This window comes from Natrix helvetica (assembly GCF_964273705.1).
Source record: "Natrix helvetica genome assembly, chromosome: 2".
NCBI lineage: Eukaryota > Metazoa > Chordata > Lepidosauria > Squamata > Natricidae > Natrix > Natrix helvetica.
Genome location: NC_138552.1, coordinates 10672961 through 10814957, shown reverse-complemented (window position 1 = coordinate 10814957; position 141997 = coordinate 10672961). Strand labels below are relative to the sequence as shown.

The following is a 141997-nucleotide window of genomic DNA, read 5'->3' as shown; positions in this document are numbered from 1 at the left end:
TCAGGGGGATGCCAAAGAGCGCAAAGTTGACTGCTATTTTTTGAACCTATTTAGCATAGTGATCTCTCAAAACTGAGCCTCTTTGTTTTAAAAAGAGTGCAGAGAAGAGCAACAAAGATGATTAGGGGACTGGAGGCTAAAATAAATGAAGAATGGTGGCAGGAACTGGGTATGTCTAGTTTTATGAAAAGAAGGACTATGGTAGAGATGATAGCAGTGTTCCAATATCTCAGGGGCTGCCACAAAGAAGAGGGAGTCAAGCTATTCTCCAAAGCACCTGAGGGTAGAACAAGAAGCAATGGGTGGAAACTGGGCCCCACACACGAGGAGGACACATGCTGGACCTTGTTTTTATCTCTGGTCGATGGAAGAGTGATCTGGGAATAGGGGATCAGGTGATCACTCCCCTGTCATGGTCAGATCACTTGCTTCTCCGGCTGGACTTCCCTGACGCCACCCCCCATCGCGGGGAGGCGGAACCGGAGGATCTTAGATGGTTCAGCCCCAGGCGACTGATGGAACCAGATAGGTTCCAGACGGAGCTTGGGCCACCTCCTGTTGCCCTGACCCGCTCCCGGACGGAGGACCTGGTGGCTGCATGGAACAGTGCGGCGGCCGGGGCCTTGGACCGGGTAGCACCCTTGCGGCCTCTCCGGTGGCAGCGAACCACCCTGGCCCCTTGGTTTTCCGAGGAGCTGAGGGTGATGAAGCGCCACAAGAGACGCCTAGAGAGCAGATGGAGATCCTCCCGAGCCGAATCTGACCGAACACAGGTAAGAGCCCATTTACGGACCTACCTTGTGGCACTAAGGGTGGCTAAACGTCGATATTATGCCACCCTTATTGCGTCTGCAGAAAACTGCCCTGCCGCCCTGTTTCGGGTGACCCGCTCCCTCCTATCACAGAGGTCGCGGGAAGCCCCTTTACAGGGGAGGGCAGAGGAATTTGGGGAATATCTGCAGGACAAAATCGCTCAGATCCGGAGCGAATGGGTCCCCTTCAGTGATCGTGAGGAGACACCGGAGGCGAGTCTTGAGGTACCTATCTGGGAGGAGTTTGACTCTGTTGCCGCCGAGGATATGGACAGGCTACGCGGGCGACTGCGGGCCACCACATGTTTATTGGACCCGTGCCCCTCCTGGCTTGTACTGGCAACCTGGGAGGTTACACGTGACTGGCTCCTGGGTCTGGTGAACGCCTCGCTGGAGGAGGGGTTCCTGCCAGCCGCCTTGAAAGAGGCAGTGGTGAGGCCCCTACTTAAGAGGCCTTCCCTAGACCCAGCTGAGTTAGCCAATTATCGTCCTGTCTCCAACCTTCCCTTCTTAGCGAAGGTTGTCGAGAGTGTGGTGGCGCAGCAGTTCCCTCGACACCTGGAGGAAATTACTTATCTAGACCCGCGCCAGTCCGGTTTCCGACCGGGTCACAGCACAGAGACGGCTTTGGTCGCGTTGGTGGATGATCTCTGGAGAGCGAAAGATGGGAGCTGTTCCTCCATCTTAGTCCTGTTAGACCTCTCAGCGGCTTTCGATACCATCGACCATGGTATCCTGTTGCGTCGTCTGGAGGGGATGGGGGTGAGTGGCACCGTTTTGCGGTGGTTCTCCTCCTTCCTCTCCGGTCGGACGCAATGTGTGTTGGCGGGAGAGCAGAGATCGACCCTGAGGCCGCTCACGTGCGGAGTGCCACAGGGGTCGGTCCTCTCCCCTCTCCTGTTCAACACATACATGAAACCGCTGGGCGAGATCATTCGAGGATTCGGGGTTGAGTGCCATCTGTATGCAGATGACATTCAGTTATACATTTCTACCCCGAACCACCCCAACGAAGCCGTCGAGGTGATGTCCCGGTGTCTGGAAGCCGTGCGGGTCTGGATGGGCGACAACAGACTCAAACTCAACCCTTCCAAGACGGAGTGGCTGTGGCTACCGGCGCCCCGTTTTAGCCAATATGTTCCATCTCTGGCCATTGGGGGGGAACAACTACCCCAGGTGGATAACGTACGCAATTTGGGCGTCCTCCTAGATTCCCGGCTGTCGCTAGATGATCATGTGACGGCCGTGGCTAGGGGGGCGTTCCATCAGGTTCGCCTGATGCGCCAATTGCGTCCCTTACTGGAGCGGGACGCCCTTTGCACAGTCACTCATGCCCTAGTGACTTCTCGCCTTGATTACTGTAACGCTCTCTACATGGGGCTCCCCTTGAGATGCACCCGAAGGCTCCAGCTGGTCCAGAATGCAGCCACGTGGGTTATTATGGGGAGTACTAAGTACTCCCATGTAACACCTTTCCTGCGCGAGCTGCACTGGCTACCTGTGGCCTTTCGGGTGCGTTTCAAGGTGTTGATCGTCATCTTCAAAGCGCTCCATGGCTCGGGACCTAGTTATTTGCGGGATCACATTCTACCCCATACATCCCTGCGACCAATCCGCTCTCACAGAGAGGGCCTCCTCCAGGTACCATCCGCTAAACAGTGCGGGCGGGCGGTGCCGAGGAGTAGGGCCTTCTCTGTGATGGGCCCAACCCTCTGGAACGACCTCCCCCCCCGATATTAGAACCACCTCTGATCTCCGCACCTTCCGCAAGAAACTCAAGACCCACCTGTTTCGAGTAGCTGGTCTGGCCTAATTACAATTATAATCGTAACTGTATTTAACATCTATTTAAACTTTCCTGGATGGCTTTTTAAATTTTATATTGGGGTTTTAACGGGTTTTAAATTGTTCTTAATATTTAAATTGGTTTTGGGATTTTACATACAGACAGTGTGTGTGAGTTGTTTTTGTTCTATGTCTTATGTTATTTTTTGTTGTTTTGATTATGAATGGTCTGTACACCGCCCCGAGTCCCTACGGGGAGAGGGGGCGGTCTATAAATTAAATAAACTAAAACTAAACTAAACTAAAAACTAATCAAGGAGAGAAGCAACTTAGAACTAAAGAGAAATTTCTTGACAGTTAGAGCAATTAATCAGTGGAACAACTTGCCTCCAGAAGTTGTGAATGCTCCAACACTGGAAGTTTTTAAGAAGATGTTAGATAACTATTTGTCTGAAGTGGTGTAGGGTTTCCTGCCTAAGCAGGGGGTTGGACTAGAAGACCTCCAGAGTCCCTTCCAACTCTGTTATTCTATATCCTATATTCTAAAGCAGCTTTTTGAAAGCTGGCAAGTTTAAGAGGTGTGGACATCAACTGCCACAATTCCCCAGTCAGAGCTGGCTGGGGAATTCTGGGAGTTGATGTCCACACCTTTTAAACTTGCTGGATTTGAAAAACGCTGCTTTAAAATAGCCATGAACATAATTCGAAATGCCACGGTTCATTTCCTGCCATTTGCAGTTAATTTGCCTTTTTCAATTGCAGAGACCACACAGGGAATCCTACACGGCATTGCCACCCCAGTTCATCAGCCCATGGTTTTAAAATTGAAAGATTGGCTTCATCACAGGGGAAATGCTATTGCAGATGTGCAATAGCCCACTCGTGCTACATGCCCCATTGGTAACAAGTCAATAAACAGTCTAAGTCAAGGTTCCTTGAATCCTTTAGCAACAGACAAAGATAAGAAATGTTAACTAGTTCTGAGAAAAAGCATCACACTGAAATATGAAACTCATCTACACTGTTGAACAAAGCTGTGTTTTTCAGTCTCTTAACTTCTGAGAAACGTTTCCATATGGATGTTTGGGAGATGATCTCCTGTCTGAGAGAATTTGAAATGCTATATTGTTGTGTGGTGTGCCATCACACTAGGATTTTAGGACAGATTTTGGGGTCCCACTCTTTGCAAAGCTGTAGGACAGTGATGGCGAATCTATGGCATGCATGCCACAGGTGGCACGCGGAGGCATTTGTCAGGGCACGCGAGGCGCTGCCCTGTCAGCTGGGGAGCGCGCATGCACGCGCTGGCCAGCTGAGTTCACCCTTTTTAAAAGTCATTTTTTGCTCTCCCCAGACTCCAGAGGCTTTATAGGAGCCTGGGGAGGGCGAAAAGAGCCTCCCCTGCCCACCCCCGGAGGCCCTCCGGAGGCTTCATGAGCTTCCCTGAAGCCTCCGGAGCGCAAAAAAACAGACCTACGGGCAAACCGGAAGTTCAGGAACAGACTTCCGATTTGCTCGGAGGTTCGTTTTGACTGCTCTGGAGGCTTCAGGGAAGCGTCCTGAAGGTCCCTGAAGCCTCCGGAGGGCCTCCGGGGGGGGCGGAGGAGGGTGTTTTCGCCCTCCCCATGTTCCTATAAAGCCTCTGGAGCCTGGGGAGGGTGAAAAAAGCATGCAAAAATGGGGGGGATTTCGTGCCTGTAGTGTGCGCATGCGCACTAGGGGGTTCGCACATTGCATTATGGGTGCAGCACGCCCACACACGCCCCTCTGCGCTCCCCCCACTTATGGCACATGAGCTAAAAAAGGTTCACCAGCGCTGCTGTAGGACCTACACACACACTGGCAGGTTCACATGTTCATCTGAGTTAGAGGAAGATCTGGCAGTTTTAGTCACATGATGTGCTAATCCTGATTAATCTTAATTTTGACTAGTGCAGGAGGAGAGCAAGTAAAGCTTGAGGGGGTAGAGTTTAAGGTGGTCATTAGTTAGAATATTTGTCAAGCACAAAGGATCATGACCAGGGTTAAGTTGCAGTTCAAAAGGATTCATTGCTCAAACCATGCACAACTAAAGTTCAAATATGAATTGGCACCACATAAAGATTAATGGAATTCAAGGAGGGCCAAACTTGGATCCTTTGTGGCTTCATAAGGATTCCAAACTTATGACATGTTTAACTCCGCCCTCCCCCAGCCCTGCCTGCTTGGCTCCTACAATTAGCCTTGATTTGGTTAATTGTAGAAATGCAGCCATTGTGTACTTTAGATCATCTTTATTTAATGATGATAATTGGGGTTGACAATTCTGTCACTAAGTGATGCGGTTGCAAAGTATGGTGTCATGTAACTGGACTGACTTACAGTGGCACACTCACAACCAGTGAACCAGTTGTTAAGGTAAGTGCAGCCCTCCTCTGCTTCCTTCTCTTGATGTCATCCAATGGCTATGATTGGAAGCCATGCTGTCTGAGACTGATGGAGCTATGCTTTCACAATAACTGGAGGCCCCCAGGTTCCCCTCCCTGGACAAGAGAACAACCAGGATAAGCCACTTTTGTTCCTGTCCCCCAGATGGTGTCCTGAAGAACATGAATGGTCCATCAAGCCCTACTACAGCCTCCTTGAGAAGAAACTTTGAAGCAGCCCAAGAAAACCAACGATAGATGGAGCTTCAGTAATTGTAAGAAAACTATGGTCATATTGTTTGGCCAACGATGCCGAAGTTCAGGGCTCTCAAATGTTTTGAAAAGAGTATTGCAGAAGAACAAGATCAGGCAGATTGGCAGGAGACAGTGTGGCAACTGGTTTAGTCTGGCATGATTTCCTAATCAGGAGGTAGACAAGCATGGAAGCCAGTGACCCAGTCAAGGGCTTATACATGAAACACAATCATGCCACCCCGTTATTTTGCCAAGATGTAGACATGATGCAATGAGCTCTTTGAGCTCATTTTCCCTTAGCAATTGTGTTGAAGGTAAGTATCTTTCTACCATTCGAACCCAGAGTGACATCTGTCATCTTGATTTTTCTGATCACCCACCTTCTGTAGTGCCCCAGATGAGAATTTTTCCACTTTGCTATGCTGTATTAACAACACAGATTAAAACCCATATCCTAGCTACCTCGTGTCCTGCAGTGGCTCTGAAGTTTTTTTTCTTTTAATTTTTTGACAAAGTGGTTTCATTCCCACAGCAGTTCAGCTTGATTACTGAATTTATCTTTTTTCTAGGTTTGCATCGTATAAGGATGACAAAAAGAACTAGCCAAGGCTAAAACTAACTTGCTTGAGCAATGACTGTTTCTCCCTTTATTATCAATTGTAATATGATTCCATAGAGTCATGGAATGAAAGGGCTAGAAGGGAGATTATGTGGTTCAAGGGCACTGCATTCGGGTTAATGTCAGGGTTCCAAATAGCATCCAGAAGTAAATCAGAGTCCAAGGCAAAGTATTGCTCAAAGTTCCAATTTATTAAGAGAGCCCTGTTGGCACATCTGGGAAAACCCGAATCTGAAAGCTTCCCAGTTTTCCCCACCCAGTTGAAAGTTCAAGATCTTGCCCCCCACACCCACAAGTCCATTCCATGGTCCAATCTTCCAATGCCATGCTGGCAGTTCCACCCATCCAGTTCCGATCAGGTGCGGAGGTGCAAAGACAAAAGATGACCTTGGCTTTCTAGAAAGAATGTTGTTATGACTACATAGCATCTAACTCCGTACAATCCCCCCTCCCATTTTCCCACAATAGAAAATGCATAGTAGAATTATAGAAAGTGTGGCAGGCCAAAGACCCAAAAGAAAAGATGGCTGCAGGCCTGACACTGCACCGCACTCCGTGCAGGGGTCCACCATTACAGCATCCCTGGAATATGTCTGTCTAGCCCAGGGGTGTCCAAACTTGGGAACTTTAAGACTTGTGGACTTCAACTCCCAGAATTCCCCAGCCAGCATCTAGCTGGGGAATTCTGGGAGTTGAAGTCCACAAGTCTTAAAGTTCCCAAGTTTGGACACCCCTGATCTAGCCTCTCTCAAGAGGACTCTATCATCTCCCAAGCCATCTAAACATTTTTCACAGTTACAAAATGTTTCCTGGTACCCAAATAAAATTTACTTGTTTGTAAGTTAAACCCACCATTTCTTGGACTTAAAGAAAAATATTGATGCCTAGCATACTGTATGAAACTATGCATTGTGATTTGCAAACCATAGTTTCAGGAGGAAGGAGATGTTCTGACCTAGGATTCCCAAGATCATGAAGCCGACTCCTCGTTCCAATAAAATCCCTTTTATTTAGTTTAAAGGGAATTCCTCTCCAGCAAAGTCCCAGCCAACAGTCTTTCATGAGATTTCACAACTACAGACCTTTATCAGGCTTGGGGAGCTGGCAGGCCAATATCTTCCAAACGCCACTCTGTAGCAGACAATCCTTGGCAAGGAATCAGGAACAGATCTTCACTCTAATGAATTGAACTAATTGCCTCCTGCAAACTCCCCTCCCCTTTATTCCCTATGGGAGGGGCCGTTCAACATCCACCTGTGGATTTACTCCCGAGTTGACTCTTGTTCCTTCGCTGTTCCCTTCTCCTGGCAGCTCTGAGCATGTGCACACTGGGAACAGGCCACAGGTGGGTTGCAAATCCCGGGGCTACCGGTTTGCTTGCGCTTGACACTGCTGCACATGTGTAGAAGTGCCTGTGTGGGTAGGCAGAGCCTCCTGCTGCCACTACTACCAGTTCACCCGAAGTGGCCTGAACTGGGAGCAACCCACCTCTGGAATAGGCTCCAGCTGTTCATCTGCCTCACTGATGTCTAACTCTGAAGGCAGGTGATAACTGGCATATGGCTCAGGCCAGTGGTGGGTTTCAAAAAATTTTGGAACCTACTCTGTGGGTGTGGCCTCCTTTGTGGGAGTGGCTTGCCAGCCGTGTGACTGGGTGGGAGTGGCTTGCTGGCCATGTGACCGGGTGGGAGTGGCTTGCCGGCCAAGTTCAGAGAACACCAAAGGACCCCACAGTCCTCTCCCTCCTTATCTTTTTCCTTTTTGTCCTTCGACTTCTCCTCCTCCTCCTTTCCCCACAATCCCACTCCCTTCTAGCAGTGATCATGTTACCTAGTTTGGTAATGAAATGTCTGTAAGAAAACCACCAAGCTCAGAAAGCAGCGAGGATCCCACTATCCCCCACCTCCTCTTTCTCCCTTTCATTCTCCTTTTTGTCTTTTCTGCTCCTTCCCCCCCCACCCCCTTCTAGCACTGATAATGTTACCTAGTTTGGTAATGAAATGTCTGTAAGAAAACCACCAAGCTCAGAAAGCAGCAAGGATCCCACTATCCCCCACCTCCTCTTTCTCCCTTTCATTCTCCTTTTTGTCTTTTCTGCTCCTTCCCCCCCACCCCCTTCTAGCACTGATAATGTTACCTAGTTTGGTAATGAAATATCTGTAAGAAAACCACCAAGCTCAGAAAGCAGCGAGGATCCCACTATCCCCCACCTCCTCTTTCTCCCTTTCATTCTCTTTTTTGTCTTTTCTGCTCCTTCCCACCCCCCACCCCCTTCTAGCACTTCACCAGCTCAGGCGCGACCAGAGAAGTTTCTCTTCTCAGAAATGTCTTCAGTGGAGCAGTAGCAGCCTAGCAGGCTGAGCCTGCGTCCCTTTCAGGAGCTTCACTGAGGAAATGTCTCTGGTCGCGCCTGAGCTGGTGAAGCGCAGGCAAGCGCCGTCCCATCGCCAGGGAAACAGTGAGTGAGGTGAATCGCGTGGTTGCTCAGATCACACGGGCGCAGCCCGACCGGAGAAGTTTCTCTTCTCAGAAATGTCTTCTCGGGCTGCGCCCGTGTGATCTGAGCAACCACGTGATTCACCTCACTCACTGTTTCCCTGGCGATAGGACGGCGCTTGCCTGCGCTCCACCAGCTCAGGCGCGACCGGAGAAGTTTCCTCAGTGAAGCTCCTGAAAGGGACGCAGGCTGCCACCGCTCCACTGAAGACATTTCTGAGAAGAGAAACTTCTCCGGTCGCCCCCGAGCTGGTGGAGCGCAGGCAAGCGCCGTCCGGTGAAAGGGGCGGGGCAGGAACTTACTTCCGGGTTCATTGACCAACGGGATCGCGCGATCCGGTGCGATCTGGCAGAAACTCACCACTGGCTCAGGCCCACTCTGCCTCCGACACAGAGCCCTCCTCAGAGCCTTCCCCAGACTCCAGGACTGGCCTATGTTCCTCCCCAACCTCCTCACTGTCTGAGTCTACCACCAGCTCTGCTGGCCACTGGCAGACCACAACAGAAGAGTGAATCCAGCCAGCAAATATTACTGTTCATCGTGAATGAACTGGGGCAAGTAGCCTCAGTTCTGTTGGGTTTATAGCAAAAGAGAACATTGCATTGCACCCTTTCCGCTGCAAAGTGATGTTTATTGAAACAGGTAGTCTTTACTAGTAGTCCTCAACTTATGACCAGAATTTGGGGCCAGCATTTCCATTGCTTAGCAAGTTGTTTGCACAGTGAGTCATGTTCAACTTTATGTCCTTTTTGCCACAGTCGTTAAGTGAATCATGCAGTCGTTAAGTGAATCCAGCTTCCCCCGTTGACTTTGTTTGTCAGAAGCGAATTGGGAAGGTCGCAAATGGGGATCACATGACCCCAGGATGCTGCAATTGTTATAAATCCATACCAATTGCCAAGCACCCCAATTGTGGTCACATGACCAGGAGGATACTGAGATGGTTGTAAGCTTGAGGACTGGTCATAAGTCACTTTTTTCAATTCTGTTGTAACATTGAAGGATCACTAAACAAATGGATATCAGTTGAGGACTCCCTGTATTAGCGGGGAGGTACCTTTGAATCAGGGGTGGGTTCTTGCCAGTCCTAACTTCTTCTATAGAAGAGGTTCCACAAATCTACAGTGCCGTTTAGAACCGGTTCCAGCTCCCTCCCCCCGCCCGTCCGCACATCATCAAGATGAAGAGCGAGAGGAGGAATTCTGGGAGTTGAAGTCCACAAGTCTTAAAGCTGTCAAGTTTGAACATCCCTGGGGTTTTTTTCTAAAGGGTTAGGGGTGCAAGGGTCTTGTAACTTGACAGCTTTAAGACTTGCGTGCTTCAATGCCAGAGCTCCTGAGCCAACATGACTGGAGGAGGAATTCTGGGAGTTGAAGTCCACAAGTCTTAAAGCTGTCAAGTTTGAACACCCCTGGGTTTTTTTCCTAAAGGGTTAGGGGTTCAAGGGTCTTGTAACTTGACAGCTTTAAGACTTGCACACTTCAAATGCTGGAGTTTCTGAGCCAACATTTTGGTTGCTAACCAAGAGCATTGTTAAGTGAGTTTCACCACATTTTACAAGTTGGCTACGCCCACCCGGTCACATGGCCGGCAAACCACTCCCACAAAGCAGGCCATACCTACAGAAGAGGTTCTAAAACAATTTGAAACCCACCACTGCTTTGAATCTGTCTTGAATTCTGGTGACTACACAGACGACAAACCCTTGCAGGTTTTTTTGGCAGCATGGTCCAAGTGGTTTGCCCTTTGCCTTCTTCTTCTTAGGGCTGAGAGAGAAGGACTGGCCCAAAGTCACCCAGTTGGCCTTTTACCCAGGCAGGACTAGAACTCCCAGTCTCCCAGTTTCTAACCTGGTGCGTTAAGAGTTCTCTTGGTGGAAGAATTAAATATTTTGCATTAAGAGTTTAATATAGACTTTTCTCCCAATATATTTAATAGTGCAGATACTCTAAATTCCATGGGGATTATTCCCTACTAAATGTGCTTCAAATTACAACTGCAGAGGGTAAACGTATATTTCTGCTCAAAAGTAGCCCACGTTTAATCGGAATAGCCTGCAAAATATGATTCCAGCCATCTTTTTTTGCTTAACTGTGACTGGGCTTACCTCTTTAAAGTTTTCTCACCATCTGTTAATTATTTCTCACAGTACAATTCCCCCGGAAGGAAATAATTATTTAAATAAGTTTATCATAACTTTGGCTACTGATATCGCTCTGTTTTATTTACTGCAACAACAATTACTTTTCCCGTTATGAATGAATCAATGAATGAATGAATGAGGGAATGAATCACCAGGTGCTCTCAGTAACAAAAGCCACATGAAAAATCCTCCATCCTTCCCTAAAACGGGGGTTACTTCAAGTCATTAAACTTCTCTTTTAATATCCGTTACACCTCAAATTTTCTCTTCCAATGGGAAACTGACAAAGTTGACTGAATGGCATCAGGAGAGAAGAACAGCCAATGAGAAGGCTGCTCTCTCGGACTCACGCGATGTCGTCTTAAGTATGTGGTTTGGCAAGAGAAACTGGGTTGTAAAGAATGTGTTATACTAAATGAAAGAGCAATATTAATACAATGTATGCCTTCTGACTCCCACTTCCATGTACAGGATATGTAAACTGAAAAATTCGCGGGAGGCGAGGTAGAGAGAAAGGGTGGGGGGTGGGGAGGTCGATGATATGACATTAGTTTACACTGCAAATTTGCAAATCCAGTATAAGCTGGAAGTGAGTAGGAAACATAAAAAAGAAAGAATTAAACCTGCCTTTCAAGCCCTGAAGTGCTACAAGATTTCTTTCTGGCTGCAACGAAAAAGAATTTTTTTTTTCTTCGAACATGACAAATGTGTACAGCTTGCTTTTTTCCATATTGAGGAGAAGAGCCAGCAGTGCCAAAAAAGCCAAACATAGTTATAGGCTGCATAAACAGAGGGATAGAATCAAGACCACATGAAGTGTTGATACCACTTTATAAGGCCTTGGTAAGGCCACACCTGGAATACTGCATTCAGTTTTGGTCACCATGATGTAGAAAAGATGTGGAGACTCTAGAAAGAGTGCAGAGAAGAGCAACAGGGAGCTTCTCCATTGACTTTGCTTGTCAGAAGGTTGCAAAAGGTGATCACCTGACTCCAGGACATTGCAACCGTCATAAATGTGAGTTGTCAAGCGTCTGAATGTAAATCACATAACCATGGGGATGCTACAATGGTCATAAGTGTGAAAAATAACCATAACTCATTAAGAGCAACAGAGATGATTAGGGGTCTGGAGGCTAAAACAAATGAAGAATGGTTGCAGGAACTGGGTATGTTTAGCTTAAGAGAAAGAAGGACTAGGGGAGACATGATAGCAGGGTTTCCAATATCTCAGGGGCTGCCACAAAGAAGAGGGAGTCAAACTATTTTCCAAGGCACCTGAGGGTAGGACAAAAAACAATGGGTGGAAACTAATCAAGGAGAGAAGCAACTTAGAACTAAGGAGAAATTTCCTGACAGATCAATTAATCAGTGGAACGACTTGCCTCCAGAAGTTGTGAATGCTCCAACTCTGGAAATTTTTAAGAAGATGTTGGATATCCATTTGTCTGAAGTGGTGTAGGGTTTCCTGCCTAAGCAGGGGGTTGGACTAGAAGACCTCCAAGGTCCCTTCCAACTCTGTTATTCTATTCTAAGAAGCTGTCCAGAAAAAGTCACCACAAGACCAGCTAAGACTGGAAGAGCTGCAGGAATTGGGTTTGTCTAATTTAGTGGAAAGAAGGACTAGGGAGCGACATGATAGCAGTGTTCCAATATTTGAGGGGCTCCTACAAAGACAAGGGGGGTCAAACTATTTTCCAAAGTACCATAAGGTAAGTCACGAAACAATGGGTGGACACTAACCAAGGAGAGAAGCAACCTAGAACTATCCTAACGGTGAGAGCAATCAGCCAATGGAACAGCTTGCCTTCAGAAGTTATGGGTACTCCATCACTGGAGGCCTTTAAGAAGAGACTGGACACCTGTTTATATGAAAGGGTATAGCGTTTCCTGCTTGAGCAGGGGATTGGACTAGTAGACTTCCAAGGTCCCTCCCATCTCTGCTTTCTATATCTATGTCTATGGACAACCGTTTGTCTGAAATGGTATGGGGCAAGGGTGTCAAATTCGATGCCATTGAGGGCCGCATCAGGGTTGTGCTTTAACTCAGGGGGCACGTGGCCGGGGTGGGTGTGGCCAGTTCGCCGTCACTTGTGTCCAGGGTGCCTGTGATGGTCCAAGCGCTCTGTTAGCAAAAACGGGCTCCCGAGCTCCTTTTTCAGCTGCTACAGCCTCCTGCAACCCTCTGCCAGAGAGAGTGCTAACGACCAGATGACTGCAAAGGAATATCAATGTTTCCATCCTGCACCATTCAGTCAGAACGGAAGAAGCTTCTTGGACGAGAAGCAAAACATTTTCAAGGAAAAACAAAATCCAGTTGCCTTTTCAAAAAGCACCTTTGGGAAACCATTAACCTACTGTATGTATGAAATCAGTGTGCAGTTTAAAGACATTAGGAAGTACTATAATCTGAAATATCCAGGGAAAGTGGAAATTTGATTTACCACTATTGTTTTAAGTAGCAGTTCTTTATTTTTAAAGCAATATATAGTGCTTGTCTAGACAAACAAGATTATTAGTGGCATAAATCTATATATATAAAAGGCAAATACCACTCACATCACAAAATATCCAGAACCGTAAAGTCTACAAACTTGACATTTGGCACATATGTTCCTCTTGGGTTCTAGGTGCTCACTAAGAAAGGATTTTTCGAAATGACCATCAGATCATTAGCATTTCTTATACAGTAATTAACATGCTCTGATGCTAAGGAGCTCTACTCCCCCTCCCCACCTGAAAAGAACTCTGCTCCAACTGCCAGTTGCCTTATATCAGTGGTTCTCAATTATTTTCTGTCATGCCCCCCCTAGGAAGAAGAAAACATTTCGCGCCCCCCGCACGACTGTAAATAGTATCATTTGTCTATAAAATTGTTATAAGTACACCTCTGCATAACACTGTATCCTTATTAACGTATAAGAGAATAAAAAAAGAAAGAAATGTGGATATTTTAAACTGCAGAGATAGGCCTGAGTAGTAAACCAGGCACTTGGTCAAAAGATCCATTGGAGGAGATTGCATCTTTCTGGACCCAAAGAGTCACATGGATATGAATGCAAATCCAGACATGCTGCTGTGTCTCCACACCTCCTTTTATGACACAGCACAGAAACATACAGATGTTTTTCAGTCTCTATAAGGTACACACCACTGTGGCCAAAGAATAAGGAACAAGAGTGACTGACTTACATTCATTCTGCCACACACTCCAAGAGTCAGGAGACAAATAATAGCAATAAAAAATATTGCACTTAAATTTGAAAGGAAACTCATCAGGGAGACATTCTCACAGACACGGTAACCCTACTAGAAGGCTTCAATTAATAAACTTAGCAAGGATAACACCCACCAGAGATTTTTCAAAAGACTTGCTAGCAAAAGCTTTTGCTCCCGCTTCCCCTCGCCCGCCGTGGCCAGTTGCAGGGCGCGGATCCCGCTCGGAGAAGGCGGAGCGGCAGCTCCTCCCTCAGCCAGGAGCCAGCGGGGGCTGGTCGGACAGGCAACCTTGGCAGGAAACTCCAGTCCGCCGCCTTCGCCGCCGCCGTTGCCGCCTTCGCCACCGCCGTTGCCGCCTTCGCTGCCAGTTAGCTCAGAGGAGACGCGAGCGAGGCCACAAAGACCTCTTTGTGCACCGGCGGCCGCGGCCCCCTCGTTTGCACCCAGATGGAAAGGGAGCCTTTGCGACCCCCTTTACGGAGCCTCGCGCCCCCCCTGGGGGGCGCGCCCCACTATTTGAGAACCGCTGCCTTATATTAACATGCTCTGATGCTAAGGAGTTCTACTCCCACTCCCCACCTGAAAAGAACTCTGTTCCAACTGCCAGTTGCCTCCCATTCCCTCAATTACCTCAGTTCAAACTGGCAGACATTCCACTCTTTCACTCAGGAGCGGTCTGGGGCTCCTTACAGTACTAACCATCGGAACCTCACCAAAATGTCTACGCCTTCCACCTATGGAACGGCTTCTGGACTCAAGGCAGCAGGAGCAAAATTCCCTTATACGTTTCAATCACCGACCACCACTGAGCCAACAGATTGAACCAGAGTGAACCTGATCACATAGTTTTGTCACGAAGCATGGGTATCCAGCTTCTCTCTGTGTGTGTGTGTGTGTGTGTGTGTGTTTGTGTGTGTGTAAGTTATCCATGAACCACAGGTAGAGCCACAATTCCTTGTGCATCATGTATTTTACCCTTATATACTGTATATACTTTCCCCAAATGATCTTGTGCCTGTAAGTCTGCACGGAGCAGTTTCACAATAGGAACCAGACTGTCTTTAAATTCCGGGACAAAAGATTGCTCGCAAAGAGGGAAGGAGGGTGGGTGGGTGGGAGGAAGCATTTCTGGAACTCTTAACAAAGTGATGTATTGCCCTTGATTAATTGCACTGAAATAGTAACCCAATTACTTTTTTTGTTTTGTTTTGGTGAAGCTCTGTGGGAAAAGCATGTTTTTCATTAAGCTGGATAAAAGAAAAACAAGTTGTCGGGGTCTTTTTTCCCCCAGCAGCTTTTTCTTTGGTGGGTGTTTCTGCTAAGCCTGAGAAATGCATCAAAATCACAGCTGCACTAGCCGAGTGTGTCCCAACATACAAGCTAAAAACCAAATGACGAAAGATGCTTTCCAACGAAATCTCAAGCTTGTTTTCCAGCTGCTTAAAGCTCCAGACTCCACCAGATATCATATTTATGCTGAATAAGGAAGTTATGCATATGCACTTTCCCTTTTTAGGCAGCGGCAATGGGAAATTGAGCAGATTTCTTAGCTGAAACTCATTGCTGGTAATCCTCAATTTATGACCACAATAGAAATAGCACTTAGACTTCCATACTGCATCACAGTGCTTTACAGCCCTCTCGAAGCAGTTTACAGAGTCAGCATATTGCCCGCAACAATCTGGGTCTTTACGACCTCAGAAGGATGGAGGCAGGGGTGGGTTCTTGCCAGTTCTAACCTCTTCTATAGAAGAGGTTCCACAATCTACAGTGCCGTTTAGAACCGGTTCCAGCTCCCTCCCCCCGCCGTCTGCACATCATCAGGATGAAGAACGAGAGGAGGAATTCTGGGAGTTGAAGTCCACAAGTCTTAAAGCTGTCAAGTTTCAACACCCCTGGGGTTTTTTTTCTACAGGGTTAGGGGTGCAAGGGTCTTGTAACTTGACAGCTTTAAGACTTGCACACTTCAAATACCAGAGTTCCTGAGCCAACATGACTGGAGGAGGAATTCTGGGAGTTGAAGTCCACAAGTCTTAAAGCTGTCAAGTTTGAACACCCCTGGGGGTTTTTTCCTAAGGGGTTAGGGGTTCAAGGGTCTTGTAACTTTACAGCTTTAAGACTTGCATGCTTCAAATGCCGGAGTTTCTGAGCCAACATTTTGGTTGCTAAGCAAGAGCGTTGTTAAGTGAGTTTCACCACATTTTACAAGTTGGCCACGCCCACCCAGTCACATGGCTGGCAAGCCACTCCCACAAAGCAGGCGACACCTACAGAAGAGGTTCTTAAAAAATTTGAAACCCATCACGGGATGGAGAGATGAATCAATCTTCAGGCAGTCAGGATCGAACTCCTGGAAGTGGGCAGAGTTGGCCTGCAATAGTGCACTTTAACCACATCATCATCAGGCCTCCTCAAGTGAGCCCAACACTTCTGTGGCTAAGCAAAACAATTGTTGAATGAGTTGTGCCCCGTTTTATGACTTTTATTTTTGCCACGCTTGTTAAATAACATGACTCCAGTTGTTAAGGGAATCGTGTGGTCATTAAGCAAATCTGGCTTCCACCATTACATTTGTTTGTTGGAAGCCTGCTGGGAAAGTTACAAATGGGACATTGCAACCGTCATAAATACATGCCAGTTACCAGCGCTTGGATTTTCATCATGTGACCACGGGTGTGTGTGATCGTTGTTGGTTTCTGGCTGTTCACCCTGGATTGGGTGAATCAGTAGCGGAGGCAGCGGGAGGCTCCACCCACTCACCCAGACGCTTCTGCACATGCATTTACGGTAGTAAAATAAATTGAAAGCCACCACCATAAGTCACAGTTTCCAGTTCTGTTGTGACTTTGAGTGGTCATTAAATGAATAGTTGTAAGTCGAGGAGTCCCTGTAGACCCAGTTCAAGGGCTGGGAGGTTGATGCTTCGAGAGACCCATCTCTAACTTTCATCCCTCCATCATGGAAGACAAAAGAGCACAGGAGAAACAGAAATGGTTATTTCTAACATATATTTAAGTGTATTATACTACCTGGCTGCAATAATGATCCAGAGGCTATAAAAATATTCCCTAGACCTGCATCTCATTCTTTAATGATGTCAGAATTAAATGGTCTCAAAAAATCAAATTGCAATAAGTATATGCATAATAAAGTATCAGTATCATCATAAATATATTTTATCTTCAGATATAAGAATGTGGATTGTACTGCTACCTTCAAACTTAATATTATCAATATGCAGATTAATTTTGATTTAAAATAATTTTGCAGGCAGCCAAAGTTTTGTAATCGCTAGCCTAATGCATTGTTTCACAACTTCAATAAGTAAGACTGTGGATTTCAAGTTCCAGGATTCCCCAAAGTTTACGCTGTGTGAGCTGTCTCAGGATAGATAGTATCTTGAATTGAAGGTGTTGCAATTAATTTGAATTAGGGAGGGCTATTGCTCTTAATTTGTAAGCAAGCAGTTGCATAATTCTCTCCCCCCACCACCACCAGTCTTATTTTATTATTTTCTATCCCATTGAAATTACATTAAAGACATTTAAGAAATTAAAAGACGCTTGCTCCTGGGGAGGAAAGCTATGGCAAATCTAGACAGCATACTAAAAAGCAGAAACGTCACCCTGCCAACAAAAGTGTTTATAGTCAAGGCTATGGTTTTCCCAGTTGCAATGGATGGCTGTGAAAATTGGACCATAAGAAATGTTGAGCACCAAAGAATGGAGGCCTTTGAATTATGGTGCTGGAGAAGACTCCTGCGAATCTCTTGGGCTGCAAGACAATCCAAACCGTCAGTCCTAGAGGAGATCAACCCTGACTGCTCTTTAGAAGGCCAGATCCTGAAGAGGAAACTCAAATACTTTGGCCACCTAATGAGAAGGAAGGACTCACTGGAGAAAAACCTAATGCTGGGAAAGATTAAGGGAAAAAGAAGAAGGGGACGACAGAGAAGGAGGTGGCTGGATGGAGTCTCCAAAGCAGTCGGCGGGAGCTTCAATGGACTCCAGAGGATGGCAGAGGACAGGATGGCCTGGAGGAACATTGTCCATGGGGTTGCGATGGGTTGGACATGACTTCACAACTAACAACAACAATCCCATTGTATTGTTCCTGGAATATCTTGATTTTCCAGAAACACTACATAACTGCACTTAATCTTTCATTTAAGCCTTAAATTTTATGACTTCTTCCAATTCAGCTTTCCTCAATATGCATAAACATATATGTTGAATAAATAAGGCAATACGTAAACAAGCGAGTGCCCACCCTGTTTGATCTGTAGCCATTGTCATGTTCCATCTTAGACTGTGACTTCCTGATTGGTATATATTTCTGCATGAAGACAATGAAAGATTATGAAATTCTAATTTTCCAAAAACTTTCCACAATGTGGTTGCCACAATTGAAGGTATTGATATACAGTATAGTTAAGGAAACATTATTGAGATATTTTTTAAAGATTCGTTGACTTTCTCAATTATCTAGCATGCAGTATTGAAGATGTCTTTGGTTTTTTGAAAACCAGCGTGAACATCTGGTATTTCCCTATCCATGTATAGCTCTTAATCAGCATTAGTGATCCTAGGCGTAACTTTGCAAGAATGTACAAATAAGGATATTTTGCAGTAGTTTGCATTCTGTCTATTTGAGTTTCCATGAATTTTCCTTTCCTTGGTATTGACTGTCTTCTGCAGTTATTTCAAACTGAATGACTTCTTTCAATCTTTTAGCCACTGAATCATTCTCCAGATTTGTCTAGAAACTGATTAAAATTTCTTTGTCTGTTGCTTGCCATAGTTCTGTAGATATTCCAGTAATTTATGCAGTTTTCTGATTTGATAATAACCAGAATGCTGATTTAACTTCATCTCCTACCACTATATGTCCTCATAAATAAGGAATGTCTTCTAAAACATATTGGATGTTAATATTCCTTCTGTATAGAATTTCAGTTGTCTCCTCCTCCTCCTCTTCCTTCTTTCTTTCTTTCTTTTCTTCTTTCTTTTCTTCTTTCTTTCTTCTTTTTTTCTTTTTTTCTTCTCTTCTTCTCTTCTTTCTTCTCTCTTCTTTTTCCTTTTCTTCTTCTCATCCTCTTAACATATCAGTTCAAGATTAGAAGATCCTTCTCAATTTGGAGATCTTTTAGAAGACTTTTCTTATTTGTGTCAGTTTCCAACTTCAGTACTTTTATAGATGTTTCTTCTCTTCTAACAATTCTCTGAAATTTTTTGCTAAGTTTCCTTCTGGAGATCTTTATCTAGCTTTGGCTTCTCTCCTCTTTCTTCTTATTTTCTATTGTCTGTTCTGACATTCGGTTTGGTTTCTTCTGTTTCTTAGTCTTTGGCAGTCCCTTTTCACATTTAATCTTAGTAACTTCTTTGAATTTATCCCACAGTTCCTCCAGATCTCTATCAGTGACGTTCAAGGATTCAAAGTGATTCCTGATGTTCTCTTTGAACATGGTGTTGACACTTTCAAGATCATATTATAGTGGAAAATAATTGGCTTTTTTCTTCCATTTTACACACATGAGCAATTTCTAATCTGCTTAATAGTCAGACCCAACATCTTTGTTGTTATAATATAAGAGCTGCGGTGGCCTAGTACTCCAGGCTACTTCTGCTGACTGCCGACTGACTGCAATTTGGCAATTCAAATCCCACCAGGCTCAAGGTTGACTCAGCCTTCCAGCCTTCCAGCCTTCCAAGTTGGATAAAATGAGGATCCAGATTGTTGGGGGCAATATGCTCACTCTGTAAACCACTTAGAGAGGGCTGTAAAGCACTGTAAAGCAGTATATAAGTCTAAGTGCTATTGCTATAGTGACTTCTTCTGCTTTCTTATGCTAACAATATTGTCAGATTTATTTATTTATGTATGCAGTGATTGGCAATGTCCACATGTATAGGAATCATTTTGATGATTTGAAGGATGTGTTAGCAATATATAACTCAATAGATTAACTACCACTAGGCCCATAATGGAGAACCTATGGCATGTGTGCCACAGGTGGCATGTGGAGCCATTTCTTTCGTCTCTCTCCCACTTTCTTTTTCTTTCTTTTTTCTTTCTTTCTTTCTTTCTTTCTTTCTTTTTTCTTCCTTTCTTTCTCATTCCTTCTTTTTCTTTCTTTTTTCCTCTCTCTTTCTCTTTCTAACTTTGTCTCTCTCTCTTTTTTCTCTCACTCTCCCTCCATTCCTTCCTTCCTTCCTTCTTGTGCGTAACTCTCCCCCTTCCTTCCTTCCTTCCTTCCTTCCTTCCTTCCTTCCTTCCTTCCTTCCTTCCTTCCTTCCTTCCTTTCTTGTGTGCATCTCACCCACTTTCTTTCTTTCTTTCTTTCTTTCTTTCTTTCTTTCTTTCTTCCTTTCTTTCTCTGTTACTTTTTCTCAGGCAAGATGCACATCTTGCTTCTCCCCCCCACCAACCCTGCCCCACCTGCCACCCCAAAGTTGCATCCATAAAGGGGGCGAAGGGCAGGAAGCCCTGCTGTGCACGGCAAGGGGGGGAGAAGAGACAGCAATAATCACAGCTGCTTTTGTAGCTGACTGAGGCTGCAAAAGCACTAGGAGGCCCCAAGCGCCTCGCGCCCCCTTCAAGAACAATCTTACCTCAATCGGTTGGGAGCCAAGAGCTTGGCCCCAATTGAGGCTCCTTGGGGTGGGGCCTGCAGTCCGGCACTTGAGAGGGTCTTGGGCGGGAAGCCCCTTTATGCAACCCAGCCTCTCTTTCAAGTGGACAGGAAGCTCCCTCCTACCATGCAGCTGGCTGGTTGAGAATCAGTCATAGGAATTGCCTGCAATTCTTGTTACTGTGAGAGGCTGCACGTTGCAAAGAACGGAGCAAGGAGGTGGGGGGTTGGAGCAGAGGACAAAGCAAGGCAGGGGCTGCGGAGCTGCCCCAAGGCCCCACACCGGCTTACCTGAAAGCCCTTCAGCCAGGCCACCCATGCCAAACCCTCCCCCTTCCCGAGGGGAGCCACATCCCTTCACTAACCTGCTTTCCAGCTTCGTTCTCCGCTGCGCGTTCAGGACAAGAAAATTAGTCTGTGTAACCATGGTAAAAAAAATACCAGAAATTCAGACCTTCCAACTTCTCGCAAAAAAATGAAAAGTCTCGCGAAGTTGGAAGTAATCCCACAGACTACTTTTCTTGCCCTGCACATGGAAGTTGAGAATGGAGCAGGTAGGCAGGTTAGTGAAGGGATGTGGCTGTTCTGGGAGGGGGGGTCAGGGACCTGTGTGTGTTTGTGTGTGTGTGAGAGAGGAGGAGAGATGGAGAGAACATCGCTGCCAGTCCTGGATAACTCTTCGAGGTTGGATCGGAACACTGCAGCTCTGTCAGAAGGGGGGGAGAGGCACAAACACACACACACACACACACACAGACATACCATTTCCCTCATATCTGCCACTGACAGCAGTCAAAGAGGAGGAAGGGGCAGAGGGAGGCTTTTTCAGGAGCCCAGAGCAACACTAAAACCCAATCCAGCATGGGCTTTCCCCCCCACTCCTTCCTTCTCTTTGTGAAGTGCCCCTTTTTGGAAGCTGGTTGTCAAAGAGGAGGTAGGGGCAGAGGGAGGCTTTTTCAGAAGCCCAGAGCAGCACTGAAACCAGGGGAGGGAGCGTTCCGGTATGGGCCTCTGGAAAGAACAGGTACAGGGAGGCACACTAAATTTCACCAACTGGTATGTCCGTACCGATGCGTACCGGATGAAACCCACCCCTGATACAAAAGTAAATATACAATACCAACAAGTGGTTCTTCAGTTTCAGATCAGAGCAGCAGACCAGTTTAGTTGTTAGCACATGCTAGTTTCAGTTTCAATTCTCAACACAGTACTCAGAGCTGCAGGGCTAAACCATGCCCAGGCTCCAATCGTTATATATATATAATAGATGAATAAATGTACAATACCAACACTTGGTTCTTCCAAGCAAACACAAGGCAGGAGAGTTACAGGCAAACACAAGCAGTTAGTTTCATTTCAGCAGAGAGGCTGCTAGTTTACTTCTCAGAGCAGCAGGCCATACAGCTAAGCCACGCCCAGACTTCTTACTTAAGTTTCTGTTTCAATTCTCTGCACAGACTCAGATCTGCCTAAGCTCCCATTGGCTGATCTGTTGCTATGCCAATTCATTGGCTGACCTTGTTACCATGTCTCTGCCAGACATGAATTCTCTGACACTCCAATCCCTAGGGTCATGGACCAGCTCCAGTCTGTGGCATGCCAGTAACTAAGCCACACAAACAAGTTAAACCCCATCTGTGGGATGCAGGCAGCACATGAAACCATGCCCCCTCCAGTCTGTGGAAAAACCTGTCTCCACAGAACCGGTCCCTGGTTCCCAAAAGGTTGGGGGGCCACTGGATTATAGGATGCTTGGAGGGTTTTTCAGTAATCTGCCAGGCAGCTCTCTTGGTAATATGGTTAGCCTCTCAAGCAGGAGTACAGTTCGCTATTCAGGCCCCCATGGTGGTAATAAGGGAAGAAAAGCAGCGTCCATGAACCGCCACGGTGCAGTGGTTAGAGTGCAGTACTACAGGCTACTTCTGCTACCTGCTGGCTGCCTGCAATTTGACAGATTGAATCTCACCAGGCTCAAGGTTGACTCAGCCTTCCATCCTCCCAAGGTGGGTAAAATGAGGAGCCAGATTGTTGGGGGCAATAGGCCAACTCTGTAAACCGCTTAGGGAGGGCTGTAAACAGAGGTGGGTTCCTACCTATTTGGACCAGTTCGGCCAAATAGGTAGTAAAAATCTGGGGTACCTTTCTGAACCGGTAGTAATGGCAGCCTGGCCATGCCCCTGAACCGGTTCCTTCAGTTGCCACTACTGTTGCTGGCATGTTTTTTGGCTGGAAAAGGAGGCAGAAAGAAACAGTCCTGTTGCCAAGGTACACAATAGAGGGGGGGGGGAGAAATTCCAATTTCAGCCTCCTGGTGAGGTGCGAGGCTTTGGGTGAAGGCAGGAGGGAGGTTGAGCAGCAGGTTGAGTGAGAGGTGGGCAGCAGTGTTTTTCCCTTCTCCCAGCCTCCAGAAGGACTGTTTTTTCACCTGTTTTTTGCCCGTTTTTCACAAAAACGGGAACGTTTTTCCCTTCTCCCTGCCCTGCTAGAGCCTGCAGGGTGTTCCTGGGGGCTGGGGAGTACAATTTTTTTTTCTTAGTTTGAAAGCGCTCCCTTAGCTCCAGTGAGTCTGGAGGCCCCCTCCCCTGTCAAAACCTTTCGCCACCATTTCGGTGGGCATGACTTGGTGAGGGGGCCAAGTGACTGAGTGTGTGTGTGAGTGATGTCAAGTTGCCCACGCCCACTCAGTCACATGCCCCCCTCTAGCCATGCCCATCAAACCAGTAGTAAAAAAATTTGAAACCCACCCCTGGCTGTAAAGCACTGTGAAGCGATATATAAGTCTACGTGCTATTCCTATCCAGTATCTTGTTCAGGATGACAAATTACTTCTTAGGAAGAATTGAACAAGTAGATCTCCTTCTGGCTTCTATGGTTATTTATCAGAGCATTTTGCTCCGATGCTCAATTTTATACAGCCCTTTCAAGGCCCAGCTGGTGATGCTATTAAGACTTATCTCAGTGCTTGCAGGCTGTTAAAGAAGTAGTCCTTGACTTACGACTTACAATTCAGCCCAAAATGTTTGTTGTTAAGTGAGACCTTTAAGGGAGTTTTGCCCCATTTTATGACCTTTCTTGCCGCAGTTGTTAAATGAATCACTGCAGTTCATAAGTTAGTAACCCCATTGTTAAGGGAATATGGCTTCCCCAATGACTTTGCTTGTCAGAAGGTCGCAAAAGGGGATCTCTTGATTTTGAGACACAGCAACAGTCATAACTATGAACCAGTTGCCAAACATCTGAATTTTGATCACATGATCATTGAAATTGTGCAAAGGTCGTAACTGTGAAAAACGGTCGTAGGTTTTTTTAGTGCCGTTGTCAATGTTCCCTCTATTTTTTTTTCATGTGCGTGGAAATGTATAGTGTTTGAGCGGCACATTTTCATGCCTGACCACCTGAATTTTTTTCACAGATGTGACCCAAGACAACAACGAAATCAGTGTTATTTAAAACTCAAAGTTATGTTTATTCAAAGTACCCACTTAATGAAAAGTGTTATATAATATAGATAGTAAGTTGAGGACTACTTGCATTCAAGTTCAATGGATGACTCTCTATGGGGAAAGGATCAAAACTTCCCTCTATCCACATTTTCCATACTATGAATTACTTTATATGCTTTATACTTCCCCCCTTATTATCCAATAGTCTGCAGTGACATTAGCAAGTTATGAATAAATTACCCATTGATGTAGATTAGCAATTGGGGTATATAAAGAAACAAACCTATTATTTATTGAGTTGCATGTATACAACATTTATATATTCGCTGGCTGTAAACTATATTTAACCATTTGTTTTTATATGACGATCCAACAACTGGAACCATTTGCTGTATCAATACTATGGATGGTAACAGCTAGCTGACCATGACTGAGCCCCCCAAAACTAGTAGACTCTGTACTGCTGCCAAAACAATCTACCTGGAGGTTAGGCCAATTTGAACTTGCTAAAGAAATCTGATCAGTCACCTTTGAGAGGATGAACCAACAGAAAATAAAGTTGGTTTTCAATATATTAAATGGCTCATTTAATATACAGCCCTTTCATACGCAAATAATATAATAATGCATGGAATGTGTGATGAAATGTTGATCTGTCACTAAATGAACTGTTGTAAGTCGAGGACTACCCGTAGAATAAAACAGGCTAGATCTGAGCCTAAGCAAGATGGAATTGCTTCTTTCTTTATTGCAATTCTCAGCCGGACAGGTGGATGAAGCAAAACCTAATTTGGGGGATCTACCATTGTTGTTCTACCGCTATCAGTTCTTGCTTTTATAACTGCATTTTTAATTATGGAGGCTGTCATGGGCCTAACCACACTGTTATAACCCAGGTACAGCATCTCAAATTATTTCCTGCTTTGTTAATGAGAACAAGGCACAGGTCACATATGTTCTGTTCTCTATTGACCGTGGGATCTGGGTGTTTTCAAAAGAATGGAAATGAATACTTTCCTAAATGAAGGATTAAAAAAAATCAGTTCTTTGAGTCTCTTCTGAGTGAGCTTTGAGAGGCTGCAGCTGCAAACAAGCAGATAAGTTAGTATCAAATCTAGTATTAAATAAGATCCAATGCTGTGGTTCCATATCTGGGATGAGAATGTCGATAGCCATGATGGCGAACCTATGGCCCACGTGCCAGAGGTGGCACACGGAGCCATATTTGACAGCACACGAGCCATCAGCTCCGGCGCGCATGTGTGTGCCTGCCAGCTGATTTTCAACCTTCCGGAGGGACGGGGGAGACCGTTTCCACTCCCCAGGCTTCAGGAAAACCTCCGGAGCGTGGGGAGGGCGAAAAATGGGCCAACCGGAAGTTCGGAAATGACCCATTTCTGGCTTCCAGAGAGCCTCCGGAGGAAGCTGTTTTCGCCCTCCCCAGGCTTCAGGAAAGCCTTTGGAGCTTGTGGAGGGTGAAAACCTCTCCAACATGCGTGGCGGTGGTCGTGCGCGCATGCACAAGTGGGTGAGGCACATTGTGTTACATACTGAAGGACAGTATGGTAGTTTCCATCAAGGTCCTCTGATCCAGCGGGAAATTACTCAAAGGTGATTGCTTAAGACGTCTGACAGCTCCCTATAAAAGGGCTGCTGCCAGACAGAGTCTTTGCTGGGTTGTTCATAGTTGTTGCTAAATAAAGAGCTGTTGTTACTGCAAGCCTGAGTCTGCCTCTTCCATTCACCCGATCCAACATATTGCATTGTGGATGTGGGCACACACGCATGCGCAATAGCGTGCACACACACAATTTTGCCACATCGTTACAAAAAGGTTCACCATCACTAGTCTATAGGGTCTCCTGCTTGAGCAGGGGATTGGACTAGAAGACCGCCAAGGTCCCTTCCAGATTCTATTCTATTCTATTCCACTCCATTCCTCTCCATTCCATTATTCTTCCCTTCCCTTCCCTTCCCTTCCCTTCCCTTCCATTCCATTATTCTTCTCTTCTCTTCTCTTCTCCTCTCCTCTCCTCTCCTCTTCTCTTCCACTCCACTCCATTCCATTCCATTCCATTCTATTCCATTCCATTATTCTTCTCTTCTCTTCTCTTCCCTTCCCTTCCCTTCCCTTCCATTCCATTATTCTTCTCTTCTCTTCTCTTCTCTTCTCTTCTCTTCTCCTCTTCCACTCCACTCCACTCCACTCCATTCCATTCTATTCCATTCCATTATTCTTCCCTTCCCTTCCCTTCCATTCCATTATTCTTCTCTTCTCTTCTCTTCTCTTCTCTTCTCTTCTCTTCCACTCCACTCCACTCCATTCCATTCTATTCCATTCCATTATTATTCTCTTTTCTTCCACTCCATTCCACTCCACTCCATTCCATTCGATTATTCTTCTCTTCTCTTCCATTCCATTCCATTCCATTCCATTATCCTTCTCTTCTCTTCCCTTCCATTCCATTCCACTCAAGAATTGGACTCAGATTTTGGGGGGCAACGTTTTGACTCTGTAAACTGCCCAGAGAGAGCTCAAGCACTATGAGTTGGTGTAGAAGCCTAAAGGCTATCACTATCCACACCTCCAGTTCTATCCATCTGTGCCTCCATCTCCATCATCATCATTATCTCTTCATTTCCATGCAAACAAAAAAATTGGCAACAGCGACACAGTTCTTAATTGAATACAGCAGGGAGTGCCTGGGAAGCCCTTGATTCCTGATGGGGTGAATTAGAGACCATGGGTGGCAGAAAAGCAATGCGTAACTCAGGAACTATGAGAGCAGCAAAAAAAAAGCATATGTGCAAACACAGTACAGATGCAACCAATGAAAATTCAAAAAACTTACTTTTTTCCCAGGGCAGCTTACAGCATCCAGGTAGGATTCATGTATAAACCAGCCAGCCATAATTTGTAGGTATGATGGTGATGTCACGAATAATTGCTGTATATCATCTCTTGTCTTAGTCATCTTTCTCCTAATATTTCCATTTGTGGGTAACGGTGCCTCTTTGCCAGAAGAACAATAGCCAAATAGGATCATCCTTGGTTATGACTATTCCTTCTCCGTAACAAAAATTATTTTACTCTTGAAATTTGTCATGATTTAGTCATATCCTTTTGTCTGATATCTTCAAAATGATGGTCCTAAAAAAATAATTCCAAAAGCAATTTAGAATTTAAGGAGAGGAACCGTTAAACTTTCCAAATCATTCTGGGAAAAGTTAATACAAGTTTACTCCTAGCCCATTGTTTTTACAACTCTTACTGTATACCATATTTTTCAGAGTATAAGACACACCGGAGTATAAGACGCACCAAGATTTTGAAGAGGCAAATTTTTTAAAAAAGGTTTTGCACTCCGCAGACCTCTCAAAAACGGCCCATTTTTTGCTAAAGCAGGCCCGTTTTTTGTCACAAAATAGGACATGCATAGCCTTTAGGAGGCTTATGGAGTGCTCCTGAGGACTGGGAGGCAAAAATGAGCAAAAAATTGACCATTGTTTTGGTAGGGCAAAAATGCTGTATTCAGTATATAAGACGCACCCAGATTTTCACCCTCTATTCACGGCCATGTTTGCAAAGGGGGCGGAGTTTTGGGAGGCCAAAAATGCTGTATGCAGTGTATAAGACACACCCAGATTTTCACTCCCTTTTTTTTTTGAGGGAAAAAGGTGTGTCTTATACTCCGAAAAATACGATAATCCCTTCTCAGCATATGGAATGCATCTGGTTGGCCATTTGTGATCTGGAAATTCTGAACTGCATAATCCATTGGTCTGATCTAAAAGGGGTCTTCTTTTGCTCATTTGCACACCACATTTCAACAGTGATCTGCCGAAGAAGGCAAACATGCTCAAACGTGCATTTTGACATCACAATATAAACAACATGACTGTTGTGTCTGCGATTGCGACAAACAAAAGTTTCAGAATTGCATCTTACAATACAATACAATACAATACAATACAATACAATACAATAGTAGAGTTGGAAGAGACCTTGGAGGTCTTCTAGTCCAACCCCCTGCCTAGGCAGGAAACCCTATACCGTTTCAGACAAATAGCTATCCAACATCTTCTTAAATACTTCCAGTGTTGGGGCATTCACAACTTCTGGAGGCAACTTCTGTTCCACTGATTAATTGTTTTAACTGTCAGGAAATTTCTCCTCAGTTCTAAGTTGCTTCTCTCCTTGATTAGTTTCCACCCATTGCTTCTTGTTCTACCCTCAGGTGCCTTGGAGAATAGTCTGACTCCCTCTTCTTTGTGGCAATCCCTGAGATATTGGAACAATGCTATCATGTCTCCCCTAGTCCTTCTTTCTCTTAAGCTAAACATACCCAGTTCCTGCAACCGTTCTTCATATGTTTTAGTCTCCAGTCCCCTAATCATCTTTGTTGCTCTTCTCTGCACTCTTTCTAGAGTCTCCACATCTTTTCTACATTGTGGCGACCAGAACTGAATACATCTTGATGCTACAATGCACATTTCATCATTTTTTTTCCATCATTGTGACTTGTACTCAGACATCGATGTCCACATCAAACACTTTCAGCAACTTTGTGAAGGTCAACAAGGTTGACACGAACCCTGGGTGAAGCTTTCAAGAAACCCGACTCAACATGGCTAGGACCAAATCCTTGTTTTAACTGTAGAATAGTAGGTGTTACTAAACAACGCCTAGTCAGATGACAACATCTGAGATATTGAAGCTCATTTTACTGACCTTAGGAGGATGGAAGGCTGAGTCAACCTTGAACCCACTGTCCTAAGAAAATTCCAATAGGAAACAAAGGCAACAACACAAGCAAGAATTCTTACTTTAAGATCAGAGGTTTATTGCTTCTAATAATTTGGAACATTAGAAATGATTAGATAGAAAAGATATAATAGCAGTAATACACTGCATTAACAAAGAGCTCTGAACTGATCTTGAACCCCATCCTTTATACTGTTCTTCTAACCACATACTTGCTTCACAACCTCACTAACTCTCACTTTCGGTGAACAGCTGTGTACATTACTATCAATTCGTCATTTCCAACAGTTTCATTCTTCCTGTTTTAAACAAATCCATACAAGAGCATATTGTGCAAAAACATATTTGACAGTTAGCAACGGTTCAGCAGGTTTACAAATATTTCTGGTAAATTTTGAAATCATCCTAGCTGAAAACTTTGGTTCATATCTCTTTCTTCTGGGGCCTTCTATTATCCATAGGAATTGTTGAATCTAATAGATCAATAGGCTATATTTCTTGATTCTCAACACCCCGAAAATAGACAAACTATTTTCCAGAACACCAAAAGGCAAGATGACAAACATTGGACGGTGACTAACCAAGGAGAGAAGCACATTAGAATTTAGGAGAAAATTCCTAACGGTGAGAGCAATCAACCAATGTCTTCAGAAATTGTGGGGCTCCATCACTGGAGACTTTCAAAAACAGATTGGGCAACCATTTGTCTGAAATGATGCAGCGCAGTGATGGTGAACTTTTTCGGCACCAAGTGTCGAAAACGAAGCGTGTAAGCTGGTTGGGGCCACAACCCGGAAGGGGAGCTGCCCAGGGGGCATGTGTGCACTTGAAAATGAACTTCCAGTTTCTGGCATGCACATGTCAGCCAGCAAGCTAGTCTTCCAGTTACTGGTGCGCATGTGCTCACAATGATCAGCTGGCCAGCGCATGCTTACGCCGGAAAATGGAAGACCAGCTCTTTCCGGAATTGCAGCATGCCCGAAGGCCAGCTGATTGTCGCACACACATGCGTGCCAGAAACCTGGAAGAGGAATGGGTGACACTGTGTGCTCCAGGTGAACATGGTTCCGTGTGTCACCAGCTACGCTTGCCATAGGTTCACCATCACAGATATAGGGCCTCCTGCCTGAGTAGTGGGTTGGACTAGAAAAACCTCCAAGATCCCTTCCAACTCTATTATTCTATGTTCTAGGACCGGGCAAACTATGTCCAGGCTGTGGGCAGAGTTTGCCTGCAATACTGCATTTTAACCACCGTGTCACTGCGCCAGGTTCCTATCTGCTTTGTGGACCTTCGCGAAGATGCTGTAATACAAGTGATTGGTGTGGACATAGGTGTCTGATGACTGAGGGGCTATTGCAATCAGATGTAAAGATGAGCTGACTGCCGAGTACTCAAAATGTGGGCAGGCGATCACAGAGGTGTGTGCAGTAGTTGGTACTCTGGAACTAGGTCATGAGTAGCGTTTGCGGTGGGGGTTTCTGTTGTAACTTCAAATGGCCACTAAGCAACCAGTCATTAAAGGCAGGCTACCTGTATGTGTCTAGAACACCATAGTAGTGGCATAGTGGCATAGTTCTCGCACTGTTCTAGCATTGGTTTCTCAACATTGGCAATAGCAAGAGCACTTAGACTTATATACCACTTCACAGTGCTTTTACAGCCCTCTCTAAGCAGTTTACAGAGTCAGCCTCTTGCCCCCAAACAAGGATGGTAGGCTGAGTCGACCTTGAGCCTGGTGAGATTTGAACTGCCGGACTGCAGCCAGCAGTAGTAGTTTGCAGTACTGTAGTCTAACCACTGTGCCACTACCACAGCTCAATGTTAAGTTGTGTGGACTTCAATTCCCAGAATTCCCATGCTGGCTGTATCCTTCATCTCTTTAGGATGAGCTGCGATGGTGCAGTGGTTGGGAATGCAATATTGCAGGCTACTTTTACCAACTGCCAGCTGCCTGAAATTGGACAGTTTGAATCTCACCAGGCTCAAGGTTGACTCAGCCTTCCGCCCTTCCATGGTGGGTAAAATGAGGACCCAGATTGTTGGGGGCAGGAGGCTGACTCTGTAAATCACTTAGTGAGGCCTGTAAAGCGGTATATAAGTCTAAATGCAATTGCTATCTGCCCTCTTTTTGCTCCCTTTGGTTGAGAATGCCCAGCAGATATACCACCTGGAGTGCAATGATGTTCGCCTTTGATCCTTCACCCACCTACCAGCAGGTCCTGCCCTCTGGAACAGTATCCATCACACACACACACACACACACACACACACACACACACACACACGGAGATCAAGAGGGCTCCCATCCTGCCATTGTTCTAGAACAGTGTTTCTCAAACTTGGCGACTTTAAGTCCTGTGGACTTCAACTCCCAGAATCCCCCAGCCAGGCTGGGGGATTCTGGGAGTTGAAGTCCACAGGACTTAAAGTCGCCAAGTTTGAGAAACACTGTTCTAGAAGACCTTGAAAAATTGGCTCTGCTCCCAAGGCTTGAGGCTGCTAAGCCTCATTGGTTTTCTTTTTCCGCTATGTTGAGTTTGCATTCTCAGGATATGTTTTTTCCTTCCTTTTCATTTTATTATTTCCTTCTTTTAAAATGCAAACTGCTGAAAGTCATCCAGGAGTTGGACAGCCTCCAAATCTAATGAACAAATGAAAAATAAATGCATTCATACCCCCGGGGTCTTGCTCGCCTTCATCTCAGGTAGCAGCAAATCACGGGCAGCTCTGAAAACTTATAGGTTGATGAGAGAAAGTTATGAGAGGTCCCTGGTGGTCTCTGAGCTTGCTTGTTTTCTGGCAGATATTTCATTACCCATACTAGTTTAGTCTAGTTTAGTTTACTTTATTGTCATTGAACCTCATACAACAAATACCATCTTCAGTGTACATATATATATATATATATATATATATATATATATATATATATATATATATATATATATATATATATATATATATATATATATATATATATATATACCTACAAACTTGAAATTTGGCATGTATGTTCCTCTTGGTTTCTAGGTGCTTGCTAAAAAAGGCTTTTTCGAAATGACCATCAGATCATTAGTATTTCTTATATTACTATTAACTTGCTCTGATGCTAACGAGTTAGACGTACTCCCCCTCCCCACCTGAAAAAAGCTCTGTTCCAACTGCCACTTGGGTGTGGGCATGGGCGTGCCCAGTGTGTGACGCATCTGGCCTACGGGATGGGAGTTTAGACATTCTACTTCCCTTCCCCACCTGACAAACACTTTGATGCTAAGGAGTTAGACTAAGGGAGAGAAGGGGGTAAGATAGAAGAGACTTCTGTGGGGCAAGCCTGAAGGAGAGGAAGGGATAGGAGCTGATAAATGGGGCCATCCTGAGGGAGAGAAGGGGAGAGGAGAGGCTTCTGTGGGGCAAGCCTGAGGGAGAGAAGGGGAGAGGAAATGATCAATGGGGCCATCCTGAGGGAGAAAAGGGGGAGGAGAGGAGAGGCCTCTGTGGGGCAAGCCTGAGGGAGAGAAGAGGGTAGGAGATGATCAATAGGGCCATCGTGAGGGAGAGAAGGGGAGAGGAGAGGCTTCTTTGGGGCAAGCCTGAGGGAGATAAGGGGAGAGGAGAGGATCAATGGGGCCATCCTGAGGGAGAGAAGGGGAGAGGAGAAGAGAGGCTTCTGTGGGGCAAGCCTGAGGGAGAGAAGGGGAGAGGAGAGGCCGATCGTAACCACTAATTAATTTTCAAGCTGTGTCGATTTATCAAGCCCGATCATATAGTTTTGTAGCGGAGCACAGGTATCCAGCTAGTTATACCTAAAAAAAAATAAAGCAAAAGCACACATCCTTCACATCCTATACAATTGAATTATAAAACCCTGACATTGCATTAATACTGTACTCTACGGTAGAATTCAATATAGTTATTGCCCTGGGATAGAAGCTGTTTTTCAGCCTATTTGTCCTGGTTTTTATTGTCCTGTACCGGCTGCCAGATGGTAATAATTAAAAAAATAGAGTGCCCAGGATGAGATGGATCTTTAAGACTGTTTTAAACTTTCTTAAGGCAGCGGGAGCTATAAAGCTCTTCCAAAGAGGGGAGAGGGCAACCAAGGATCCTCTGGGCAATGACGTTAACCCTCTGGAGCACTGCCCTATCTGCCACTCTGCAATTGGCAACATCAGTAGTGCTAGTCAGAGAGAAAGCTAGCCATAAAACTGACTGTTGATCAGCACTTGGAAAACCAATGGAGTTTCTCAGTCATCCGGTTCATGGATATCCCAAAGGTGGTTTTTTTCAAGAGGCAACCAGACTTTCTGTTTTGTTTTGTTTTCTTTTTGAAGACCTTTTGCTTCTCATCCAAGATGCTTCTTCAGCTCTGAGCTGAAGAAGCTTCTTGGATGAGAAGCGAAAGGTCTTCAAAGAAAAAACAGAAAGTCCAGTTGCCTCTTGAAAAAAACCACCTTGATACCACCAACAAGATTGGCAAAAATGTATCCAACCCTGAAACCGACCTGTTGGAAATGTAAAAAAGAACAAGGGATCTTCTATCATATGTGGTGGACCTGCCCGGAATCACAAAAAATATTGGGAAAAAATTTGGAAGTGGGCGCAAGAAATCACGGGGGAACAAATAAAATATAAACCCGAAACCTTCTTACTAGGAATAATTAAAGGGAATTACACACAAAAAATTAAATATCTACTAACACATATACTAACCACAGCTAGAATAGCTTTTGCCCAATGCTGGAAGCAAAATAATACACCGCCGGACGAATTAGTGATAAAAAAAACCCTTGGATTGTGCAGAAATGGACAAATTAACTCTAAAATTAAAGGACAAAGAAGAATCGGAATACTACGAAATCTGGAATAATTGGTATGAATGGTTGGAAAATAAGAAAAATAATTAAGCCGAAAACAATATGCATAAATAAACATAGAACTGTATATAAAAGTAGGTAAATATGTAAAATATCATAAAAATGTATAGATAAGATGACATGACGACTGTAATATATGGTAAAGAGAGAAAAACGTGTATAGATAAGACGATGTAACAATGTACAAACTGTTGATATAACGATTGTAATATATGGTGAAAAGAGAAAAACAATAAAAATTATTTTTTAAAAAAACCACCTTGGGACTTGGAAAACCTTCAGCATAATATTCTAAACTTAGAATAGCCATGCTCTACTGGTAGGTCTTCCTTTGGATCTGGCATTTTGAGCAGATGCAGATCTTGGAAATACAGAATTTGCAACTGCGATGAGCCAAGAGGAGACCCAATAAAATGGGTTCAATTCTGCTTATGGCTTACAAATCATATTAGATAAGATATACCTTGTCCTGAAAGGTTTTTTTCCCCAAAAGGCAACTGGACTTCCTTGGTTTGTTTCTTTGAAAATGTTTCACATCCAAGAAGCTCCAGAATTACAGAATAAGGGAGTTGGAAGGGACCTTGAAGGTCTTCTAATCCAACTCCGTGTTCAAGCAGGAGACCCTATATCAGTGATGGCGAACTTTTTAGGCACAAAGTGCCAAAACTGGGAGGCGCATGCGTGCGCCAGAGCGCCAGAAACCCACCGGCCAGCTGGCCAGCATGCACACGCACCTCAGAAATCCAATGACCAGCTGGCTGAGCTGGGGTGACGGCACGCATACCAACAGAGGGGGCTCTGTGTGCCACCTCTGGCATGCATGCCATAAATTCGCCATCACAGCCCTATACCATTCCAGACAAGTGGTTGTCCAGTCTCTTCTTAAAAGCCTCCAGTGATGGAGTACAAGCCATCCCATTGTTAATGTCAAGGTTTAATTCGCTTTTAAGGGAATATATTTAAGGGTATTTATCTTTTGTACCTATTTTTAATGAGATGCCTGTACACCGCCCCGAGTCCCTTCGGGGAGAGGGGGCGGTCTATAAATTTTGAAAAATAAATAAATAAATAAATAAATAAATAAATAATAAATAAATAAATAAATAAATAAATAAATAAATAAATAAATAAATAAATAAATAAATAAATAAATAAATAAATAAATAAATAAATAAATAAATAAATAAATAAATAAATAAATAAATAAATAAATAAATAAATAAATAAATAAATAAATAAATAAATAAATAAATAAGGTTCCAAGTAACACCCTCAACGAAAGAAGACTCCGAGGCTTGAGTTTCCTCAAAGTTCCATTTTAGTAGATATGTCATATTGGCACATCTGGGAAAACCCGAATCTGAAAGCTTCCCGGTTTTCCCCACCCAAATGAAAGTTCAAGTCCCTGCCCAGCACTTACATATTCATCACATGGCCCAATCTATGCACCTTCCCAACTGGAAATGCCTCCCAGTCACGCCATTCCAGGTACAGAGCAAGGTGTCCTTGACACTCTGAGAAAGGAATGTTTAGACTATATATCTCTCCCATACTCCATATAATCCCCACTCCCATTTTCCCACAGCAGAAAATGTGGCAGGCCGGAAGGCATAATGTAAAAGATGGCTTCCAGATCTGACAGTTAATTGTTCTCAACGTCATGAAATTTCTCCTTAATTCTTGGTTGCTTCTTTCCTTGATTCCTTTCCATCCATTTCTTCTTGTCCTGCCCTTGGGTGCTTTGAACGATAGGTTGACCCCCTCTTCTTTGTGGCAACCCCTGAGATATTGGAAGACTGCTATTATGCCCTAGACTAGACATACAAATTCTAACTCTTCTAACATTTTCAATCTGACTGAAGGTTTTAGAAGAGTTAGAACTGAAGAAGCTTCTTGGATGAAAAATGAAACGTTTTCAAAGAAAAAAAGCCCCCAGAAAGTTTACTTGCCTTTTGGAAAAATCACATTTGGGAGAGCCAGGACCTGGGTGACTGAGAATCTCCATCAACATATGATACACTTAGTTCTTGATTTACATTTAAGGACCTCTTGAAGTTACCATGAACTTCAAAAAAGCTACTTATAATATGATACAATACAAAAGCAGAGTAGGAAGGGACCTTGGAGGTCTTCTAGTCCAACCCCCTGCCTAGGCAGGAAACCCTATACCGTTTCAGACAAATGGCTATCCAACATCTTCTTAAAGACTTCCAGTGTTGGGGCATTCACAACTTGATAATGATGACTCAAATAAGCAGGGGATCGTGGTCCAAAACGAAGAACTTTCTTCGGAAAGGCGAAAAGGGGAACCAGGTATCACACATCAGTCGCAGAAGAAGATCAAGGTATGTAAAAAGAGAAGTCACCTTCTGGTTGGTGATTCAATCGTAAGAGATGTTAATTTAGGAGAGGATACGGAGGTTTTAAAAGAGGTCAGGTGTCTGCCAGGTGCTACTGCCAGCAGAGACAAGAGGCGTATTCTTAAGATAGTCAAGAATGCAAGTAAGGACTGTGACGTTGATGCTATTATACATCTTGGCACTAATGATCTATCCCAGAAAGATGTACTTTCTGTGCAGAATGATTTCCAGAACTTGGGGTATGAACTTAATAGTATAGGTTGTAGGCTTATCTTTTCAGAGGTTTTACCTGTATATAAGGAACAAAAAGGGAAGGGCCAGCGTGTAGCAGAGTTTAATGTTTGGCTAAAGGAGTGGTGTAAAAGGGAAGGCTTTGGTTTTATTAGTCATGAAGCCTGTAGCTGGTCCAATGAAAAACTGTACAAAAGAGATGGGTTGCACCCATCCAAGAAAGGAACTGAGTTACTTGGCATTAAATTCACAGATTTTCTTGATAAACATTTAAACTGAAGAGCGGGGACAGAGAATTAATAGATACAGAACATCTCTGTCCCCAGCAAACTAAAATTCATAGGGTTATAAATGCATGTAACATAGATGTGTGTGTGGGTAAGATTATCACTCCTGCTGTCAAGCAAAACCAAGCATGTAATAATGATTGTCATACCATGTGCATGAATCACACAAGTGGCAAGAAAATAGGGGCAGTCAGGCATAATACAGGTTATGTAGACAGTAAACACAAGGTCAATCAAAATGGACTCAAATGTCTATATACCAATGCACAGAGCATGAGGAATAAACAGGGAGAATTAGAAATTCAAGTAAAAGAGGGCAGATATGATATTATTGCCATTACAGAAACTTGGTGGGATGAAACTGACAAATGGAACATACAGCTAGAAGGATTTAAATTATTTAAAAGAAATAGACCAAATAAAAGAGGAGGTGGAGTTGCACTATATATAAGAAATAACTATGTCTCTACAGAAATAGAGCACAACAATAATGAGAACTATCTTGAATGCATTTGGGTCAATATTAAAGGTTGTGGGGGAAATGACATTGCCATAGGTCTATACTACAGGCCACCCAACCAAGCAGAGGAAGAAGATGAACTTTTTGCTAGTCAGCTAACTAAGGTATGTAGGAAGCACACCACAATAGTAATGGGAGATTTTAACTACCCTGACATCAACTGGGAAACAAACTCTGCACCAAGTGGAAGATCCAACAGGTTCCTAACAAACCTAGCAGACAACTTTGTTTTCCAAAAAGTAGAGAAGGAAACAAGGGGATCAGCCATACTGGACTTAATTCTCACTAACAGAGAGGAAATGATAGAAGGTGTTGAAGTCATAGGAACCCTGGGGGCAAGTGACCATGCAATATTGGAATTCAACATTATCCAAACACAAGTAGTAGAACAAAGTCAAACTAGAGTCTTGGACTTTAAGAAAGCTAATTTCAATAAACTTAGAGAGAGCTTGGGAAAAATTCCATGGATGAGAATCCTCGAGGGGAAAACAACTCAAGAAGCTTGGGAAATTTTGAAAAATGAGATTAGAAAAGCCCAGTCTAACACAATACCAATGAAGAAGAAAAACAACAGCTCCCAAAAGAAACCAGCATGGCTGCATAAACAACTATCTGACAAACTGAAAGACAAAAAAAGTAAGTATAAAAAGTGGAAGGAGGGGGACATAACTAAGGCAGAATATCAGCAAATAGCCCGAGCCTGTAAAGATGAAGTGAGGAAAGCTAAGGCTCACAATGAAGAAAGGCTTGCCACAAAAGTAAAAATTAACAAAAAAAGCTTCTTCCAACATGTTAAAAACAAGAAAAAAGTTAAGGAAACAATTGGTCCATTGCTAGGAGAAAGTGGCAAGAAGGTGACAAGCAACAGGGAGAAAGCAGAACTATTTAACTCATGTTTTGCATCTGTCTTTACACAAAGGGATAAAACAGTCCAACCTATCAAAAGCAGCACCACAAAATTAGGAACACAAATTGAAATAGGGAAGAAAATGGTAAGTGAGCACCTGTCTACCCTAGATGAGTTCAAATCACCAGGACCGGATGGATTACACCCCAGAGTTCTGAAGGAACTAGCAGACGAGATCTCAGAACCACTGAATTATATCTTTCAGAGATCCTGGAACACCGGGGAACTACCAGAGGACTGGAAAAGAGCTGATGTGGTTCCCATCTTCAAAAAAGGGAAAAAATTAGATCCAGGAAACTACAGACCTATCAGCCTAACCTCAATACCAGGAAAGATTCTGGAAAAAATAATCAAGCAACGAATTTGCGAACACCTAGAAGCAAACAAAGTAATAGCCAAAAGCCAACATGGATTTGTCAAAAACAGATCATGCCAGACTAATCTTATTGCATTCTTTGATAATGTGACAAAATTAGTGGACCAGAGGAATGCCGTTGATATAGTTTACTTGGACTTCAGTAAGGCTTTTGATAAGGTAGACCATAACCTACTACTAGATAAAGTAGAAGAATGTGGGTTAGACAGCATCACCACCAGATGGATTGGTAACTGGCTGACCAACCGCACTCAACGTGTAGTTCTCAATGGAACTGCATCTACATGGAGGGAAGTATGCAGTGGAGTACCCCAAGGCTCTGTTTTAGGCCCAGTACTCTTCAACATCTTCATCAATGATTTGGATGAGGGAATAAATGGGGAACTCATCAAATTTGCAGATGATACCAAGCTGGCAGGAATAGCCAACACTCCAGAAGATAGGCTTAAGATACAGAAGGATCTTGACAAACTTGAACATTGGGCACTATCTAATAAAATGAAATTCAATGGTGAAAAGAGTAAGGTTCTACATTTAGGCAACAAAAACGGAATGCACAGGTACAGTATAGGTGATACCTTACTCAGTAGTAGTAACTGTGAAAGGGATCTTGGAGTCCTAGTGGACAACCATTTAAATATGAGCCAGCAGTGTGCAGCAGCTGCCAAAAAAGCCAACACAGTTCTAGGCTGCATCAACAGAGGGATAGAATCAAGATCACGTGAAGTGTTAATACCACTTTATAATGCCTTGGTAAGGCCACACTTGGAATACTGCATTCAGTTCTGGTCGCCACGATGTAAAAAAGATGTGGAGACTCTAGAAAGAGTGCAGAGAAGAGCAACAAAGATGATTAGGGGACTGGAGACTAAAACATATGAAGAACGGTTGCAGGAACTGGGTATGTTTAGCTTAAGAGAAAGAAGGACTAGGGGAGACATGATAGCATTATTCCAATATCTCAGAGGTTGCCACAAAGAAGAGGGAGTCAAACTATTCTCCAAAGCACCTGAGGGTAGAACAAGAAGCAATGGGTGGAAACTAATCAAGGAGAGAAGCAACTTAGAACTGAGGAGAAATTTCCTGACAGTGAGAACAATTAATCAGTGGAACAGCTTGCCTCCAGAAGTTGTGAATGCCCCAACACTGGAAGTCTTTAAGAAGATGTTGGATAGCTATTTGTCTGAAACGGTATAGGGTTTCCTGCCTAGGCAGGGGGTTGGACTAGAAGACCTCCAAGGTCCCTTCCAACTCTACTATTGTATTGTATTGTATTGTACTTCTGGAGGCAACTTCTGTTCCACTGATTAATTGTTCTAACTGTCAGGAAGTTTCTCCTCAGTTCTAAGTTGCTTCTCTACTTATAACTTGTCCTCAGATTTATGACCGCTGTTCCCTCCCCCTTCAATTATGTGGTTGCATTTCAGGTGCTTTGCAACCAGTCTGCATTTACAACTAGTTGTAGCATTCTGTGACCACAGTTTGTGACAGATTTTGGCAACTTCCAGCATATTTTGCCAGTTTCGGGCAAAAACGGTCCATTAGGGAAAATGGATTTGCGTATCAATCATATGGATCATTTAGCAACCATGTGATTCACTTAACAATACAGGGACTCACTTTACCACTATCATAAAAATGGTGGAAAATTAAGTCCAGTCATGCGGTACCTCGACTTACAACCACAACAACTTACCGGTATAACCAAAATTATACCTCAACTTACACCTGCAACTGCTTACTCACGACCACAATTTACAGCCAAAATTATATCTCAATTTACGGGCAAAATTATACCGCAACTTTCAACTAAAATTATACCTCAACTTACAACCACAACAACTTACAACCAAAATTATACCACAACTTACAAGTACAACAACTTACTTACGACCACAATTTACAACCAAAATTATACCTCAAGTTACGACTGCAACAACTTACAACCTATATTCTAGTCGTAAGTCAAGGACTAACTGTACTGAATGGGAATTTTCTCTCTACGGTGAACACCAAGCCTGGAAAACTGAATTTCATAAGTATTTTAATAGAGAAGGAATTTAAACCTTAGGATCAGAGGAAATGCCCATTATATAGAAATCATGTTGTTGAACATGTAGTTGCTATTGATGTGGTTTCTAATGATAAATGCAATTTGGCCTAATGAGATCAGATCCAAAGTGCATCCTGTATTTTTGGTATACATCCTAGATGTCTTCTTTTTAGAAATCACAGCTGGTACAAGCATTTATTTAGCCATTCAGGGTTTTTTTGGGGGGGCATTTCCCAACCCATGGATTTGTGTTGCTATAGACACAGCACTAGGCTTTCAAATGCAGCTTTTACTTTACATTTAACACGGTAAATTAATTGCCGTGATTGTTATGCACATTACCAGCTCCAGCCTGTTTTAAAAAAAAAAGGAAAGAAAAGAAAAACAAGGATTTTAAAACTAATTCTCATTTGTGTGGTAACAAACATCTAAATTCTTAATTTCTTCTTTTCTTTATATTGCACAGATTTGTCTTCTCCACTTTGAATTTTTTTTTCTGGCTCTGCTTTGTCCTGCATCACCCTGCCAACTGTTCTTCGGACAAAGGTAACTTTCTGACCAGCTGTAACCTTTCAGAAACACTTTCAGAGGTCATGGGAATGTAACATTCAAGTTACACTAAAGGCGTCTTGGAAATCGGGGACTCCCTCTCCCCCCAAAAAAGAGATCCAGTGAATCCCACTTTTACAGAATAGACACACCCACTGGATTTCTGCATCAGCCTGATCTGATCTTTAAAAAAAAAGAAAAAGAAAGAAATTAAAACCTTGGCCTCATATGTTTTTTTTAATAAAAAAATATTATTATTATTTAGTTACAAGAATAAACATTCCATCTTTCCTTAAGCAGTGTGTCGTCTGGGCACAAACATCTCTTTGCAACATCGTTCCAACATCTTTCACATTCATATTAACATTATTTCCCTAAGTTTAGTATTATAATATATTGAGCATTTAAACGTTATGGAACTCTCCTTTTTCCCCCTTAATATCTTCTAGCAATAATATCATATCAACATTAAACTTCATTATTCTCATCATACACATACTAACAGTTTTCACCTTATTTATATCTCTAAATGTACCTACTTATTTTTTAGCTTTCTTCATTTCCAAACTCCTTTTTCTCTCTCCAACCATTGGTAAAATACTTCCCAAATCATATCGTATTCAGTTTGCTCTTTCTCCTTAATTGCTAGTGTTAATCTGTTCATTTCTGCACATTCTAATATTTTCCTTACCCCCTTCTCATCAATAGGAATCTCTACACTTTTCCAATGTTGTGCAAATGCAATTCTAGCTGGGGTTAATACATAAAGGATTAAATATACATTCTCTTTATTATAAATTTCAGGTAGAATTCCTAGCAGAAATGTTTCTGGCTTCAACTCATATGTTTTGAGTGGGCGGGATAACGGGAAGTAACAGCAATTTAGGGCTGGGGCCAATTTCATCACGTTAAAATTATTGTATTTAGAACCGCCTCAGGGTGAATATACAGAGATGCAACATACCAGAACAACAGAAGAGGGTGAGCGGTGAAATGATACAGCGTGAGAAATTTAAACTGGCAAAATAATTACAATTTCTCTTTCCAAACAAAGTGAGATCCTACCCTGGATTGGCCTGTATGTTTTGCAAAGTCACCGATCTTTTGAGCTGTGTCCAAGTTCATCTTTCTCTCAGTCTCAGTTGGGATGGTTTAGAGAAAACACAGAAAGGAGCCACAAGGCTTCGTGGTATCGTTTTTCCTCTCTTTTTACATAGATGTATAGGTAGTCCTCAAATTACAACAGTTCATTTCGTGACCATTCAAAGTTACAACAGCACTGAAAAAAAGTGACATAGAATAGAACAGAACAAAATAGAATAGAATAGAATCACAGAGTTGGAAGGGACCTTGGAGGTCTTCTAGTCCAACCCTCCTGTGTAGGCAGGAAACCTTACACCACTTCAGACAAATAGTTATCTAATCTCTTCTTAAAAACTTCCAGTGTTGGAGAATTCACAACTTCTGGAGGCAAGTTGTTCCACTGATTAATTGTTTCTAATTGTCAGGAAATTTCTCCTTAGTTCTAGGTTGCTTCTCTCCTTGATTAATTTCCACCCATTGCTTCTTGTCCTGCCTTCAGGTGCTTTGGGCTGCCAAAAAGAAGACTCCCTGTTCTTTGTGGCAGCCCCTCAAATATTGGAATACTTCCATCATGTCTGCCCTAGTCCTTCTTTTTATCAAACTACATATACCCAGTTCCAGCAACCGTTCCTCATATGTTTTAGCCTCCAGTCCCCTAATTATCTTTATTGACAAGCAAAGTCAATAGGGAAGCGAGATTCACTTAACAAGCGTGTTACTAACTTAACAACTGCAGGGATTCACTGAATAACTGTGGCAAAGGAGGTCATGAAAGAGAGAAAACTCACTTAACAATTGTCTCACTTAGCAACAGAAAGGTTTGGCTCCATTGTGGTCATAAGTCGAGGATTACCTATGTAGCTAAAACCAGGAGAAAATATAGGAGCCAAAACAGTTTGAACCAAGTTTCTTTACGCTTCGTCTTTGTTGGTATGATCAGTTTTCAGATATTATTATTTTCTTCTCTTTTCAATAGGTCTGTTTAAATGAAAGATGAATTTTATTTTCTTAGTGTTTTGCAATTACCGGTAGTAAAATCTCATCGCCGGTAAAACTCGTGGGATGAATTTCTTCCGTTGCACCATTGTATTCAGTATAGCCTGCCAAAAGTGGACGTTGAAATGATTCAAGCATTCATTGGAATTCTAGAGTTAGAAAGGACTCTGGAGGTCATCAAGACCAATCTGTTCTTTAGGAGAGAAATTCAATTAAAACTTTTCTGAGAAATGGCTATCTGATTTCACCTGGAACCCAACTGGGGAGAAAAAGGGGAAATTCATCGCCACTCTGGGTCACTGAATTCATTGTCATGCTTTTCTTACGGCTAGGAACTATTTTTTAAAAAATAAAATATTCCATTGAGATGTGGCTTCCTATGATTTAATTTGCAATTTGGGGACCTCTCTCCTAACAGGGCTGATAATTGCAGCTTGCCAGTTGGATAAACCCAAATGTTATGAGTGGAAAGCAATCCTACCCCTTCTTCGTATTGCAAGAACAATGTATGAATCAATTGTCTTTTGCAAAGACGATACAGATCAGTTTCAACTGCCTAACCGCCTTGACAGACCATGGAACAAAATTCCAAAATCCTCCCCTGCCAGATATAAATAAAGATCCACAGAAGGGTAAAATATTTGCATTTTGGAGACAGGATATTTCAAAACTAAAACTGGAGTTTGGGAGTGGCTATCCAAATATTAAGGACGGGTGGTTCAGTCCCTTATCAGGTTCTTTAAATTCTACGAAGTCCTGCCTTGTTTCATTTTGAAGAAAAAACAATAGGGGTGGTTAAAGAGACGGGTCTGGTCTAGGTTAGGGCTGAGTAAACAGTGGTTGGAGTGCCAAATTTTAGGGTGACTTAAGCAATTTGGTAAAGATGCTGCTTATGTGCATTTTTGTCCTTGGTGCACCCTTCTCAAGAACTGGGAAGGGAGAGGAAGGTGTTGGAAGAAATGTCCTTCTGGGGTCAGCTCCAAGTGGGGGAAAAGACACTGGAGACACGGAGGCTGCTGGGAAAGATGGTTTAATGGTGGACAGGACGACATGGCTTGAGTCTTGAACAGAAAAGAGGGATCACATGCTTCCAGATGTTGGGTGAAGAAGAACAGAGCAAAAAAGGGGCTTGCTGAGAGTACCTGAGTTTGTTATACTCTCTGTTCAGCCCCACCTCTCTGTTTCCTGTTCCTGTGTAAGAAATGTATTCTGATTGGTTGATTGGTTGAGTCCATGCAGTGACAACTCTGTAGGCTGTCTCAAGTCCAAGTTTGGTTGAGCATTGCTTCTTCCCAGGTGCCCTGTGGTGAGATGGGTAAAGGGATAATACTATCATGCCTTAATCCCATCACCCTGGAGTTGAAGGTGGGGAAACTCTGTTATGTAGAATAGATTGGCTTAGGCATTTTTAATGGCCCGTTGAGGAGAGTGGGTCTATTAAGAGTGAGTCTGCCTTTTCAATATTTCCCGGGGTGTGTGTGTGTGTGCTAACTTCCTACAAAGGTACAGGAGGATGTCACATGCTCCACACATTGGTGCTTCTCAGAAGAGTTAGGCCTAGAAACCCAAGACTGATCATTTTGAGTAACTACCTGTATGTGCTAGCAAGTCATTGTCACATCTCAATGGGATATTTTATTTTTTAAAAAAATAGTTCCTGGTGTTGGAAGAAATGTCCTTCTGGGTTCAGTTCCAAGTGGGGGAAAAGACACTGGAAACATGGAGGTTGCTTGGAAAGATGATTTTAATGGTGGACAGGATCACATGGCTTGAGGTCCTGATGAAAAAGCTGATCACATGCTTCAAGATGTTGGGTGAAGAAGAAAAAGAAATGCCAGAGTTTCAAATGGCATCCAAAATTAAATCAGAAATCTATTGCTTTCTCTTTGGGCTTCTCCTCCTCCTTCATCTACCTTGAGTCTTTCCGCCACCTGAGCTCGGGTTGGTGCTGGGGCTCAGGACCTTGGACAACACCCTGAATTTCGTGGTATCTAGTGAAGTATTTTAAGGGAGATTCGGTTTAATGTCAGGGTTCCAAATAACATCCAAAAGTAAATCAGAGTCCAAGGCAAAGTATTGCTCAAAGTTCCAATTTATGAAGAGAGCCATGTTGGCACATCTGGTAAAACCCAAATCTGAAAGCTTCCCGGTTTTCCCCACCCAGTTGAAAGTTCAAGATCTTGCCTCCACACGCACAAGTCCATTACATGGTCCAATCTTCCACTGCCATGCTGGCAGTTCCACCCATCCAGTTCTGGTCAGGTGCAGAGGTGTAGAGACAAAGGATGACCTTCGCTTTCTAGAAGGAATTTTGTTATGGCTACATAGCATCTAACTCTGTACAATCCCACCTCCCATTTTCCCACAACGGAAAAGGCATAATAGAAGAATAGAAAGTGTGGCAGTCCAAAGATCCAAGAAGAATATGGTTGCAGGCCTGACAGAAGCTTGCCGAGAGTTTTTGAGTTTTTTATATTCTCTGTTCAGCCCCACCTCTCTGTTTCCTGTTCCTGTGTAAGAAATGTATTCTGATTGGTTGTCAGACTCCCATGGGGCCATGCAGGGGCAAATCTCTAGGCTGTGTTTTGAGTCCAAGTTTGGTTGAGCATTGCTTCTGCCCAGGTGCCCTGTGGTGAGAAGGGTAAAGGGTTAATACGATCATGCCTTAATCCCATCACCCTGGAGCTGAAGGAGGGAGATCTTTGTTATGTAGAATAGATTGGCTCAGGCATTTTAATGGCCCATTGACAAAGGTGGGGGCTATTAAGAGTGCGTCTGTTTCCTGCCTAAAAACATGTTTCTCCACTTCCCATCCAGGGAAATATAATATTCTGCCTTCTCAATATTTCCTAGGATATTTCATTCTTCTAGAGGGTAGGTGCTAACCTCCTACACTAGACATAAGAACAGCATGGCAATGAAATCAGTGACCCAAAGTGGTGATGAATTTTCCTTTATTTTGTTCCAGATGAAATCGGATAGCCATTTCTCAGAAATGTTTTAACTGAATTTCTCTCAGAAAGAAGAGAGTGGTCTTGATGACCTCTGGAGTCCCTTCCAACTCTAGGATTCCAATGAATACTTGAATCATTCCAATGTCCACTTTTGGCAGGCTATACTGTACACAACGGTGCAACGGAAGAAATTAATCCCATGAGTTTTACCAGCTGTGAGATTTTACTACCAGTAATAGCAAAACATTAAGAAAATAGCATTCATTTTTCACTTGAATAGACCTATTGAAAAGAGCAGAAAATAATATTGTCTGAAAACTGAGCATGGTAACAAAGAAGAAACTTTGGTTCAAACTGTTTTTGCTCATATATGCTCTCCTGTTTTTAGCTACACAGTTAATCCTCGACTTATGACCACAATGGATCTAAGTGAGATAATTGTTAAGTGAGTTTTGTCTCTTTAATGAACTCTTTTGCCACAGTTATTCAGTGAATCAGTGAACTGGGTATGTCTAGTTTGATGAAAAGAAGGACTAGGGGAGACATGATAGCAGTCTTCCGATATCTCGGGGGTTGCCACAAAGAAGAGGGAGTCAAGCAATTCTCCAAAGCACCTGAGAGTAGAACAAGAAGCAATGGGTGGAAACTAATCAAGGAGAGAAAAAGTGGTGGGTTGCAGGAGGTATGCCCCGGTAAAGGCGTACCGGAGCCTGCCCAGAGCACCGCATACCATTCCAGTATGGTGCTCCAGAGGGCCCACCTGCCTGCCCGAGCTCCTTACCTGTCTTTAAAGTCTTTGGTGCTTCCGCGCATGGCGTGTACAGCGCCTGCGTGATGCTCCGCCGAGCAGCTGGAGCATCGCGGAGGTTCGTGGAGGCGTTGCTGGGCGGTAAGACCCATGTGCCCATGTGGACGCCGCCGGGACCCACCACTGGAGAGAAGCAACCTAGAACTAAGGCAAAATTTCCTGACAGAAACAATTAATCAGTGGAACAACTTGCCTCCAGAAGTTGTAAATGCTCCAACATTGGAAGTTTTAAAGAAGATGTTGGGTAACCATCTGTCTGAAGTGGTATTGGGTTTCCTGCCTAAGCAGAGGGTTGGACTAGAAGACCTCCACGGTCCCTTCCAACTCTGTTATTCTGTTCTGATTAGTTTCCATCCATTGTTTCTTCTTTGCCTTCTGATGGTTTGGAGAATAGGTTGATCCCCTCTTCTTTGTGGTTGCCTCTTAGATATTGGAAGACAGCTCTCATATCACGCCTATTCCTTCTTTTAGTCTTCTAAGCCCCTTTGTAACCAAATTAAATAGTGCTAGGGCCTACAGAAAGGATTGCAATTGAAATGAAAAATACATTGTCCTTTCTTAATCTGGAACATTTATTCCTGCTGGAGTCCAAGTACTCTATGTTAAAATTGTGCCTCTGTTGCTAATCTAGTATCTCTATTTGGATTCTGAGTTTTAATCCTACAATGTAACTTTCAACATGTTTACGGTATATTTTCTTGCTGATTAGTTGAGATTTCCTTTTGAGATACTTACAATTGTGGGTTTTTTTAATAATTGAAAACGGGGTTACAGTTCTGGCACTCAGGGTGTAGTAATATCTTTTCTGTTTAATTCAGAAACATGTCCATGTAAGGTTTTGGTCAGTCATTTTCTAATTAATTAGAGTTATTTGATCTTTCCATATATTATCTGGCCGCACAGAATATTCATCTTCTTCTTGTGCCATATCCATAATCAGATGTTGGTGTCCTGTTGGCGATCCTTTTTTTATCAGCAGCCGCACGAAAAAGTGCTGCTGAGTTTTCTCCAAACCAGTCCCTTAGATTTTGAAGCCATGGTGTTCTTCTTCTGCCTGGACCTCATTTGCCTTCAAGCTTTCCCTGGAGGATTAAGTGGTATGGCCTATTTTTCCAGTGTCACATCACATGTCCAAAATATTCTAACTTCCGCTTTTTAATGGTTTTGTTGTTGATTTCCCTTGGCTTTCCCAGGCGGCTTATCACCTCCTCATTTCTGATTTTGTCCACCCAGTTTATATGTAACAGCCACCTGTAAATTCACATTTCAAATGTTTCTAGTCTCTTCAAGTGGCTTTCTGTCAGAGGCCAAGAGAATATTCACCAGGGACATTTATTTTTGCTTTTCACATAGATAGATGATCCTCTACAACTGATGTCCATGATTTTTGCTCTCCGGTTTACTTTTATTTGTCTTGATTTTATTAGGGACCAGGAAAACTACTTAAGATGGTTATTTTAGCTGCTCCCAAGCATCTGGTAATCTATCTCTAGATCTAAATTCAACGGGCTGAATGATGAGTCATTTATGATCACTTTACAACCATCGTTTAGGGTGATTGTCCTTGGAAAGATATAGAAACTTTCATAAATATTTTCCTGTATTGTTCAGCAGCCTGAAGTCAAGTTTATTTTTCCCCTGATTCACTTTGGACAGCGATGAACCAGCCCTTTTAAAATAACCATTAAAAAACTTCAAAGGCTATCTGACCAATGGATAATAGCAACAAATACAAAAATAAAGTAACCATGACAATCGATCAGGATCTCTTTTCTGCAAAGGACCCATAAAAGCTCGATTTTATTTCTGTATTAAATGTTTCAAGTTTAAACTGCCCAATAGATGAAACGCTCTGGGTTGTTTCCAATACAATCCACCCCCACCCCCAAAATACAATCGGAATAAAAACATTTACACTAAAACGAAATAACATTTAAAATGAAAACACCGCATAAACGGGGAAGAACAAGGCAGGTGCTCAAAATCAAAAACAGTGTCAGTCAATTTAAAAAATTTAGAGAGGTTTTCACCAGAGGCCAAAATGAAGCCAGCATGAGCTCCGTAGAGCAAACCTTCTCTGTTTAACAATAGCCTGTTCCTTAGCTGAATTTAAAATATTAATTACTGCCTTTTTTGTGGGTAGGGCTGTGTGAATATAGCACTTTATGTTCAATTCATCTTAATGTATTTAACATAATTTTCTGTCTGAAGCAGCTGCTTGATGGCATCAGAAAAGATGTGACTTGGGGTCTGGGCTGTTAATCAGAAGAGTCAGGAAATTTAACTAATTAGCTTCTAGAAGCAACACGAAGAGAGGCTCATTAGTTCCTCATTAGCATTCCCACTCATTATGATGAATAAAGCACACCAGAGGCCTTATATAATGATCAAACTATCTGAAGCCATCAGGCCAAAAGAATAAGCAACTCAGGTTTCAATTATGTCTGGATATCCTACAGCATTTAACAGACGATGTTAATGAACTGTCCTGGCCGCCAGCGGCCAGCAGAGCTGGCAACAGTCGGACAGTGAGGAGGTTGGGGAGGAACATGGGCCAGTCCTGAGGGCTGAGGAAAGCTCAGATGAGGGCTCTGCGTTGGAGGCAGAGAGGGAGCTAGACAGCAGTGAGGCAGAGGAACACCTGGAGCCTGTTCCCAGTGTGAGCCTGCGCAGAGCTGCCAGAAGACAAGAACAACTAAGAAAGCAGGGTCGACTTGGGAGTAAAGCCACACCTTGGAGGTTATTGGCCCCTCCCATAGGAAACAAAAGAGGAGCGAACGGGGAGAGGGCTTTTGCAGGAAACAATTCGTTCCTTCAGTCGTTTCAAGAGCGGAAAGTTCTGTTTGTGACTATAAGAGACTCTATAAGTTATGCCTTGCCCTGCGCTTGGAAACTAGTTATTTGGCAGCTCTCCAAACGAGATAAGGTCTGTGTTGATAAATATTCCTCTGAAAGACTGTTTGCTAAGCCTAGCGGAATGAAAGTAATTCACAGTCATGTAAATAAAAGGGATTTTGCTGGGACCAAGACTCTGCTTTTTGCTTTTTAAGGAAGCCTGAGTCAGAACATGAACTGGGAATGTGGAGGAAGCAAATTGTGAGAACTGAAATTTATTTTTCCTCATCCTTGGAAATAGGGATTCAAAAGCTGAAGTTCTGTTCTGCCCCTTTGAGGTCAGAGGTTAATTTTGCTGAATTATAATGTCTCAACATTTTATTTATTTGTATCCCGCCTTTATTATTTTGTCCAAATAACTCAAAGTGGAAAACATAGATAGTCCTCGACCTATGACAGTTCGTTTGGTGAATGTTTGAAGTTACGATACTTGAAAAAGTGACTTAAGTCCATTTTTCACACTTACAACCGTTGCAGTATCCCCTTGGTCCTATAATCAAAATTCAGACACTTGGCAACTAGCTCATATTTACGAGAGTTGTAGTGTCCCAGAATCATGGGATCACGTTTTCCAAAGTCAATGGGGAAAGCCAGATTCACTTAACAACTGTGTTACTAACAACCACAGTGATCTACTTAATAATTATGGCAATAAAGATTGTAAAATGGGGCAAAACTCAATTAACTGTCTCAGCAACAGAAATATTAGGCTCAATTGTGGTCATAAGGACTACCTATATTCACCACACCTTCCTCCTCTTGGAATGGGTTTTCAGCCACATCTGGAGTATGATGGGTTTCCCATCCTTTAAGCAAGGTGATTACAGATCACAGCAGTAAAATGTACACTCTGTGACTTCTACAAAAGAGAAGGACAAGAACAGTGTGTCAAAACTACAAGGAAGGAGTTAAGGCTTCATGTCAGGAGGAGCATCCTAACTGTGCAAGCTGTTAACCAGCAGAACAGATTGCCACATGAAAGCATGAGTTTTCCATGGCTGGAAGTTCACCTATGAGAAATATAGCCCCTCACAGCCCCTACAGTGAGAGGGGGCTAGACTAGGTGACCTCTGAGATGCCTCCTATTTTAATGGCTGTGTAATTCTAAGCAAAAGTTAGGTTAGGTTTGCTTTGGAACTAAACCAAAAGGGCAGTTAACTGTTCCAGGAGTCGAGCCAAGGAATAAATACTAATTATGTACTTCCAACATCTGACAAATAAAACTAAATTTAATTATTCATATTCAACTCACAGGTGGCTTGGTAACATGTTCTGTGCTGGGATCTGGCAAATTGCCAAACAACATTTAAAAAAAAGAAAAGAAAAGGAAACATTTCAAATTTGGGTTCTACACGTCACTATCTTTGCATCTTCAGGTGCTCAACTCCAATTACTCATTTACTCCTTCCTGAAGAGGTTTTAAACATCTGCATTCTTCCCTCCTCTGCCTCTGAAACGAATCCAGGGGCAATCAGCCTAGACCAGGGGTGTCAAACTTGATTTCATTGAGGGCCACATCAGGGTTGTGTGTTTGACCTCAGGGGGCTGGGGTTGGGCGTGGCCAGGGTGGTTGCCCCTCGTTGAGGCTCCATTTTTGGGCACGATGGCCTCCTGCAGCCCTCTGCCAGTGAAAATGTAGTCCAGGCGGCAGTGGTGAAATTCATTTTTTTTAACTACCCGTTCTGTGGACGTGGTTTGGTGAGTGTGGTGTGGCTTGGTGGGCACGGCTTGGTGGGCACGGCAGGGGAAGGATACTGCAAAATCTCCATTCCCACCCTATTCTGGGGCCAGCCAGTGTTGGCATTTGCTGGTTCTCCGAACTACTCAAAATTTATGCTACCGGTTCTACAGAACCTGTCAGAACCTGCTGGATTTCATCCCTCCTGGGCAGGCCACTTGGGGCTTCCCCAAGCTCCGTTTTTGCTGGCAGAGGGCTGCAGGAGGCTGTTGTGGCCCAAAACGGAGCTCGGGAGGGCTGCGCAGAGGCACCACGCGCCAGTCCGTCACTGTTTCCAGGGCGACCCCACAGGCCAGATTTAAGCACTTTGCAGGCCAGATCTGGCCCACGTGCCTTGAGTTTGGTCCCCCTGGCCTAGACTGTTAGATCATGTAGGGAGAGGCTCCTGGTTGTTGGAGTTATTGTTCTCCAAAGTGAGCTTTAATTTTTTTTCCACTTTGGATTAGAAGGAAGTTTAATTCCGTGATGGGCTTTATAGTGACTCTATAATCGAAGAGAGTTCTGAAATTGTAAGAGAATTAAAAATCAAATCTGTGCATCCATCAGTAGGATTTCTCAACCTGAGCAATTTTAAGATGAGTCGATTTCAGCTCCCAGAATTCCCCAGCCATCCAGGTATAAACTAAGTTGCTTGGTGTGAACTAAGTTTCTTCAGAAGGAAAGTGGTCTTCATTTTTCTTGGATACCTTCCTCCTCTGCTTCTGCCCCCTTCTCTCAATTGCAGGGCTTCCTCCTAAAGATCTGGTTCTTGCTCCCCTCCCATCATTCTATCAACTAAGACAGACTTCATTATATCAGTGAATGCCTGTTTAGCACCTTTTTCAGGGAAAACACATGGAAAGGGAGAACATCTCCTACAGCTTTAAAACGCCAACTCCCAATTTAGAGGGGGTCTACGGGGGGGGGGGAGTCAAAGAACTCAAGATGGTGGCCATAACAGTACAATCAAAGCCCAGCACTTTTCTTATTATGACACAAGTTAGGCTCAGTGGCTAAGACACTGAGCTTGTCGATCAGAAAGATCGGCAGTTTGGCGGTTCAAATCCCCTGTGAGCAGGGGGTTGGACTAGATGACCTCCAAGATCCCTCCCAACTCTGTTACTGTTACTGAGGTTAAGATGAGAGAATTACTTGATAGAGAGAAGGGTGGAAGGCAGAATTTTGTTTTATTTTTTCCTTTTTATCTTTTTTCCTTTATCTTTTTTCTTTTTTTTCTTTTTTCCTTTTTCCTTTTTTCTTTCTTTCTTTCTTTTCCCTTTCTTTTTTTCTTTTTTCTTTATCTTTAATTCACTTTCTTTCATTCTCTTTCTTTTTTCTTTCTCTCTCTCTCTTTCTTCCTTTTGCTTTCTCCCTTTATTTTTTCTTTCTTTATTTTTCTTTCTTTTTTTCTTTCTTTTTCATTCATTTTCTTTCTTATATTTTCTTTTCTTTCTTTCTCTTTCACTTGCTTTCTTTTTCTCTTTCTATTTAGTTTTACTGCACCCCTGCTGAAAAATTTTTAGAAAGAAAAAATAGGCATTTTTTTAGCCAGAAAATCCTACCCCATCACTCCCAAGTCCCAGTCCAGAGTATACATAGAGGGAACAACAGACGTGAAAAATAGCTGGATTTATTCTCAGCAGGGCAAAATGATGGCCTGAGAAAAATACCAGCCAGATGAGCAATGTCTCTGCTCTGTCTTCTGGCAACCAGAAGTCATAGGTTGGGAGGAGTTTCAAAAACTCTTCCTTCTTGGTCCTCCTTTGAGTGGAGGTTGTCTTACCATGGAGATCATCTTCTGCTCCAATGCTCCAATGACAGCTGCATAGAGGGAACTCAAATCCACTCTAGCTCTCATTGCCTGATGCCGCTGGTGAGGCCCCTTAGAAGCCACCAAGGAATGAGACAAGCCAGGAGGCACCTTTGCCCAGAGATCCTTCTAGTCTGGAGCCAATCTTCTAGGCTGGCTGAAGAACTGGACTGAGTGGGAAACCCCCACTTGAAAAGAAAGCTAGAAGAGAAAATAACTCAGCGCTTGAGACCAAATCATTGCCTCGCTGGAATGTCAGGTTGTCTCACATTTTTCCTCTCAAGCACACCGTGAGCCTCCCCGCCTCACCAAAAATATCTCTAGAACAATAACAAAGGTAGCACTCTGTCTCTTGAACACAAAGATACCAACAGACACAAAGATATGACATTCCAATGCCCTGAATTATGATGGTTGATAATAAAGCGTCCTTCACCTTGAATAATTCTGTTCTACTCAGCACATTGCAAAACCCGCTTTGTGGAGGCTTTTGACCCAGAGCACCCAAAAATGGCCCAGTGAAGCTCTCCTGGTTGTGGAGATGGAGATGATGGAGAACAAATTTAGGTGGAAACCAGATCTCTTTAGCCTGCTTGAGCTCAACTGTACTGTAAGGAGAGGAGATAATTTGAGAGCAGAGTTCATGACGATCTTTTTAACCAGAATAACAGAGTTGGAAGGGACCTTGGAGATCTTCTAGTCCAACCCCCTGCTCAAGCCTATTGTCAGGCCTGCAGCCATCTTTTCTTTTGGATCTTTGGCTTGCCACACTTTCTATTATTCTACTATGCATTTTCTATTGTGGGAAAATGGGAGGGGGATTGCAGGAGTGAGATGCTATGTAGCCATAACAAAATTCCTTTCTAGAAAGCCAAGGTCATCTTTTGTCTTTGCACCTCTGCACCTGACCGGAACTGGATGGTAGTGGAAGATTGGACCATTGGAGTGTGGGAGCAAGATCTTGAACTTTCAACTGGGTGGGGAAAACTGGGAAGCTTTCAGATTCAGGTTTTCCCAGATGTGCCAATACGGCTCTCTTAATAAATTGGAACTTTGAGCAATACTTTGCCTTGGATTCTGATTTACTTTTGGATGCTATTTGGAACCCTGACACCTATACCATTTTAGACAAATGGTTATCTGATCTTCTCTTAAAACCCTCCAGTATTGGCACACCCACAACTTCTGGAAACAAGTGTTTAAGAAGAGTGGACTACAATTCCCAGAACTGGCAGGGTGAGGAATTCTGGGAACTGAAGTCCACAAAGACTAAGCAACACAACTGTGGAGAAACTACGTGATTTGCAAAGTCAAGTAGACGTGACTTGCAAAAACATAGTCTGTGACACTACATTAAAAAAAAAAAACGTCTGTTGAGTTCAAGCTCAATAGATTGGCCATTCCTCCCAAGATCACCCAGGGATTATTAAAAAAAAAAAATTACAACCATCAAAGCGGCTTGGTAAATTAACACCTGCAGTGGAAAGCAAACCATACTAAATTAATAGATACATCTCGTTTTGAGTTCAAATTTCACTCTCCCCATTTGAGGTTTCTCTGTTGGAAAATAGCAATGTCCAGTTCCATAGCAACATGTCCAAGAAAGCTTTGATTTTTTTTCCCCTTTGAGGTTTTGAAAGCAGTGGTGTCGAGAGTGCTTTCCATCCATTACTGAATCTCTGAGTCAGGAGCAGAGAGGCATCGAAAAGCTGACCAGAGTTCTAAAGAATTCAGGTAGAAGTTAAAATATGCTCTGGTTATTTGTTTAGCTCCCCGCTGGGCATGGGGCCATGTCGCATGGTCGTGCCATGTGGAACTTGGCATGGAATGCCCAGTTGTTAAGACGCGGCTGCCATCGACATCTGAAGTGGCTTTGCAGATTGTCAGGGTGCCTTGCTTATTTTTAGATGACTGCGGCAATTTTATGCTCTCGCCGAGTTGCACCCAAGTATAATCATCCCTTTCTCCAGATGGCTTCCTTCTAATTCCCTGCTTTGCTTCTTTGCTGAGTTTTTGAAAAGCAGATCAAAAGGCAAAGAGGAAGCCAAGAAACTGTAGGGCTGTTTGTAGTTCATCCTTCACTCCCTAACTCCCTTGAGATACTTGCACTTCAAGATATGGGGGAAGATTTTATGACTGGTTAGAGAAAGAAATCTAGAAAAGAAAGTAAGAGAGAGATATAGAACTCAGACGATCCACTATTAAATGAAAAAGGGGGGAAGAGGGGGGAAATAGAAAAGGAAGTATTAACATACAAGTATCTATTCAAGAATGAGACATAGAGAAAAATAGTTCAGGCATAATAGTGATGAAAAGGGAATGGGAATTGGCAAGTATAAAATTATAATTGGGCTTGCAGGAATACCATCCCGAAAATACACCAGTTAAAAGATGAAAAGAGATAACCACAACAGAAAAGGAAAGGAAGAGAGGAGAAGAGAAGAGAGGAAGGAGAGGGAAGGAAGAAAGAAAGAGTTTGTGGCCTTTTATTAACATCAAACAGAATACAGGTAGACCTCAATTTACAACCGTTTGTTCAGTGAGGATTCAAAGTTACAACTGCACTGAAAAAAAGTGACGGACAAACATTTTTTTTCGCACTTAAGATTGTTGCAGCATCTCCATGGTCACGTGATGAAAAGTCAGACGCCTGGCAATGGACTCATATTTATGACGGTTGTAGTGTCCTGGGTCATGTGGTCATACCTCCCACCTACCAGACATCTGGAAACCAGCCCTAATCAACAGCCCCACCCACCACCCAGGCCATTACAACACGAAACAACAACGCACACACAGCCAGCACTAATCAGCACCAATCTACCAATCATGAAAAGACCCGAATACAACAAGACCATATATATTGTCATGAGCTTCTGACAAGCAAAGACAATGGGGAAGCCAGATTCACTTAACAACTGCATGACCAACGTAAAAACTTCAGCGACTCACTTAACAAGTATGGCAAGAAAGGTCCTAAAATGGGACAAAATTCACTTCACAAATGTCTGCCTTCCCCCCCCCCCCGCCCCAGGAACAGAAATTTTGAATTGTAAGTCGTAAGTTGAGGACTACCTGTAATAATAGAATAATACAGGCAGTACTTTCCTTACGGCCATGTTTGAGCCTAAAATTTCTGTTGCCGAGTGAGACAGTTGCTCAATCCCTGCTCAAGCAGGAGACCTTATGCCAGGGGTGTCAAACTCAATTTCATCGAGGGGCGCATCAGGGTTATGTTTGACCTCAGGGACCAGAGTGGGTGTGGCTAGTGTGGCTGTGGCCAAATTGATGTCATTCGTGTCTGGGGCACCTGTAGTGTCCTGAGCACCCTGCCAGCAAAACCTGGCTCTGTTCAAGCTCTGTTTTGGGCTGCGACGGCCTCCTGCAACCCTCTGCCATGCAGACGCGGTCATTAAAAATCAAAATAGCAGCGGCCCAGCAGCAGCAAGGGAACTGGTTCATGGGCGTGGCAGGCCTGGGTCGCTGCCGGTTCTACGACCTAGGCCTGAATTCCACTAACTGGGCTGAACAGGGAGCAACCCACCTCTGCCCCAGTGGTGGGTTTCAATTTTTTTTATAACCTCTTCTGTAGGTGTGGCCTGCTTTGTGGGAGTGGCTTGCCAACCATGTGACTGCGTGGGAGTGGCTTGCCGGCCACGTGACTGGATGGGCGTGGCCAACTTGTAAAATGTGGTGAAACTCTCTTAACAACGCTCTTGCTTAGCAACCAAAATGTTGGCTCAGAAACTGGCATTTGAAGCACGCAAGTCTTAAAGCTGTCAAGTTACAAGACCCTTGCACCCCTAACCCTTTAGAAAAAAAAACCCCAGGGGTGTTCAAACTTGACAGCTTTAAGACTTGTGGACTTCAACTCCCAGAATTCCTCCTCTCGCTCTTCATCTTGATGATGTGTGGACAGGCGGGGGAGGGAGCTGGAACCGGTTCTAAACGGCACTGTAGATTTGTGGAGCCTCTTCTATAGAAGAGCCTAGAACTGGCAGGAACCCACCCCTGCTCTGCCCTGACTTACACTATTGCAGACAAATGCCTGAGCAGCCTCTTCTTAAAAGCCTCCAGTCCCTCTCTGCTGACTTTTTAGCCATGAAGCCGTCCTGAAATGACTCTAGATCACAAGAACCTCATCTGCCAAATGGTGGAGAAAGCTACGGATTTTGTGGGGCTCTTGAGCAAGACATCCCTTTTTCCCTTTCTCTGAGTCCATATCCCAGCCTCTGCAGAGTTAGCCAACCGACATGCCCTTCTTTTTCTGGACTCTGTCCACAAATCATCTGGACGGAGGAGAGAAGAATATAAGGCAACAGTTCCAATTTTCCATTTCTGGTGCCATGGAAATACCAGCCCCCCCAAAAAAAGTGAAGATCAAGATCTGGATAACTTCTGGGTGAACATAATCTTCTCTGCAGGAGTGAGGACCTTAGCAGACACCTCCTTATGACAACTGTTGCTAATTATTATCAAAAGGGTTGAGGTCGTTATCGGAAGAGCTTCCAGAGTAGCTGGTGGAGAAGCCAATTCAGGCAGTCTTTGTCGTATGACAAAGTCGAAAATTTCTGTTGTTAAGTGAGTTTGCCACGTTTTATGACCTTTCCAGTAATGAATCATATGAGCACATAGGTTTTCAGGTATCGCAGCAAATTTCTACGGGAGAGACATCAAATGGGGTGTCGACAATGGGGGGGTGTGGGGTGTAAAAGATTTTAATGGCCGATACAACTGTGTACTGAAAGCGCATCTCTTTTTATCGGCATCATGCACTGCACATTAAAAAGGAGGTGGAACTTCGATTGATCACTGTTATGACTTTTTTGATACACACGCCTTTCCCACAACCTGTGGGCATCCCTGATTATTTATACAGCCGCAGAAGACAAGTAAGGTCAATGAAAGGGAAAGGGAAGTAAATGTCTGTGTGCCTTTTTAAATTTTGAGTTGTTTTGGTCCCACAGGAGATAATAAATAATCACAAGATCAGTTTCACTATGAAAAACCATCTTCCTTCCTTCCTCTACCCTTTACTTCCTTCCATCCATCCTTCCTTCCTTCTTCCCATCCTTCCTTCCTTCTTCTGCCCTTTAGTTCCTTCCTTCCTTCCTTCCTTCCATCCTTCCATCCTTCCTTCCTTCCTCTACCCTTTAGTTCATTCCTTCCTTCCTTCCATCCTTCCTTCCTTCCTTTCATCATTCCTTCCTTCCTCTGCCATTTAATTCCTTCTCATTTAACCTTTAAATTTATATTTAAAATTTATATTTAATGTATCTTATGTATGTGATATATGTGTGTGTGTATCACATGCATAGCATATACATAAAATGCATTACATATAAATTTAAAATGTCGATTCAAAAAAGTTAAATGTATACATACATACATACATACATACATACATACATTGCATTGCAATGCAATGCAATGCAATGCAATGCAATGCAATGCAATGCAATGCAATGCAATGCAATGCAATGCAATACAATACAATACAATACAATACAATACAATAGCAGAGTTGGAAGGGACCTTGGAGGTCTTCTAGTCCAACCCCCTGCCTAGGCAGAAAACCCTATACCGTTTCAGACAGATGGCTATCCAACATCTTCTTAAAGACTTCCAGTGTTGGGGCATTCACAACTTCTGGAGGCAACTTCTGTTCCACTTATTAATTGTTCTAACTGTCAGGAAGTTTCTCCTCAGTTCCAGGTTGCTTCTCTCCTTGATTAGTTTCCACCCATTGCTTCTTGTTCTGTCCTCAGGTTCCTTGGAGAATAGTTTGACTCCCTCTTCTTTGTGGCAACCCCTGAGATATTGGAAGACTGCTATCATGTCTCCCCTAGTCCTTCTTTCTAGTAAACTAGACATACGCAGTTCCTGCAACCGTTCTTCATATGTTTTAGCCTCGTCCCCTAATCATCTTTGTTGCTCTTCTCTGCACTCTTTCTAGAGTCTCCACATCTTTTCTACATCGTGGTGACCAAAACTGAATGCAGTATTCCAAGTGTGGCCTTACCAAGGCATTATAAAGTGGTATTAACACTTCACATGATCTTTTGGCAGCTGCTGCACACTGCTGGCTCATATTTAAATGGTTGTCCACTAGGACTCCAAGATCCCTCGCACAGTTACTACTATTGAGCAAGGTACCACCTATACTGTACCTGTGCATTTTGTTTTTCTTGCCTAAATGTAAAACCTTACTCTTTTCACCATTGAATTTCATTTTATTAGATAGTTTCATAGATTCATTTTATTAGATAGTATGTATGTGTGTGTGTGTGTGTGTGTGTGTCTGTGTGTTTGTCTGTGTGTGGGTGTGTATGTGTATGTGTATATATATATACATATATATATATATATATATATATATATATATATATATACACATATATACATATATATACATATATATACATATACACACACACACACACACACACACACATATATATACATATATATATACATATATATATATATGCATACATACATACATACATACATACATACATACATACATACATACATATATATATATATATATATATATATATATATATATATATGGTCTTGTTGTATTCGGGTCTTTTCATGATTGGTAGATTGGTGCTGATTGGTTCTGGCTGTGTGTCCGTTGTTGTTTTGTGTTGTAACGGCTTGGGTCGTGGGTGGGGCTCGTTTGTTGATTAGGGCTGGTTTCAAGATGTCTGGTAGGTGGGAGGTATCATCACATTTATTCATGTTGTGGGGGTGTTTCTCTATTTCGATAGCTTCCATAATTATTCTCTTGTTGAAGTGTTCAGTTTTGGAGATTAACCTGGTTCCTTCAAAATTAATTTCATGTCCTGTAGCTTTAAGGTGCTGGAAAAGGGAGGAAGTTTTTTCTTTTTTTCTTACTGCGGTCTTGTGTTCTGCGATGTGTGCATTTATTCTCCTGTTCGTTTGTCCTATGTATGTTGCAGGGCAGATTTTGCATGGTATTTTGTAGACTCCTTGGTTTTCTAGCTGGATTTTGTCTTTGGGGTTTCTTAAGATGTTGGCTATTTTTTGGTCAGTGTTGAAGGCTGTCTTGATATTGTGCTTGTGGAGAATTTTGCTGATTTTATCTGTGGTGCCTTTGATGTAAGGGAGGAGGGCGATGCTGTTGTCCTGTTCTGTGTCTCGGTTTTTGGGGGAGCCTCCCTTTGGATTAGGTTGGTAATTGTTTTTCTTTGGAATCTGTTGGAGATTAATATGTTGGTGAGAATGTGTAATTCAGTTTTCAGGTGGTCTTTGTCGGCTAGGCGTTTGGTTCTGGAGATGAGGGTCTCGGCTACAGAGTTGATCTGTGCAGGGTGGTGATGGGATTGTGCATTTAAGTAGCAGTTGTGTGTGGTTTTTTTCCGGTAGATGGTGTGTCCTAGGGAGCCATCGGGTTTTTTGTAGATTAGGACATCCAGAAAGGGAAGCTGGTTGTTTGCTTCTATTTCCATAGTGAATTGTATTTTGGGGTGTTGGCTGTTGAGATGTGTGAGGAAGTTGTCCAGTTTTTCTTTCCCGTGTGGCCAAATACACCGCCCCGAGTCCTTTCGGGGAGAGGGGGCGGTCTATAAATCTAATAAAACTTAAAACTTAAACTTAACATATCTAAGCCAGAGTGTCAGCGTTCCAAATATCATGCAGAATTAAATCATTGTCCAAGGCAAAGTTATCCTTAAAACTCCAATTTAATAAGACAGACATTTTGGCATTATGCTGTGAAATTTCAACTCTAACGTACATCCTGTGAGTTCACCCAGTTAAAAGTTCATCATCTATCCCCACACCCCATAATTCATCACATGGTCCAATCTTCATCTTCCACGCTGGCATGTACACCCCTTTTCTTCCGGCCAGGTGTCGAGGTACGGAGACAAAAGACGACCTTGAGCTTCTAAGAAAATCCATAACAATACATTCCACAATCCTACTCCTTTCTATTCCCCCCTCCCAACTACTACACTAATGAAACAGCATAGAAAATTATAAGAAAGTGTGGCAGGCCAAAGATCCTAAAAAGAATATAACTACAGGCCTGACACAGAGTTTGGGTTTGTGTTCAGATTTATCTAAGGCATTAGTTTCAAAATGTTCCATGTATAAGTTTGCAATGACGGGTGAGAGGGGTGAACCCATGAGTGCTCCTTCTATCTGTTTGTATCTTTGTCCATTATGGATGAAGTATGTGTTGGTTAGGCAGTGGTTGGTCAGGTCCAGGATGTGTTTAGGGGGGTTGTGTTTGTTCTGGATAGCTGTCAAGGCTTCTTTTATAGGCACTTGGGTGAAGAGGGATATGACATCGAAGCTCACGAGTAGGTCGCTGGGTTGTAGGCTTTGTTTCTTTATTGTTTCTATGAAGTGGAGTGAGTTTCGTACGTGTGAGATGATGGATTCGTTTACGTGAATAAACGTGATGATACCTCCCACCTACCAGACATCTGGAAACCAGCCCTAGTCAACAAACGAACCCCACCCACCACCCAGGCCGTTACAACACGAAACAACAACGGACACACAGCCAGCACCAATCAGCACCAATCTACCAATCATGATACAACCACACAACCAATCATTCCCACTTACTGAAACAAAGCCAGCACTCCACCCCTCCCCAAGATTTATAGAAAGACAGCAGCTCCAACCACACTTTAAGCCCAAAACCCAGCCTGAAGATGGCGAGTGAGACCTCGCCGAAACGTTGCCAAGACAATAATCTTACATAGGAAAAGACCCGAATACAACAAGACCAACATACCTACACCCGTGAAAATCTACAATATATATATATTGTAGATTCATTTTTTGAATTTACATTTTATGCATTTTATGTATATGCTACACATGTATATTGTTATACATGACATAAGACCGTAATAAACTTCTATTCTATACTTCTCACCTGAGGGAGAATCTTCCCTCTTTGAAGGCTGGTATTTTCTCAGCCCAGAGCATTTCTTTGAAGCAACACTGTTCCTTGCTCTCCATAAGACACATTCTTTGTACATTCTTAAATCAGAATTACTAACCTCTGCTCCGTTTTTTCACTGTGGGATGCTTGGGTAAAAATCACTTGCTTTTCACACAGTTTCTAAAAGCACAGAGAAGTTACCCTGTATTTAAAAGATAGCATCATTTTCTCCTCTTATCATGATCAAGGCTATGGTTTTCCCAGTTGCAATGTATGGCTGTGAAAGTTGGACCATAGGAAAGGCTGAGCGCCAAAGAATGGAGGCCTTTGAACTCTGGTGCTGGAGAAGACTCCTGCGAGTCCCTTGGACTGCAAGGCGATCCAACCGGTCAGTCCTAGAAGAGATCAACCCTGACTGCTCTTTAGAAGGCCAGATCCTGAAGAGGAAACTCAAATACTTTGGCCACCTAATGAGAAGGAAGGACTCCCTGGAGAAGAGCCTCATGCTGGGAAATATTGAGGGCAAAAGAAGAAGGGGACAACAGAGAATAAGGTGGCTGGATGGAGTCACCGAAGCAGCAGGCGTGAGCTTAAATGGACTCCAGAGGATGGTAGAGGATGGGAAGGCCTGGAGGAATGTTGTCCATGGGGTCACCATGGGTCGACACGACTTTGCAACTAACAACAACAAATCATGATTTTAAAGACTGATTGGCCTTCTCTATTACAAAATGCCAATTTTATAATCCTACTGTAAGAACTCCAGTTACAATACTAAAGAAATTCTTGGCAGCTTCCTATAGGTTTTGCAATTCAAGATGCATAGAGACCTACCCTGATAAAAAATCTCAAATTGTACATTGTCAGTTTTTCTGTAAGGAAAAAAAAAACCACTGAATTATCTCAAAACACTGCTTTTGCTTCCCTTCCCCCCTCCCCAGGAATTAGATTTATATAAAAACACTACCCATAAATGTCATTTGCTAGTAAATGGTTTGATGCGTTATGAAAACCTAGTTATGCAGCTAGTTTGTAGTTGTATATCTTGTGAGTTCAGGCAACTGGATTAGATCAAGACCCATTGCTTTGTTACGATGAGTTAGCATTTTGTATACTTTTTTGTGCCAGAATAAAAGAAGAGAATGACAGCGGTGGAAGGGACCTTGGAGGTCTTCTAGTCCAACTCCCTGCTCAAGCAGGTAATCCTATACTGCTTCTGCCTACGGAGATTCTCGGTCATCCAGATCATGGTTGTCCCAAAGATGCTTTTTCAAGAGGCAACTGGACTTTCTGGTTTTTTCTTTGAAGAGGTTTCGCTTCTCATCCAAGAAGCTTCTTTAGAGCTGAAGAAGCTTCTTGGGTAAGAAGTGAAACCTCTTCAAAGAAAAAAAGTTCAGTTGCCTTTTGAAAAAGCACCTTTGGGACCGATACCATTTTTGACAAATGGCTGTCCAATTACTTCTTAAAAGCTTCCAGTGTTGGAGCATTTACAACTTCTGAAGGCACAGTTGTTCCACTGATTAATTGTTCTGTCAGGAAATTTCTTTCCTTGATTAATTTTCATCCATGATTTCTTGTCTTGACTTCTGGTGCCTTGGAGAATAGTTTGACTCCCTCTTCTTTGTGGCAGCCCCTGAGATATTGGAAGACTGCTATCCTGTCTCCCCTAGTCCTTTTTTCCATTAAACTAGACATGCCCTGTTCCTGCAACCGTTCTTCATATGTTTTGGCCTCCAGTCCCCTAATCATCTTTGTTGCTCTTTCTCTGCAGCTTTTGTTGCCAATGTTCCCCATCCCTTTATCAAGACTTTAACAGCGTTTCCCAACATTGTCACCTTCAAGATGTATGGATTTGAACACCCAGAAATCCCCAGGCAGCATTCTGCATTCAGCTTAGCAGAGTTTTCTTGATTTGGGTTGAGTGTAATATTAATAAGGCCTGGGTTTTTATATATCAGCATGCTGGAAGAACAATCAGTTGCAGTTTTTTTCAGTAAATAATGGTTTGAGGCAGTGTTTCTCAAATTTGGCAACTTTAGGATGTGTGAACCTCAATCCCAGAATTCCCCAGCCAGCACACAGTTTTGGGTACTGGGTGTTTAGAGAAATACACAATCCAAGATTACAAACTCTAACGAGGTAGAATTTTAATTATTGTCTTTTCTTGTTATTTCTGTTATTTCAAATCACTTTGGAGGCTTTGATTAAAACAATTAACCAGTGGAACAACTTGCCTCCAGAAGTTGTAATGCTCCAACAGTGGGAGTTTTTAAAGAAGAGATTGGATAGCCATTTGTGTGAAATGATGTAGGGTTTTCTGCCTAAGTAGGGGGTTGGACTTGAAGACCCCCAAGGTCCCTTCCAACTCTGTTATTCTATTAAGATTTAAGGAAAGGGTTATAGCAATGATTTAAATTAATAAAAGGAATATTCAGAGCAATATGACTACATCAAACTGATGCTAAGAAACACAGGCAGCAAAATTTCAAGGCTGCAAAGCAAGCTACTTCCTTGCTGTTGGTAAAACAAAATGTCCCCAGGCATCCTAACAGTTAGGAGACTTCAAGGTGTAGAGAAAGTGAAGGTTTGGTGGAAGCCTTGAGAAAGGGTGACATAAAGATGTAAATGATGTTTTATTTTGAACATTTCCGTGTTAGGTTTTAAACTGACTTATGTTGTTTACTGATCCTCATGGCTTTAAAATTATTTTGCATGTGAGGGTATCTCTCTGTGCACACAGATATCAAAACACGAAAATGTGCACACTTTTAAACAGGTTTCTGAGATGTGCACTTTAAAAAAAAGCTATCAATTACCAAATGTCTTTGGAGATTCTCAATAATCCAGGTCATGGTTATCCCAAAGGTGCTTTTCCAAAAGGCAACTGGACTTCCTTGGGGTTTTTCCAGGGGTGAAATCCAGCAGGTTTTGATAGGTTCTGGAGAACCAGTAACGGAAATTTTGAGTAATTCAGAGAACCAGCAAATGCCACATCTGGCTGGCTCCAGAGTGGGGAGGGAATGGAGATTTTGCAGTATCCTTCCCCTGGAGTGTGGTGGGAATGGAGATTTTGTACTATCCTTCCCCTGCGGTGTGGTGGGAATGGAGCTTTTGCATTATCCTTCCCCTGGAGTGTGGTGAGAATGGAGATTTTGCACTATCCTTCCCCTGGAGGATGATGAGAATGGAGATATTGCACTATCCTTCCCCTGGAGTGTGGTGGGAATGGAGCTTTTGCATTATCCTTCCCCTGGAGTGTGGTGAGAATGGAGATTTTGCGCTATCCCTCCCCTGGAGTGTGCTGGGAATGGAGATTTTGCACTATCCTTCCCCTGGAGTGTGGTGAGAATGGAGATTTTGCACTATCCTTCCCCTGGAGTGTGCTGGGAATGGAGATTTTGCACTATCCTTCCCCTGGAGGGTGATGAGAATGGAGATTTTGCATTATCCTTCCCCTGGAGTGTGGTGAGAATGGAGATTTTGCACTATCCTTCCCCTGGAGTGTGCTGGGAATGGAGATTTTGCACTATCCTTCCCCTGGAGTGCGGTGAGAATGGAGATTTTGCACTATCCTTCCCTAGAGTGTGGTGGGAATGGAGATTTTGCACTATCCTTCCCATGCGGTGTGGTGAGAATGGAGATTTTCAATATCCTTCCCCTGGAGTGCTGTGAGAATGGAGATTTTGCAGTATCCTTCCCTTGCCATGCCCACCAAACTACGCTACGCCCACCAAGCCACACCCACAGAAACGGTAGTAAAAAAAATTGAATTTCCCCACCGGTTTTTTCGCTGAAAATATTATGCTTCTCATACACGAGGCTTCTTCAGTTCTTCAGAAACTTCTTCAGAACCGAAGAAACTCTTGGAAGGAATATCCGTTTGGTTCAATTCTAAGTTGGGAGAAAGACGCTGCAAATAACATGGAGGCTGATTGGAAAGAAAAAAACGCTGTGTATTGATGAAACTGGGGCAGCTGACCAAATGGTTGAATGAGTGATGGATCTTTATAGGTTTCTGTGACTTTGAAGTTTGAACTGTTCTGGGGGGAGCTGTGCAATGAAGAGGCTTGTGTATTTTGATAAATGGTGGTGGGTAATTCTTATTGTGGCTGATGGGTATGCTAGGTCCAGTGTTAGATTTGGGTGTGGGGCTGCTTGCTCTAATCCTATCATTCTGCATTCATTAGCTGTCAAAATTGCCGTAAGGGGTTTTGAAATATTCTGTCTTGAAGGGGCTTCTGCCGGCAGTGTTTGCTTTGCTTATGAATGGAGCCATCTAGACCAGGAGTGTCAAACTTGCGGCCCGTGGGCCGGATGCATCACACACTAGTCATGCCCACCCCCAGTTTAGTGAGGAGGGGAAATTCATGATACGTCACGTGATGACAACATGATGACACACGTTTGACACCCCTGATCTAGACAGTTGGCTTCCCCTTTCAGTAAAATTATCTCCTTAAGTGCTGGCACCTGCTGTGGATGCTTAAGAAAGACTGGGGGATGCTTTCTGCCTCTAAAAACATGTTTCTCCATTTCTCCTTTAGGAAAATAGAATATTGGGCCTTTTTTAATATTTCCCAAAATATTTCATTCTTTGGGGGGAGGGGGCTTCCCCCAAAATGAAACATTTTCAAGGGGGAAAAAAACCCAAGAAAGTCCAGTTGCCTCTTGCAAAGCGCTTTTGGGACAGCTGGTTTTACATGAAATGCTAAGTTCATCATGTGATTTGTCCATTTTGGGACAAACATCCTTGTGCAAACTCAGCCACCAGGCAACGCCGGTGTCCCTGTATGACATAGGCTATTGTGTAAAGTCAGCCAGTTGTGACTCGTGCAATCAACCATGATTAAAGAAACTATAGTGTTGCATGATCGGTGAACCACCCCAAGGCAGCTAGTGCTTCGGGTTTTGTGGCTGAATTTTCTCCTTCTTCCTGATTTGTAATTTTCTGTCTCTTCTCATCTCCTAAACATGCACAAGATAATTATGCAAGTAGCTTTAAAGGATGCTACAAGCATATTAGCCTTCAAAGTAGATCAGAAAAACCGAAGTTACGTATCCTAATACAGGTACTTCCCAACTTAGGACTGCAGGTGAGTCCAAAATTTCCAAATTTCTAAGCAAGGCAGCTGCTAAATGAATGTTGACCCATTTTACGACATTTCTTGCCAGAGTTGTTAAGTGACTCGTGCAGTTTTTAACCTAATTTGGCTTCCCAAGGTTGATTAGGCTTGTTGAAAGCTGGTTGGGGCAAACCAGATGCTAATTTTATATCTGGTTTGCTGAACCAGTAGTTGAAAGGACTGGCTGGCCCCGCCCACCACACCCCGCACCTCCTAGGAGTCTCCACATGGCCCGTTTTGGATGCCAGATAAGTGCAGGGCCCGTGCGGAGGCTCTGGGAGGGTGAAAAACAGGACTCCCGCAAGTTCCAGAAGTCCAGAAAAGGGGCCATTTCTGGCCTCTGGAGGACTTCTAGAGCCTGGAGGGGCGTTTTTCCCTCCCAGAGGCTCTAACAAAGCTTCTGGAGCCTGGGGAGGGTGAAAAATGGGCCTCCCAGAAGTTTTGGAAGTCTGAAACGGGCCTGTTTCCAGCCTCTGGAGGCTGGGGAGGGCAAAAACGCCACCCCCCTGGTGCAAGAGTCTGAGCAGGCCACACCCACTCTGGTCACGCCCACTCAGCAACCGGGCAGAGAACCAATTGCTAAACCTTTTCAATCCCACCCCTGGTGGGAGAGGGGAACTGGTCCATGTAAGCGGAGGGTTGGTGAGTGCATGTGATCCAATTCCACTCATGTGACCTACTTCCTCTCACTTGACCTACTTCCAAACCAGCGATGGCGCAATAGCGGGCCGTGGCTCAAGGGTTGGGGACTCTTGGTATAGGGTCTCTTGCTTGAGCAGCGGCTTAGACTAGAAGACCTCCAAGGTCCCTTCCGACTCTGTTATTCAATTACTCTCTTCGGTTAACCAGAGATTCAAAGCGGCATCGTGAAAATATTCTGTCACCGGTTACGTCTTAATCGCTTTTGCCATTGAAGCTTGCCCGCTGAGAGTTTAAGCCCTTTGAACTTAACAGGATTTAAGCGGAGCAGACGAGTGAAGAATTTCATTGTCAGACACTCACTGCCCTTGTCTAAAAGGCATCGATGGTTTGACTGTGGTGGCGGAGGGACAAAGAAGCAGCCAATTTTAAAACTGCTGTGATTTCAGCTGCAGCTTAATCTCCTGAAGACGATGCACAGCTGGAGAATGACAGCTACATGGCTGGTGTACAATTGTGCAAAGGATATATGAAGATGGGTGGGTCATTGTTATCTTCACCTTGACTTCTGAACATTTTTATTAAAAGGCACAAGGAAGAGAAAGAGGTTTTCCCCTGATTAGTTGGCACTCCCATTGTTCAACTAGGGAATTCTAAACTCAAGAGTTTTCAGTGCAATGGAGTTAAGATATTTTTTGTTGTCTTACTTATTGGGACTTTATCGAGTGAAGTCCCACAACAATCAATAATATACACTAGTGGCCCAAATTGTGGAAACCTTTTGGGAAAACTATACGGTATGTTTCAGGTTGGATGGCTAATAACACCACCTTTTTTTTAGTAGTACCATAAGAATTATATATCAATGGAAAGATAATTTAATCAAGAATGTAATGCAATAACGTTTATGAAGGATCTACTATTAAAATAGCAGTTATAAAGAAGAAAAGTAAAACACGTAGAAAAATGAGATATACAAAAATTATCACCATGTCAGTTAATACTTAGTTGGGTAACCTTTAGCATGAATTACGGCCTTACAACCTCTTCCCATGGAGTGGACCAAGTCTTTCCTTTCTGCAGCTGTTATAATATGAAACCAAGATTGAATGATAGCTTCTATTAACTGGGTTTTATTGCTGGATAATATATTTAATATAATATATTTATATATAAATATAATATAATATATTTATATTTGGCTATAACTCTTCATAGAATACAGATAATTAAACAATCTTTGTTGCTTTATGTTCTTCGTTAAATTATCTTTCCATTGTTATGGTACTACTCAAAAGCAAACCATATGGTTGCCACAAATTTGACTACTATTGTAGGTAAGTCCTCACAATTTTTGAGCCCAACCTCCAGTGATGGAGTACTCACAACTTCTGGAGGCAATTTCTGTTCCACTGGTTAATTGTTCTAACTGTCAGGAAGTTTCTCCTCAGTTCTACGTTGCTTCTCTCCTTGATTAGTTTCCACCCATTGCTTCTTGTTCTACCCTCAGGTGCCTTAAAAAAACTGCTTTAAAGTTAAATGCTTTAACTTTTTTACAACTTCACCAAATATGGTAGTACGTGACACCAACACAGTCACATTGTCAAAGAATGCAATAAGATTAGTCTGGCATGATCTGTTTTTGACAAACGCATGTTGGCTTTTGGCTATTATTTTGTTTGCTTCTTGGTGTTCACTAATTTGTTGCTTGATTATCTTTTCCAGAATCTTTCCTGGTATTTGTATTCCTAAATATTTGACTTTAGAAACTATTTCAAAACCTGCTAAACTTACAAGTCTCTTTCTTTGAGTCTCTGTCATATTTTTAACCATCATTTTCGTTTTGTTTTGATTTAGTCTAAACCCAATCTTTCCTGGTATTGAGGTCACGCTGATAGGTCTGTAGTTTCCTGGATCTATTTTTTCCCTTTTTTGAAGATGGGAACCACATCAGCTCTTTTCCAGTCCTCTGGTAGTCCCCCGGTGCTCTAGAATCTCTGAAAGATATAGTTCAGTGGTTCTGAGATCTCGTCTGCAAGTTCCTTCAGAACCCTGGGGTGTAATCCGTCCGGTCCTGGTGATTTGAACTCGTCTAGGGTAGACAGGTGCTCACTTAACATTTTCTTCCCTATTTCAACTTGTGTTCCTAATCTGATTTTTATGGTGCTGTTTTTGATAGGTTGGACTGTTTTATCCCTTTATATAAAGGCAGATGCAAAAAATGAGTTAAATAGTTCTGCTTTCTCCCTGTTGCTTGTCACCTTGCCACTTTCTCCCAGCAATGGATCAATTGTTTCCTTAACTTTTTTCTTGTTTTTAACATGTTGGAAGAAGCTTTTTTTGTTAATTTTTACTTTTGTGGCAAGCCTTTCTTCATTGTGAGCCTTAGCTTTCCTCACTTCATCTTTACAGGCTTGGGCTTGGGCTATTTGCTGATATTCTGCCTTAGTTATGTCCCCCTCTTTCCACTTTTTATCCTTAACTTTTTTGTCTTTCAATTTGTCAGAGAGTTCTTTATGCAGCCATGCTGGTTTCTTTTGGGAGCTGTTATTTTTCTTCTTCATTGGTATTGTGTTAGACTGGGCTTTTGTAATCTCATTTTTCAAAATTTCCCAAGCTTCTTGAGTTGCTTTCCCCTTGAGGATTCTCATCCATGGAATTCTTCCCAATCTCTCTCTAAGTTTCTCTCTAAATTCTATTATTTACAGGTAGACCTCGACTTATGACTACAATTCAGCCCCAAATTTCTGCTCCTAGGGGTTCAGATATTTGTTAAGGGGACCCATATGGCTTCTCCCACTCGCACTCATGTCAGAAGCACCAAGGCACTTCCAGGTTGAAAAGATTAGCCAATGACATCACAATTGCCCAGGGGATCTCCAGTTTGGGGCACCTTTCATGTCCGGTTATGTGCCCACCAAAGCGGTAACTAGCTAGCTATTGTTGTGGTCCACCGGTGGCAATGGTGGGTTCTGGATGCCTGTGCAACCGGTACAGTTCAACGAGGCCCAGCATCCACCAAATGAACATGCGCAGCAAGCGCACAGCGCGCATCTGTGTCTTTACCTCCTGCAACTCCTCCACGACATTCCAGCTGCTCGGTGGAGCATCGCACAGGCACCGTATGCTCCATGCGCAGAAGCACCGAAGAGCTCAAATACAGGTAAGGAGGGTGGGAGGGCGGGTGGGAGGGAGGGCACCATTCCGGAATGGTACCCGGTGCTCTGGGCAGGCACCAGTACACCGGTACCAGGGCGTACCGCCTGCAACCCACCACTGACCGGCAGCCTTCAGAGCTGGAAGCAGAGCCAGATAATGAGGAGGTTGGGGAGAAACATGGACCAGTTCTGGAGTCTGGGGAAGGCTCGGACGAGGGTTCTGCATCAGAGGCAGAGCGGGGGCCAGGGCCATCTGGTAGTTATGTGCTGCCTTTGGGGCCTCCGGAGTCTGACATCAGTGAGAGAGGAACAGGGGGAGCCTGTTCACAGTGCGCGCATGCGCAGAGCTGCCAGAAGGCAAAAACAGTTCAGACAAAAGGGGCAACTCAGGAGTAAGGCTTGGAGATGTTTGGCCCCTCCCATAAGACATAAAAGAGGAGCAAATGGATGTGAACCTTGGCAGGAAGCAATTTGGCTCATTCTGGTCTGTTTAAACTCTGAAGCTCCATTTGACTCTGTGCTCCGTTTGGCCTTGCAAAATTAATTGGCAGTTAGGTCTCTGGCAGCATTTCAAGGGAGATAAAGGTGGGTGCTTATCAGCCTTATCCTGAAAGACTTTGGCAGACTTCTGTCGGACTCTTCACAAACTATTTGTGACTCATTATGGGCTGTGAATGAACACAATTCACAGCCGTTTAAATAAAAGAGGGTTTTCGGGACTAAGCATGTGATTTGTACTGTCTCAGGAAGCTTTGGTCATCACAGCTATCTACTTGCAAATGCATGCTTTCAAACCGTTAGGTTGGCAGGAGCTGCAGCGAATGAAGGGAACTCACCCTGTCACACAGTAGCACAGAGAATGGGACAACTTGCCATGGGACAATTTAACAATTCTATTTAATTATTTACAATAAATAAAAATTATTTTAGTTTTTGCTATTCGCATTTCATTCTGTCCCTCCTTTTGCATCCTTTCTTTAATGATTGCATTTCACCATTCCTTTGATATTAGTGTAGCTCTTTTCCCACAGTGAGTTGTCCTGCAGCAAGGTGGCCGTGGCAAGTTGGCTGTGGTGAGTTGGCCATGGCAAATTGTCATAGACCCACAGCACATTGGTCTCAAATGCGGGCTTGCTGCTTGTCAACCTAGCATCCTAACCACGGGAGCCGCTGTTCACCTATCTGGCTGCTAAGGTGCGAAATCAGATTGTTGTGGCCTGTCGGCTCCTCCAGCAGCCGAATTAGAGGCCAGGAGGAAGTGTGGGAGTCAGGGCCTGCATCAAGGCAACCTGAGAGCTCCAAGGGGGAAGAGGGAACAGAGCTGGCAGAGAGAGGGAGGGAGGGAGGGAGGGAGGGAGGGAGGGAGAGCACATAGGCCATCCGTCAGTCGTCATATGGCGTCAACAGCCCCCAGGTCTGAAGGTGGCTGATGAGAAAGAGGAGGAACAGCTGGGTCTAGTGCCCGACGCACGGATACTCAGAAAGCAGAGGAGAGGAGAGCAGTGGAAATCCGTGGGCCGATCCTTAGGAAGGACCACTGCTTACAACCCCCTCCCCCAAAGCTCTGGGGATAAAAGGGGGCGAAGAGATGTGGCAAACAACTATTCATCTTCCTGCCAGACAGACTTGTTAGCCTGCCGGGGCTGCTGGAGCTCCTAAAGGAATCATTGCTCCAACTACTGAGGGCTTGTCGTGTTCGGGGAGCTGGGTCAGAACACAGATTTGCACTTCTCAGAATAACGAAGTGGAAGAATTATTCTTTGGATTTGCACTCTTGTCCAAATTTACAAACTAGGCTAGAAGGATTTGGAGGGGACCAACCGACTGTGATTTTATGGGGGAATTCCAACTGTACACATCAGTTTAGCTGAACAGGTTTACCGAGTTCCTCCAGGATGGATTTCTCTCTACAAACACTCCATGTTGGGATTTTTTTTTAAACGAAAGAATTAAAATGTCCGCATCTGATTTTAAAGAAGTCACCGAGTTTATTTTTCTGCTCCTGGCTTGTAAAAAAAACACATTTGATTTTTTTTTAAAGAGCCTCTTTATATAAATATACAAATGCACATTTCTGGGGGGAAAAATAAATAGAGAAGGAGCATTTATTACAAAAAAACCCATTATATACACATTTAACTTCACAGACAGAGCTTCAGGACCACGTCATAAGTTGGCACAGGTCACAGTTAAATTACCCCAAATTCTGTTCCTAAAGAACAAAGACAAAATGTCATCTAGATGGGGGTGGGGGGAACCCCAAAGACTTTGGCTGAGATCGGCTAACCCACACGTAAAAAATTAGCAGTAGAAAAATGCCTAGAGAAATCTGGTTTAAAAGCAGGCATCCTGCCTTCTGAGGGAGCTGACATTCTCCTCAGATCATTTTAATTGGCTCAATGCGACACTTTAAACTCTCCAGGGTTTTCTGTGGGAATTTTGCAAACTTTGAAGAGTCGAAATTTACTCATTAATTACAAGCGGAGACAGACCTCGTTTTTGACATATCAAGAACTCTTAAACGTTCCCACTACAGGTAGTCCTTGACTTATGACCACAATTGAGCTCAGAGTTTCCATTGCTAAAGAAGACAGTTGTTAAATGTGTTTTGGCCATTTTACGACTTTGTTTGCCACAGTGGCTAAGTGTATCACTGCAGATGTTGAGCTAGTTGCTAAGTAAATCTGGCCTCCCCGTTGACTTTACTTGTCAGAGGGTGGCAAAAATGATCCCATGGCCCCGGAACACTGCAACGGTCGTAAATATGAGTCAGTTGGTTTTTGAATTCTGATTGCGTGACCATGGGGATGCTTCAATGGTAATGTGAAAAGCGGTCATAAGTCACTTTTTTCAGTACCATTGGGACTTTGTACGGTCACTAAATGAACTGTTGTAAACTGTGGACTACCTGTACAGTGAAGTGTTTTTCATTTTATCCCTGCAGCTGTTTGTTTGCAAAAAAAGCCAACCTACAGTCGCTCCTTCTTCAAAAAATGTAAGAGACTTCAAAAATGGCAGACAATTCAATTACTTCTTATCCATGTCTTGCGTCCACCTGATCTGCATGCACAATTACATCTAAATAATGCAGAGAATTAAGACACCCGTAGCTCAGTGCAGATGCTGGAACAATAAATCACACAGAGATGCACTAGACACCGTGGGCTCAATACTCAACTTAATATAGACTGATTTCTCACAGCTAATAATCAAGGCCTATCATTTCATCAAACACAATCCTCTATCCTAAGAGGAAATTGTTCTCCCTAAAAAAAAAAAAGAGGATGTTTCAACACGAGAAAACTCAAGGACAGTCCAAAGGAAAATATTTATGTTTTTCTCTTGGGGGAAATGCAAAAGAAAAATATGAACTGGTTTTAGAGTAAGAAGAAGAAGATTGAACCTGTCCAAGGACAATGGATGTTCCCTGACTAGGGGTCAGGATGAGTGGGAGACTACAACTAATATATCTTAAAAGAAGTTACGGATCCTTGAATAGAAGAAATCTAAATAAATAAAAATTTCTTCCGACTTCTATTCATCTCTTATTAAACCAGTCTTCATTTCACTCAAAAGTATGCTTTGCTATAGTTTTTTCAAAAGATTTGCTAAGGAGGCAGATGACATTTTCCTGCAGAGTTATTCCTTCCTTGACAATAGAGTGATTCTCCTTCTAACGTTTTAGAACCAGAAAGAAGGGAGGTATTGGCCTGATAAACAACAGATAATTTTGAGCACAATGTCAGGTGAGTGGCAAAACAAAGAACTGCAGTGTTGAAGGAGAAAAATACCACCAATTCTTCCCTCCCCTATTATGTGAAGAGGCCAGGGTTGTGCCTGCTTAGAAAGTTATTTGGAAGTGTTTCCAATTTCACACAGATGAAACACCTCTGCTGCTCAGGAAAGCAGCCCAATTTTCTCCTGGTTACCATTGGGTGGTGGGGGATTGCATCCTGCTTTGAAAGTTGCATTGACTTTAACAAGCAGATTTCTTAAAACATTAGCTTTTCAATCAAGGAACTACCAATGCAGACAAGCAAGCTAACAGTAAACAATAGCCTAATCAAGGAACCACCGCAAACATCCCACCAACACTGACAAGGCAAGCCATTGATATATAAAAATAAGAGCAAACCCCGTTCCCTTCTAGCACTGCTGATGTTACCTAGCTGGGTAATGAAATGTCTGCAAGAAAATCACCAAGCTCAAATTGTTTAAATGATAAGTAGGGGAATATACTTCTTTTTTTTTGAAATACTTCATTTCTCATCCTAAGCAACATTAAGATGGGGAATTCTGGGAGTTGGTCCACACATTTTAACCTTGCTAAAATTGAGAAACAGTGCTCTCTATCAATACCGTATTTCCCCGAAAATAAGACAGGGTCTTATTTTCTTTTGACCCCCAAAATAAGCACTTGGCCTTATTTTCAGGGAGGTCTTATTATTTTTGAGGTGCAGAAGGCAGCAAGCATGGTCACCTCATGGCTGCTGCTGTGTTGCAATATTTTCAGGGAGGGCTTATTTTAGCACATGCACCAAAAACCCCGATTGGGCTTATTATCCGGGGAGGTCTTATTTTTAGGGAAACAGGGTAGAAGAGAGTATTTGTAGCTCAGGATTGAACTGTGATTTGCTCTGTCACTGTTGGGAGACCACAACACTTCCTCACCAACAATCCACATCCAGATTACTAGAGATTAACACAAAGGTTAATTCCTAGACCATGAATCAGCAAGCAAACAAGATCCCAATCCAGGAACAAGCTAAAGTAAACAGCTTAGTCAAGGAGCCACCAAGAACATTGCCACCAACATTGAAAGAGCAAGCTATTATTACATAAACAGAAGGGAAACCCTTCTAGTACTGATGATGTTATCAAGTTGGGTAGTGAAATGTCTGCAAAAAAAAAAAAAACCACCAAGGTCAGAGAGAACCAAGGACCCTATAATGCTCTATATCCTATGATTGGCTCTGTCTGCGTTCACATTAATCATGATGTTGCAATAATGTGCAATCTGTTTTGACTGGGCCTGTGAAAGAGGCATAGGCCCCAAACATTGACCAAGGCAAGTTGGCAAAGGCACAACCAGAAAGGCTCTCCGAAAAGAGGCCAGTTTTGTAACAGGTGGGTTTATTCCCTCGCAATAAATTATTCTTTTTTTTAAAAAAAGTAGAAGCCATAAATATAGAAAGTTCTCTGAATTATCATTCACGCTGAGATAGTTCTTAGCAACCCCACAGAACCATCTTTAAACTACAAGCTCTTGCAAGTCCTGACAAGTGAGGAAGCCAGAGGAAAAAGTCTGCAGAAACAAGTTTTGGTCTTTCGTCGCACCAAATGCTTTTTCCAGCTGGGTTGGTCCCTGATGGATCTGAGAGGCTTCGGGAGGAGGGCATTTCAATGCCGATTTTATCCTGGTCTAAGAAAGGAAGAGAAAAAACAAAGAGCATGATTGTAGAGGCTCAAATTACAGCTTTGATGCGCTTTGACAATCACTGAAGATGAACTGGCCTCAAAGAGAAATAAGACAGGGGGAGGAAAAAATATACTTCCTCTAAAGATTTGCGGGAGGAGGCCAAGTTCCTGTCTCAGGCAATTTGTGGGATGTTTCAGATTTGACTAATGGCCACTGAACCACAAATGGTCTTGTCATGCTTGAGGAGAACCACTGATGGAGACTTCCAGGTATCATAAAGTTAAATTTACTTTGTAGTGGGAAATGCTGAGTAAAACGCCCGATTTACCTAGGGATGGGCAAGAATTCTCTTAGAGCAGGGTTTCGACCAATCTTGGCAACTTTAAGACAGGTGGACTCATGTGAACAAAACCTTATTCTTTTATTTTTATATACAAGGTATCCCCCGTGTTGACTTTTTGACCACCTTTATACAATGGTGGGATTCAGCCAGTTCGCACCTATTCGGGAGAACCGGTTGTTAACTTTCTAAGCAGTTCGGAGAACTGGGATTTGGAAGAAATCTCCTTTTGTTTTTTTCCCAGGGCTAATCCTGTAAGGAAGGCAGGAAGGAAACATTTTGGCGTTGTTTCTAGCTTTATCTTTATTGCCCTGCTTACAGAAACTGCCTCTCCGGTTAACCCTTATTACATTGGAACAGCTAAGGCGAAGCGCCCATCAACATGAGTGACGTTGAGTTGGCCACACCCACTCAATCACATGACCACTGAGCCACACCCACCCATCTGGTCATTAGGGCAGAGAACTGGTTGTTAGATTATTTGAATCCCACCACTGTCTTTACAGATGTCCTTACTCCCAGTTTGCAATTTGTAGTCTTCAGATGCTCACATAATGCCCCAGAATTGTCATCAGTAACATCTTTGGACTTGAGATTTGATTTTATTCCCTCCTCCTCTTCCTCCTCCTCCACCACCACCATCTCTTCGTCTTCTCTATCACCAATACCAATTTCTTCTTCTCCTCCTTTTCTTTCTCCACCATCTGTATCTCTCCTTCTTGGGTTTTGGGTTTTCAATTTCAGTTGAATATTGGCTTTTCAGTTTCAATTATGTAGCATTTGCAGGATGTGTGTTTTGTGTTTTTATTTTTATAGTTATAATGTACACTGAAGATGGCATGTAATTTCATTGTATGATGTGCAATGACAATAAAGTAAACTTGTCCTCCTCCACCACTATTTCTCCTTCTCCTCATGTGCCATCATCACTTCTTTTCTTTCTTCTTCCTTTGTTCTTTGCCTTTTTGAGGTGTTAGGGAGCTTAAAGGGCACACTGTTAGTCTAAGTTTTTAGATGTCCATTGCATCTTCCCAAACCTTCCCAAATCAGGTAGCTTCCTATTTTTATAGTTTTAAGGGATAACCCTGCCCAATAGATTTGAGGAACAAATTACTTCTCTGCAGCACACTTAGGTAACTCCTCGTGCTAATTCTATTGCAAGCCATTAAATTCTAAACTGGCACCAGGACTTACCTTGTTCTGTTCCATTTTTGCCATCCTTCTCGGCATTTTACAAACCAGAGTTCTTGGCCAGGAGATATGTCGGTCTTCCCAGGGTCTTCTGCGCAAAACACAAGCCTGGAAAAAAACCAAACCAAAGGTATTTTAAGTCACAACACAAGGACCTTTAAATGGAAAGTGAGACTAAGCTATCTGTTCAAATTGTGTAACTTTTCTTTGACAAAGCTTTTAATTCCCAAATTGTTGGGTTTTTTTTCACCCTTGGCAAATTATGTCATGTGGACTTCATCTCCCAGAATTCTCCAGCTAGCATACTAGCTGAGGAACTCTGGAGTTGGTTCACATATTTTGAAATTGCTAAGATTGAGAAACATTATGCTAGAGCAGCGGGGGGGAAACCTTTCTGGGAATTGAAGTCCACAAGTCATAAAAGCAGCGGTGGGCTGCTACAGGTTCGCCCAGGTTCGGGAGAAGCTAACGTAATGGCCGATTCAGAGAACCTCCAAATCCCAACCCTGGCTAAGCAACGGAAATGATCCTAAGCCGGTGTAACTGTCGTAAATACATGGCAGTTGCCAAACAACTGAATTTTGATCACATGACCATGGGAATGCTACAGTGGTTGTGAGTGTGAAAAACTATCACAAGTCAGTTTTTCAGGGCTGTTGTAACTTCAGATGGTCACTAAGTGAATGATGATGGCGAACCTATGGCACGTATGCCACAGGTGGCACACAGAGCCATATTTGCTGGCATGCCAGCTGTCAGCTCTAGCATGCATGCGTGTGCCGGCCAGCTGATTTTTGGCCTTCCAGAGGGCTAGGGGAAGCCATTTTCGCCCTCCTCGGGCTTCAGGAAAGTCTCCAGAGGCTGGGGAAGGCGAAAAACAGCCCCAACGGGCCAACTGGAAATTCAGAAATGATCAGTTTCCGGCTTCTGGAGGGCCTTTGGGAGTCTGGAGAGGCCATTTTCGCCTTTCCGAGGCTTCAGGAAAGTCTCTGGAGCCCGGGCAAAGGTTGCGCACCCATGCGCAAGTGTATGGGGAGGATTGAATTGGTGTGGGCAACGCGTGACACACGATTGCACACACACAGACAATTTTGGCATGCCATAAGAAAAAGGTTTACCATCACTGATGTTAGATACCAGAAACGTTGGTAATGGTTTACACCAAGGTCCTCTCTTCCGGCGGGAACAGATATTCAATCTGATTGGTCGAAGGGTCTGCCAGCTCCCTATAAAAGGGCTGCTGTCAGACTGAACCTTCGCTGGATTGTACATAGTTGACTTGTGCTAATAAAGAGCTGTTTGTTACTCTGAAGCCTGAGTGTGCCTTCATTCACCCGATCTAACAACTGACCTATACATCACTCTGATTCTTGGGATTAGAGGAAGGCCCAAAGTCCCTCAGGAGCTTCCATGACTGAGGATGGAATGGATTTAGGTCTCCTCACTCTTTAGTCTCAGATGTACACCAACAGTCCATATTTCTTCTAGAACCCAGAGTGAGGGGCTGGCTTAAAGTCAAAGAACAGATCTAAGGTCTCCTTGTTCCTAACCCAACAGCTCAACTGCTACACCAGGGGTCGGCAACCTGCGGCTCTGGAGCCACATGTGGCTCTTTCATCCCTCTGCTGTAGCTCCCTCTTGCCGGTCGACACCACAATTTTGAGAGCAGCTTCGGGTTGTGGGAGGAAGTACGGCGCACAAGGAGACTTTATGGCAAGGGGCAGGTTTTCTGCTTGGCTCCACAATTGATAGGGCTTTTGGTTAGGACAGATAGAGGAAAAGAATGCCGCACTAGAAGGAGACTCTACGGTGGGGGAACTGGACTTCCGGTCAGCTCCAGAATTGAATGGGGGGCTTCTGGTTAGGATCTTTGTGGCTTTTTGAGTATTTAAGGCTGCCAACACCTATTGCTACACCATAATGGTTCTCTCTACAATTGCAACACAGAGTTGTGGCTCTTCTGAATGTCCAATTTTGCAAGCCGACCGGAGACGAACAGCCTCCTACCCTCCTACTACTGGGGCGGTCTTTGAGGAATGTCTCCCCCGAGATTGTGGGAGTTAAATTCTTGGATTTGCTCCAGATTAGTAAACTAACTAATGTAATGTAAGCCTGGATGAGGATCAGTTGACTATACATAGAAGAGATTGGCTAACAATAGGCTGAGCTCTTCTGATTTGTTGACCTTTGTGTGACTCTAGAAAGCATAGCTAAAAATACCGATAAAGGAGAATATCGGTAGCTCGGAGTTAAAATGAGGGGACCTTGCAGTGGTGGTTTCCGGATCCACATGGACGCGTGCATGCGTCTTAGCGCCTCCGCGAGCCTCCATGACGCTCCAGCTGCTCAGCGGAGCGTCACACAGGCGCTGTACGCACTATGCGCATACATGGAAGTGCTGAAGACTTAAAAGACTGGTAAGGAGCTCAGGTGGGTGGGTGGGCCCTCCAGAGCACCATACCAGAACAGTATCCGGTGCTCCGGGCATGCTCTAGTGCGCCTGTACCAGGGCGTACTTCCTGCAACCCACCACTGGGTCCTTGGTGCTCTCTGAGCTTGGTTGTTTTCTTGGAGACCTTTCATTACCTAAACTAGGTAACATGTTATTTGAATCCCATGGTCATTAAGCGAATCCAACTTCCCCCATTGACTTTGCTTGTCTGGGAACATGCACATTCAGGTAGTCCTCGACTTACGACTACAATTGAGCCCAAACTTTTTGTTGCCGAGCGAGGCATTTGTTAAGTGAGATTTGCCTCATTTTATGACCTTTCTTGCCACATTTGTTAAGTGAATCCCTCCAGTTGCTAAGTTAGTAACGCCGTTGTTAAGTGAATCTGGCTTCCCTATTGACTTTGCTTGTAAGAAAGTCGCAAAAGGTATTCACACGACCCCCCCCAAAAAAAAACACTACAACCGTCATAAATATGAGTCAGTTGCCAAGCATCTGAACTTTGATCACGTGACCACAGGGATACTGCAACAATCAGGTGTGAAATATGGTCATTTGCCCTTTTTTTGGGTGTCGTCGTAACTCTGAACGGTCACTCAATGAAATGTTGTAAGATGAGGACTACCTGTACACAAACACACATGCCCGTGGGAATTGTTTAGTTCAAACCGAGCATCCCTTGCCTCCCAGCCAGCCTGACCAATAGAAAAAGACTATGGGATGTTACATCCCCACTTGATCCCTACTGGGGATCCTTCAGCAAAATCCTTACTTCTTCTGAGTTTCCCCCGACTTCACTCGGATGCATCTGATCTGCAGTTCTTTGGATGAGGGCTCAGAGTTGGACCAGTAATTTTTCATTTGGCTCCAAAAGTTGTACCAGGACTTCTTGGTGATTTCCCAGGTGAGTTTGATCCTTAGAATATCACCCACATCTTCTCCTGTGTAGACTAGGAAGGTGTTGGTATAGTTCAGGCCAATTTCATCAGATCTGAAAAAGGAAGCCACAGTTGAACAAATGGTCATTTCTCCACCTGCCCAGCCATGGTCCAGAGGGAAGACCTCAAGGCCCCACAGGGCTCATGACTCGAGCTGATGAATAGAATAAAATAACAGAGTTGGAAGGGATCTTGGAGGTCTTCTAGTCCAACCCCCTGCCTAGGCAGGAAACCCTACACCACTTCAGACAAATGGCTATCCAACATCTTCTTAAAGACTTCCAGTGTGGGGGCATTCACAACTTCTGGAGGCAAGTTGTTCCACTGATTAATTATTCTTACTGTCAGGAAATTTCTCCTCAGTTCTAGGTTGCTTCTCTCCTTGATTAGTTTCCACCCATTGCTTCTTGTTCTACCCTCAGGTGCTTTGGAGAATAGCTTGACTCCCTCTTCTTTGTGGCAACCCCTGAGACATTGGAACACTGCTGTCATGTCTCCCCTAGTCCTTCTTTTCATTAAACTAGACATACCCAGTTCCTGCAACCATTCTTCATATGTTTTAGCCCCCATTCCCCTAATCATCTTTGTTGCTCTTCTCTACACTCTTTCTCTAGATGAGTGCAGAGAGTGATGAGATGGATTAGACCAGGGGTGTCCAAACTTGGGAACTTTAAGACTTGTGGACTTCAACTCCCAGAATTCTGAGAGTTGAAGTCCACAAGTCTTAAAGTTCCCAAGTTTGGACACCCCTGGATTAGACCCTCAAGCTGGAAATTCCCAACCCTCATTTCAAATTATGGGGCCCTAAGACAGGGGGTGCAAGAACACAAAGACTGAGAACTTCTCTGAATATCAGAATAGAGCTGGAAGGGACCTTGGAGGTCTTCTAGTCTAGGCCCCCGCTCCAGCAGGAGATCCTATACCACCTCTCCAGTCTCTTCTTAAAACCCTCCAGTGATGAAGCACCCAAATTAAGGCGAGATGTTCCTCTGGTTAGTTGACCTCACTGTTAGGAAGTTTCTCCTTCATTCCAGGTTGCTTCTCTCCTTGCTTAGTTCCCATCCATTGTTTCTTGTTCTGCCTATATGTGCTTTGGTAAACAAGTTGACACCTCTCTCCTTTGTGGCAGCTTCTCAAATACTGAAATACTGCTATCATGTCCCCCCTAGTCCTTCCCTTCTCTAAACTAGACAAACCCAAGTCCTTCATATGTTTTAGTCTCCAGGCCTTTAATCCTCTTAGTTGCTCTTCTTTGCACTTCAAAGTCTCAACATCTTTTTTTTTTTTTGTAATGTGGTGACCAAAACCGGATGCATTATTCCAGGTGTGGTCTTACCAAGGCTCTGGACTGTTCCCCTCTTTAAAACAAGGGATCTACCAACTGTTCCTAGGGCAGAGCTGGGGAAACAAAGCATGGAGGGGGCCTTTTTAGAAAAAAAACAATAGCAACTGTAACGAGAATGGCTGATATTTGAAATTTTCCACTTACACTTCCAGAGGTAGAGGTTCAGAATCTCCACTGGTCCCATAGAAGGTCACAGAAAATGCTGGTTCGATGTTTCCCATATTTTTATAGCTGAAGACATGGATCTTCAGCTGATAGTGGAAAACTGAGGAAAGACAAGAGCCCAACATTAGAGTGGCAAATTTGGGGTAACATAAACCGACAGGTAGTGACAGATTTTATTTTCCTGGGCTCCAAGATCACTGCACATGGGGACTGCAGCCAAGAAATTAAAAGACGCTTGCTCCTGGGGAGGAAAGCTATGGCAAATCTAGACAGCATACTAAAGAGCAGAGACGTCACCCTGCCAACGAAAGTGCGTATAGTCAAGGCTATGGTTTTCCCAGTTGCAATGGATGGCTGTGAAGGTTGGACCATAAGAAAGGCTGAGCGCCAGAGAATGGAGGCCTTTGAACTATGGTGCTGGAGAAGACTCCTGCGAGTCCCTTGGACTGCAAGGCGATCCAACCGGTCCGTCCTAGAGGAGATCAACCCTGACTGCTCTTTAGAAGGCCAGATCCTGAAGAGGAAACTCAAAGACTTTGGCCACCTAATGAGAAGGAAGGACTCCCTGGAGAAGAGCCTCATGCTGGGAAAGATGGAGGGCAAAAGAAGAAGGGGACGACAGAGAAGGAGGTGGCTAGATGGAGTCACCAAAACAGTCGGTGTGAACTTAAATGGACTCCAGAGGATAGTAGAGGCCAGGAAGGCCTGGAGGAATGTTGTCCATGGGGTCATGATGCAACTTCGCAACTAACAACAACAACAACAAACAGACAGACATGGCTTGCAAGGGGAAGGCCAATGAGGATCTGAGTGCCATATGTATTCTTGGGACCCCAACTGGGAAGACTAGAGAGAACCAGAAAAGCAGAAGGGTGTGGATGATGGATTCCCTACTACACGGAGGAGAAAGAAGGCAGCTGTCTGTGGTCCACTGCAAAGCTCTTGCACACCAGTAAATTAATTGTAGGCAGTCCTTAAATTACGACCACAACTGCAGTGATTCACTTAACAACTGTGGCAAGAAAGGTCATAAAAATGGGGCAAAACTCACTCAGCCACTGTCTCGCTTAGGAACAGAAATGTTGGAGTGACTTGTGTTGGTAAGTCAAGGACTACCTGTAGTAGGATCCACCTTACCTTTGAATGGCATGCCAGCCCTTGTCTTGAGGTACATCTTGCTGTTGCGTTTGTTGCGCGTCTTCTTGGTGTTGTAGCCGATGCTGTTGCAGCGATTCTTCCGACAGCTCAAGCAAATGCCCTTCTTGAAGCGCCCGGAATCCGTGCATTGGAAGGCGAAACTCTGCTTATCCTTGTTCACAAGAGAGTCCACAAAGAGGTGTACTGACCGCTCGTGTTCGCATATCACAAGGTCCCCAATCTCTAGAGGGGGGCAGATGGAGCACAGTCAATCATTAGCACCTTGGAGTTCTGGTGGTAAAGGTAAAAGTTCCCCTCGCATATATATGCTAGTCGTTCCTGACTCTAGGGCAGTGTTTCCCAACCTTGGCAACTTGAAGATGCATGGCTGGCTGGGGAATTCTGGGAGTTGAAGTCCAGACATCTTCAAGTTGCCAAGGTTGGGAAACACTGCTCTAGGGGGCGGTGCTCATCTCCGTTTCAAAGCCGAAGAGCCAGCGCTGTCCAAAGACGTCTCCGTGGTCATGTGGCCGGCATGACTAAACACCGAAGACGCACGGAACGCTGTTACCTTCCCAAAAAGGTGGTTCCTATTTTTCTACTTGCATTTTTTTTGGTAAAAAGTTTTTTTTATTTTTCCTTTCAAATTTATTCCTAGATATACATTCTTATAATTACTATTTAACATTTGTCAATTCATTTTTCCACCTGTATATTTACATGTTGATATTTTCTTCTTTTCTCTCCCCCTAATTTAATCATGTGTCGTCTGAGATACTTATTTCATGTTTTGTTCCTTTTTCTTTCTATTTATATCTTTTTTCAAGCCACTCATAAAATCGCCCCCATGTCCTGTAAATACACCAATTCCTCCTTGTCCTTTATTCTCAATGTCAACCTGTTCATTTCTGCACAGTCTAATATCTTCTTTATTTCCTCCCCTTCTGATGGGATTTTGTCTGCTTTCCAATTTTGTGCAAATACAATTCTAGCTGTTGTTATTGTTTGTACAATCAAATATGAATCTTCTTTACTATATTTCTCTGGTAGAATACCCATTAAAAATACTTCTGGCTTAAATTCTATGGGTTGATGTATCATTTTCTCTAACCATGTTTGTATTTTAACCCAATAGCTTTTTGCATCCCTGCACATCCACCACATCTTGAGGGTAGAACAAGAAGCAATGGGTGGAAACTAATCAAGGAAAGAAGCAACTTAGAACTGAGGAGAAATTTCCTGACAGTTAGAACAATTAATCAGTGGAACAGAAGTTGCCTCCAGAAGTTGTGAATGCCCCAACACTGGAAGTCTTTAAGAAGATGTTGGATAGCCATTTGCCTGAAACGGTATAGGGTTTCCTGCCTAGGCAGTGGGTTGGACTAGAAGGCCTCTAAGGTCCCTTCCAACTCTACTATTGTATTGTATTGTATTGTATATATGTTCCTGGCAATTGGTGACATTTCCAACATTTAGCTGATTTATCCTTAAACATTTTTGCTAATCTTTCAGGTGTCATGTGCCATCTATAAAACAATTATATAAATTATCTTTGTATGCTGTCGCCAATTGTCAATTTATAGTTCCTTTCCCATAGTCATTGCCATTTTTCTAGTTCTATTGTATATCCAAAGTTTTTGCCCATCTTATCATTGTTTCTTTAACCTCTTCTTCTTCTAAATTTATTCTAAGTAGGTAACTGTACAATTTTTTAATCATTTTTTTCATCCGCTCCCATGAGTATCCTAATTCTGAATTTTCGTTCTACTTGCATTTTTACATGCTTTCGAACTGCTAGGTTGGCAGAAGCTGGGAGAAATAACGGGAGCTCACTCAGTTACACAACGCAAGGGATTTGAACCGCCAAACTGTCGACCTTTCTGATCGACAAGCTCAGCGTCTTAGCCACTGAGCCACCATGTCCCTTTTGGAGTCCTAGTGGAAGATCACTTAAATATGAGCCATTTGTGTGCATCAGCAGCCAAGAAAGCTAATATCATCCTGGGTTGTATAAACAGAGCCATAGAATCAAACTTATGTGAAGTATTAGTCCTGCTTTATAAATCCCGAGTAAGACCACACCTGGAATACTGCATCCAGCTTTGGTTGCCACATTATAAAAAAGATGTTTGAGGCTTTGGAAAAAGTGCAAAGAAGAGCAACTGAGATGATCAAGGGCCTGGAGACTAAAACATAGGAAGACCGGTTGGATTTATCTAGTTTAATGAAATGAAGGACTAGGGATGACATGATAACAGTGTTTCAGTATTTGAGAAGCTGCCACAAAGAAGAGGAATAGCAACTTATATTCCAAAGCACCAGATGGCAGGACAAGAAACAATGGATGGAAATTAATCAAGGAGAGAAGCAAGCTGGAATTAAGGAGAAACTTCCTAACGGTGGGGACAATTAACCAGTGGAACAGATTACCTCCAGAAGTTGTGCTTGCTCCATCACTGGAGCTTTTTAAGAAGATTGGACAACCATTTTTCTGAAATTCTATAGGGCAGCGATGGTGAACCTTTTTTGGCTCGCGTGCCATAAGTGGGGGGAGCGCAGGGGGGTCGTGTGCAGGTGTACCGCACCCATAATGCATTGTGCGACCCCCCAGTGCGCATGTGCCCACCACAGGCGCAACCCCCCCCATTTTTGCATGCTTTTTTCGTCCCCCCCAGGCTTCAGAGGCTTTATAGGAGAATGGGGAGAGCGAAAACAGCCTCCCCTGACCCCCCCCCCCCCGGAAGCCCTCCGGAGGCTTCAGGGACCTTCAGGAGACTTCCCTGAAGCCTCCGAAGCAGTCAAAATGACCCTCCGAGCAAACCGGAAGTCCGTTCCAGGAACTTCCGGTTTGCCCGTATGGCCGTTTTTTTTGCACTCCGGAGGCTTCAGGGAAGCTCATGAAGCCTCCAGAGGGCCTCTGGGGGGTGGGGGAGGCTCTTTTTGCCCTCCCCAGGCTCCTATAAAGCCTCTGGCGCCTGGGGAGGGTGAAAAATGGCTTTAAAAAAGGGTGAACTCAGCTGATAGGGCAGCGCCTCACGTGCCCTGACAAATGGCTCTGCGTGCCACCTGTGGCGCGCGTGCTATAGGTTCGCCATCACTGCTATAGGGTTTCCTGCCTGAGCAGGGGGTTAGACTAGAAGACCTCCAAGTTCCCTTCCAAATCTGTTATTCTGTATTCTTGTGTAGGTACATATGGACCCATGGCAGCATGGACCCATGCAGCATATAGTTTTTATATTAATACAAAATACATTTTCACTGGAGGCTTTTAAGAAATACTGGACAGCCATTTGTCTGAAATGATATAGGGCAACACCCCACAAGCATTTGGGCACCAGGGTCCAGTTCTGGGGAGAAAGCTTCCTCCATTGACCAGAGGGGGGGGTGTGTGGTTTTGAGTCCTACCTCTATCCCGCAAATGGGCCTTCCCTTGTTTGCACAGCCCGGTTGCTGGCATGCCGCAGACTGGTGCCAGTTCACACACCAGGGGTGGGATTGAAAAATGTTAGCAATGGGATCCTCTGCCCAGTTGCTGGGTGGGCGTGGCCATGGTGGGCATGGCCTACTTGGCCTCCTGCACCACAGCGGGGAGGGCGTTTTTGCCATCCCCAGGCTCCGGAGGCTTTCCTTGAGCCTCCGAGAAGGGGGAAACAGTCTTCCCCTGGCTCCAGAGGCCCTCCAGAGGCCAGAAACAGGCCTGTTTTCAGACTTCCGGTACTTCCAGCAGGCCTGTTTTTTGCCCTCCCCAGGCTCCGGAGGCTTTCCTCAAGCCTCTGGGAGGGGGGGTAACGGCCTCCCCAGGGCACTGGAGGCCGGAAACAGGCCTGTTTCCGCGTGTCCGGGAAACCCGTTTTTCGCTCTCCCAGAGCCGCCATGTGGGTTACCTGGCATGATGAACGGGCCACATTGTGACTCCTGGGAGGGGAGGGGTGGGCGGGGCCAGCCAGTCCTTGTAGCTACCAGTTCAGTGAACCAGATGTAAAATTAACATCCGGTTCGTCTGAACTGGTGAGGACTGGCTGAATCCCACCCCAGGTTCACATACCGGGGGGGGGGGTCCCTGGTATGGGTTCTCCTGCTTATGTGGGGGGATCTCCTGATTATGTGGGGGGGCAGGGTCCCTTCCAGCTCTATTCTGATTTAAATTGCAATGCAAAAGCACCCATTTCGCATTCTCCCGCTCACCCCAAAGGGAGAAGCATTTCCCCATGTGCAGCAGCAAGATTTATGCTTGGTGATGGTTTTTGGCATGCAGCGCAAGCACGAGCTCAGCTTGGCCAAGAATCAAGACAGGCCACTAGCCAAGAATTTTGCAGTGGAACCCAAAGGGCACACATATCATTTAAATAATAAGGATAGCGCAGAACCAGCTGGAAACATTTCATAAACTAAAATGGCTTTGTGCTGTGTTTTAAATGGGAAGGCATGAGTTTTCCAAGCGACTGCCAATGATCACAAAGCCTCAGGTTCATTAGCCAAGAAGCCCCACGGGCATCCTTTTCCTTCCTATTGCCATGAGGGAGAGTCCCAATTAAGATGCCTGAAGTTTAAATGACGGCTTTGCATTTACAAAGTGTGTGTTGTAGTTTAAAGTCCTTTCCGAAGATGTTCTAACTGAAACCCTTAAACACAGCCCTTCCTAGGCTGGGCTGCTTCCAGAATTGTGGGGCTACCAAACCCATAATGCCTCCCAGGAACGGGGCTTTTGATATACTGCTCAGGGCTTATGGGAACCAAACTCAGCAGCAACAGCCACACGGGGAGGTCAAAATCAGTAAGATGGCATCTCCTTCCTGTCCTCCTCCTCCTCTATTTTGATGAAAAGAAGGTCTAGAGGTGACATGATACAAGTGTTCCAATATGGATGGGGTTGCCACAAAGAAGAAGGGGTCACCCACTTGAAGGCAGGACAAGAAGCAATGGGTGGAAACTAATCAAGGAGAAAACCAATCTAGAACTAAGGAGAAATTTCCTGACAGTGACAACAATCAATCAGTGGTTCGGCTTGCCTTCAGAAGTTGTGGTGTTCCATCACTGGAGATTTTAAAAAGAGATTAGACAGCCACTTGTCTGAAATAGTAGAGGGTCTCTTGCTTGAGCAGAGGGTTGGGCTAGAAGACCTCCAAGGTCCCTTCCAATTTTATTAACTTGTCTGCTTTTTGGCTCCCTGCTCACCATCAGACATCCACTGGTCGCAGGCCAAAATGTTTAGGATGCAGCTGCTTTAAAGCAACCTTTAGTCAGTTTTGGTACCTCCAATATTGAAGTTGGAGACCTAAAGCCATCGAGCATTTACACGTTAGAAGAAAAGATGCCAAGGTGATTTTATTAATATTTCACTGGGAATTATCCTGTTCTAATGCTTACAAGGATCCTGTATGGAAAGAAAGGCCAAAGATGTAGAAGCTGCATTGGATTTTGCCTCGGAGACTGTTTGAAATACTTTCTCAGTAGCTATGTTCACACAACATGTTTCATCAAATCAGGGGAAAAGACAGTAACAATGCAGGAAGTCCTTGACTTACAACCATTTTACAACCAGAGCTGAAGACGCTTCTTGGATGAGAAGCCAAACGTCTTCAAAAAAACCCCAGAAAGTCCAGTTGCTGCTTGAAAAAAAGCACCTTTGGGACAAGCAAATAGGATGTGAGCCAAGCCTTCTACCTCTGCTGCTCCACAAATCCAGAAACGTCCATTATAGGGTATGGAACGGAATCTTCCATATCTGACCATTGTGTCAACCTGTTCGAATCTCGCTCATGTAAATATCTCCCTAAGATGTTTTGGCAATTGTAACTTTAAATAGCTGCTTATTTGAAAAGTACATTTGTATTACTCAGCCATTTCAAGTTACCAGCCTTACTAAGCATAGCTACATCATTTTGCGCTTCTAATATCCTTGATTGGGCAGTTCATTTTTTTTAGCTTGTTCCCCTGTTACATAAGAGACAGGACTACTACACGGCTACTTACAAAAGTTATCAGTTTAGTGATCCAAGAGGTTGTGACTGTGATTTTATCTGCTCTAAAAAGCATAACTTACTAACTTACAAAAGAGCCGTGATGGCACAGTGGTTAGAGTGCAGTACTGCAGGCTACTTCTGCTTCTCTGCCGTCTGCCTATAGTTTGGCAGTTCGAATCTCACCAGGCTCAAGCTTGACTCAAACTTCCATCCTTCTGAGGTGGGTAAAATGAGGACCCAGATTGCTGGGGGCAATAGGCTGACTCTGTAAACAGCTTAGAGGGCTGCAAACCACTGTGAAGCAGTATATAAGTAATACAATACAATAGCAGAGTTGGAAGGGACCTTGGAGGTCTTCTAGTCCAACCCTCTGCCTAGGCAGGAAACCCTATACCATTTCAGACAAATGGCTATCCAACATCTTCTTAAAGACTTCCAGTGTTGGGGCCTACACAACTTCTGGAGGCAATTTCTGTTCCACTGATTAATTGTTCTAACTGTCAGGACGTTTCTCCTCAGTTCTAAGTTGCTTCTCTCCTTGATTAGTTTCCACCCATTGCTTCTTGTTCTACCCTCAGCTGCCTTGGAGAATAGTTTGACTCCCTCTTCTTTATGGCAGCCCCTGAGATATTGGAACACTGCTATCATGTCCCCCCTAAGTCTAAGTGCTATTGCTATTTGTTTAGTAACCAATCAAAGTGGCACTGAAAAAAGTGACTTTTTTTCATATTTACAAACATTGCAGCATCCCCATGGTCACATGATCAAAATTCGACCGCTTGACAAATGGCTCATATTAAGATGGTTGGAGTGTCCCGGGGTCATGGGGTCACCTTTTGGGACCTTCTGGCAAGCAAGGTCAATGGGGAAGCCAGATTCACTTAACAGCCATGTTACTAACTTAGCAACTGCAGTCACTTAATATCTGTGGCAAAGGGGTTGTAAAATTCGGCAAAACCCACCTAACAACTTGTCTCACTTAGCAATGGAAATTTGGCGCTTAATTGTGGTCATTGAGGTATGCCTGCAATGCATTTCCATCATATCCCAAGCTTATTTAAGGTGCATCCATCTGTCTTTTTGCATGTTATACAAATCTCAGCCAGTTTGATCAGTTTTTAACATATTGCCTCCTGGCAAGGAGTGGGGACTAAATTAGGCAGTTAAATACAACTGGCTGTAACAGAAATTCATCAAAATGAGAACTATGGAAGTGCCAAGTCATTGTTTGGAAATCTCCTAAATTCTAAACCCTAGAATTGTCACAACAATGGAGACAGGATTTTCAAATTTTGAGAAGCCACCCCATTTCGAATTGGGTGGACTTTTCTCATCGCAAATTCAAGAATCTGTTCTGAATAATACAATTTGACCAGTAGTTAAATTGAGAAGTGCCGTGGTTTGGGATTGGAAGAATGAAAGAGAGAAAAATCTTCCACATTAAAAAAAAAATATTCCCTTTGAGTTGGATGCCTTTTCTTGAAAATAAAAGGTTAGAAAATGTGGTCTTTCTTGCTATTCTTGGAGAACTGAAGACATTGGGAGAAATAACTTGACATCCCTCTGGAATGTGGATACTGAAAGTATAAGTGCTTAGACAACTTTTTGCCTTAACCTTTTCTCCATTTTTGCCTTTTTATTGTAATTATTTACTAATTTACTTGATTATTGACTAATCAAGGAGAGAACCAACCTAGAACTAAGGAGAAATTTACTACCAGAATGATTAATCACCCAGCTGGCTTTCATGGAACGACTTGCCTCCAGAGGTTGTGGGTGCTACATCACTGGAGCTTTTTAAGAAGAGACTGGACCGCCATTTGACTGAAATGGTACAAGGTGTCCTGCTTGAGCAGGGGGTTAGACTAGAAGACCTCCAAGGTCCCTTCCAACTCTGTTATACTGTTATCTTGTATAGGTACTGCCACACTTCATATGGCTACATGGCAGCATATAGTCTTTGCACTGATATAAAGTATATTTTATCAAACGAAACATTTATATAACTTTTAGTACTGCTCATATGGTACTAAAGCTTAGTATTTAAAAGACCTCAGCTGAAGCCTAAACTGAGTGGCACATTTTACAGGCAGTCCTCTAGTTACAATTGCTATTGACCCTCTCCCATTATGGTTGTAAATGACAGTCATGAAGCAGATCGGGCCCGATTTTTCAACCTTTTTGTAGTGGTCATTAAACGAGCCCTTTATTCAACCATGGGTTGGCTTTTTGCTCAAAACCGAAAATAAACCCTTGTTGTCAGCAAAACCAATGTCAATCAATGTCAATCAAAGTCAGGTGAATGCAGGCTGCTATTAAAGGTAAAGGTAAAGATTCCCCTCGCACATATGTGCTAGTCATTCCCGACTCTAGGGGGCGGTGCTCATCTCTGTCTCAAAGCTAAAGAGCCAGCACTGTCCGAAAACGTCTCCGTGGTCATGTGGCCAGCATCACTCAACGCCAAAGGCGCATGGAGTACTGTTACCTTCCCACCAAAGATGGTTCCTATTTTTCTACTTGCATTTTTACGTGCTTTTGAACTGCTAGGTTAGCAGAAACTGGGACAAGTAATGAGAGCTCACTCCATTACGCGATGCTAGGGATTTGAACCGCCAAACTGCCAACCTTTCTGATTGAGAAGCTTGGTGTCTTAGCCACTGAGCCACCATATCCCCCCAGGCCGCTGTTAAACAGGTATAAATAAGTGAGGGTGTCCATTATACTTTCAAATAATCACTAAGCAATCAGTTGTAAGTTGAGGATTAACTGTACTTAGAACTGGGTTAGCTTTGTACCCAAAGTATTAACTAACTAAACAAGTGTTGGTACATGTGAGAATTTGGGAAAATGTTCAACCACAATTATGCCTGTCAATTATGCCTGTCCTTTATAAAAGAAAGCCCTATAAGTGTTCCAATATCTGAGGGGCTGTCAAAGAGGGAGGGGGACAACCTATTTATCAAAGCCCCTGAAGGCCAGACAAGGAATAATGGTTGGAAACTGAACAAGGAGAGATTCAACCTGGAAATAAGGATAAATTTTCTGACAGTGAGAGCAATCAACCAATGGAACAGAAGTTGCCATTGGAAGTTGTGGGAGCTTCACCGCTGGAAGCTTTCAAGAAGAGACTGGGCTGCCATCTGTTAGAAATGGCATGGGACCTCCTGCTTGAGCAGGGGGTTGGACTAGATGACCTACAAGATCCCTTCCAACTCTGTTATTCTATTCTATTCTATGTGGGGTTTGTAATTAGATGTTTAAAGTCTTATACATTCCCTTGATAAGCTCACTTTTTCCTGCTCTGCCTAGGTAACCTTATTGTCGAGAAGCTCAATAGTATAATTCGGTTAAGAATCTAGGGTTAATGCCAATCCTGACATGCTCTGGCCTTTCCTTTCCAGTTTGCACAAGCACAGCGAGAACAGTGTGAGGTTTAGGCTTCGCTGTAAATCCATGCAACAATGGAATAACCCATTTCTCCTAAGCCAGACCAAATTACCTGTATTGTGTAAAACCTGAAAATGAGTTAAACCTCTTGTGCGAACACAGTCAATACGTATCTCTTCGCTGAGCTACCTCCTTGGATTGTTAGGAGGGTAAAATAGAAAATCCATCGTATAGCCTCCACTCTAAGCCAACTAGGGACAGGCAGATCATCAAATATTTATCCTGTAGATTGGACTCAAGCAGCTAAGTCTTCATAAGTCTTGGCTGAGACCATTTGTTGAATATTTCAAGGTAGTGTATGTATGTATGTATGTATGTATGTATATATATATATATATATATATATATATATATATATATATATATATATATATATATATATATATATATATATATATATATATATATATATATATATATATATATATATATATATATATATATATATATATATATATATATATATATATATATATATATATATATATATATATATATATATATATATATATATATATATATATATCCCATCTTTACTATTTTTAGAAACAATTCAAGCCAGTGAACATGTCCAATGCAAGGTACGGTATGTATGTATGTATGTATGTATGTATGTATGTATGTATGTAATTAGTTGGTTGGTTGGTTGGTTAGTTAGTTAGTTAGTTAGTTAGTTAGTTATATCCCATCTTTACTATTTTTAGAAATAATTCAAGCCAGTGAACATGTCCAATGCAAGATATGGCATGGTATGGTATGGTATGGTATGTATGTAATTAGTTGGTTGGTTAGTTAGTTAGTTAGTTAGTTATATCCCATCTTTACTCTTTTTAGAAATAATTCAAGGAGGTGAACATGTCCAATGCACCTTCCTCCCCCTATTTTCCCCATAACAGCAGCCCTGTGTGATGGGTGGGGCTGAGAGAGAGTGACTGGCCCAAACGTCACCCAGCTGGCTTTCATATCTAAGGTGAGACCAGAATTCACCATCTCTTGGCAATTGGCCTAAAGCGGGGGGTGTCAAATTTAAGGTCCAGGGGCCTTAAATTTGAAAACAGTGAAGGACCGACCCGCGGTGCCTCTGCCAGCAAAAATGGAGCTCCAGAGGGCCGCATGCTCCATTTTCGCTGGTAGAGGGTTGCAGGAGGTCCTCCCAGCCGAAAACAGTGCTCGGGAGCCCCTTTTCACTGGTAGAGCACTTGGGTTACCATGGGCACCCCCAATATGAGTGATGTCAAGATGGCCACGCCCACCTTAGCCACTCCCCCTGGGGTCAAACACAACCCTGATGCAGCCCTCAATGAAATTGAGTTTGACACCCCTAGGTGACCCTGGCCTAAAGTCACCCAGCTGGCTTTCATGACTAAGGTGGGACTTGAACTCACAGTCTTCGGTTTTCTAGCCGAATACCTTAACCACTAGACCAAAGTGGCCCTCCTGCCAGGGTATTCATTTGTACAAGGCATATTTTGCTAACACGCTTATTTGATATCAACTGTTACACTACCCTTCCTCAGAGGAATGCTGTCCATGTCTGAAGAAACTCCCCATTTCCCCTTGGAAATGAGTCCAGGGTGGCATTCCTGCCTCTGGCAAGCTCCTACTCTCTGAAGCAAGTTCATCTTATAGATCAAGCAGAGGAGTCAACTCACCTCCTAAAGCGAGCGTTCCCAAGATTTCAGTAAGGCCGCATCCTGGCTGGATGTCTCCTCCGTTGGGGTAAATGTCGATGTGACCCACAGGCATCTGGATCCCAATGCTGATGCCCAGCGTTTCTCTCGTGTACGTGTGCAAGACATCCACAAAATCAGCGTCGTCGGGAGAAAGACGTCTGCTTGGATCGGCTCCCTCGAACATCGGTCCAGCTGGATCCAAGCCTGGAATATCCAAGGCATGTGGTTAGCCCTTCGTCATAATTGGAGGTCATCGTTCTTCTAGAACAAGGGTGGAGAACGAGGGCCCCTTGATGACTTGTGGACTTCAACTCCCAGAATTTCCGAGCCAGTTGGCTCATGGCGGGCTCAGGAATTCTGGGAGTTGAAGTCCACAAGTCATCGAGGGGCCATCGTTCCCCATCTTTGTTCTAGAACCGGGATGGCAAACCTGTGGCACGCAGAGCCCTCTCTGCCACGCATATTCAGGGCATGTGGGTGATGCATGTGCATGCGTGGAGGGTCTGGGGTCACACGTGCATGTGCAGAGGGGTGGGGGTGCAGGCAGAAGCAGCAGAGAGGCCTACTAAGCCCAAAATGGGGCACGGGGTGGGGGGGTTGCCTGCACATCTGGGGTGGGTTCTGGCAAGCACTATTGCCGGTTTGCTCGTGTGCGTGCTTCACACACGTTCACAGTGCAATTAAAATTGTTCTACACATGCGCAGAACTGGCGCCAACGGCGCCAACTGGGGAACCAGTTCAGGGGCGTGGCGGGCCTGGGTCGCTGCCGCTTCAAGTGACCCAGGCTGCCAAACCGCTACCAGTTCGGCTCAACCTGTCCGAACCGGTAGGAATCCACCACTGGCGTGCGTGCGTGGGGGCTGGGGGGAGTATGAGGGGATCACGTGTACATGAGCAGGGGCATGGGGTATGGCGGGAGTGTCACATGCACGTTACATTATGGGATGGGGGGCGTGCGCTGTCACATGCGTACGCCTGCACTTTCAGCACGCAATGACAAAAGGGTTAGCCATTATCGTTCTAGAAGAACCTGATTTGTACCTTATCAGAGGAATGGTTAGTTTACACCAGCAGCAGGGGCAAACGTAATGCTATTTTGACCATTATGTTATGGTACATCTCATGCAGTAGTGGGTTTCAAATTTTTTTAGAACCTCTTCTGTAGGTGTGGCCTGCTTTGTGGGAGTGTCTTGCTGGCCGTGTGACCTGGTGGGAGTGGCTTGCCGGCCATGTGACTGGGTGGGAGCGGCTTGCCAGCCATGTGACTGGGTGGGCGTGGCCAACTTGTAAAATGTGGTGAAACTCACTTAACAATGCTCTTACTTAGCAACCAAAATGTTGGCTCAGAAACTCTGGCATTGGTGTTCAAACTTGACAGCTTTGAGACTTGTGGACTTCAACTCCCAGAATTCCTCCTCCAGTCATGTTGACTCAGGAACTCTGGCATTGAAGTGTGCAAGTCTTAAAGCTGTCAAGTTACTAGACCCTTGCACTCCTAACCCTTTAGAAAAAAAACCAAGGGGTGTTCAAACTTGACAGCTTTAAGACTTGTGGACTTCAACTCCCAGAATTCCTCCTCTCGCTCTTCATCTTGATGATGTGCAGAAGGGGCGGGGGGAGGCAGCTGGAACCAGTTCTAAACAGCACTGTAGATTTGTGGAACCTCTTCCATAGAAGAGGTTAGAACTGGCAGGAACCCACCCCTGATCTCATGATTAACTTCCAAATTTGGAGGTGGGTTGTTACGTACAATATGAAACTAGCTTTCTGGGGCTGAACAGAGCCCATGGCCCAAATACACTGATAAACTTAGTTTATCAAGAAAAAAGCTACATTTCTGGCACGTTCTGGTTTGCTATCTAATAGAACTTGCCGTGTCGTGCATTTCTGCCTCAAAAGAGCAGCATATTTTCCGCAATTTCGAGACTCACAAAAAGGCAGGGTTGGGGATCCCTCCTAGCCTTGGGGTGACAGGTTGTCTGGCTTGGAAGGAGAATTATAAAGTAGATCCTCCATGAGATGCAAAGTTTGGGGAAACTATTTTTGGCAAAATGAGGTTCTGGGTGTATGCACGCAGATAAAAGGCGTACATACTGAAACACACGTACACCCAGAGCTGGGAAGAAAAGTTTCACGGATGAGCCCTTCCCAAAAAAATGCTTTCTTTCACATGGCAATTAAGGTTAAGGGTGGATTGAGGAGTGCAAATCTGCCGCTAATGCCAATAAAAGATTTTTTTTTCCCTTAACTTTTCTCCCTGTGTAATGAAGGACTTGAGGGCCCTAGAAATCAAAAAGCTGATGACATGGCAGAAAACAAAAGAGAAGGCAGAGACCGAAATGAGATGCCCTCCTGCCTTCTGACTTTGGCCCCGTCCACCACTAACCACAACCCAGCCTTGACCAAAACACAGCTCTGCAATTACACCCAAGAGCGTGCATAGTAGGCAGCCTAGAGAGATTGGTTTACCCAAGGCTATTTTGAGTGGGATGGCTTTGATTAATTACTTACAATACAATACAATAGTAGAGTTGGAAAGGACCTTGGAGGTCTTCTAGTCCAACCCCCTGCCTAAGCAGGAAACCCTATACCGTTCCAGACAAATGGCTATCCAACATCTTCTTAAAGACTTCCAGTGTTGGGGCATTCACAACTTCTGGAGGCAACTTCTGTTCCACTGATTAATTGTTCTCACTGTCAGGAAGTTTCTCCTCTTGAGAAGGAGTACACACAACCTAGTCAGGGTCTTGAAGGAGTACACACAACCTAGTCAGGGTCGACAAAGTCAGGGGTCTCCAAATTTGGCAACTTTAAGCCTGGTGGACTTCAACTCCCAGAATTCCCCAGCCAGCGAGGCTGTGTGGGAGACAGGGGTGGGACTCAGACAGTTCGGACCGGTTCAGGCAAATCGGATGCTAATTTTACATCAGGTTCATCGAACCATTAGTTGCAAAGACTGGCTGGCCACACCCACCCTGCCCCTCGCCTCCCAGGAGTCTCCACGCGGCCCATTTTGGATGTCAGTTAAGTGCAATGGCTGGGTGGAGGCTCATGGCGGGTGAAAAACAGGCTTTCCAGAATTTCCCGAAAGTCCAGAAACGGACTCGTTTCCAGCCTCTGTAGGGTCTCTGGAGCCTGGTAGAAGCTGTTTTCGTCCTCCTGGAGGCTCAAAGAAAGTCTCTGGAGCCTGGGGAGGGCAACCCCCCACTGCCATGGTGCAGGAGGTAGAGTAGACCACACCCACCATGGCCACACCCACCCAGCAACAGGGCAGAGATCCGGTTGCTAAATTTTTTGAATCCAACCCCTGGTTGGAGACCCCTGTTCTAGTCTAAGGCCCAGTTCAAACAGGTGACGCTATACCAGGCAACTTTAAGACTTTTAGAGGAGGAGCAGACACAACTTAGTCAGGGTCGACAAAGTCAGGGGTCTCCAAATTTGGCAACTTTAAGCCTGGTGGACTTCAACTCCCAGAATTCCTCACGTTGAGGTCCCCGAGTCTTAAAATTGCCAAATTTGGAGAGCCCTGGATTAATCCTCTAGGCTGGGGCTACAAAACCACTTCTTGCACTAAATGGGAACATCTGGCAGTTGCAGAAGCAGGAGACAAACCTCTGCAATGTTTTTGGAAAGCGAGAAAAAGCCACCAGGTGGTCACCTGTAATTCTTCCGATAGTGCCCCGGGCATAGTTTCCAGCATAGCCAGCAATATGGGCCCCGAGACTGTAGCCAATCAGATGGATGTTCTCCAGTTGGAAATCCTTCTTCTTCTGCAACAAATAAGAGGAGAAATGAGTGCTTTATGTTCTGACATAGGCTTCTCCAGCAGCACAAAGCCAAGTCCTTGCCCCGATAAACCCCTTTTATTTAATTTACAGTGAATTTCTCTCCAGCAAAGTCTTTCCTCTCCCATAGTTTTTCAAGATAGTTCACAATTACCAACCTTTATCAGGTTTGGAGAGTGGCCAGGCTGATATCTTTCAGATGCCGCAATACTTGGCAAAAATGCAGGAATGAACTCATTGTTTCCTGCAAACTCCATTCCCCTTTCGCTCCTCTTTTATGCCCTATGGGAGGGGCCGTTCACCGTCCACTTATGGCCTTACTCCCAAGTTGACCCTTGTTCCTTAGCTGTTCCCTTCGTCTGGCAACTCTGCACATGCGCAAACTGGGAACAAGCTCCAGCTGTTTGTCTGCCTCACTGATATCTGACTCCAAAGGTAGCTGATAACTGCCAAACGGCCCTGCCCCCATCTCTGCCTTTGACACAGAGCCCTCATCAGAGCCTTCCCCAGGCTCCAGGACTGGTCCTCCCCAACCTCCTCACTGTCCGAATCTGCTGCCAGCTCCGCTGGCCACTGGCAGGCCACAACACTTTGTTCCCTTTGACTGCACCACATTACATAACAAATGGACAAAAATCTCACACTAGAACTTTCCTTCCAGAAGAAAACCAACATATTTTTTTAAAAAAATCAAGGGTATCTAAGAATAGGGCATTTCACAGGTAGTCCTCGACTTATGACGACAACCAAGTCAGCGGCTAAGTGAGTTTTGTCTCACTTTATGACCTTTCTTGCCACGGTTGTTAAGCGAATCACTGCAGTTGTTAAGTTAGCCACACGCTTGTAATTGAATCTGGCTTCTCTATTGACTTTGCTTACCACAAGGTCGCAAATGGGGATCACACGCCCCAGGGACACTCAACCGTCATAAAGATGAATCGGTTGCCAAGCATCTGAATTTTGATCATGTAACCATGGGGAGGCTGCAATGTTAAGTGTGAAAATGGTCGTAAGTCACTTTCTTCAGGGCCACTGTCATTTTGAATGGTCACTAAATAAACTGTGGTAGATCGAGGGCTGTAGTGTATGTCCAGTTAGTCACCCGCCACCAGGAGTGGATTCCTGCCAGTTCTAACCTCTCCTATAGAAGAGGTTCCACAAATCTACAGTGCCGTTTAGAACCGGTTCCAGCTCCCTCCCCCCGCCCGTCTGCACATCTTCAAGATGAAGAGCGAGAGGAGGAATTCTGGGAGTTGAAGTCCACAAGTCGTAAAGCTGTCAAGTTTGAACACCCCTGGGGTTTTTTTTCCTAAAGGGTTAGGGGTGCAAAGGTCTTGTAACTTGACAGCTTTAAGACTTGCACACTTCAATGCCAGAGTTCCTGAGCCAACATGACTAGAGGAGGAATTCTGGGAGTTGAAGTCCATAAGTCTCAAAGCTGTCAAGTTTGAACACCCCTGGGGCTTTTTTTTCTAAAGGGTTAGGGGTGCAAGGGTCTTGTAACTTGACAGCTTTAAGACTTGTGTGCTTCAAATGCCAGAGTTTCTGAGCCAACATTTTGGTTGCTAAGCAAGAGCGTTGTTAAGTGAGTTTCACCACATTTTACAAGTTGGCCACACCCACTCAGTCACATGGCTGGCAAGTCAACCCCACTCAGTCACATGGCTGGCAAGCCACTCCCACTCAGTCACATAGCCGGCAAGCCACTCCCACCCGATCACATGGCCTAAAAGCCACTCCCACAAAGCAGGCCACACCTACAGAAGAGGTTTTAAAAAAATTTGAAACCCACCACTGCCTGCCACTCAAATGTGCATTCTTCCCCTGAAAATTATAAACTAATCCAGCCATAAAAGGCCACAGCAATTAGGAAATTAAATTCTAAATGTATAGTTCGGTTACAGAAGGCCTTAATGCAAATGCCAAAGTACATAAAACAGCTTGGAAGACCAGGTTTATCCAATGAGAGCCAGATTAATTAAAGACAGAAGTTGACTAATCAACTGTGACAGAGAGAGAGAGAGAGAAAGCAAATTTGGATTAAGGAACACCTGCCGGCGGCAAGGGTACAAGGCCTGCCTACTGAGATCAGCCAAATAAATATGCGCATAAAATAGAGGCAAGGATATGGCTTTTCGGTATTTGACTAAGATCTTAGTCTGAAGAGGCCAGTATTTAAGATCTGTGAAATGATATATTTCCTACTCCCCGGTTTCCCTAAGCTTCGCATTTCCAAATGACAGCAGGGACCTAACTAGATTAAGGAACAGATATTTTAAGGAATGATTAAGCAATTAGGGATTAACCAAGCCGATCTGAACAAGAGACCTGAGCCAGATTGGCAGATGTAAAAGGATGAAGCCGTGGTGCATTTCCACGTAGATTGTGTCTCTTGAGATATCTGGTATGTAATCAGCCCCAATTATTTCCTCTCCTCACCTTTTTGGCACTCAGCCAGCTTTGTCATGCTGCTGCTCCAAGTAGTAAGTCTTGGCGTGAGCAAATGTGGCGCTTCCAAGCATCAGCTTGATGCGAGGTTGGGCTGTGACCTTCGCGTGCGATGTGCGGAGTGAAATGTTTGTTTGCTTGTAAAATTTACCTCTAACCAGTCGAGCAGCTCTGCAAGTTGTTTGCCAACCACCCTTGTGTTGTTGACAGCGATGGTGTAGAGTTGTTGGGCGAGAGCCAGCCAGTTCACTACCACCACATTGGCTTCCTTCTCACGTTGTTGAAGAGCTGAGACCAGGGTGTCCAGCCATCTTTCGTACATGCCACCCATCTGGGGAAAAAATAATCAAGATATGGCTCCATTCTAGTCCTAGGAAAATTATAACCAGGGCTTGAGGACTTCAGAAAACTACCGCAGCCCTCAAACGCGCTGGTGGCTTTTTTAGCGTGTTCAAGAGCTCCGGTAGTTTTTGGCAGCCTGCAGCCAGCTGCCACTGCCAGGAAGTGGCTGGCAAAGAGGTGGCGACTGGGAGTCATCTCGCAGTCACACCGAAAAAGAGAGCTTGCCTTCCGGAGTCCGGACCAGCCACTGCAGGAGGAAGGTAAGCCCAAAGAAAGAGGCGGTTATGGGGGAGGAAGCGGGGCTAGGGCCAGGGCAGTGGTGAAATTCAAACTTTTTTACTACTGGTTCTGCAAAATCTCCATTCCCACCCCACTCCAGGGGAAGGATACTGCAAAATCTCCTTTCCCTCCCCACTCCAGGGGAAGGATACTGCAAAATATCCATTCCCTCCTCACTCCAGGGGAAGGATACTGTAAAATTTCCATTCCCACCCCACTCCAGGGTAAGGATACTGCAAAATCTCCTTTCCCTCCTCACCCCAGGGGAAGGATACTGCAAAATTTCCATTCCCACCCCACTCCAGGGTAAGGATACTGCAAAATCTCCTTTCCCTCCCCACTCCAGGGTAAGGATACTACAAAATCTCCTTTCCCTCCTCACTCCAGGGGAAGGATACTGCAAAATCTCCTTTCCCTCCTCACTCCAGGGTAAGGATACTGCAAAATCTCCTTTCCCTCCCCACTCCAGGGGAAGGATACTGCAAAATCTCCTTTCTCTCCCCACTCCAGGGGAAGGATACTGCAAAATATCCATTCCCTCCTCACTCCAGGGGAAGGATACTGTAAAATTTCCATTCCCACCCCACTCCAGGGGAAGGATACTGCAAAATCTCCATTCCCTCCCCACTCCAGGGGAAGGATGCTGCAAAATCTCCATTCCCTCCCCACTCCAGGGGAAGGCTGCTGCAAAATCTCCATTCCCTCCTCACTCCAGGGAAAGGATGTTGCAAAATCTCCATTCCCTCCCCACTCCAGGGGAAGGATACTGCAAAATCTCCATTCCCTCCTCACTCCTGGGGAAGGATACTGCAAAATCTCCATTCCCTCCCCACTCCAGGGAAAGGATGTTGCAAAATCTCCATTCCCTCCTCACTCCAGGGGAAGGATACTGCAAAATCTCCATTCCCTCCTCACTCCAGGGTAAGGATACTGCAAAATCTCCATTCCCTCCTCACTCCAGGGGAAGGATGCTGCAAAATCTCCATTCCCTCCCCACTCCAGGGGAAGGATGCTGCAAAATCTCCATTCCCTCCTCACTCCAGGGAAAGGATGCTGCAAAATCTCCATTCCCTCCCCACTCCAGGGGAAGGATACTGCAAAATCTCCATTCCCTCCCCACTCCAGGGGAAGAATACTGCAAAATCTCCATTCCCTCCCCACTCCAGGGGAAGGATACTGCAAAATCTCCATTCCCTCCTCACTCCAGGGAAAGGATGCTGCAAAATCTCCATTCCCTCCTCACTCCAGAGGAAGGATACTGCAAAATCTCCATTCCCTCCTCACTCCAGGGTAAGGATACTGCAAAATCTCCTTTCCCTCCCCACTCCAGGGGAAGGATACTGCAAAATTTCCATTCCCACCCCACTCCAGGGGAAGGATACTGCAAAATCTCCTTTCTCTCCCCACTCCAGGGGAAGGATACTGCAAAATCTCCATTCCCTCCTCACTGCAGGGGAAGGATACTGTAAAATTTCCATTCCCACCCCACTCCAGGGGAAGGATGCTGCAAAATCTCCATTCCCTCCCCACTCCAGGGGAAGGATGCTGCAAAATCTCCATTCCCTCCTCACTCCAGGGGAAGGATGCTGCAAAATCTCCATTCCCTCCCCACTCCAGGGGAAGGATGCTGCAAAATCTCCATTCCCTCCTCACTCCAGGGGAAGGATACTGCAAAATCTCCATTCCCTCCCCACTCCAGGTGAAGGATGCTGCAAAATCTCCATTCCCTCCCCACTCCAGGGGAAGGCTGCTGCAAAATCTCCATTCCCTCCTCACTCCAGGGAAAGGATGCTGCAAAATCTCCATTCCCTCCCCACTCCAGGGGAAGGATACTGCAAAATCTCCATTCCCTCCCCACTCCAGGGAAAGGATACTGCAAAATCTCCATTCCCTCCCCACTCCAGGGGAAGGATGCTGCAAAATCTCCATTCCCTCCTCACTCCAGGGGAAGGATACTGCAAAATCTCCATTCCCTCCCCACTCCAGGTGAAGGATGCTGCAAAATCTCCATTCCCTCCCCACTCCAGGGGAAGGCTGCTGCAAAATCTCCATTCCCTCCTCACTCCAGGGAAAGGATGCTGCAAAATCTCCATTCCCTCCCCACTCCAGGGGAAGGATACTGCAAAATCTCCATTCCCTCCCCACTCCAGGGAAAGGATACTGCAAAATCTCCATTCCCTCCCCACTCCAGGGGAAGGATACTGCAAAATCTCCATTCCCTCCCCACTCCAGGGGAAGGATACTGCAAAATCTCCATTCCCTCCCCACTCCAGGGGAAGGATACTGCAAAATCTCCATTCCCTCCCCACTCCAGGGGAAGGATACTGCAAAATCTCTATTCCCTTCTCACTCCAGGGGAAGGATACTGCAAAATCTCCATTCCCTCCCCACTCCAGGGGGAAGGATACTGCAAAATCTCCATTCCCTCCCCACTCTGGGGCCAGCCAGAGGATGCATTTGCCAGTTCTCCGAACTACTCAAAATTTCCGCTACCATTTCTCCAGAACCTGTCAGAACCTGCTGGATTTCACCCCTGGGCCAGAGCCTCTGAAGGAGCGGAAATGGGACTGGCGAAAGGAGAGCGGGCAGCATGCAAGAGGAGGCCTTTGACAGATTAGGCCAGGCCTGGGCAGAAAATAGGTAGATAGGTAGAAATTCATCTTTTTTTGCCTACCGGGTTCTGTGAGCATGGCTTGGTGGGGGTGGGGATGTCATGTGACTGTGGGGGTGGGCGTGAATGACATTGAGTTGGCCACTCCCACTCAGTCACATGACCCCACCACCACCACCAAGCCATGTCCTCAGAACCGATAGTAAAAAAAATTGAATCCCACCACAGTTCCATTCCCCACTATCCTATCAGAGCTGAAGAAGCTTCTTGGATGAGAAGTGAAACATCTTCAAAAAAAAACCCAAAAAGTCCAGTTGCCTCCTGAAAAAGCACCTTTGGGACAACCATGACCTGGATGACTGAGAAACTCTATAGACTCTCAGAAAAGACTTTTTAAATAGAAGGATGCAGCTGTTAATACATTTGGGGAATGTAATCTTGGGAGAAGATCTTGGCTCTTAATCCAAATCCAAAGATTTGGATGACCAGGAGATGCATCCTGTCACCCTCAAAACCTCCCAAACAAAAAGCTGGTGAAACAGAAGGGTGAGTGAAGTGGCTTACAATTGTCCAAAAACCACAATATTATTTTTTTTTAAAAAAAAAACCTATTACAGCTATTAAAATATACAGTTTTTCAAGCTCAACGTTTGGATCCTGATTTGAACTTTCTGATTCTAGAGTTGGCCCTTTTTAACTTAAACTAGCATAGTTGCAGGAGTCCCAAAGGTGCTTTTTCAAAAGGCAACTGGATTTTGTTGTTCCTTGAAGACGTCTCGCTTCTCATCCAAGAAGTTCTGACTGAAGGATCCTCCACCATTCAGTCAGAACTGAAAAAGCTTCTTGGATGAGAAGCGAAACATCTTCAAGGAAAAACAAAGCCCAATTTCCATAGACATAAGCACAGAGGAGAATCTTAATCAAGACCACCACACATTGATGGAGGATACCCAACCCTCCCCTCCACATGCACTAACACAAGTTTGTTGTTTTTAACTGCATCGGGACCAATATATTATTTTTGTCATTTGGAGAGAGGAAGAATTTTGAAAACTCAGAAAGTTCTACCATGCTTACATTAGTCATTTAAAGACAGACGAAACCATGCTGGATATTTGATGTATCGTGTAGCTCAGCTTTTATAAGTCACTAACTGACTTTGTTTGATCGAACTGCCACTTTGGCTGGGTCTATAAATGGATGTTTTCCTCTGTTTTGGATAGGATAGAAAGAATGACTGTGCCATGTTTTTCTTTCCAAAGTGATTGGAAAATATCCGGGAATGATCTTATTACTCCCAAACCTCAAGCTGCATTTTACCAGGAAAATTGGACAGGCACTGACTCAGCCACTGGTGGAGTCCCAATCTATATCTTCATATCTATATCTATATCATCTATATGTATATCTAATCTATATCTATATCCATATCTATCCATCTATCTCTATCTATCTATCTATCTATCCATCATCTATCTATCTATCTATCTATCTATCTATCTATCTATCTATCTATCTATCTATCTATCTATCATCTATCATCTATCATCTATCATCTATCATCTATCATCTATCATCTATCATCTACATCTACATCTACATCCTACATCTATATCTATATCATCTCTGTCTGTCTGTCTGTCTGTCTGTCTGTCTGTCTGTCTGTATATTTATATGCTGGTCTTGTTGTATTCGGATCTTTTCCCATGTAAGATTGAGATTGTTTTGGCAACGTTTCGGCGAGGTCCCACTCGCCATCTTCAGGCTGGTGTTTTTGGCTTCGTGCTTGTGTGAGTAAGGCATGGTCGGAGCTGTCATCTTTCTATAAATCTTGGTGGGGAGGTGGGGAGTGCTGGCTTTGTTGCTGTAAGTGGGTTGATTGGCTGTGTAGTTGCATCCTTGTACGGACTGAGAGCCAGGATAGTGTCCCAGTATGAACTGGTGGCATTCCTCTGTACCGAGCTCTCCTCTTCCCCCTCTGCTAACACCAGGTAGACCAGACCCCGCCGCTGTTCCTCACAGGGGTCTGGTCTTCCTGGTGTTAGTAGAGGAAGAAGAGGAGAGCTCGGTACAGAGGAACGCCACCAGTTCATACCGGGTCACTATCCTGGCTCTCAGTCCGTACAAGGATGCAACTACACAGCCAATCAACCCACTTACAGCAACAGTCTAAATACTAGAAATGTCCAGTGTAGAAGGTACATTCCGTCAAGAAAAATGGGTGATTCGAAGCTGTATATACCTTGGCCCTAGATATGGTAATGCTGCCAAAAAAGTAGTCACTGTAAAAAAATCGCAGCTTGTCATGTGTCACGGAGCTCAGCAAAGTCCTTCTACTTACCACCCATCCATGAATAACGAAGAAGGTCTTTGCGGAGACGTTGAAATTGCAATCATCTAGGAGATGGTCTTGACCGACAGTGAGATAGCAGTCAGCATCATCGGGGTCTGGGGTGGTACGAACAACGAACTTCACTTGTAGATCCTGAACTTTGGATGGTTCTTCTCCCAGCTTTAGCACTTGAGAAATGCTATCATCTGGAATGAAATACGTAGATTTTAAGATCACTCCCCTGTAAGTGATGTTGAACAAATAAGCTGAACACACCTATAATTGACAACAACTAATGGAGTAAAATCCACAATGACCCCTTTTTCTTTTCTTTTTTAACCTGTCCTTTTTTTTATCCCATTTTTATCCTTCTACTAGGTGATAGTGAAGTGAAGAGGAACTAAAGAGCCTCTTGATGCAGGTGAAGAAGGAGAGTGCAAAAGTTGGCTTGAAACTCAACATTAAGAAAACTCAATTCCTGGCAAATATATGGAGGGGAAATGGAGGTAGTAGATTTTATTTTCCTGGGCTCCAAGATCACCACAGATGGGGACTGCAGCCAAGAAATTAAAAGACCTTTGCTCCTGGGGAGGAAAGCTATGGCAGATCTAGACAAGCATACTAAAAAGCAGAGACATCACCCTGCCAACAAAAGTGTGTATCAATATAAGTCAAAAAAATCAAATAAGTTACCAAAAGATGAAGAGATAATAAAAAAAAATATTAGACTGTGCAGAAATGAACAAGTTGACTTTGAAAATAAAAAATAAAGAGGAATCGGTGTATTTCAAGACATGGGGAAGAGTTTATGACTGGCTAGAGAAAGAAATCTAGAAAAGAAAGTAAGGGGCAGATATGGAACTCAGATGATACACTATTAAACAGAAAAGGGAGGAAGAGGGGGAAACAGAAAAGAAAGTACTAAATATACAAGTACATATTCAAGAGTGAGATATAAAGGGGAAAAAACATAGTTAGGATAAATTAGCGAAGGAAAGGGAATAAGAAATGATGCTAAACTATATTTGGGTTTGCAGAAATACCATCCCAAGAAAACATAAATTGAGATTTGAAAGAGACACCTGTAACAACATAAAAAGAAAGGGAGAGAGGACGAGAGGAAGAGGAGGGAAGGAAGAAAAAAGTAAGGAGAGGAGGGTAGAAGGGAGAAAAAGAGAAGGAGAGAGAGTAGGAAGGGGAAGAGGAAGAGTAGGAATAGGGGAGAGGTAAGTGAAGAAGAAAGGGGAAGGGAGGAAGGAGCTGACGTTGCGACGATATGGATGTGCGTTCTCGGAGCTCCGAGATCACAGCCGATACTTTTACCGCTGGGTGGTCAATCTGGACCTAAACCGTCCCGAAGAGACAGTGACAGGGAAGAGTACATCTTGCTGATCTCAGGGACATTGCAAAGTCCCTGATTGAACCAAGAGAATCTCTTCTAGCCAGCGATAGAAGCGCAGCCCCAAGCTGCTGAAGTCGGGACAGCTCCGCAACCGGAGGAAAGCGGAAAAGAGAAAGTGTGTCCATCTGGTGAGGAAATTTTATTTTTACAAAAGAGACTGCCCCAAAAAGATTAAAACCAAATTAAACTTGTAAAGAAAAGAAAAGAAGCAGCGAATTTAAGCTATTTTGGACAGTGTTATCATCCTCTGGAGGCCGGCGCTGTTGGGAAGACACTGGAAGACCAACGCTTGGAACATTGGAACGCTGGGTGAGCACTGGGCGAGCCTGGACTACTGGACCCTTTAGGTGGGAGCCAGGACAGAGTGGGAGAGGATGGTGGTTATGGTGGCTGAGGGGGCCTGGATCATCTGAGGCCTCTGGAAGATCTGGCCTAGGGCCATGGACCGGGCCCATGACCATGGAGAGGCTGGAAGGCTGCCTAGGAGTATGGTTATTTGGAGCCAAGACTGCCCCCCCCACCCACCAAGGACCCTGATTCTCTGTTCCTGAGCTTATCCCCACCTAGGACCATCTAAGACCATGGAGGGTTATCACCAACTTTACTGCTGGGGCTATCACCCATTTTTTCTACCATCTTTTCCACCATTTCTACCATCATCGCCACATCCGTCTAATTCTATCATCTAGACATCTACTCCCCCCCCCCACTCATTACTGAAGAACTATCCAGGACAATGCCTCTTACCCCCCACATTGATATTGACTTTTGGGACTAATGCCTTCTACCTCCCCCCATATTGACTTTTTTACCATCTACAGCACCTTAGCCCCTACTGGAATTTTGTCAATAATAACGTATTCGAGGTTAGACTTGCTCCGCCTGCGGGAGGCCCCTCTCTCGCAGGCTTGGCCCTTGGCTCTTTCAAGGGCCCGCCTCGAGGACGGGTTCGTGGACCCCGAGAGGTGCAGGAACCGGAAGCTAAGGGGATTTTTAGTAAAATGTTTTTTATCTTTTTTAGGGGGTCCCAGGGTGGGGGGGAGGGCTAATCAGACCGGGAGGAAAGCCAGCGCCGGACAGACAGGTGAGTCCAGGAAGGACGGGGATGCGGTGGAGGGGGGGAATATAAAGGTCACTAAAGCAGAGGGTTGTCCTATTACAACGGTCGCGGGGAGGAGGGGATGCGAGGACAGGATAAGATCCCAAGGTCGGTTGGGAGACCGCGGCTGCTGGTTACGCCCGGTCGCTTGTACCAACCCCTGCAGTCTAGGTGGACAGGTGCTACAGAGCCAGGGCCTGCGGCTGATGCTTTGCAATGCAAGGTCTGTCACCAACAAGGCCCCCCTCATTAATGAGTTGATCTCAGAGGGGGAGCTAGACCTTGCAGGGATAACGGAGACCTGGTTGGGCCACGAGGGTGGTTTACCCCTCGTGGAAATGTGCCCACCGGGTTTCCGTGGATTCCATCAGCCTCGGGCCCTGGATAAGGGTGGTGGGGTGGCGGTGGTTATGCGGGAATGTTTAGAGCCGAGGGAGTTCACTGTCCCTCAGATACCCGGGTGTGAGTCCCTTGGTGTGAACTGGGGCCCAGGGAGGCAGTGGGGCTTGCTGATTGTATACTTGGCTCCTCGCTATGCATCAGCAGCCCTGCCCGAGCTCCTCGAGCTAATCTCAGCGACGGCAGTTGAGACTCCCAGACTTTTGGTCATGGGGGACTTCAACTTGCCGTCAACGGGAGCGGCTTCCGAGGTGGCTCGGGAGTTCATGGCTTCCATGACGGCCATGGACCTGACCCAACTAGTGCAGGGCCCCACTCACGAAGGGGGCCACACACTGGACCTCATTTTTGTATCTGAACAGTGGACGAGTGATCTGGGAATAGGGGATTTAGTCATCACGCCCCTGTCATGGTCAGACCACTCATCCCTCCGGCTGGACTTCCCTGGCACTATCCCCCACCGCGAGGAGGCGGAACCAGACTCTATAAACTGGTACCGCCCCAGGCACCTGATGGAATCTGATAGATTCCAGACGGAGCTTGGGCCAATACCTGTAGCCTTGTCCCGCTCCCGCTCCGAGGACCTAGTGACTGCCTGGAATAGGGCGACAACTGGGGCCTTGGACCGGGTTGCGCCTTTGCGACCTCTCCTGCGGCATCGACCCACCCGGGCTCCTTGGTTTACTGAGGAGCTTAGGGTGATGAAGCGCCACAGGAGACGTCTAGAGAGCAGGTGGAGGTCCTCACGCTCCGAATCTGACCGAACACAGGTAAGAGCCTATTTGCAGACTTACCTTGTGGCAATAAGAGCGGCCAAATGTAGACATTGTGCTGCTCTTATTGCGTCCGTGGATAACCGCCCTGCCGCCCTGTTTAGGGTGACTCGCTCCCTTTTATCGCAGGGGGCGCGGGAGACACCCTTACAGGGTAGAGCAGAGGAGTTTGGGGAATATCTTCAGGACAAAATCGATCAGATCCGGAGCGGGTGGACCTCCGTCAGTGGACCAGACGAGCCGCCAACAGCGAGTCTTGAGAGACCATTCTGGGAGGAGTTTGACTCTGTTGCCCCCGAGGATTTGGACAGGTTGCGTGGACGGCTGCGACCCACCACATGTTTAACGGACCCGTGCCCCTCCTGGCTGGTACTGGCAGCCTGGGAGGTGACACGAGGCTGGCTCCTGGGCCTGGTGAACGCCTCATTGGGTGAGGGATACTTACCAACCGCCTTGAAAGAGGCGGTGGTGAGACCCTTGCTCAAGAGACCTTCGCTCGACCCAATGGAGCTAGCTAGTTATCGTCCAGTCTCCAACCTCCCCTTCTTGGCGAAGGTTGTTGAGAATGTGGTGGCGCAGCAATTTCCACGACATCTAGACGAATCCGACTATCTAGACCCACGCCAGTCCGGCTTCCGACCCGGGCACAGCACGGAGACAGCCTTGGTCGCGTTGGTAGATGATCTCTGGAGGGCCAGAGATAGGGGTTGTTCCTCTATCCTGGTCCTATTAGATCTCTCGACGGCTTTTGATACCATCGACCATGGTATCCTATTGCGCCGGTTGGAGGGGATGGGAGTCGGAGGCACCGTTTTGCGGTGGTTCGGCTCTTACCTCTCCGACCGGAAGCAATGTGTGTTGACAGGGGGGCAGAGGTCGTCCCTGAGGCCACTCACTTGTGGGGTGCCACAGGGGTCGGTCCTCTCGCCTCTCCTGTTCAACGCATATGTGAAGCCGCTGGGTGAGATCATCCGTGGTTTTGGGGTTGAGTACCATCTTTACGCTGATGATACTCAGCTGTATATTTCAACCCCAAACCACCCCAACGAGGCTGTCGAAGTGATGTCCCGGTGTTTGGAAGCCGTCGGGGTCTGGATGGGGGACAACAGACTCAAACTCAACCCCTCCAAGACTGAGTGGCTGTGGGTACCGGCACCTCGGTTCAGCCAGCTGACTCCATCGCTGGCCATAGGGGGCGAACAACTGTCCCCCGTGGAGCGGGCGCGCAATTTGGGCGTCCTCCTCGATGCCCGGCTGTCAATGGAGGACCATGTGGCAGCCGTGGCAAGGGGGGCGTTCCACCAGGTTCGCCTGGTGCGCCAATTGCGCCCCCTACTGGACCGGAGTGCCCTGCGCACAGTCACTCATGTGCTGGTGACGTCTCGCCTGGACTACTGCAATGCCCTCTACATGGGGCTTCCCTTGGGACGCATCCGGAGACTGCAGCTAGTTCAGAACGCAGCCGCGCGGGTTATTATGGGAAGTACACGTTACTCCCATGTAACACCTCTCCTGCGCGAGCTGCACTGGCTACCTGTGGCCTTTCGGGTGGGTTTCAAGGTATTGATCACCATCTTTAAAGCGCTCCATGGCATAGGACCTAGTTATCTGCAGGATCGCATCCTACCACACACGTCCTTGCGACCTATCCGCTCACACAGGGAGGGGCTCCTCCTGGTGCCGTCTGCTAGGCAATGCCAGCGGGCGACACCTAGGAGTAGATCCTTCTCTGTGATGGGCCCAACCCTCTGGAATGACCTCCCCCCAGACATTCGACCTACCACCGACCTCCGTTCCTTCCGGCAAAAGTTAAAGACTCACCTATTTCAATCAGCTGGCCTGGCACTTTCTTAGTTTTACCTCCCGGGGATTTATTTTAATAGGGTTTGGGGTTTTAATTGTGATGTTTTTAGGATTAGAATATATTTATTTCTTAGTACAGCCTATCTCCCCCTCCAAATGTATCTTAAATGTATTTAATTATTATGACTGGTTTTATTGTATTGACTGTACACCGCCCCGAGTCCCTTTCTGGGAGAGGGGCGGTCTAAAAATCTAATAAATAAATAAATAAATAAAAAGTGTGTTATCTTTTTTTTTTAATCGTCTTCTATGGATGGAAGTTTTGCAAACACTTCCTACTTTTTAAAGTGAAAGTATTGGCTTTTCTTCTTCTACATTTTTTTACCTATGGATTAAATCTTTTTTTTTTTACTTTCACAATACTGGCTTGGATGGGTTTTTTTTTCTTTTTCTTTTGTTCCATTTAAGAGCCTTGTTTCTTTTAAGCTTGGAATATAAAGAGGATATAAAAGGAATATAAAGAGAGCAGTAACATCAGAAGGAAAAGAAGTTACACTGCCACTTGAAGATTGGAGGCTGAGTTCTGGAAAAAAAAATCTCTCTCTTTTCTCTAATCATTTTGACCTTGCACTTCAAAGGTTTTAGCTTGCAAAGAGATAAGATGGGTTGTTTATGCAGGTGCCCTTTGGATGTCTCTTTGGCAGTGAGAGAGAAGTGAAAAACAAAGCTTTGTTTTCCAACTAGAGTGGCAGTGTTTATAAATTGGACAATGACACAATACCAAGAAGAAACCATAACATTACAACAGATTATGTTTGAAATTCAAAAATTATTAGAAACATCAGAGAGAATTGAGAAGAAATTGGAAAATATAGATGGTAATATAGCAAACTTTGATGAAATTGAAGATAGCTAGCTAATGAAAAAGTTAGAGTGTCAAAAACCCAAAGGAAAAATGAACAAAGAGGCAAGATAACTGTGGATATTGACAGTGATCTGAGCGTGGTTGGAAATGGAAAGAATGGAACATGGAAAGGGAAGAGAGATGGAAAAGAGCCCTACTCCAGATTTCAAGGTATAGAGGGAGAAAAAAGAGAAGAATTGGTGGATTTAAGGAGAGGAACTTTGACAAAAGCACTACTGATAACCAAAGATAAGCTGATTAGAGAAGTTGATGGAGGGTTTCGAGAATTTATAAGACATGCAACAAGCAACAAGGTGCGAAGAGAAGTCCACACAAAGTTGATTAAGGAAATAACCAGAAGATTAATCCCACATAAGGCAAAAGAAATAAGATTGTACTACTACTGGAAAGACACAGGTTGAGATATGAAAACTATTAATAAAATACTAGCTAAATAGTTAAAATTAGAGCATTATGTTAAAAATGAAGTGATAATGGATATAGCTAGATAGATAATTGACAATGATATAATGTATATATATGTATTGGTTTGACAAGAGAAAATTTGGTATAAATTTTTAAATGGTGACCATGAAAGGAAGTTTAGAAATGGTGTTATGTATGAAAGCCTATAATATCAAAATTGGATTGATCATGGATATAGTTAGATAAATAATTGATAATGATATAATATATACATATATATTGCTTCAACAAGAGGAAATTTGGTATAAATTTTAAATGGTGACCATGAAAGGAAGTTTTGAAACTTAGTTATGTATAAAAGCCTATAATATTGAAATTGGATATAAATTGTAAACAGTGATTAAGAAAGGAGGTTTAGAAACTTTGTTATCAAACATAATTATTTTTTATTTAGAACGTTTCACAAAAATAGAATGTTGTTGGATGATTTTGAAAATAGACAATGGAATGCCATTATGTGGTTTTGCTTTGCATTTTGGAATATTTGCTATAAAGGGATGTTAAAACAACTATAGTCATATGAAGGATGAGGTATGATGATAGTAATATATATAAATATATTTGATGTAAAATATATAATTTGATATGGATTATAGGTGATGACTGTGGAAGGGATCTACGGAAGTTCTTTGTAACCAATTGACACACTTTTTATAATTTGTAATGGAATATGTTTTTATGGTGTTTGTTGTGTCTTGTTTGTTTGTGTTTTTAAAAATTATTTTAAAAAAAGAAGGAAGGGAAAGGAGAAGAGGAAGGAAGGAAGAAGAGAAGGGAGGGAGGGAGAAAAGAAAGGGAAAATAGGGTGGTGTTAAAACAGGCGGATGGGATGGTAAATAAAGCAACCCAAATTGTATATTATAACCTTTTAAATGGAATAACAAATGTATAAGAATGACAAATGTAAAGAAGAAGATCTATGTGAATGTATACCTATAACTGTATGTAAGGGAATAAAAAATAAAACAAACTTTTCAAAAAAAAGTGTATGTAGTCACGGCTATGGTTTTCCCAGTTGAAATGTATGGCTGTGAAGGTTGGACCATAAGAAAGGCTGAGCGCCAGAGAATGGAAGCCTTTGAACTCTGGTGCTGGAGAAGACTCCTGTGAGTCCCTTGGACTGCAAGGAGATCAAACCTGTCAGTCCTAGAAGAGATCAACCCTGACTGCTCTTTAGAAGGCCCGATCCTGAAGGGGGAACTCAAATACTTTGGCCACCTAATGAGAAGGAAGGACTCCCTGGAGAAGAGGCTAATGCTGGGAAAGATGGAGGGCAAGAGGAGAAGGGGACGACAGAGAAGGAGGTGGCTGGATGGAGCCACTGGAGCAGTTGGCATGAGCTTAAATGGACTCCAGAGGATGGTAGCGGACAGGAAGGCCTGGAGGAATGTTGTCCATGGCGTTGTGATGGGTCGGACACAACTTCGCAACTAACAACAACAACCTTAAAGGCTTTTGAGAGGTGCAGGAATATGTTTAAGACTGTTGTAACTTTACTGGTTCTGTAACTCAAGAGGGCACGACTTTTCGGGGGAAATATAAAATTGGGGGTGGGTGGGGGACAATTTCACCTTGAGTGGTATGCCGAGATCCAAAAACCAGCGTGTCAGAAGGAAGCAAAATGTCCAGATGAGATTGCACAAAGCCCTACCTTTTTTTTTTAAGTGTGTTGCCCAACAGCATTTATGCAACTCATTTTCCTTGGTGATTCACAATCAACCCATATGTTGTGTTTGCCTAATATTTGGAAACAGAAGCTAATATAATGGGAAATTCACCCTAAATTTAGCAGATCAGACAACATGCTAGATATTTAAGGAAGTCGTGTTGTGCAAATACATCCTATGGGGATTCGGGCGAAGGCCAGCTTGTTCCAAGTGCATGCAAGCCGCACAACTCTGGGCATCCTTAGCACGGTGCCAAACACACACTTGAAAATTGCTTGCAGACTTTGTACAGTTGTGTCCTGGAATACCACAGGCCACAAGACTTGCAGAAGGGAGGCAGAGTGTACAGAAGTGATTTGGGGGTGGGGGTGGGGAAAGGTAGTCCTTGACTTACAATCATTTATTTTAAGTGAGTTTTGCCCCATTTTGCAACCTTTCTTGCCACAGTTATTAAGAGAATCACTGCAGTTATTAAGTTTGTAACACGGTTGTTAAGTGAATCTGGTTTCTGTTAGATATTAACATATATCGTAGGAAGTCTCCTCTCTGGTCCGCTGCTACAGCGGGAAACAGGTATCGCTCTGATTGGTCGAGAGGTGTACCCGAGTCCTATAAAAGGGGAACCCTCCGACCACAGAGCAAGCTGGATCACTACTACTACTAATAAAGAGCTGTTAAGTCACTTCGTGTCCGCAGTCTGTTCTCTCGCTGCCCAGATCTAACATTGGCGACGAAGGTGGGATCGAGAGACAGATAGGATGAAGAACGCTACTTCAGAATCTCCGGATTTGATCCAGCCTAGGAATTCGGCAGAAATTCCGGCAGCCACCTCAGGACACCGCAGCGCGGCAAATTCAAACAAGAGAAGATGGCGATGCACACTCCCCCCGCTCCATTCGACCCAGCGAACGACGAATGGGAAGCCTTCATGATTCGTTTCGAGTGTTTTCTCGAAGCGAACGAATACACAGGGATAACCGACGCCCGGAAGAAAAACATCTTCCTCGGCTACTGTGGAAAAGAAGTCTTCAACACGGCCAGAGACCTCACCGCGCCTACTCCGATACAAGCAGTATCATGGACGGCGTTGCAACAGGCTCTACAGACTCATTACGCGCCAAAACCTTCCCGCCACGTTTGCCGCCAGGAATTCAACACGCAGAACCAGAAGGCGGGAGAATCAATCAGCCAATATGTTGCAGCCTTGCGTAAAGCAGCAACTCACTGCGAGTTCAGGGATCTGGACGAGCATATCCTGGCACAATTTGTCTGTGGGTTAAGAGACATTTCACTACAAAAGAAGCTGTTGGCAAACCCAAATTTAACCCTACAGATAGCTCTAAACGAAGCAAGGGCATCAGAGTCAGCGGAGAAATCATCGGTAACCATACAACGCGGTTTCAGCGTAAGCCAGCCAGCACCCAGGCAAACCAGAGTTCACTACGAGGACACAAACCCCGACTACGAGGATCCCGAGTTCGAGGACAGTCACCTGATGCGGAGCAGTCACTTGAGGCCTGGGGGGAGACCCGGATTCCGTTTGCCGCCCTGCGCAAGCTGCGGAGGGAATCACCCCCGGTCTACCTGTAGGTTCAGGAACGTTGTTTGTTCGCACTGCAACAAACTTGGGCACATCGCACAAGTGTGCCGGAGCGAAATCCCTGCCTCACGGCAGCCACCTATGTACCGCCAACAGAAGCCCAACCCAGGGGCTTGGCGAAATCAAAAAGGGCGCCCAGAGAGAAATCCACAAGTGTTTACCCAGAGAGAAAATCCCCAAAGAGCTGAGCGAGCGTATTCCCAGAGAGATTACACACAAAGAGCTGAAAGAGCGTTCTATCAAGACGCTCAACGAGAGTATTTTCAGGATACAGATGCTGAGATAGAGTTGACCCAGAGAGAGGAGTTGTGAACGTATCTCACCACAATAAGTCAGGTCCGCACCAAGCGGCCTAAAAAGCTGAAAGTCACAGTCCTCTTGGAGGGCTCACCTTGCGAGCTGGAAGTTGACACAGGATCGTCCCTGACGATCATTTCATGGGCATCCATGAAACAGGCTATCCCTAGCCTCAAAAAGAGCCAACTACGTGTTCCTGACATCCTGCTTCGAGACTACCAGGGGAACCGAGTCCCCATCGTGGGCCAAGGCACATTCCAGATCCGTTTCAAGGACATCGTAGCCCAGCTGCCCGTGACCATCGCCAGCGCACCGTTACAGAACCTTCTAGGACTAGATTGGTTTGAAGCCTTGGGGTTAGAAGTCACAGGAATCAACGCCGTGGAGAACAGCAGCGCTGAGCAGATATTTAAGGAGTTCGAGGATGTGTTCAGCCCCGGTCTTGGTAAGTATGTGGGTAAACCAATTTCATTCAATTTAGACCCCAAAGTGGCGCCAATCCGACTTCAACCGAGACGAGTGCCTTTTTCACTCCGCCCAAAAATAGATAAGGAGATAGATAAGTTAGTGGAGCAAGGAATCCTTGAGCCGGTGGATCACGTGCGCTGGGAAACTCCCATTGTGACCCCAGTCAAGCCAGATGGGTCAGTCCGCATCTGCGCGGACTATAAATGCACAATTAATGTCGCGCTACAACAAAGCGCATATCCTGTGCCAGTAGTACAGCACTTATTGCACTCGTTGGGGCCAGGAAAGATATTTGCTAAATTAGACATGGCACAAGCTTACCAGCAGTTGCCCGTAGATAGCGCCACAGCGGAGGCCCAAACTATAGTGACGCATAGAGGAGCATTCAAATGCAACCGGCTACAATTTGGTGTGAGTATTGCTCCAGGGTTGTTCCAAAGCGTCATGGAACGACTTTTGCAAGGGATACCGGGAGTCGTCCCCTATTTCGATGACATCTTGGTGTCCGCTGCAAACGAGGAGCAATTAAATAAAAGAGTCAGAACTGTTTTGGCCAGAATCAGAGAGAAGGGTCTCCGCCTTAAAAAAGAAAAATGCCAAATTAACGTGCCTAGCGTAGAATTCCTGGGTTATAGAATCGATGGTCAGGGAATACACCCAACTTTAAAGAAAATTAAGGCGATCCAGGACGCCCCCACACCACGAAATCAGACCGAGTTGCAGGCCTTCCTCGGACTACTTAACTTCTACAGCGTTTTTCTGAGACAGAATGCGACCGTTGCTGAGCCATTACATCGACTACTCCAGAGGAACGCACCATGGAGATGGGGACGATCCGAAGCAGCAGCTTTTGCCGCAGTAAAGCGCCTGCTCACCACTGACTCGCTGTTAGTCCAATACAGCCAGACACTACCGCTGGTATTGACCTGCGACGCATCACCTTTTGGAGTCGGCGCAGTCCTTAGCCACAGGATGCCGAACGGAAACGAAGCACCCATCGTCTTCTACTCCAGGACTCTTTCGTCAGCCGAGAGGAACTACAGCCAGATGGACAGGGAAGCGTTAGCTGCTGTAGCTGGAGTAAAACGTTTCCACGAATACCTCTACGGCCGCGATTTTGAACTGATTACAGATCACAAACCGCTGTTGGGACTTTTGGCGGGAAACCGCCCCACACCAGTCTCCCTTTCTCCACGCATGACCAGGTGGACTGTTTTCCTGGCTGCGTACTCCTACAAGTTAATTCATCGACCGGGCTCCACTCTAGGACACGCAGACGCACTCAGCCGTTGCCCACTACCGGACCTCTTACCAGACCCCACTCCCGAAGTACCGGTGTTGCTCATTGACTGTTTGGACTCAGGACCGGTTTCTTCCTGCGACGTTGCAAGGTTCTCCTCTAAAGACAATTTAATAAAGCAAGTTCAAACTTGGGTTTGGAGGGGGTGGGCGAAGGGAAACGTGGGCCCGGAATTCAAAGTATTTTGGTCGAAACGGGACGAACTCTCAGTGTTACAAGGTTGTTTATTGTGGGGGGATCGAGTTGTTATTCCTTATGCTTTACGTAGAAATGTGTTAGATGCATTACATGTTGGGCATCCGGGGATCGTTAGGATGAAGGCGTTAGCAAGAAGTTACGTTTGGTGGCCAAACATGGACAAAGAGATAGAGGAGTGGGTGGCCACTTGCGATCCATGCCAAGAATCGAGATCAGCACCCCCGGAAGCGCCCGCCACAGAATGGGAAAAACCTAAAGCACCCTGGTCGAGAATACACATCGACTTCGCAGGGCCAGTTCAAGGTCAGACGTTCCTTATAGTTGTGGATGCATACTCCAAATGGCTAGAAGTAGTCCTAATGACTTCAACCACGGCAGAGGCAGTCATTAAGGTTCTACGGCGACTTTTCGCCACTCATGGCCTGCCCGACCTCCTGGTCTCCGATAACGGGCCCCAGTTCACGGCCATGCAATTCGAAACATATTTAGCAGGTCAGGGAATTCGGCATGCCCTCGTCGCACCATTCCATCCGGCATCAAACGGACAGGCGGAGAGAATGGTGCGATCCGCAAAAGAGGCCCTCGCTAGGATGGGTCCAGGTGATTGGCAAACACGCATTGACCATTACCTATTAATCCAACACATTACCCCCAGCGCAACGACGGGCAGGAGCCCCGCTGAGCTACTCATGGGCCGCCGTCTACGGTCTCACCTGGACCGTCTTCACCCAAATTACTCTGCCACAACACCCCCAGACTCCACAAGCAAAATTCGGAGTTTTAGCATAGGGGATTCAGTATACGCCCACAACTATGCAGGGGGGACATTATGGATGCCAGCAAGGATCATTGGCATCACGGGTCCACGATCGTATCTGTTAGAACTGGAAGATGGGCGGAACTGGAAAAGGCACATCGATCAACTTCGGGGTCGCCTGGCACACTCAGATCTACGAACCGAGAACGAGAGCTACACACCAATGCAAAGTCAGCCACTCGAGAGCCCCAACACAGAGAACTACAAGACCTGCGAACCCAGGACAGAACAAGAGGCCGAGCACGAAACGGAACAAACCCCAAGCAATGTAAGCGAGCAGACCCCCGAACACCCAAGTAACGAAAGCCTGAAAACCCCCCAACCCAAAACGGAGAAAGAAACCGATCCTGCAACTACTTCTGACCAACCCGAACTGAGACGCTCCACCCGAGTAAGACAAACGCCGACTTACCTTAAGGACTACATAACTAACCGCAATGTTCCGTCTAAGAGGGGAGGGGTGTTAGATATTAACATATATCGTAGGAAGTCTCCTCTCTGGTCCGCTGCTACAGCGGGAAACAGGTATCGCTCTGATTGGTCGAGAGGTGTACCCGAGTCCTATAAAAGGGGAACCCTCCGACCACAGAGCAAGCTGGATCACTACTACTACTAATAAAGAGCTGTTAAGTCACTTCGTGTCCGCAGTCTGTTCTCTCGCTGCCCAGATCTAACAGTTTACTCATTCACTTAGCTTGCCAGAAGATCACAAATGGTGATCCCATGACCCTGGGATAGGGTTGCCAGGTCTGCTTCCAAAAAATAGCGGACAAGCGGGGAGGGGGGGGTGTTAAGTGGTAAAAAAATAAAAAAAATTACAATTAAATTATATATTTTCTTACAAACAGCAAAATAGTATTTACATAAAAACAATGATTAACTTTTATGTTTATAATGCTTCAAGGAAATCTTTGGTTTGACAAATTCGCGCTCTACATATTGAGGCTAGTCCTCATTGAACCTCAAATGATGATACGTTGTTGAGTGTTCCAAAACATACCTATCCAACTAAGAAAAAAGTATAATATAAAAATAATAGGTAAATGCGAGTTAAGAAAAATAGTATGTAAATAATTTTATATACTTTTATTAAATGTCTTGTGAAACAATCGAATATGATTAATAATTTTTTCGGAGAATCGAGTTCAATGGATATTCGATCTTTGTCTCATTCTAACTTATGGGGAAAAAAGACAAAACGCGATTCTCCTATCCTTATTCTCTTAGACTGTACAGCTTTAGATTACGTACCATTTCATCAGAAAGCTTTTGAATTAAAAAAATATGTCCACTGTTTTGTGAAAAAAAATAGCGAACATAATGTGAAAAAAGTGGACTGTCCGCTCAAATAGTGGACACCTGGCAACCCTACCCTGGGACAGTGCAATATGAGCCAGAGGCCAAGCATCACATTATCATGGCAGTGCAACAATCGTCATATGTGTGAAAAATGGTCATAAGTCATTTTTTCAGTGCCTTTGTAACTTCGAACAGTCACTAAGCAAATTGCTGAGGACTAGCTCTATTGATTAGACTCAATAATATTATAGCACTAATTATACTATAGACAGAGAGTTCTCAACTTACGACCACAATTTGTTCCTAAGTGAGAAATGCGTTAGGTGAGCTTTGCCCCTTTTTACAACTTTTCTTGCCACATTTGTTAAGTGAATCACTGCAGTTGTTAAATTAGTAACACGGTTATTAAATGAATCATGTTTCCCCATTGACCTGGCTCGTCAGAAGATCGCAAAAGAGGATCACAGGTCCCCGGGACACTGCAACCGTCATAAATATGAGTCAGTTGTCAAGCATCCGAATGTAAATCATGAGAGCAAGGGGATTGCTGCAATGGTCATAAGTGTGAAAAACTATCCTAAGTCACTTTTTTCAGTGCTACTGTAACTTTGAACGGTCACTAAGTGAACTGTTGTAAGTCGAGGATTACCTGCACTCGATAATATTATATTATTGATTATATATTATATTAGGAACACTTGATCCACCCAGACCAAGGGCGTCAAACTCAATTTCATTGAAGGCCACACCAGATCATTGACCTCGGGGAGGCTGGGTGGGTATGGCTGACTGGGTGGGTGTGGCCAACCAGATGGGTATGGCCAGCTTGGCACCACTCCCCAAACTGCTGGCATGTTTCCCCTTCGCATTAGGTTGACCAGGCCGAAGCCAAGCTGGCCCATAGTTTCCCTTTCGCATTGGGTAGACCAGGCCGAAGCCATACGGGCTGGCCCCTTACATTTCCCAGGATGGGCCCACGGGCCAGATCTGACCACATGGTGGGCCGGCTGCAGCCCACGGGCCTTGAATTTGACACCCCTGATCTAGACAGACTTGCTTCTGGCCAACACCAGTTCTCCTCCTTTTGAGCAAAAGTCAAAGACGATCTTTTTTGTGACTTTGAGACTGAGAAGCGTCATATGGATTTCTTAATTTGCAAATAGATAACAGAAGCTGAAATAGCAATATACAACTGCAATTAAGGGTTATTACACTATCTTACAGTGGCAACTGGATTTTCTGTTGCTCTCCTACCCCTTGTGGTCACAAAACCTGTTGAACAGCCTTGACTCAACCCACATCAGAAGAGACAATCTTTCCTGAAGGTGACTTCTCCAAAGTACTCTCAAAATCCCAAGAATACAGGTAGTCCTCGACCAGAATGGAGTCCAAAATTTCTGTTGTTAAGTGAGACATTGTTTAAGGGTTTTCCCCCCGATTTTACAACCTTTCTTGTCATAGTTGTGGGGTTTTTTTTTATTTGAAAAAGGGCTACAACTAAAGCCACTTTATTTTCATTCACCTTCCTCTTATTTTTTTTTTAAATACATATTTTAAACACATATTCACATAAACAAAACAGAAATGTAGATTAAGACAACAAAGGAACCAAACGTTCTAACTAACTTTTAACTGCTATGTCTTAATTTATCTTAACTATATCTTATCTCTCCCTCCTAATACTTCTATTACATCACTGTTTTAGGTTTCCTAACTTCTTGTTCTGTCTTCTAACCATTTGTTCCACGTTAGATAATATTCTGATTCCTCCTTTCCTTGTATTTCTTTTGTCAGTTTGTCCATCTCCGCACATTTAACTGTGAAGAATGGTCATACATCACTTTTTTCCAGTGCCATAACTTTGAACAGTGACTAAATGAACTGTTGTTAAGTCGAGGACTATCTGTAGCAAGGCCAATAGATGGACTAACCAATGACGTATGAAGTACACTTATTCCCTGGGGAAGCACTTTAGGTACAGTTAAGCAACAGTATAAATCAGTGCATGCTAATAAAACCCCAAGGGAAGATGTGTTAGGCCAGGGGTGTCAAACTCAATTTCATTGAGGGCCACATCAGGTTGTGTTTGACCTGGGGGGGGGGGCAGGGGAGGCAACTTGACATCACTCATGTGAGGGGGGGGCATCAGTGGTGACCTGATACTCTGCCAGCAAAAATGGGCTCCCAAGCGCCGTTTTCGGCTGCAACGGCCTTCTGCAACCCTTTGCCAGCAAAAGTGGAGTTTGCAGGGTCAGCTGTGGCCCTCCCGAAATCCGTTTTCACTGACCTAGGCACCGTGAGCCGGTCCTTCACTGTTTGCCAGGCAGCCCCATGGGCCGAATCCGACCCCCAGGCTTTGAGTTTGACACTCCCGTATTAGGCTGAGTTGGCAAAGGAATCCACCTTCATCTCAATAACGCAGAAACTCAGTTTCATCTAAATCATGGTTTATGGCACCAATAATGTGGTGGCTATGACATGCAGACCATCAATTGCAAGAATTTATTCAAACTGACCAAGCCCTACACAAGCAAAAAAAAATAAAAAAATCCCCCAAACATTGTGGAATAGCATGCATTAGAAATCTGGTCTACATCTCTCCAAAATTCTAAATTTTGCATAAGGCACTGCATTTGCCAATAGCCCTGCACTTCTGAGGATCTGGTGAGAACGAATGGAATGAAAGAATGAATTCCAATGGGGAAAGAAAAACACCAGGAAAACCTATTGATCAGACCATTGAATTCAAGATGAGTTTGTTTGCCATAAGACAATTTTAAAAAATGAGGCATCGCTGGCATTTTTTTTTTTTTTTGCTACTGTTGACAATGCAATTTAACGCCTCTTCCAAAGCAGCTTAAACTACACTTTTGCTACACTTTGAGCATCTCCCTTTCTAGCGATAGTTGGGTTGATAACATCTTCAACTATTTGAAATCCTTGAATCTATTACTATAAATCAAGCGGGGAATCAGCCAACGTCACCAAACACCTGACTAAAATAAGACCACCGATAGAGTTACCCTATATTTAGACGCAATCCTATCATTCTCCATGGTTCAGGACCAAGTTACCTGCGGGATCGCATCCTACCCCACACATCCCTGCGACCAATTCGCTCTCACAAAGAGGGACTCCTCCGGGTACCATCCGCTAAGCAATGCCAGTGGGCGGTGCCCAGGAGTAGGGCCTTCTCTGTGACGGGCCCAACCCTCTGGAACGACCTCCCCCCCCCATATTAGAATCATTGCTGATCTCCGCTCCTTCTGTAAGAAACTCAAGACCCACCTGTTCCAATTAGCTGGCCTGGCCCAATCACAATCATAATCATAACTTATTCCCCGACCCTCCTGGCCGGTATTTTAAATTTTGGGGTATCTTAATTGGTTTTAATTATTACCTTATTTCATGATCATTGTACAGACTTTTTGTTTAATTTGTTTTTTCTGTGATTTTGTACTTTTGTTGTCTATAGTGTATTTTATTCCTGTCTGTACACCGCCCCAGTCCCCTCGGGGAGAGGGGGCGGTTTATAAATCGAATAAATGAAATGAATGATGAATGAAATGAATGAATTCTGCTTGTCACATCGTCCGATTTGCTTGCTCCGGTCTTAAGTGCAACTACTGCAAAACTTCAGCAACTACTGAAGTTTCCACTCTATAGCGGTTGCTTCCCTAAAACGTGGTTAGACCTGGGCTTAGTGCACAGGCAGTGCATTCAATGACTCTTTAACTCCCAAGACGGGGTACAAAATCGCAGCCTTTGCAGTCCCGTTTGGGGCAAAAAAAAAATCATACAAAACCCACCGAGAGTTTGAAGGGGGGGGGCAATACTGTATAAATGGCACATCAAGGACACGTGGCTTCAAACTCTTTAAAAAAAAACCCAACCTTGCAAACCTTTCCTGGTCCAAGTGGCAGAAAAATTCCCCTTCCACTTTGTCTAAGGAAGAGATTCGCCGCGAGTGGGTCCGAGCGGGGAGGTTTTACGCCAAAGGCGGCTCCATCCAACCCTGCCGTTCTCCAGGGCGATTCTTTCGCCCGGTGATCAAACCCGGGTTGACTCGCGTTCTCACGCGCATCGCGCGCGCCTCTCCCCAACCCAGGTTAGCAGTCACCGATCTCTTGACCGCTTCCCTCCTCTCAATCCCCCTCCATCTCCTCCACTCTGACGCCCGCCCCCCAAGTATCCCTTGTGGGGTGGGGTGGGGGAAATAGCTTCAAGTTGTGATCAAGCGGGGACTCATTCACAGAAGCCTCGATCCGCCTTGCCTTCCCCCTTCCCGCGTCCACCGGGTGCCTCCCTGCGGACTGGCGACCCCCCTCAATTTCCCCTCCATCTGCCCTCCCTCGACCCCCAAAGGATTCCTTGTCGGGGGGGGCGGAAATAGCTTCAGGTTGTGATCAAGTGGGGATTCATCCACAGAAGTCTAGATCCGCCTTGCCGCCCCCCTTCCGCGCCCGCGTCGGTAGGGCGGTGGGACACTGCTTGGAGGCGACTCATCGTTCACACACACACACACACACACACACACACACACAGAAGCAGGGGGTTTCTGGCTGGGGACTGGCGACCCCTCCTCAATTTCCCCTCCATCCCCCCCCGCGCCCACCCCAAAGGATCCCTTGTCAGGGGGAAATAGCTTCAAGTTTTGATCAAGTGGGGACTCATCCACAGAAGCCTCGATCCGCCTTGCCATCCCCCTTTCCTCGCCCACCGGGTGCCTGGCTGGGGACTGGCGACCCTTTCGGTGGACCCGCGAAGGGAGAGAGAGCGCAGGCTGGGGTCCGTTCAGATCTAACCGGGAAGCCTTCCCAATGAACCGTGCATGACCGTGTGTCTCCCACCACCACCACCTCCAGCCTGGCCGGGCGGGGGCATCCGAGGATACGCGGATCTTCCCCACAACTCTCCCGGGACGCGCGGCTGGCCGACGGGCATCTCCTCCCCACTCCCGGGCAGGGCTTCCAAGGCGCCCGATCGCCCTGGGCGCGCCGCGGCTGCAGGTACCTTCGCTGCGCTCCGATGCGGCTCCCGGTCGGTCGCCGGCGCCGCTCCAGAGGCTCAGCCAGAGGTGCAGCAGGGACAGCGAAAGGCGCATCGCTCTTCTCCGGGCGCCGCGAGGGCTTCGTTCGGCTGGCGGGGCTGGGCTGGGCTGGGCTGGCGGGCAGTCCCGGAGCAACGTGGGAAGCGCGAGGGGAAGAGGAGCCGGCCGCGCGCGCGAGCGTCCCCGGAGCAAGAGTGGCGGCAGCCCAGGCGGAGGCTCTTTCTTCGGCGGGGCTGCAAAAGGAGGCGGGGGTCCTTTCTAAATAGGCGAGTGGGCGCGTCACCTGACCCATGGCCAGAGGGGGACGGGACTCCCGAGGCTTCGGCTCCCGGGCGCTGATTGGTCACGCCTCCCTGACGTCGAGAGAAAGCCGGCCAAAAGTCTCAATGGAGCTGCGACACACCCACCGGCAGGAGAGGGGGGGGACCGGGCCGGGCGAGGAGGGGGACGTGAGACGGGGAGGCGAGATCAGCCCCTTCAACAGGGGAGAAGCAAGGCGGGTCTGTGGAGGATCCGGTAGCTCTGGGACTGTCGGTGGGACGCTGCTTGGAGGCGGCTCATCGTTCTCTCTCTCTCTCTCTCTCACTCACTTTCTGTCACACACACACACACAGAGTGCACAAGAAGCAGGGGGCTCTGGGACTGTCGGTGGGACGGCGGGACGCTGCTTGGAGGCGACTCATCGTTCAGAGAGAGAGAGAGAGAGAGCAAGAAGCAGGGGGGTCTCTGGGACTGTCGGTGGGACGCTGCTTGGAGGCGGCTCATACACACACACACACACACACACACACACACACACACACAAACGCACACAGAGCGCACAAGAAGCAGGGGAACTCTGGGACTGTCGGTGGGAGGGTGGGACACTGCTTGGAGGCAACTCATCGTTCACACACACACACACACACACAGAGAGAGAGAGAGAGAGAGAGAGAGCAAGAAGCAGGGGGTCTCTGCTGGGACTGTCTGGGACACTGCTTGGAGGCGGCTCATCATTTACACACACACACACACAGAAAGACACGTACACACAGTACAAGACGCAGGGGGGTCTCTGGAGAAATGCTTGCAGGAGGGGAGGTGTGTCGTCGTCCTCGTCCCCGTCCCCCCCCCCCCCGCGCGACTTGTAGGGGATCTAGTGGGAAATGAGAAAAGGTGGATAAGAGGGACTTTCATCTGAAGCTTAGAGATCTTCAGATGAAGGTCCAGAGGGCTTTGGTTGGTGGAAGTGAGGGGGTGCCATCCCTGAGCAGTGAGCAGAGGGAAGGAGTGAACTCAGGCTCCATAAAGCCAACACAGTTCTAGGCTGCATAAAATTCAGAGGGATAGAATCAAGGTCCTGTGAAGTGTTAATACCACTTTATAATGCCTTGGTAAGGCCACATTTGGGATAATGCATCCAGTTTTGGTCGCCACAATGTAAAAAATGTGTGGAGACTCTAGAAAGAGTGCAGAGAAGAGCAACCAAGAGGATTAGGGGACTGGAGGCTAAAACATATGAAGAACGGTTGCAGAAACTGGGTATGTCTAGTTTCATGAAAAGAAGGACTAGGGGAGACATGATAGCAGTCTTCCAATATCTCAGGGGCTGCCACAAAGAAGAGGAAGTCAAGCTATTCTCCAAAGCACCTGAAGGTAGGACAAGAAACAGTAGATGGAAACTAATCAAAGAGAGAAGCAACCTAGAACTAAGGAGAAATTTCCTGACAGTGAGAACAATTAATCAGTGGAACAGCTTGCCTCCAGAAGTTGTGAATGCTCCAACATTGAAAGTTTTTAAGATGTTGGATTACCATTTGTCTGAAGTGGTGTAGGGTTTCCTGCCTAAGTAGGGGGGTGGACTAGAAGACCTCCAAGGTCCCTCCCAACTCTGTTATTCTATTCTATTCTACATTTTCAGAATGGGGTTATTGTTTGGTACAACGTGCTTGTAGGTGTAGTCCCAGGACTTCTCAACAGCCAAGAGGGAACTTCACCTTAGTCCAGGTGGCAAAAACAACCCGGGGGGGGGGGTCTATCTACGGAGATTCTCAGCCATCCAGGACATGGTTATCCCAAAAGTGCTTTTTTTTTTCAAAAGCCAACTGGACTTCAGAACTGAAGAAGCTTCTTGAATGAGAAGAGAAAGGTCTTCAAAGAAAAACCAGAAAGTCCAGTTGCCTCTTGGGAAAAAAAAGAAGCTTTGGGACAACTTGTGGGTCTGGTCAGGAAGAAAAACCCAAGGGGTCTTTTCCCTTTCCCCCTTCTTCTCCTCCTTTCTCTCCTCCTGCATGGAGGGCATCCACACCAACTTGGCTGAAAGAAACGGAGCAGTGGCCGTGCCCTGAAACTCCCGATCCAGAAGCGCTTTGGAGAAAGGAGATGCCAGGCTGAAATATGAGTTTAGTTTTGCACACGGCCCAAACTCTTTTACAACAGTTAAAAGATAAATTAAAGGTAAAGGTTCCCCTCCCACATAGGTGCTAATCATTCCCGACTCTAGGGGGCGGTGCTCATCTCCATTTCAAAGCCAAAGAGCCAGCGCTGCCCATGGTCATGTGGCCGGCATGACTCAATGCCGAAGGTGCATGGAACACTGTTACCTTCCCACCAAAGGTGGTTCCTATTTTTTCTATTTGCATTTTTTACATGCTTTAGAACTGCTAGATTGGCAGAAGCTGGGGCAAGTAACGGGAGCTCACTCCGTTACATGGCGCTAGGGATTCGAACCGCCAAACTGCCGACCTTTCTAATTGACAATCTCAGCCTCTTAGCCACTGAGCCACCAGGTCCCACCGTCCCACTTACAACAGTTAACCTGCTCTAAAGTTATCCTTGAGGTTTAGGGGCTTTGGTGTTGCCAGATGTGATGATGTCCACCCATTTAGACAGCTGTACAGGTAGTCTTCAACTTACATGCGTTCGTTTAGCGTCCGTTCAAAGTTACAACGGCAGTGAAATAAGTGACTTCTATTATGACCATTTTTCACCTTTATGACAGTTGCGGCGTCTCTCGTGATCATGTGATCAAAATTCGGCTGCTTTTGCAACTGACTCCTGTTTATGACTGTTGCAGGACCGTCTCCGGGGGGCCTGACAAGCAAAGGCAATGGGGGAGCCGGATTCACTTAACAACTGTGTCACTAACTTAACAACGGCAGTGATTCCCTGAACGGTGGCAAGGAAAGTCGTAAAATGGGGCAAAACTCACTTCACAGAGGTCTCGCTTAGGGACAGCAATTTTGGGCTCAATTATGGTCCTAAGTCGAGGAATAACTACTTTTTTTAACCAGTAGTATGGGAGGGGGGTGTTAAAGTTTCCTTTTGCCCACTTCTGGGGCGTTTCTTTGAACTTTCCATCTTAGCCTGAGATGCCTTGGTTATCTCTGTCCAAGTACAAGCTGCCCCGTGGCCCTGCCTAACCAAGGTCATCCAGCTGCAAGGGAATTTAAAAGAGCCTGGGTTATCTTCACACCCCTGATCCTGCAGATAATGTTGGTGCCATTCAAGGAGATTAACTTTCACCAAGGTCCTCCTGGTTTTTCTTCAAAGTTGGAAGGAAAAGATTGGGGCAGAGGGGAGAGAGAAAGAAAGAGGGGTGGGGGAGAGAAGAGAAGGAGAGGCTAGAAGGGAAAAGCGAGGGAGGAGAGGAGAGAGAGAAGGAAAGAAAGAAAGGAGAGGAAAAAACAAAGAAAGTAAAGAGAGCGAGAAGAGGGGAGGGAGGGAGGAAAGAGAGAGAGAGAGAGAAAGAAAGAAAGAAAGAAAGAAAGAAAGAAAGAAAGAAAGAAAGAAAGAAAGAAAGAAAGAAAGAAAGAAAGAAAACATTAGACGGGAGGCAGGGAAAGAGGGAAGGAAGGAGAGAGAAATAGAAAGAGGGAAAGGGAGGGTGGTGGGGAGGGAGAGCGGGAGACAGAAAGAAAGAAAAAGAAAGAGGGAGAAAGAAAGAGTGAAGAAAGAAAAAAGAAAACTAGACACACAGACAGGAGGCAGGGAAAGTGAGAGAAAGGGGAGAAAGAAAAATGAGGGAGAACAAACAGTAAGGAAGAAAAGAAAGAAGGAAGAAAGGAAGGAGAGAGAGAGAAAGGGAAAGGGAGAGTGGGTGGATAGGGAAAGAGAGAGAGAGAGAAAAAAGAAAAAGAAAACTACACTCACAGACAGGAGGCAGGGAAAGAGAGGGAGAGGGGGAAAGAAAGAAAAAGGGAGGGAGGGAGGGAGGGAGGGAGGGAGGGAGGGAGGGAGGGAGGGAGGGAAGGAAGGAAGGAAGGAAGGAAGGAAGGAAGGAAGGAAGGAAGGAAGGAAGGAAGGAAGGAAAAAATAAATAGCGGGAAGGGAAAGGAAAACCCTGTATGTGGAAATCCAAACAGCATTTTGGTCAAGATCACCTCAACCATGGTAGGGTTCTTTACAATGGCTTTTCATCCATTCATCACACTGCTGGAGACCCAGTTTCTGACACAGGTGGTTTCCATTGATGTGCATTCTTTTTTCCAGCAAGCCAACCTGCTTTCAACAGGAGCTTTCAATGCTATTTATGACACGGTTTACTTCCATTCTTGTTCATTTGCAAGCCAATTAAATTCTACTTAGAAAATGCCCCACACCTTTTCTTCCCATGTTTGCTGGGGAAACTGCGTTATAGGATATCAGGTTTCTGACATAGCTGTACGGCTGCAAATGTTTTTTTTTTTAATTCTTATAATGGACTAAAAAGGGATGCGGTGATTCAGTGGCTAAGACACTGAGCTTGTCAATCAGAAAGGTAGGCAGTTCGGCGGTCCGAATCCCTAGCATCACTTAACAGAGTGAGTTCCTGTTACTTGTCCCAGCTTCTGCCAACCTAGCAGTTCAGAAGCATGTAAAAATTAGAAGAGTAGAGTAAAATAGGAATCACCTTTGGTGGGAAGGTTCTGTGCGCCTTCAGCATTTAGTCATGCCGGCCACATGACCATGGAGACGTCTTCGGACAGCGCCGGCTCTTTGGCTTTGAAACGGAGATGAGCACTGCCCCCTAGAGTCGGGAACGACCAGCACATATGTGCGAGGGGAACTTTTACTTTTAATGAACTAGAAACTTCCATTTCTTCCAGGTAAAACATACGAAGAAGTGTCAATCTTTTCAAAAAATATTGTACTCCAGTGCAGTGTTTCCCAACCTTGGCGACTTTAAGTCCTGTGGACTTCAACTCCCAGAATTCCCCAGCCAGCTATGCTCCTGGAGATCAGGAGGAGGTGCTTAGAGGGAATGCTGGTTAAATTTGTGAGACAGTGGATGGAACAGGAAATTGGAAAAGGAGCCCTTTATGATGCATTTTGCTGATGTCTGAATCTGGGAATGCAACTTCCGAGAGCGATTGCTTTCAGATATAATTTTTTGGGGCAAATAACCTGGGAAAATGCATCTCCAAATACAGATAGTCCTCAACCTATTACCGCAATTGAGTGCAAAATTTCCATTGCTAAGCAAGACATTTTAAAGTGAGTTTTTGCACATTTGGGTCACAGCTGTTCAGCAAATCACTTCAGTCATTAAGTGAATCATACTGTTGTTAAGCAAATCCATTATTCCCCATTAACTTTTTTTTGTCCAAAGGCAGCTGGGAAGGTCATTACCAGGGGCGTTTGTGAAAGATGGCTCAGTCACTAAATGGCACAGTCATTAAGTGAGACATCCTGTGACCGTGCTTGACTTCCAACGTTAGTTCCTCTAAAAATCATTAAATCACCCACAGTCTCTAAGCCCCTCGTGCGACCATGACTCACAACTTCCTGACAGCTTCTCCTTTGATCTGCTCGTCCAAAGCCAGTGGTGAAGATTGCAAATGGTGATCAAAAGACTGAGGAACATTTTAACCCTGATAAATGCGTGCGTACATTTTACTCAAACAGACACCTGTCGTGGCTAAGAATAGATATTATGTGGATGTCAACACATAAGATTGACCTAGAAACAAGCATTTGGGCTGATCATAATCCAATAACAATGACCTGGAAGGGACAGAGGAAAAAGCCGAGATGGAGATTAAACTCAAAAATGCTGAATGAAAACAGCTTCCAGCAATATACGGAAAAAGAACTGACATACTTTTTCAAAGAAAATAGAAAAGAAGAGACAACACTGCGGAACGTATGGGATATGTGTAAAGCATATGTCAGAGGACTTGCAATGACATATCTGGGAAAGAAGAACAGACAGAAGAGACAAGTGCAAAAGAAATTGGAACAGGAGTATAAGAGACTGGAGACAGAGTCACAGAGAAATCCACAAAATAAAAAGGTCAAAAATATGATGGAACTACAAAAACATAAACCGAATTTGATAGAAAATGAAGATTTGGCAAACAAAATAAAATTGACAAGACAAAACTTCTTCAAAAATGCAAATAAGACAGAGCATTGGCTTGCATATAAAATGAAAAAAAGAGGACAAGCCAACTGATGGACCAAGAAAGGAATTTACAACACCTTAATGAGAAAACGAAAAAATAATAATTGAGAAGTATTATAAAAAATTATCAAAACGAGAGAGTTCCTAAGGAAAAAATAAGACTACCTAGAAAAAGGTAAAATAACTAAGATTCCAGAAAAATTTAAGAAGACGTTAGAAGAAAGAATAACAATGATGGAGGGAATGGAGGGAATCAAAAGGCAAAAGAAGGGGAAAACACCATGACCAGATGGATTACCGGCAGAATTATATAGAACATTATAAGATGTACTAAGTAACGTAATGTTGGAACTATTTAATGAGTTATTAGGGGAGGCAAAGATGCCAGATACATGGACTGAGGTATATATAACTTTTATACCAAGGGAAGAGTCAGATTTACAGCAAATAAAGGACTATAGACCAATTTCATTATTAAATGTGGATTACAAAATTTTGTATCAATAATGGCGGAAAGAATGAAGAGACTTTTAAATGAATTTATACATATGGACCAAAATGGATTCCTACCTAAGAGACAGATCAGAGATAATATGCAGATTGTACTGAACACTCTAGAGTACAATAAAGCTCATCCAGAGAAACAAATGGCGCTGCTATTTTTGGACGTGCAAAAGGCTTTTGATAACATAAGCTGGCAATTTATGACCATGCAGTTACAAATGATGGATTTTGGTTATACATATGATCAAAACTATTTATAATGATCAATCGGCAAAGGTAATGGTAAATGGTGATATGACTGAAAAGGTGGTAATCACGAAGGGAACAAGGCAAGGGTGTCCATTATTGCCACTACTATTTATATTGACATTAGAGACCCAGAACAGAGAAATAAGACAGAACAAAGAAATACAAGGAATGAGAATTAAAAAAGAAGAATATAAATTACAAGCATTTGCTGATGATTTAGTGCTTATTATGGAGGATCTGATGGAAACAGGGCTGAAACTAATTGAAACAATAGAGGAATATGGAGAAGTAGCAGGGCTGAAAATAAATAAAGATAAAACAAAAATTTTGGTGAAAACAGAACAGAAAAACAGAAGAGAATTAATGAGAAAATTGGATATACAACACTGGTGGGTTGCAGGCGGTACACCCCAGTACGAGCGTACCAGTGCCTGCCAGGAGCACCTGGTACCATTCCGGTATGGTGCTCCGGAGGGCCCACCTGCCTGCCCTCATTCCTTACCTGTATTTGAAGGAAACAGGCCATCTGCGCATATGCGCACAGTGTATGGCGCCTGTGCGATGCTTCGCTGAGCAGCTGGAGCATCATGGAGGCATCGCGGACCATCGCGGGGGCAAGGATGTACGTGTGCACTGTGCATGTGCGTGCATGGTGCATATGCGTGCACTGCACATGTGTGCACATGCTACGCACGTTCATATGGTGGCTGCCGGGCCCTGTTGCACCATACCAGTTGCAACGGGATCCGGAACCCACCACTGATATACAGGTAGTGAAAAAGGTGAAATATCTGGTTATTCAATTGACATCAAGATGTGTAACAATAAAGGAGGATAATTATTATGAGAAAACAAATAGAAATAGACTTGGAAAGATGGAGGAATCTGCAACTATCATTAATGGGAAGAATAGCTGTAATAAAGATGACCATATTACCAAGAATTTTATATCTATTGCAAACAATACCAATAAAGTTAAGAGAAAACGAATTCTGAAAATATTAATAAAATAGTGTGGAAATACATATTGCAGGGGGGGGGGGGAGCCAGAATTAATATAACAGTTTTACAAGATGTAAGAATCAGAGGTGGGTTTGGATTAACAAATTGGGAATTGTATTTATCAAGCAGCAGCATTAACTTGGATGAAAGAATGGATTTTATTGAAAAACACAAGATTATTGACTTTGGAGGGACATGATTTACAATTAGATTGGCACGCATTTTTGTGGTACGGTAAAAGTAAGATACATGGCTGTTTCCAGATACACTATGGAAGGAATGGATTATTAATATCATGGAAAAAAGTAAAAGGAAAACACTACTTAGAAATACCAATGTGGCTTTCAACAATGGAAGCATTGACACACCCAAATATCAGTAGTTCAAAGAATATTATTAGATACAAAGTTATTTTAACAGAAGAGGGGGAATTAAAACAAAAACAAGAGTTAGAAGAACAAGAGATTGATATAGGTTGGTTTTCACAATTGCAAATGCAATCAAGATAGGAAAAAGACAAGAGGGAGTATGGCTTTAATTTAGACAGCTCAGATAAGATACTCATTGGAACCAATGGTGGGTTTCAAATTTTTTTAGAACCTCTTCTGTGGGTGTGGCCTGCTTTGTGGGAGTGGTTTGCCAGCCATGTGACTGGGTGGGAGAGGTTTGCTGACCATGTGACTGGGTGGGAGTGGCTTACCAGCCATGTGACTGGGTGGGCGTGGCCAAATTGTAAAATGTGGTGAAACTCACTTAACAACGCTCTTGCTTAGCAATCAAAATGTTGGCTCAGAAACTCTGGCATTTGAAGTATGCAAGTCTTAAAGCTGTCAAGTTACAAGACCCTTGCACCCCTAACCCTTTAGAAAAAAAAAACCCAGGGGTGTTCAAACTTGACAGCTTTAAGACTTGTGGACTTCAACTCCCAGAATTCCTCCTCCAGTCATGTTGGCTCAGGAACTCTGGCATTGAAGCACGCAAGTCTTAAAGCTGTCAAGTTACAAGACCCTTGCACCCCTAACCCTTTAGAAAAGAAAACCCCAGGGGTGTTCAAACTTGACAGCTTTAAGACTTGTGGACTTCAACTCCCAGAATTCCTCCTCTCGCTCTTCATCTTGATGATGTGCGGACTTGTGGGGGGAGGGAGCTGGAACCAGTTCCAAACGGCACTGTATATTTGTGGAACCTCTTGTATAAAAGAGGTTAGAACTGGCAGGAACCCACCCCTGATTGGAACAGAAGAAAGAATGATTAAGACATTATACAGCTACCTATTAAGAATTAGATTAGAAGAAGAAGTGGTTAAGGATACAATTGATAGCATGGGCAAAGAATTTTGGTTACACAATTGAGCTAGAACAATGGCAACAACTATGGGAAAGGAATTACAAATTAGCTATGTCAACAGCTTATAAAGAAAATTTATACAAAATGTTTTATAGATGGCAAATGCCACCTGAAAAATTAGCAAAGATGCTTAAAAGTAAATCAGCGAAATGTTGGAAATGTCAACCTCGTACGGGCTCATATTATATCATATGCAGTGGACGTGTGCAGAAGCAAGGAACTATTGGACCAAAATAAGAACATGATTAGAGAAAATGTTACAGCAAATTATAGAGTTTAGACCAGAGACATTTTTATTGGGTATATTTCCAGAGAAATATAATGAAAAAGACTCCCATTTGATTATTCATGTAGTAATGGCAGCGAGAATTGTATTTGCACAAAATTGGAAATTAGATAAGATACCAACGGAAGAAGAGATAATAAAAAAAATTTTAGACTGTGCAGAGATGAACAGATTAACTTTGAGAATAAAGGATAAAGAGGAATCGGTGTACTTCAAGACATGTGGAAGATTCTATGGCTGGTTAGAGAAAGAAAACTAGAAAAGAAAGTAAGACAGAGATATAGAACCTAAATGAAACACTATTAAATGAAAAAGGGGGAAGAGGAGGAAAATAGAAAAGAATGTATTAACACACAAATATATGTTCAAGAATGAGACATAGATAAAAATAGTTAGGACATGATAGTGAAGAAAAGGGAATGGGAAAGGATAAGTATAAAACTATAAGCGGGCTTGCGGGAATACCATCCCAAAAATACACCAGTTGTGAGATGAAAAGAGATAACCACAACAACAAAAAAGGAAAGGAAGAGAGGAGGAGAGGAGAAGAGAGGGAAGGAGAGGGAAGGAAGAAAGAGGAAAGGAAAGGAAGTTTGGAAGGGATAGAAAGAGAAGGAGAGAGGGTAGGAAGGGGAAGAGGAAGAGAGGAGGAGAGGAGAGGCAAGGGAAGAAGGAAAGGGAAAGGAGAGGAGAAAGGAAGGAAGTAGAGAAGGGAGGGAGGGAGAAAAGAAAGGACAAGTAGGATGGTGATAATACAAAACAGGTATATGGGATGGTAAGCAAAACAACCCAGAATGTATATTTTAACCTTTCATATGGAAAATAATGTGTAAAAGTGGTAAATATAAATAAGAATAATAACTATGTGATTGCATACCTGTAATTGTATGTAAGAGATTAAAAATAAAAAAACTTTTTTAAAAAAAAGAAAGTCACAAATGGTGATCCCATTGCCCCAGGACACGGCAGCCATCATACGTACATGCCAAGTGCCAGAATTTTGATCATGCGACCATGGGGAATGCTGTGACAGTCCTAAGTGTGAGGACTGGCTGTAAACCACTTTTTTCAGTGCTAACTTCGGATTGTCACTAAACAAATGGTTGTAAGTCAGAGAGAGAGAGAGAGAGAGAGTTACAGATGAGAGATAGAGAGAGAGAGATGAGAGAGAGAGAGAGAGCAAAAGAAAAAGAAAGAAAGAAAAAAGAAAGAAAGAAAGAAAGAAAGAAGAAAGAAAGAGGGAAGGAGGGAGGGAGGGAAAGACAATAAGGTGATTGTGAATGTGTCATCAAACCTCTGCCAATTATGAATGTGAATTTATAAAATGTGAATATTTAGGGTTTTCCGCCCAAGCAGGGGATTGGACTAGAAGACCTCTAAGGTCCCTTTCAACTCTGCTATTCTATTCTATTCTATTCCATTCCATTCCATTCTATTCTATTGTATTCTATTCTAACTTCTGGTCCCAACTAGGGGATCAACCATGGTTGATTACTTACTTTTATCTGTACTCAAATTGATTGATTGATTATATACTATCAAGTCATTTTCAACTGAGACCAATAACCCACCGGATTATCTATATATCAATATATTTTCTAATTGTTAATGTATTCTGACTCCATTTCCTATACTGATCAGGTGGTTGGGCAGGATGAACCCAGAAGCAAATTCTAAAATATTATGATTCTCTGATTAACAACTGCATAGTTTTATGCTTTGGGCTTTTACAATCTGAAATAATTAGAACTTGTAAATAGATGTATTAAGATTAATCCACCTATTTTCAATCTGTAAATAATCCAACGCAGTAAAAGCATGGTGCTTAAAGCTGCTGATTGTTAAAATTTAGCTGTCCAATCTAGGGATACTCTGAAAAACATAAGGTAAGTTTTTAATATCTGAGTTTTTATTTAGAAGGGATGATTTATTTTTCCCCACTGTCTTTGAACTGACTTCCGTGTACATTGATTTTTCCAAAGATGCTGCGGTTTCCCCCCTTTTCCCTCTCTCCTTTCCCAATGTTTTTGTTTTCTCCCAAGACAGACAACCAGGAATAAAGAGCACATGAGGATTTAGACAGCCCGGTTGCCAAGCAAACCGCCGATCGTCCCTTCCTACCCCACCTAATCTGGTTTTCAGAAAGATGGAGAGAAAGAATTTTACAGCCAGGAGCAAGAGGCTGGGGAATGAATGGGGGTGGGGAGGGTCAGAGAAGGCTGGCTTTGACTGCAAATAACCCCAGACAGACATAAAGTGAGGTCTTCAAAAGGGCAGCGAGAGGCTTATGCTGGCTCAAAAGGAAACTGATTCTGACTGCAAAAGCATTTTTTTAAAAAAAGCCAGAGAGAGCAGAAATTTGACAGGGTCTGTTAGCTGCAATTTATTTATTTAGCGTATGGCAAATACAGGGACTTATACTAGTTCAAATGTTAATGTCCAGTCCATGCAGCCATTCAAGGACAAGGTAGTCTATGCAGGAATGGGATTGGAAATTTTTAGCAACCAGTTCTCTGCCCGGTTGCTGGGTGGGCATGGCCATGGGGGCCGAGTTGGCTTCCTGCACCACGGCAAAGGGGGGGGGGCATTTTCACTCTCCAATGGACATCATTAATTTGGGCTGGATTGGATCCTTTTTTAAATTTTTAATTTATTTTTATACAGCATAAACAATCCCTTTTCCATTCATCAGTGTATCATCTGGCTATACATATTTTGCGCCAACATTCAAATATGCAATCTTATTCATAATTTAATCTCATCTTAGCTTAATTTCCAATACCTTAAGTATCTAATATTATAACAATCCCATTGTCGTTTTTTTAAAATCTATCCTTGAAAGGCACCTTTTTTTTACTTTATTCAGAAATAAAAATCACCCAAATCATCCGAACCTTTTGCTATAATGAAAGGGGCTTCTTAGTTTGCAAACCATAAATAGGTATCCAAATTTGGACAGAAAGGGAACTGTATGGAAATATGAAGCTCACCTCCGCGGAAAATATGTTGGAATACGTTCAGAGAACATGCTAAATTCATAAACTCCCTCTTTTTATTTCAACTTTCCCTGCGAGGTTATGTAATCATACCAAGTAATGTTGAGACAAGCCAGGCATGCTTCAACAAGGATTTTTGAAAAATGGATTCAGGGGATTCCTAAGAAGTGGGAATCTTAAAAAGCTTTTCAAATTTGGATTGGCGGAACTGTAAACCTGATTCATCCCAGCAAAGGGTGTGCCTTCCCTGATATTTGCTCAGGCTCTTCGCTTTACCGTCTCTCCCTGAACGATCTTGAATTTCCTGAAATGATTTAAGGAGAACTGACAAATCGGGCGCTCTGTCTATTGTCGTGCCTGTGTGTTCAGGTGCGTCGATGAAATTCTCTTGACCCAGAGACCTCCTTGGGGGGAAAAGGAACATCACATCAGCCACTGTGACTTTCAAGAGCCTCCGTAAATCCAGTAAACACAGATGGCGGATATAGATTTAATAAAGATATATAAAAAGTTAAAGGTTCCCCTCGTGCTAGTCGTTCCCGATTCTAGGGGGAAGTGCTCATCTCTGTTTCAAAGCTGAAGAGCCAGCGCTGTCCGAAGACATCTCCATGGTCATGTGGCCAGCATATCTTAACACGCACAGAACGCTGTTATTTTCCCACCAAAGTTGGCTGCCATTTTTCTACTTGCATTTTTTACGTGCTTTCGAACTGCTAGGTTGGCAGAAGCTGGGGCAAATAACAGGAGCTCACTCCATTACACAGCACTATGGAGTGGAGCAGAGGTGGGTTCCTATTGGTTTGGACTGCTTCGGCTGATTCTGATGCCCTGGCTTCGTCCAGGGCGATTTGCAGAGTGAGGTTTGATCTTGCCAGCAGCCTTCTCTGTAAACTAATGTCCCGTACGCCGCATATTATGCGGTCCCGAATCCGCTCATCCAGGTCTTTGAACTCACAGTATGCAGCAGCCTTACGGAGTGCCGCCACATACTCATTTATCGTTTCGCCCTCTCTCTGTTTTCTGATATTGAATTCATGCCAGCGAACGTGCTTGGACGGCTTCGGTGTATAATGGGTTTTTAGTGTTTGCTGGAGCACGGACCAGGCGACCGATTGCAGCGGTGTCGGCTCCGAAAGTTTCTTTGCCGTCTCGAACACTTCCCGGCCACAGTACCCGAGGAACATGTCCTTTTTTCGGCCGTCAGGCAGGCCCATGAGGTCATTCGCCTCTAGGAAGCAGTCGAATCGAAGCATGTACGATTCCCAGTGCTCAGTGACTGGGTCATACGGAGTTGGTGGGGTGTGCATAGCCATTTTGCGTATAGAGGACAATTCAAGTTTGCCGCTCAAAAATGGCACTTGAAGCCGCGCTGAGCTCTGGGCTGGATCTACTTGCTGGATTTCTGCGCTCTTTCCGTTCGCCTAGTCCAATCCCACCTTCGTTGCCAGTGTTGGAACGGGCAATGGATAGGCAGACACAGGCTAACAGTAACAACAGCTCTTTATTTAATACAACAAGTGTGAACAATCCAGCAGGAAATGAATCTGACAGCAGCCCTTTTATAGGGAGCTGTCAGACCTCTCGACCAATAGAATCAAACCTCTGTTCCCGCCGGAACAGAGGACCTTGGTGGAAACCATAGTTGCTATTGTAGATATCTAACAGGTAGTAACTTGGGTCGCTGGAACCGGTAGTGACCCATGCCTGCCACGCCCCCAAACCAGCTCTCCTTTAGCAGCAGCATCTTGATTTTCGGTTCTGTGCATGCGCACAACAATTTTCACTGTAGAAATGTATTTTTTTCCTTTTGTAACATTTTGCGCATGCGCAGACCTTTTTAAATGCGAATGCAGCGATCACTCACACGCAAAAATTTTTGATCGTGCAAAATTATTTGCACGCCAAACCAGCAGTAATGCCAGCAGCAACCCCACCCTGGAACAGAGGGCAAAACAAAAGACTACTCCAGGTAGTCTTTACAGCTATTCGTTTAATGACCATTCGAAGTTACAACAGCACTGAAAAAAAGTGACTTACGACCCTTTTTCACACTTATGAATTTTGCAGCATCCACACAGCCACGTGATCAAAATTAGGTCGCTTGGCAACTGGCATGTACAGTATTTATGACGGCTGCAGTGTCCTGTGGTCATGTGATCTCCTTTGGCGACCTTCTGACAAGCAAATTCAATGGGGAAGCCAGATTCACTTAACAACCATGTTATTAACTTAACATCTGCAATGATTCTCTTAACAACTGTGGCACGAAAAGTTATAAAGTGGGAGAAAACTCACTTAACACAACAATTGTTTTGTCATGACACCAACTGAACTCATGTCGTTCTTTAAACTATAATATGGTGTATTAGGTTTTGGTGATATATTAAAATCCTTGACTTACAACCACAATTGGGCCACAGTTCTGTGGCTAAGCAAGGCAGTTGTTAAGTGAGGAGCACCTGATTTTATGATCTTTTTGCCATGGTTGTTAAGTAAATCACAGTAGTTGTTAAGCGAACCACACAGTCACTAAGCAAATCCAGCTTCCCTCATTGAGTTTTCTTGTCAGAAATTGATTGGGAAGGACGCAAATGGTGATCATGTGACCCTTGGGCACTGCCGCCATCTTAAAGACATGCCAGTTGCCAAGCAACCAAATTCTGATTGTGTGACCCATGGGGATGCTGCGACAGTCATAAGTGTGAGAACCGGTTGTAGGTTGCTTTTTTTCAGTGCTGTGATAACTGGTCACAATGAATAAGTTGGGGAATATCTGGGTATGAAATCAGCCATTACTGATTATAAACCATGATTTATTGCTTTTTCATTCAATAGATCCGTGATAGCGAACCTATGGCACACGTGCCGCAGGTGGCATGGAGCCATTTGTTAGGGCATGCAAGGCATTGCCCTGTCAGCTCCAGTGCGCATGCACGCGCTGTCCAGCTAACTTTGGCCTTCTTTTAA

General features: G+C 44.4%; 1 protein-coding gene across 1 annotated transcript; it reads right to left on the bottom strand.

The window, feature by feature from the left end:
• Nucleotides 1-72828: 72828 nt before the first annotated feature.
• Nucleotides 72829-126509, bottom strand: LIPG (lipase G, endothelial type). Its single transcript, XM_081942553.1, has 10 exons — nucleotides 126246-126509; nucleotides 106730-106926; nucleotides 101308-101487; nucleotides 98582-98693; nucleotides 94902-95126; nucleotides 83840-84082; nucleotides 82682-82802; nucleotides 81027-81245; nucleotides 77806-77910; nucleotides 72829-76274 (listed from the first exon to the last, which is right to left on the bottom strand). The coding sequence occupies exons 1-10, from the start codon at nucleotides 126334-126336 to the stop codon at nucleotides 76265-76267; spliced, it is 1503 nt and encodes a 500-aa protein (XP_081798679.1). The 5' UTR covers nucleotides 126337-126509; the 3' UTR covers nucleotides 72829-76264.
• Between the last annotated feature and the right edge of the window lie 15488 nt (nucleotides 126510-141997).

Coding starts and splice junctions, on each gene's coding strand:
- LIPG (XM_081942553.1), bottom strand. CDS start 126,336: ATGCGCCTTTCGCTGTCCCTGCTGCACCTCTGGCTGAGCCTCTGGAGC. Junction 101,488..106,729: donor TCGTTATTCATGGATGGGTG/GTAAGTAGAAGG, acceptor TTTTTTCCCCAG/ATGGGTGGCATGTACGAAAG. Junction 84,083..94,901: donor GGGAACGCTCGCTTTAGGAG/GTGAGTTGACTC, acceptor GCCCCCCTCTAG/AGATTGGGGACCTTGTGATA.